Here is a 121,680-nt window from a genome sequence, read left to right on the forward strand (position 1 = left end):
TTTTTTAATAAATTTTATCTTTATTTCTCCATTATTCATAGAGTTACTATGAATCATTCCAAATCATATATTTCATAACAATATTATAAATTTAAAATACTTCTATAATTTATCGGAATTTTAAGAGTCAAGTTCGCGCACATACGCAGAATCTATTAATATTCTTAGCATTGTGCTTTTAAAACCAGATTTACACAATACTTAAAACTTATTGCCGAGTCGTAATAAGAATCTTTGACCCTTCAGTAGATCTCGAGGTACGACTCTTGGTGGCTAGATAGGCAGGGAGTGTGATTGTATTTTGCTGGTCTTCTGTTCGAATCTCGAGATCGACAAATAATTTTATAATTTTTCTTTTTTTTAAATAAATTTTATCTATATTTCTTCATTATTCATAGAGTTACTATGAATCATTCCAAATCATATATTTCAAAACAATATTATACATTTAAAATATTTCTATATTTTATCGGAATTTTAAGAGTGAAGTTCGCGCACATGCACAGAATCTATTAATATTCTTAGCATTGTGCTTTTAAAACCAGATTTACACAATACTTAAAACTTATTGCCGAGTCGTAATGAGAATCTTTGACCCCTCAGAAGATCTCGAGGTACGAGGCTTGGTGGCTAGATCGGCAGGGTGTGTCATTGTACTTTGCTGGTCTTCTGTTCGAATCTCGAGATCGACAAATAATTTATAATTTTTCTTTTTTTTAAATAAATTTTATCTATATTTATCCATTATTCATAGAGTTACTATGAATCCTTCCAAATCATATATTTTAAAACAATATTATAAATTTAAAATATTTCTATACTTTATCGGAATTTTAAGACTCAAGTTCCCGCACATGCGCAGAATCTATTAATATTCTTAGCATTGTTCTATTAAAACCAGATTTACACAATACTTAAAACTTATTGCCGAGTCTTAATAAGAATCTTTGACCATTCAGAAGCACTCGAGGTACGAGTCTTGGTGGCGAGGTCGGTAGGGTGTGTCATTGTATTTTGCTGGTCTTCTGTTCGAATCTCGAGATCGACAAATAATTTATAATTTTTCTTTTTTTTAAATAAATTTTATCTATATTTCTCCATTATTCATAGAGTTACTATGAATCATTCCAAATCATATATTTCAAAACAATATTATAAATTTAAAATATTTCTATATTTTATCGGAATTTTAAGAGTCAAGTTCGCGCAAATGCTCAGAATCTATTAATATTCTTAGCATTGTGCTTTTAAAACCTTGTATTTTGCTGGTCTTCTGTTCGAATCTCGATATCGACAAATAATTTATAATTTTTCTTTTTTTTTAATAAATTTTATCTATATTTCTCCATTATTCATAGAGTTACTATGAATCATTCCAAATCATATATTTTAAAACAATATTATAAATTTAAAATATTTTTATATTTTATCGGAATTTTAAGAGTCTAGTTCCCGCACATGCGCAGAAACTATTAATATTCTTAGCATTGTGCTTTTAAAACCAGATTTAAACAATACTTAAAGTTTATTGCCGTGTCTTAATGAGAATCTTTGACCCTTCAGAAGCTCTCGAGGTACGAGTCTTTGTGGCTAGATCGGCAAGGTGTGTCATTGTATTTTGCTGGTCTTCTGTTCGAATCTCGATATCGACAAATAATTTATAATTTTTCTTTAATTTAAATAAATTTTATCTATATTTCTCCATTATTCATAGAGTTACTATGAATCATTCCAAATCATATATTTCAAAACAATATTATAAATTTAAAATATTTCTATATTTTATCGGAATTTTAAGACTCAAGTTCGCGCAAATGCTCAGAATCTATTTATATTCTTAGCATTGTGCTTTTAAAACCAGATTTACACAATACTTAAAACTCATTGCCGAGTCGTAATAAGAGTCTTTGACCATTCAGAAGCTCTCGAGGTACGAGTCCTGGTGGCTAGATCAGATGGTGTGTGTCATTGTATTTTGCTGGTCTTCTGTTCGAATCTCGAGATCGACAAATAATTTTATAATTTTTCTTTTTTTTAAATAAATTTTATCTATATTTCTTCATTATTCATAGAGTTACTATGAATCATTCCAAATCATATATTTCAAAACAATATTATACATTTAAAATATTTCTATATTTTATCGGAATTTTAAGAGTCAAGTTCGCGCACATGCACAGAATCTATTAATATTCTTAGCATTGTGCTTTTAAAACCAGATTTACACAATACTTAAAACTTATTGCCGAGTCGTAATGAGAATCTTTGACCCCTCAGAAGATCTTGAGGTACGAGGCTTGGTGGCTAGATCGGCAGGGTGTGTCATTGTATTTTGCTGGTCTTCTGTTCGAATCTCGAGATCGACAAATAATTTATAATTTTTCTTTTTTTTTAAATAAATTTTATCTATATTTCTAAATTATTCATAGAAATACTATGAATCATTCCAAATCATATGATTCAAAACCATATTTTAAATTTCAAATATTTCTATATTTTATCGGAATTTTAAGAGTCAAGTTCCCGCACATGCGCAGAATCTATTAATATTCTTAGCATTGTGCTTTTAAAACCAGATTTTCACAATACTTAAAACTTATTGCCGAGTAGTAATGAGAGTCTTTGACCATTCAGAAGCTCTCAATGCACGAGTCTTTGTGGCTAGATCGGCAGGGTGTGTCATTGTATTTTGCTGGTTTTCTGTTCGAATCTCGAGATCGACAAATAATTTATAATTTTTCTTTTTTTTAAATAAATTTTATCTATATTTATCCATTATTCATAGAGTTACTATGAATCCTTCCAAATCATATATTTTAAAACAATATTATAAATTTAAAATATTTCTATACTTTATCGGAATTTTAAGACTCAAGTTCCCGCACATGCGCAGAATCTATTAATATTCTTAGCATTGTTCTATTAAAACCAGATTTACACAATACTTAAAACTTATTGCCGAGTCTTAATAAGAATCTTTGACCATTCAGAAGCACTCGAGGTACGAGTCTTGGTGGCGAGGTCGGTAGGGTGTGTCATTGTATTTTGCTGGTCTTCTGTTCGAATCTCGAGATCGACAAATAATTTATAATTTTTCTTTTTTTTAAATAAATTTTATCTATATTTCTCCATTATTCATAGAGTTACTATGAATCATTCCAAATCATATATTTCAAAACAATATTATAAATTTAAAATATTTCTATATTTTATCGGAATTTTAAGAGTCAAGTTCGCGCAAATGCTCAGAATCTATTAATATTCTTAGCATTGTGCTTTTAAAACCTTGTATTTTGCTGGTCTTCTGTTCGAATCTCGATATCGACAAATAATTTATAATTTTTCTTTTTTTTTAATAAATTTTATCTATATTTCTCCATTATTCATAGAGTTACTATGAATCATTCCAAATCATATATTTTAAAACAATATTATAAATTTAAAATATTTTTATATTTTATCGGAATTTTAAGAGTCTAGTTCCCGCACATGCGCAGAAACTATTAATATTCTTAGCATTGTGCTTTTAAAACCAGATTTAAACAATACTTAAAGTTTATTGCCGTGTCTTAATGAGAATCTTTGACCCTTCAGAAGCTCTCGAGGTACGAGTCTTTGTGGCTAGATCGGCAAGGTGTGTCATTGTATTTTGCTGGTCTTCTGTTCGAATCTCGATATCGACAAATAATTTATAATTTTTCTTTAATTTAAATAAATTTTATCTATATTTCTCCATTATTCATAGAGTTACTCTGAATCATTCCAAATCATATATTTCAAAACAATATTATAAATTTAAAATATTTCTATATTTTATCGGAATTTTAAGACTCAAGTTCGCGCAAATGCTCAGAATCTATTTATATTCTTAGCATTGTGCTTTTAAAACCAGATTTACACAATACTTAAAACTCATTGCCGAGTCGTAATAAGAGTCTTTGACCATTCAGAAGCTCTCGAGGTACGAGTCCTGGTGGCTAGATCAGATGGTGTGTGTCATTGTATTTTGCTGGTCTTCTGTTCGAATCTCGAGATCGACAAATAATTTTATAATTTTTCTTTTTTTTAAATAAATTTTATCTATATTTCTTCATTATTCATAGAGTTACTATGAATCATTCCAAATCATATATTTCAAAACAATATTATACATTTAAAATATTTCTATATTTTATCGGAATTTTAAGAGTCAAGTTCGCGCACATGCACAGAATCTATTAATATTCTTAGCATTGTGCTTTTAAAACCAGATTTACACAATACTTAAAACTTATTGCCGAGTCGTAATGAGAATCTTTGACCCCTCAGAAGATCTTGAGGTACGAGGCTTGGTGGCTAGATCGGCAGGGTGTGTCATTGTATTTTGCTGGTCTTCTGTTCGAATCTCGAGATCGACAAATAATTTATAATTTTTCTTTTTTTTTAAATAAATTTTATCTATATTTCTAAATTATTCATAGAAATACTATGAATCATTCCAAATCATATGATTCAAAACCATATTTTAAATTTCAAATATTTCTATATTTTATCGGAATTTTAAGAGTCAAGTTCCCGCACATGCGCAGAATCTATTAATATTCTTAGCATTGTGCTTTTAAAACCAGATTTTCACAATACTTAAAACTTATTGCCGAGTAGTAATGAGAGTCTTTGACCATTCAGAAGCTCTCAATGCACGAGTCTTTGTGGCTAGATCGGCAGGGTGTGTCATTGTATTTTGCTGGTTTTCTGTTCGAATCTCGAGATCGACAAATAATTTATAATTTTTCTTTTTTTTAAATAAATTTTATCTATATTTATCCATTATTCATATAGTTACTATGAATCCTTCCAAATCATATATTTTAAAACAATATTATAAATTTAAAATATTTCTATACTTTATCGGAATTTTAAGAGTCAAGTTCCCGCACATGCGCAGAATCCATTATTATTCTTAGCATTGTGCTTTTAAAACCAGATTTACACAATACTTAAAGTTTATTGCCGTGTCTTAATGAGAATCTTTCACCCTTCAGAAGCTCTCGAGGTACGAGTCTTTGTGGCTAGATCGGCAGGGTGGGTCATTGTATTTTGCTGGTCTTCTGTTCGAATCTCGATATCGACAAATAATTTATAATTTTTCTTTTTTTTAAATAAATTTTATCTATATTTCTCCATTATTCATAGAGTTACTATGAATCATTCCAAATCATATATTTCAAAACAATATTATAAATTTAAAATATTTCTATATTTTATAGGAATTTTAAGACTCAAGTTCCCGCACATGCGCAGAATCTATTAATATTCTTAGCATTGTGCTATTAAAACCAGATTTACACAATACTTAAAACTTATTGCCGAGTCTTAATAAGAATCTTTGACCATTCAGAAGCACTCGAGGTACGAGTCTTGGTGGCGAGGTCGGTAGGGTGTGTCATTATATTTTGCTGGTCTTCTGTTCGAATCTCGAGATCGACAAATAATTTATAATTTTTCTTTTTTTTAAATAAATTTTATCTATATTTCTCCATTATTCATAGAGTTACTATGAATCATTCCAAATCATATATTTCAAAACAATATTATAAATTTAAAATATTTCTATATTTTATCGGAATTTTAAGAGTCAAGTTCGCGCAAATGCTCAGAATCTATTAATATTCTTAGCATTGTGCTTTTAAAACCTTGTATTTTACTGGTCTTCTGTTCGAATCTCGATATCGACAAATAATTTATAATTTTTCTTTTTTTTTAATAAATTTTATCTATATTTCTCCATTATTCATAGAGTTACTATGAATCATTCCAAATCATATATTTTAAAACAATATTATAAATTTAAAATATTTTTATATTTTATCGGAATTTTAAGAGTCTAGTTCCCGCACATGCGCAGAAACTATTAATATTCTTAGCATTGTGCTTTTAAAACCAGATTTAAACAATACTTAAAGTTTATTGCCGTGTCTTAATGAGAATCTTTGACCCTTCAGAAGCTCTCGAGGTACGAGTCTTTGTGGCTAGATCGGCAAGGTGTATCATTGTATTTTGCTGGTCTTCTGTTCGAATCTCGATATCGACAAATAATTTATAATTTTTCTTTAATTTAAATAAATTTTATCTATATTTCTCCATTATTCATAGAGTTACTATGAATCATTCCAAATCATATATTTCAAAACAATATTATAAATTTAAAATATTTCTATATTTTATCGGAATTTTAAGAGTCAAGTTCGCGCAGATCCGCAGAATCTATTAATATTCTTAGATTTTGCTTTTAAAACCAGATTTACACAATACTTAAAACTTATTGCCGAGTCTTAATGAGAATCTTTGACCATTCAGAAGCACTTGAGGTACGAGTTTTGGTGGCGAGATCGGTAGGGTGTGTCATTGTATTTTGCTGGTCTTCTGTTCGAATCTCGAGATCGACAAATAATTTATAATTTTTCTTTATTTTAAATAAATTTTATCTATATTTCTCCATTATTCATAGAGTTAATATGAATCATTCCAAATCATATATTTCAAAACAATATTAGAAATTTAAAATATTTCTATATTTTATCGGAATTTTAAGAGTCAAGTTCGCGCACATCCGCAGAATCTATTAATATTCTTAGATTTGTGCTTTTAAAACCAGATTTACACAATACTTAAAACTAATTGCCGAGTCTTAATGAGAATCTTTGACCATTCAGAAGCACTCGAGGTACGAGTCTTGGTGGCGAGATCGGTAGGGTGTGTCATTGTATTTTGATGGTCTTCTGTTCGAATCTCGAGATCGAAAAATAATTTATAAATTTTCTTTTTTTTCAATAAATTTTATCTATATTTCTCCATTATTCATAGAGTTACTATGAATCATTCCAAATCATATATTTCAAAACAATATTATAAATTTAAAATATTTCTATATTTTATAGGAATTTTAAGACTCAAGTTCCCGCACATGCGCAGAATCTATTAATATTCTTAGCATTGTGCTATTAAAACCAGATTTACACAATACTTAAAACTTATTGCCGAGTCTTAATAAGAATCTTTGACCATTCAGAAGCACTCGAGGTACGAGTCTTGGTGGCGAGGTCGGTAGGGTGTGTCATTGTATTTTGCTGGTCTTCTGTTCGAATCTCGAGATCGACAAATAATTTATAATTTTTCTTTTTTTTAAATAAATTTTATCTATATTTCTCCATTATTCATAGAGTTACTATGAATCATTCCAAATCATATATTTCAAAACAATATTATAAATTTAAAATATTTCTATATTTTATCGGAATTTTAAGAGTCAAGTTCCCGCACCTGCGCAGAATCTATTAATATTCTTAGCATTGTGCTTTTAAAACCAGATTTACACAATACTTAAAACTTATTGCCGAGTCTTAATGAGAATCTTTGACCCTTCAGAAGCTCTCGCGGTACGAGTCTTGGTGGCTAGATCGGCAGGGTGTGCCATTGTATTTAGCTGGTCTTCTGTTCGAATCTCGAGTTCGACAAATAGTTTATAATTTTTCTTTTTTTTTAATAAATTTTATCTATATTTCTCCATTATTCATAGAGTTACTATGAATCATTCCAAATCATATATTTTAAAACAATATTATAAATTTAAAATATTTTTATATTTTATCGGAATTTTAAGAGTCTAGTTCCCGCACATGCGCAGAAACTATTAATATTCTTAGCATTGTGCTTTTAAAACCAGATTTAAACAATACTTAAAGTTTATTGCCGTGTCTTAATGAGAATCTTTGACCCTTCAGAAGCTCTCGAGGTACGAGTCTTTGTGGCTAGATCGGCAGGGTGTGTCATTGTATTTTGCTGGTCTTCTGTTCGAATCTCGATATCGACAAATAATTTATAATTTTTCTTTAATTTAAATAAATTTTATCTATATTTCTCCATTATTCATAGAGTTACTATGAATCATTCCAAATCATATATTTCAAAACAATATTATAAATTTAAAATATTTCTATATTTTATCGGAATTTTAAGAGTCAAGTTCGCGCAGATCCGCAGAATCTATTAATATTCTTAGATTTTGCTTTTAAAACCAGATTTACACAATACTTAAAACTTATTGCCGAGTCTTAATGAGAATCTTTGACCATTCAGAAGCACTTGAGGTACGAGTTTTGGTGGCGAGATCGGTAGGGTGTGTCATTGTATTTTGCTGGTCTTCTGTTCGAATCTCGAGATCGACAAATAATTTATAATTTTTCTTTATTTTAAATAAATTTTATCTATATTTCTCCATTATTCATAGAGTTAATATGAATCATTCCAAATCATATATTTCAAAACAATATTAGAAATTTAAAATATTTCTATATTTTATCGGAATTTTAAGAGTCAAGTTCGCGCACATCCGCAGAATCTATTAATATTCTTAGATTTGTGCTTTTAAAACCAGATTTACACAATACTTAAAACTAATTGCCGAGTCTTAATGAGAATCTTTGACCATTCAGAAGCACTCGAGGTACGAGTCTTGGTGGCGAGATCGGTAGGGTGTGTCATTGTATTTTGATGGTCTTCTGTTCGAATCTCGAGATCGAAAAATAATTTATAAATTTTCTTTTTTTTAAATAAATTTTATCTATATTTCTCCATTATTCATAGAGTTACTATGAATCATTTCAAATCATATATTTCAAAACAATATTATAAATTTAAAATATTTCTATATTTTATAGGAATTTTAAGACTCAAGTTCCCGCACATGCGCAGAATCTATTAATATTCTTAGCATTGTGCTATTAAAACCAGATTTACACAATACTTAAAACTTATTGCCGAGTCTTAATAAGAATCTTTGACCATTCAGAAGCACTCGAGGTACGAGTCTTGGTGGCGAGGTCGGTAGGGTGTGTCATTGTATTTTGCTGGTCTTCTGTTCGAATCTCGAGATCGACAAATAATTTATAATTTTTCTTTTTTTTAAATAAATTTTATCTATATTTCTCCATTATTCATAGAGTTACTATGAATCATTCCAAATCATATATTTCAAAACAATATTATAAATTTAAAATATTTCTATATTTTATCGGAATTTTAAGAGTCAAGTTCGCGCAAATGCTCAGAATCTATTAATATTCTTAGCATTGTGCTTTTAAAACCTTGTATTTTACTGGTCTTCTGTTCGAATCTCGATATCGACAAATAATTTATAATTTTTCTTTTTTTTTAATAAATTTTATCTATATTTCTCCATTATTCATAGAGTTACTATGAATCATTCCAAATCATATATTTTAAAACAATATTATAATTTTAAAATATTTTTATATTTTATCGGAATTTTAAGAGTCTAGTTCCCGCACATGCGCAGAAACTATTAATATTCTTAGCATTGTGCTTTTAAAACCAGATTTAAACAATACTTAAAGTTTATTGCCGTGTCTTAATGAGAATCTTTGACCCTTCAGAAGCTCTCGAGGTACGAGTCTTTGTGGCTAGATCGGCAAGGTGTGTCATTGTATTTTGCTGGTCTTCTGTTCGAATCTCGATATCGACAAATAATTTATAATTTTTCTTTAATTTAAATAAATTTTATCTATATTTCTCCATTATTCATAGAGTTACTATGAATCATTCCAAATCATATATTTCAAAACAATATTATAAATTTAAAATATTTCTATATTTTATCGGAATTTTAAGAGTCAAGTTCGCGCAGATCCGCAGAATCTATTAATATTCTTAGATTTTGCTTTTAAAACCAGATTTACACAATACTTAAAACTTATTGCCGAGTCTTAATGAGAATCTTTGACCATTCAGAAGCACTTGAGGTACGAGTTTTGGTGGCGAGATCGGTAGGGTGTGTCATTGTATTTTGCTGGTCTTCTGTTCGAATCTCGAGATCGACAAATAATTTATAATTTTTCTTTATTTTAAATAAATTTTATCTATATTTCTCCATTATTCATAGAGTTAATATGAATCATTCCAAATCATATATTTCAAAACAATATTAGAAATTTAAAATATTTCTATATTTTATCGGAATTTTAAGAGTCAAGTTCGCGCACATCCGCAGAATCTATTAATATTCTTAGATTTGTGCTTTTAAAACCAGATTTACACAATACTTAAAACTAATTGCCGAGTCTTAATGAGAATCTTTGACCATTCAGAAGCACTCGAGGTACGAGTCTTGGTGGCGAGATCGGTAGGGTGTGTCATTGTATTTTGATGGTCTTCTGTTCGAATCTCGAGATCGAAAAATAATTTATAAATTTTCTTTTTTTTTCAATAAATTTTATCTATATTTCTCCATTATTCATAGAGTTACTATGAATCATTCCAAATCATATATTTCAAAACAATATTAGAAATTTAAAATATTTCTATATTTTATCGGAATTTTAAGAGTCAAGTTTCCGCACATGCGCAGAATCTATTAATATTCTTAGCATTGTGCTTTTAAAACCAGATTTACACAAAACTTAAAACTTATTGCCGAGTCTTAATGAGAATCTTTGACCATTCAGAAGCACTCGAGGTACGAGTCTTGGTGGCGAGATCGGTAGGGTGTGTCATTGTTTTTTGCTGGTCTTCTGTTCGAATCTCGAGATCGAAAAATAATTTATAAATTTTCTTTTTTTTAAATAAATTTTATCTATATTACTCCATTATTCATAGAGTTACTATGAATCATTCCAAATCATATATTTCAAAACAATATTATAAATTTAAAATATTTCTATATTTTATCGGAATTTTAAGAGTCAAGTTCGCGCAAATGCTCAGAATCTATTAATATTCTTAGCATTGTGCTTTTAAAACCTTGTATTTTGCTGGTCTTCTGTTCGAATCTCGATATCGACAAATAATTTATAATTTTTCTCTTTTTTTTAATAAATTTTATCTATATTTCTCCATTATTCATAGAGTTACTATGAATCATTCCAAATCATATATTTTAAAACAATATTATAAATTTAAAATATTTTTATATTTTATCGGAATTTTAAGAGTCTAGTTCCCGCACATGCGCAGAATCTATTAATATTCTTAGCATTGTGCTTTTAAAACCAGATTTACACAATACTTAAAGTTTATTGCCGTGTCTTAATGAGAATCTTTGACCCTTCAGAAGCTCTCGAGGTACGAGTCTTTGTGGCTAGATCGGCAAGGTGTGTCATTGTATTTTGCTGGTCTTCTGTTCGAATCTCGATATCGACAAATAATTTATAATTTTTCTTTTTTTTAAATAAATTTTATCTATATTTCTCCATTATTCATAGAGTTACTATGAATCATTCCAAATCATATATTTCAAAACAATATTATAAATTTAAAATATTTCTATATTTTATCGGAATTTTAAGAGTCAAGTTCGCGCACATCCGCAGAATCTATTAATATTCTTAGATTTGTGCTTTTAAAACCAGATTTACACAATACTTAAAACTTATTGCCGACTCTTAATGAGAATCTTTGACCATTCAGAAGCACTCGAGGTACGAGTCTTGCTGGCGAGATCGGTAGGGTGTGTTATTGTATTTTGCTGGTCTTCTGTTCGAATCTCGAGATCGACAAATAATTTATAATTTTTCTTTTTTTTAAATAAATTTTATCTATATTTCTCCATTATTCATAGAGTTACTATGAATCATTCCAAATCATATATTTCAAAACAATATTATAAATTTAAAATATTTCTATATTTTATCGGAATTTTAAGAGTCAAGTTCGCGCAAATGCTCAGAATCTATTAATATTCTTAGCATTGTGCTTTTAAAACCTTGTATTTTGCTGGTCTTCTGTTCGAATCTCGATATCGACAAATAATTTATAATTTTTCTCTTTTTTTTAATAAATTTTATCTATATTTCTCCATTATTCATAGAGTTACTATGAATCATTCCAAATCATATATTTTAAAACAATATTATAATGTTAAAATATTTTTATATTTTATCGGAATTTTAAGAGTCTAGTTCCCGCACATGCGCAGAATCTATTAATATTCTTAGCATTGTGCTTTTAAAACCAGATTTACACAATACTTAAAGTTTATTGCTGTGTCTTAATGAGAATCTTTGACCCTTCAGAAGCTCTCGAGGTACGAGTCTTGAGGGCGAGATCGGTAGGGTGTGTCATTGTATTTTGCTGGTCTTCTGTTCGAATCTCGATATCGACAAATAATTTATAATTTTTCTTTTTTTTAAATAAATTTTATCTATATTTCTCCATTATTCATAGAGTTACTATGAATCATTCCAAATCATATATTTTAAAACAATATTATAAATTTAAAATATTTCTATACTTTATCGGAATTTTAAGAGTCAAGTTCGCGCACATCCGCAGAATCTATTAATATTCTTAGCATTGTGCTTTTAAAACCAGATTTACACAATACTTAAAACTTATTGCCGAGTCTTAATGAGAATCTTTCACCCTTCAGAAGCTCTCGCGGTACGAGTCTTGGTGGCTAGATCGGCAGGGTGTGTCATTGTATTTAGCCGGTCTTCTGTTCGAATCTCGAGATCGACAAATAATTTATAATTTTTCTTTTTTTTTAAATAAATTTTATCTATATTTCTCCATTATTCATAGAGTTACTATGAATCCTTTCAAATCATATATTTCAAAACAATATTATAAATTTAAAATATTTCTATATTTTATCGGAATTTTAAGAGTCAAGTTCGCGCAAATGCTCAGAATCTATTAATATTCTTAACATTGTGCTTTTAAAACCTTGTATTTTGCTGGTCTTCTGTTCGAATCTCGATATCGACAAATAATTTATAATTTTTCTTTTTTTTAAATAAATTTTATCTATATTTCTCCATTATTCATAGAGTTACTATGAATCATTCCAAATCATATATTTTAAAACAATATTATAAATTTAAAATATTTCTATACTTTATCGGAATTTTAAGAGTCAAGTTCCCGCACCTGCGCAGAATCTATTAATATTCTTAGCATTGTGCTTTTAAAACCAGATTTACACAATACTTAAAACTTATTGCCGAGTCTTAATGAGAATCTTTGACCCTTCAGAAGCTCTCGCGGTACGAGTCTTGGTGGCTAGATCGGCAGGGTGTGCCATTGTATTTAGCTGGTCTTCTGTTCGAATCTCGAGTTCGACAAATAATTTATAATTTTTCTTTTTTTTAAATAAATTTTATCTATATTTCTCCATTATTCATAGAGTTACTATGAATCATTCCAAATCATATATTTCAAAACAATATTATAAATTTAAAATATTTCTATATTTTATCGGAATTTTAAGAGTCAAGTTCGCGCAGATCCGCAGAATCTATTAATATTCTTAGATTTGTGCTTTTAAAACCAGATTTACACAATACTTAAAACTTATTGCCGAGTCTTAATGAGAATCTCTGACCCTTCAGAAGCTCTCGAGGTACGAGTCTTGGTGGCGAGATCGGCAGGGTGTGTCATTGTATTTTGCTGGTCTTCTGTTCGAATCTCGAGATCGACAAATAATTTATAATTTTTCTTTTTTTTTAAATAAATTTTATCTATATTTCTCCATTATTCATAGAGTTACTATGAATCATTCCAAATCATATATTTCAAAACAATATTATAAATTTAAAATATTTCTATATTTTATCGGAATTTTAAGAGTCAAGTTCGCGCACATCCGCAGAATCTATTAATATTCTTACATTTGTGCTTTTAAAACCAGATTTACACAATACTTAAAACTTATTGCCGAGTCTTAATGAGAATCTTTGACCATTCAGAAGCTCTCGCGGTACGAATCTTGGTGGCTAGATCGGCAGGGTGTGTCATTGTATTTAGCCGGTCTTCTGTTCGAATCTCGAGATCGACAAATAATTTATAATTTTTCTTTTTTTTTAAATAAATTTTATCTATATTTCTCCATTATTCATAGAGTTACTATGAATCCTTTCAAATCATATATTTCAAAACAATATTATAAATTTAAAATATTTCTATATTTTATCGGAATTTTAAGAGTCAAGTTCGCGCAAATGCTCAGAATCTATTAATATTCTTAACATTGTGCTTTTAAAACCTTGTATTTTGCTGGTCTTCTGTTCGAATCTCGATATCGACAAATAATTTATAATTTTTCTTTTTTTATATAAATTTTATCTATATTTCTCCATTATTCATAGAGTTACTATGAATCATTCCAAATCATATATTTTAAAACAATATTATAAATTTAAAATATTTCTATACTTTATCGGAATTTTAAGAGTCAAGTTCCCGCACCTGCGCAGAATCTATTAATATTCTTAGCATTGTGCTTTTAAAACCAGATTTACACAATACTTAAAACTTATTGCCGAGTCTTAATGAGAATCTTTGACCCTTCAGAAGCTCTCGCGGTACGAGTCTTGGTGGCTAGATCGGCAGGGTGTGCCATTGTATTTAGCTGGTCTTCTGTTCGAATCTCGAGTTCGACAAATAATTTATAATTTTTCTTTTTTTTAAATAAATTTTATCTATATTTCTCCATTATTCATAGAGTTACTATGAATCATTCCAAATCATATATTTCAAAACAATATTATAAATTTAAAATATTTCTATATTTTATCGGAATTTTAAGAGTCAAGTTCGCGCAGATCCGCAGAATCTATTAATATTCTTAGATTTGTGCTTTTAAAACCAGATTTACACAATACTTAAAACGTATTGCCGAGTCTTAATGAGAATCTTTGACCATTCAGAAGCTCTCGCGGTACGAGTCTTGGTGGCTAGATCGGCAGGGTGTGTCATTGTATTTTGCTGGTCTTCTGTTCGAATCTCGAGATCGACAAATAATTTATAATTTTTCTTTATTTTAAATAAATTTTATCTATATTTCTCCATTATTCATAGAGTTACTATGAATCATTCCAAATCATATATTTCAAAACAATATTATAAATTTAAAATATTTCTATACTTTATCGGAATTTTAAGAGTCAAGTTCGCGCACATCCGCAGAATCTATTAATATTCTTAGCATTGTGCTTTTAAAACCAGATTTACACAATACTTAAAACTTATTGCCGAGTCTTAATGAGAATCTTTCACCCTTCAGAAGCTCTCGCGGTACGAGTCTTGGTGGCTAGATCGGCAGGGTGTGTCATTGTATTTAGCCGGTCTTCTGTTCGAATCTCGAGATCGACAAATAATTTATATTTTTTCTTTTTTTTTAAATAAATTTTATCTATATTTCTCCATTATTCATAGAGTTACTATGAATCATTCCAAATCATATATTTCAAAACAATATTATAAATTTAAAATATTTCTATATTTTATCGGAATTTTAAGAGTCAAGTTCGCGCAGATCCGCAGAATCTATTAATATTCTTAGATTTGTGCTTTTAAAACCAGATTTACACAATACTTAAAACTTATTGCCGAGTCTTAATGAGAATCTCTGACCCTTCAGAAGCTCTCGAGGTACGAGTCTTGGTGGCGAGATCGGCAGGGTGTGTCATTGTATTTTGCTGGTCTTCTGTTCGAATCTCGAGATCGACAAATAATTTATAATTTTTCTTTTTTTTAAATAAATTTTATCTATATTTCTCCATTATTCATAGAGTTACTATGAATCATTCCAAATCATATATTTCAAAACAATATTATAAATTTAAAATATTTCTATATTTTATCGGAATTTTAAGAGTCAAGTTCGCGCACATCCGCAGAATCTATTAATATTCTTACATTTGTGCTTTTAAAACCAGATTTACACAATACTTAAAACTTATTGCCGAGTCTTAATGAGAATCTTTGACCATTCAGAAGCTCTCGCGGTACGAGTCTTGGTGGCTAGATCGGCAGGGTGTGTCATTGTATTTAGCCGGTCTTCTGTTCGAATCTCGAGATCGACAAATAATTTATAATTTTTCTTTTTTTTTAAATAAATTTTATCTATATTTCTCCATTATTCATAGAGTTACTATGAATCCTTTCAAATCATATATTTCAAAACAATATTATAAATTTAAAATATTTCTATATTTTATCGGAATTTTAAGAGTCAAGTTCGCGCAAATGCTCAGAATCTATTAATATTCTTAACATTGTGCTTTTAAAACCTTGTATTTTGCTGGTCTTCTGTTCGAATCTCGATATCGACAAATAATTTATAATTTTTCTTTTTTTTAAATAAATTTTATCTATATTTCTCCATTATTCATAGAGTTACTATGAATCATTCCAAATCATATATTTTAAAACAATATTATAAATTTAAAATATTTCTATACTTTATCGGAATTTTAAGAGTCAAGTTCCCGCACCTGCGCAGAATCTATTAATATTCTTAGCATTGTGCTTTTAAAACCAGATTTACACAATACTTAAAACTTATTGCCGAGTCTTAATGAGAATCTTTGACCCTTCAGAAGCTCTCGCGGTACGAGTCTTGGTGGCTAGATCGGCAGGGTGTGCCATTGTATTTAGCTGGTCTTCTGTTCGAATCTCGAGTTCGACAAATAATTTATAATTTTTCTTTTTTTTAAATAAATTTTATCTATATTTCTCCATTATTCATAGAGTTACTATGAATCATTCCAAATCATATATTTCAAAACAATATTATAAATTTAAAATATTTCTATATTTTATCGGAATTTTAAGAGTCAAGTTCGCGCAGATCCGCAGAATCTATTAATATTCTTAGATTTGTGCTTTTAAAACCAGATTTACACAATACTTAAAACTTATTGCCGAGTCTTAATGAGAATCTCTGACCCTTCAGAAGCTCTCGAGGTACGAGTCTTGGTGGCGAGATCGGCAGGGTGTGTCATTGTATTTTTCTGGTCTTCTGTTCGAATCTCGAGATCGACAAATAATTTATAATTTTTCTTTTTTTTAAATAAATTTTATCTATATTTCTCCATTATTCATAGAGTTACTATGAATCATTCCAAATCATATATTTCAAAACAATATTATAAATTTAAAATATTTCTATATTTTATCGGAATTTTAAGAGTCAAGTTCGCGCACATCCGTAGAATCTATTAATATTCTTACATTTGTGCTTTTAAAACCAGATTTACACAATACTTAAAACTTATTGCCGAGTCTTAATGAGAATCTTTGACCATTCAGAAGCTCTCGCGGTACGAGTCTTGGTGGCTAGATCGGCAGGGTGTGTCATTGTATTTAGCCGGTCTTCTGTTCGAATCTCGAGATCGACAAATAATTTATAATTTTTCTTTTTTTTTAAATAAATTTTATCTATATTTCTCCATTATTCATAGAGTTACTATGAATCCTTTCAAATCATATATTTCAAAACAATATTATAAATTTAAAATATTTCTATATTTTATCGGAATTTTAAGAGTCAAGTTCGCGCAAATGCTCAGAATCTATTAATATTCTTAACATTGTGCTTTTAAAACCTTGTATTTTGCTGGTCTTCTGTTCGAATCTCGATATCGACAAATAATTTATAATTTTTCTTTTTTTATATAAATTTTATCTATATTTCTCCATTATTCATAGAGTTACTATGAATCATTCCAAATCATATATTTTAAAACAATATTATAAATTTAAAATATTTCTATACTTTATCGGAATTTTAAGAGTCAAGTTCCCGCACCTGCGCAGAATCTATTAATATTCTTAGCATTGTGCTTTTAAAACCAGATTTACACAATACTTAAAACTTATTGCCGAGTCTTAATGAGAATCTTTGACCCTTCAGAAGCTCTCGCGGTACGAGTCTTGGTGGCTAGATCGGCAGGGTGTGCCATTGTATTTAGCTGGTCTTCTGTTCGAATCTCGAGTTCGACAAATAATTTATAATTTTTCTTTTTTTTAAATAAATTTTATCTATATTTCTCCATTATTCATAGAGTTACTATGAATCATTCCAAATCATATATTTCAAAACAATATTATAAATTTAAAATATTTCTATATTTTATCGGAATTTTAAGAGTCAAGTTCGCGCAGATCCGCAGAATCTATTAATATTCTTAGATTTGTGCTTTTAAAACCAGATTTACACAATACTTAAAACGTATTGCCGAGTCTTAATGAGAATCTTTGACCATTCAGAAGCTCTCGCGGTACGAGTCTTGGTGGCTAGATCGGCAGGGTGTGTCATTGTATTTTGCTGGTCTTCTGTTCGAATCTCGAGATCGACAAATAATTTATAATTTTTCTTTATTTTAAATAAATTTTATCTATATTTCTCCATTATTCATAGAGTTACTATGAATCATTCCAAATCATATATTTCAAAACAATATTATAAATTTAAAATATTTCTATACTTTATCGGAATTTTAAGAGTCAAGTTCGCGCACATCCGCAGAATCTATTAATATTCTTAGCATTGTGCTTTTAAAACCAGATTTACACAATACTTAAAACTTATTGCCGAGTCTTAATGAGAATCTTTCACCCTTCAGAAGCTCTCGCGGTACGAGTCTTGGTGGCTAGATCGGCAGGGTGTGTCATTGTATTTAGCCGGTCTTCTGTTCGAATCTCGAGATCGACAAATAATTTATAATTTTTCTTTTTTTTTAAATAAATTTTATCTATATTTCTCCATTATTCATAGAGTTACTATGAATCATTCCAAATCATATATTTCAAAACAATATTATAAATTTAAAATATTTCTATATTTTATCGGAATTTTAAGAGTCAAGTTCGCGCAGATCCGCAGAATCTATTAATATTCTTAGATTTGTGCTTTTAAAACCAGATTTACACAATACTTAAAACTTATTGCCGAGTCTTAATGAGAATCTCTGACGATTCAGAAGCTCTCGAGGTACGAGTCTTGGTGGCGAGATCGGCAGGGTGTGTCATTGTATTTTGCTGGTCTTCTGTTCGAATCTCGAGATCGACAAATAATTTATAATTTTTCTTTTTTTTAAATAAATTTTATCTATATTTCTCCATTATTCATAGAGTTACTATGAATCATTCCAAATCATATATTTCAAAACAATATTATAAATTTAAAATATTTCTATATTTTATCGGAATTTTAAGAGTCAAGTTCGCGCACATCCGCAGAATCTATTAATATTCTTACATTTGTGCTTTTAAAACCAGATTTACACAATACTTAAAACTTATTGCCGAGTCTTAATGAGAATCTTTGACCATTCAGAAGCTCTCGCGGTACGAGTCTTGGTGGCTAGATCGGCAGGGTGTGTCATTGTATTTAGCCGGTCTTCTGTTCGAATCTCGAGATCGACAAATAGTTTATAATTTTTCTTTTTTTTTAAATAAATTTTATCTATATTTCTCCATTATTCATAGAGTTACTATGAATCCTTTCAAATCATATATTTCAAAACAATATTATAAATTTAAAATATTTCTATATTTTATCGGAATTTTAAGAGTCAAGTTCGCGCAAATGCTCAGAATCTATTAATATTCTTAACATTGTGCTTTTAAAACCTTGTATTTTGCTGGTCTTCTGTTCGAATCTCGATATCGACAAATAATTTATAATTTTTCTTTTTTTTAAATAAATTTTATCTATATTTTTCCATTATTCATAGAGTTACTATGAATCATTCCAAATCATATATTTTAAAACAATATTATAAATTTAAAATATTTCTATACTTTATCGGAATTTTAAGAGTCAAGTTCCCGCACCTGCGCAGAATCTATTAATATTCTTAGCATTGTGCTTTTAAAACCAGATTTACACAATACTTAAAACTTATTGCCGAGTCTTAATGAGAATCTTTGACCCTTCAGAAGCTCTCGCGGTACGAGTCTTGGTGGCTAGATCGGCAGGGTGTGCCATTGTATTTAGCTGGTCTTCTGTTCGAATCTCGAGTTCGACAAATAATTTATAATTTTTCTTTTTTTTAAATAAATTTTATCTATATTTCTCCATTATTCATAGAGTTACTATGAATCATTCCAAATCATATATTTTAAAACAATATTATAAATTTAAAATATTTCTATACTTTATCGGAATTTTAAGAGTCAAGTTCCCGCACCTGCGCAGAATCTATTAATATTCTTAGCATTGTGCTTTTAAAACCAGATTTACACAATACTTAAAACTTATTGCCGAGTCTTAATGAGAATCTTTGACCCTTCAGAAGCTCTCGCGGTACGAGTCTTGGTGGCTAGATCGGCAGGGTGTGCCATTGTATTTAGCTGGTCTTCTGTTCGAATCTCGAGTTCAACAAATAATTTATAATTTTTCTTTTTTTTAAATAAATTTTATCTATATTTCTCCATTATTCATAGAGTTACTATGAATCATTCCAAATCATATATTTCAAAACAATATTATAAATTTAAAATATTTCTATATTTTATCGGAATTTTAAGAGTCAGGTTCCCGCACATGCGCAGAATCTATTATTATTCTTAGCATTGTGCTTTTAAAACCTTGTATTTTACTGGTCTTCTGTTCGAATCTCGATATCGACAAATAATTTATAATTTTTCTTTTTTTTTAATAAATTTTATCTATATTTCTCCATTATTCATAGAGTTACTATGAATCATTCCAAATCATATATTTTAAAACAATATTATAAATTTAAAATATTTTTATATTTTATCGGAATTTTAAGAGTCTAGTTCCCGCACATGCGCAGAAACTATTAATATTCTTAGCATTGTGCTTTTAAAACCAGATTTAAACAATACTTAAAGTTTATTGCCGTGTCTTAATGAGAATCTTTGACCCTTCAGAAGCTCTCGAGGTACGAGTCTTTGTGGCTAGATCGGCAAGGTGTGTCATTGTATTTTGCTGGTCTTCTGTTCGAATCTCGATATCGACAAATAATTTATAATTTTTCTTTAATTTAAATAAATTTTATCTATATTTCTCCATTATTCATAGAGTTACTATGAATCATTCCAAATCATATATTTCAAAACAATATTATAAATTTAAAATATTTCTATATTTTATCGGAATTTTAAGAGTCAAGTTCGCGCAGATCCGCAGAATCTATTAATATTCTTAGATTTTGCTTTTAAAACCAGATTTACACAATACTTAAAACTTATTGCCGAGTCTTAATGAGAATCTTTGACCATTCAGAAGCACTTGAGGTACGAGTTTTGGTGGCGAGATCGGTAGGGTGTGTCATTGTATTTTGCTGGTCTTCTGTTCGAATCTCGAGATCGACAAATAATTTATAATTTTTCTTTATTTTAAATAAATTTTATCTATATTTCTCCATTATTCATAGAGTTAATATGAATCATTCCAAATCATATATTTCAAAACAATATTAGAAATTTAAAATATTTCTATATTTTATCGGAATTTTAAGAGTCAAGTTCGCGCACATCCGCAGAATCTATTAATATTCTTAGATTTGTGCTTTTAAAACCAGATTTACACAATACTTAAAACTAATTGCCGAGTCTTAATGAGAATCTTTGACCATTCAGAAGCACTCGAGGTACGAGTCTTGGTGGCGAGATCGGTAGGGTGTGTCATTGTATTTTGATGGTCTTCTGTTCGAATCTCGAGATCGAAAAATAATTTATAAATTTTCTTTTTTTTCAATAAATTTTATCTATATTTCTCCATTATTCATAGAGTTACTATGAATCATTCCAAATCATATATTTCAAAACAATATTAGAAATTTAAAATATTTCTATATTTTATAGGAATTTTAAGACTCAAGTTCCCGCACATGCGCAGAATCTATTAATATTCTTAGCATTGTGCTATTAAAACCAGATTTACACAATACTTAAAACTTATTGCCGAGTCTTAATAAGAATCTTTGACCATTCAGAAGCACTCGAGGTACGAGTCTTGGTGGCGAGGTCGGTAGGGTGTGTCATTGTATTTTGCTGGTCTTCTGTTCGAATCTCGAGATCGACAAATAATTTATAATTTTTCTTTTTTTTAAATAAATTTTATCTATATTTCTCCATTATTCATAGAGTTACTATGAATCATTCCAAATCATATATTTCAAAACAATATTATAAATTTAAAATATTTCTATATTTTATCGGAATTTTAAGAGTCAGGTTCCCGCACATGCGCAGAATCTATTATTATTCTTAGCATTGTGCTTTTAAAACCTTGTATTTTACTGGTCTTCTGTTCGAATCTCGATATCGACAAATAATTTATAATTTTTCTTTTTTTTTAATAAATTTTATCTATATTTCTCCATTATTCATAGAGTTACTATGAATCATTCCAAATCATATATTTTAAAACAATATTATAAATTTAAAATATTTTTATATTTTATCGGAATTTTAAGAGTCTAGTTCCCGCACATGCGCAGAAACTATTAATATTCTTAGCATTGTGCTTTTAAAACCAGATTTAAACAATACTTAAAGTTTATTGCCGTGTCTTAATGAGAATCTTTGACCCTTCAGAAGCTCTCGAGGTACGAGTCTTTGTGGCTAGATCGGCAAGGTGTGTCATTGTATTTTGCTGGTCTTCTGTTCGAATCTCGATATCGACAAATAATTTATAATTTTTCTTTAATTTAAATAAATTTTATCTATATTTCTCCATTATTCATAGAGTTACTATGAATCATTCCAAATCATATATTTCAAAACAATATTATAAATTTAAAATATTTCTATATTTTATCGGAATTTTAAGAGTCAAGTTCGCGCAGATCCGCAGAATCTATTAATATTCTTAGATTTTGCTTTTAAAACCAGATTTACACAATACTTAAAACTTATTGCCGAGTCTTAATGAGAATCTTTGACCATTCAGAAGCACTTGAGGTACGAGTTTTGGTGGCGAGATCGGTAGGGTGTGTCATTGTATTTTGCTGGTCTTCTGTTCGAATCTCGAGATCGACAAATAATTTATAATTTTTCTTTATTTTAAATAAATTTTATCTATATTTCTCCATTATTCATAGAGTTAATATGAATCATTCCAAATCATATATTTCAAAACAATATTAGAAATTTAAAATATTTCTATATTTTATCGGAATTTTAAGAGTCAAGTTCGCGCACATCCGCAGAATCTATTAATATTCTTAGATTTGTGCTTTTAAAACCAGATTTACACAATACTTAAAACTAATTGCCGAGTCTTAATGAGAATCTTTGACCATTCAGAAGCACTCGAGGTACGAGTCTTGGTGGCGAGATCGGTAGGGTGTGTCATTGTATTTTGATGGTCTTCTGTTCGAATCTCGAGATCGAAAAATAATTTATAAATTTTCTTTTTTTTCAATAAATTTTATCTATATTTCTCCATTATTCATAGAGTTACTATGAATCATTCCAAATCATATATTTCAAAACAATATTATAAATTTAAAATATTTCTATATTTTATAGGAATTTTAAGACTCAAGTTCCCGCACATGCGCAGAATCTATTAATATTCTTAGCATTGTGCTATTAAAACCAGATTTACACAATACTTAAAACTTATTGCCGAGTCTTAATAAGAATCTTTGACCATTCAGAAGCACTCGAGGTACGAGTCTTGGTGGCGAGGTCGGTAGGGTGTGTCATTGTATTTTGCTGGTCTTCTGTTCGAATCTCGAGATCGACAAATAATTTATAATTTTTCTTTTTTTTAAATAAATTTTATCTATATTTCTCCATTATTCATAGAGTTACTATGAATCATTCCAAATCATATATTTCAAAACAATATTATAAATTTAAAATATTTCTATATTTTATCGGAATTTTAAGAGTCAAGTTTCCGCACATGCGCAGAATCTATTAATATTCTTAGCATTGTGCTTTTAAAACCAGATTTACACAAAACTTAAAACTTATTGCCGAGTCTTAATGAGAATCTTTGACCATTCAGAAGCACTCGAGGTACGAGTCTTGGTGGCGAGATCGGTAGGGTGTGTCATTGTATTTTGCTGGTCTTCTGTTCGAATCTCGAGATCGAAAAATAATTTATAAATTTTCTTTTTTTTAAATAAATTTTATCTATATTACTCCATTATTCATAGAGTTACTATGAATCATTCCAAATCATATATTTCAAAACAATATTATAAATTTAAAATATTTCTATATTTTATCGGAATTTTAAGAGTCAAGTTCGCGCAAATGCTCAGAATCTATTAATATTCTTAGCATTGTGCTTTTAAAACCTTGTATTTTGCTGGTCTTCTGTTCGAATCTCGATATCGACAAATAATTTATAATTTTTCTCTTTTTTTTAATAAATTTTATCTATATTTCTCCATTATTCATAGAGTTACTATGAATCATTCCAAATCATATATTTTAAAACAATATTATAAATTTAAAATATTTTTATATTTTATCGGAATTTTAAGAGTCTAGTTCCCGCACATGCGCAGAATCTATTAATATTCTTAGCATCGTGCTTTTAAAACCAGATTTACACAATACTTAAAGTTTATTGCCGTGTCTTAATGAGAATCTTTGACCCTTCAGAAGCTCTCGAGGTACGAGTCTTTGTGGCTAGATCGGCAAGGTGTGTCATTGTATTTTGCTGGTCTTCTGTTCGAATCTCGATATCGACAAATAATTTATAATTTTTCTTTTTTTTAAATAAATTTTATCTATATTTCTCCATTATTCATAGAGTTACTATGAATCATTCCAAATCATATATTTCAAAACAATATTATAAATTTAAAATATTTCTATATTTTATCGGAATTTTAAGAGTCAAGTTCGCGCACATCCGCAGAATCTATTAATATTCTTAGATCTGTGCTTTTAAAACCAGATTTACACAATACTTAAAACTTATTGCCGAGTCTTAATGAGAATCTTTGACCATTCAGAAGCACTCGAGGTACGAGTCTTGCTGGCGAGATCGGTAGGGTGTGTAATTGTATTTTGCTGGTCTTCTGTTCGAATCTCGAGATCGACAAATAATTTATAATTTTTCTTTTTTTTAAATAAATTTTATCTATATTTCTCCATTATTCATAGAGTTACTATGAATCATTCCAAATCATATATTTCAAAACAATATTATAAATTTAAAATATTTCTATATTTTATCGGAATTTTAAGAGTCAAGTTCGCGCAAATGCTCAGAATCTATTAATATTCTTAGCATTGTGCTTTTAAAACCTTGTATTTTGCTGGTCTTCTGTTCGAATCTCGATATCGACAAATAATTTATAATTTTTCTCTTTTTTTAATAAATTTTATCTATATTTCTCCATTATTCATAGAGTTACTATGAATCATTCCAAATCATATATTTCAAAACAATATTATAAATTTAAAATATTTTTATATTTTATCGGAATTTTAAGAGTCAAGTTCGCGCACATCCGCAGAATCTATTAATATTCTTAGCATTGTGCTTTTAAAACCAGATTTACACAATACTTAAAACTTATTGCCGAGTCTTAATGAGAATCTTTCACCCTTCAGAAGCTCTCGCGGTACGAGTCTTGGTGGCTAGATCGGCAGGGTGTGTCATTGTATTTAGCCGGTCTTCTGTTCGAATCTCGAGATCGACAAATAATTTATAATTTTTCTTTTTTTTTAAATAAATTTTATCTATATTTCTCCATTATTCATAGAGTTACTATGAATCCTTTCAAATCATATATTTCAAAACAATATTATAAATTTAAAATATTTCTATATTTTATCGGAATTTTAAGAGTCAAGTTCGCGCAAATGCTCAGAATCTATTAATATTCTTAACATTGTGCTTTTAAAACCTTGTATTTTGCTGGTCTTCTGTTCGAATCTTGATATCGACAAATAATTTATAATTTTTCTTTTTTTTAAATAAATTTTATCTATATTTCTCCATTATTCATAGAGTTACTATGAATCATTCCAAATCATATATTTTAAAACAATATTATAAATTTAAAATATTTCTATACTTTATCGGAATTTTAAGAGTCAAGTTCCCGCACCTGCGCAGAATCTATTAATATTCTTAGCATTGTGCTTTTAAAACCAGATTTACACAATACTTAAAACTTATTGCCGAGTCTTAATGAGAATCTTTGACCCTTCAGAAGCTCTCGCGGTACGCGTCTTGGTGGCTAGATCGGCAGGGTGTGCCATTGTATTTAGCTGGTCTTCTGTTCGAATCTCGAGTTCGACAAATAATTTATAATTTTTCTTTTTTTTAAATAAATTTTATCTATATTTCTCCATTATTCATAGAGTTACTATGAATCATTCCAAATCATATATTTCAAAACAATATTATAAATTTAAAATATTTCTATATTTTATAGGAATTTTAAGAGTCAAGTTCGCGCAGATCCGCAGAATCTATTAATATTCTTAGATTTGTGCTTTTAAAACCAGATTTACACAATACTTAAAACTTATTGCCGAGTCTTAATGAGAATCTCTGACCCTTCAGAAGCTCTCGAGGTACGAGACTTGGTGGCGAGATCGGCAGGGTGTGTCATTGTATTTTGCTGGTCTTCTGTTCGAATCTCGAGATCGACAAATAATTTATAATTTTTCTTTTTTTTAAATAAATTTTATCTATATTTCTCCATTATTCATAGAGTTACTATGAATCATTCCAAATCATATATTTCAAAACAATATTATAAATTTAAAATATTTCTATATTTTATCGGAATTTTAAGAGTCAAGTTCGCGCACATCCGCAGAATCTATTAATATTCTTACATTTGTGCTTTTAAAACCAGATTTACACAATACTTAAAACTTATTGCCGAGTCTTAATGAGAATCTTTGACCATTCAGAAGCTCTCGCGGTACGAATCTTGGTGGCTAGATCGGCAGGGTGTGTCATTGTATTTAGCCGGTCTTCTGTTCGAATCTCGAGATCGACAAATAATTTATAATTTTTCTTTTTTTTTAAATAAATTTTATCTATATTTCTCCATTATTCATAGAGTTACTATGAATCCTTTCAAATCATATATTTCAAAACAATATTATAAATTTAAAATATTTCTATATTTTATCGGAATTTTAAGAGTCAAGTTCGCGCAAATGCTCAGAATCTATTAATATTCTTAACATTGTGCTTTTAAAACCTTGTATTTTGCTGGTCTTCTGTTCGAATCTCGATATCGACAAATAATTTATAATTTTTCTTTTTTTATATAAATTTTATCTATATTTCTCCATTATTCATAGAGTTACTATGAATCATTCCAAATCATATATTTTAAAACAATATTATAAATTTAAAATATTTCTATACTTTATCGGAATTTTAAGAGTCAAGTTCCCGCACCTGCGCAGAATCTATTAATATTCTTAGCATTGTGCTTTTAAAACCAGATTTACACAATACTTAAAACTTATTGCCGAGTCTTAATGAGAATCTTTGACCCTTCAGAAGCTCTCGCGGTACGAGTCTTGGTGGCTAGATCGGCAGGGTGTGCCATTGTATTTAGCTGGTCTTCTGTTCGAATCTCGAGTTCGACAAATAATTTATAATTTTTCTTTTTTTTAAATAAATTTTATCTATATTTCTCCATTATTCATAGAGTTACTATGAATCATTCCAAATCATATATTTCAAAACAATATTATAAATTTAAAATATTTCTATATTTTATCGGAATTTTAAGAGTCAAGTTCGCGCAGATCCGCAGAATCTATTAATATTCTTAGATTTGTGCTTTTAAAACCAGATTTACACAATACTTAAAACGTATTGCCGAGTCTTAATGAGAATCTTTGACCATTCAGAAGCTCTCGCGGTACGAGTCTTGGTGGCTAGATCGGCAGGGTGTGTCATTGTATTTTGCTGGTCTTCTGTTCGAATCTCGAGATCGACAAATAATTTATAATTTTTCTTTATTTTAAATAAATTTTATCTATATTTCTCCATTATTCATAGAGTTACTATGAATCATTCCAAATCATATATTTCAAAACAATATTATAAATTTAAAATATTTCTATACTTTATCGGAATTTTAAGAGTCAAGTTCGCGCACATCCGCAGAATCTATTAATATTCTTAGCATTGTGCTTTTAAAACCAGATTTACACAATACTTAAAACTTATTGCCGAGTCTTAATGAGAATCTTTCACCCTTCAGAAGCTCTCGCGGTACGAGTCTTGGTGGCTAGATCGGCAGGGTGTGTCATTGTATTTAGCCGGTCTTCTGTTCGAATCTCGAGATCGACAAATAATTTATAATTTTTCTTTTTTTTTAAATAAATTTTATCTATATTTCTCCATTATTCATAGAGTTACTATGAATCATTCCAAATCATATATTTCAAAACAATATTATAAATTTAAAATATTTCTATATTTTATCGGAATTTTAAGAGTCAAGTTCGCGCAGATCCGCAGAATCTATTAATATTCTTAGATTTGTGCTTTTAAAACCAGATTTACACAATACTTAAAACTTATTGCCGAGTCTTAATGAGAATCTCTGACACTTCAGAAGCTCTCGAGGTACGAGTCTTGGTGGCGAGATCGGCAGGGTGTGTCATTGTATTTTGCTGGTCTTCTGTTCGAATCTCGAGATCGACAAATAATTTATAATTTTTCTTTTTTTTAAATAAATTTTATCTATATTTCTCCATTATTCATAGAGTTACTATGAATCATTCCAAATCATATATTTCAAAACAATATTATAAATTTAAAATATTTCTATATTTTATCGGAATTTTAAGAGTCAAGTTCGCGCACATCCGCAGAATCTATTAATATTCTTACATTTGTGCTTTTAAAACCAGATTTACACAATACTTAAAACTTATTGCCGAGTCTTAATGAAAATCTTTGACCATTCAGAAGCTCTCGCGGTACGAGTCTTGGTGGCTAGATCGGCAGGGTGTGTCATAGTATTTAGCCGGTCTTCTGTTCGAATCTCGAGATCGACAAATAATTTATAATTTTTCTTTTTTTTTAAATAAATTTTATCTATATTTCTCCATTATTCATAGAGTTACTATGAATCCTTTCAAATCATATATTTCAAAACAATATTATAAATTTAAAATATTTCTATATTTTATCGGAATTTTAAGAGTCAAGTTCGCGCAAATGCTCAGAATCTATTAATATTCTTAACATTGTGCTTTTAAAACCTTGTATTTTGCTGGTCTTCTGTTCGAATCTTGATATCGACAAATAATTTATAATTTTTCTTTTTTTTAAATAAATTTTATCTATATTTCTCCATTATTCATAGAGTTACTATGAATCATTCCAAATCATATATTTTAAAACAATATTATAAATTTAAAATATTTCTATACTTTATCGGAATTTTAAGAGTCAAGTTCCCGCACCTGCGCAGAATCTATTAATATTCTTAGCATTGTGCTTTTAAAACCAGATTTACACAATACTTAAAACTTATTGCCGAGTCTTAATGAGAATCTTTGACACTTAAGAAGCTCTCGCGGTACGCGTCTTGGTGGCTAGATCGGCAGGGTGTGCCATTGTATTTAGCTGGTCTTCTGTTGGAATCTCGAGTTCGACAAATAATTTATAATTTTTCTTTTTTTTAAATAAATTTTATCTATATTTCTCCATTATTCATAGAGTTACTATGAATCATTCCAAATCATATATTTCAAAACAATATTATAAATTTAAAATATTTCTATATTTTATAGGAATTTTAAGAGTCAAGTTCGCGCAGATCCGCAGAATCTATTAATATTCTTAGATTTGTGCTTTTAAAACCAGATTTACACAATACTTAAAACTTATTGCCGAGTCTTAATGAGAATCTCTGACCCTTCAGAAGCTCTCGAGGTACGAGTCTTGGTGGCGAGATCGGCAGGGTGTGTCATTGTATTTTGCTGGTCTTCTGTTCGAATCTCGAGATCGACAAATAATTTATAATTTTTCTTTTTTTTAAATAAATTTTATCTATATTTCTCCATTATTCATAGAGTTACTATGAATCATTCCAAATCATATATTTCAAAACAATATTATAAATTTAAAATATTTCTATATTTTATCGGAATTTTAAGAGTCAAGTTCGCGCACATCCGCAGAATCTATTAATATTCTTACATTTGTGCTTTTAAAACCAGATTTACACAATACTTAAAACTTATTGCCGAGTCTTAATGAGAATCTTTGACCATTCAGAAGCTCTCGCGGTACGAATCTTGGTGGCTAGATCGGCAGGGTGTGTCATTGTATTTAGCCGGTCTTCTGTTCGAATCTCGAGATCGACAAATAATTTATAATTTTTCTTTTTTTTTAAATAAATTTTATCTATATTTCTCCATTATTCATAGAGTTACTATGAATCCTTTCAAATCATATATTTCAAAACAATATTATAAATTTAAAATATTTCTATATTTTATCGGAATTTTAAGAGTCAAGTTCGCGCAAATGCTCAGAATCTATTAATATTCTTAACATTGTGCTTTTAAAACCTTGTATTTTGCTGGTCTTCTGTTCGAATCTCGATATCGACAAATAATTTATAATTTTTCTTTTTTTATATAAATTTTATCTATATTTCTCCATTATTCATAGAGTTACTATGAATCATTCCAAATCATATATTTTAAAACAATATTATAAATTTAAAATATTTCTATACTTTATCGGAATTTTAAGAGTCAAGTTCCCGCACCTGCGCAGAATCTATTAATATTCTTAGCATTGTGCTTTTAAAACCAGATTTACACAATACTTAAAACTTATTGCCGAGTCTTAATGAGAATCTTTGACCCTTCAGAAGCTCTCGCGGTACGAGTCTTGGTGGCTAGATCGGCAGGGTGTGCCATTGTATTTAGCTGGTCTTCTGTTCGAATCTCGAGTTCGACAAATAATTTATAATTTTTCTTTTTTTTAAATAAATTTTATCTATATTTCTCCATTATTCATATAGTTACTATGAATCATTCCAAATCATATATTTCAAAACAATATTATAAATTTAAAATATTTCTATATTTTATCGGAATTTTAAGAGTCAAGTTCGCGCAGATCCGCAGAATCTATTAATATTCTTAGATTTGTGCTTTTAAAACCAGATTTACACAATACTTAAAACGTATTGCCGAGTCTTAATGAGAATCTTTGACCATTCAGAAGCTCTCGCGGTACGAGTCTTGGTGGCTAGATCGGCAGGGTGTGTCATTGTATTTTGCTGGTCTTCTGTTCGAATCTCGAGATCGACAAATAATTTATAATTTTTCTTTATTTTAAATAAATTTTATCTATATTTCTCCATTATTCATAGAGTTACTATGAATCATTCCAAATCATATATTTCAAAACAATATTATAAATTTAAAATATTTCTATACTTTATCGGAATTTTAAGAGTCAAGTTCGCGCACATCCGCAGAATCTATTAATATTCTTAGCATTGTGCTTTTAAAACCAGATTTACACAATACTTAAAACTTATTGCCGAGTCTTAATGAGAATCTTTCACCCTTCAGAAGCTCTCGCGGTACGAGTCTTGGTGGCTAGATCGGCAGGGTGTGTCATTGTATTTAGCCGGTCTTCTGTTCGAATCTCGAGATCGACAAATAATTTATAATTTTTCTTTTTTTTTAAATAAATTTTATCTATATTTCTCCATTATTCATAGAGTTACTATGAATCATTCCAAATCATATATTTCAAAACAATATTATAAATTTAAAATATTTCTATATTTTATCGGAATTTTAAGAGTCAAGTTCGCGCAGATCCGCAGAATCTATTAATATTCTTAGATTTGTGCTTTTAAAACCAGATTTACACAATACTTAAAACTTATTGCCGAGTCTTAATGAGAATCTCTGACACTTCAGAAGCTCTCGAGGTACGAGTCTTGGTGGCGAGATCGGCAGGGTGTGTCATTGTATTTTGCTGGTCTTCTGTTCGAATCTCGAGATCGACAAATAATTTATAATTTTTCTTTTTTTTAAATAAATTTTATCTATATTTCTCCATTATTCATAGAGTTACTATGAATCATTCCAAATCATATATTTCAAAACAATATTATAAATTTAAAATATTTCTATATTTTATCGGAATTTTAAGAGTCAAGTTCGCGCACATCCGCAGAATCTATTAATATTCTTACATTTGTGCTTTTAAAACCAGATTTACACAATACTTAAAACTTATTGCCGAGTCTTAATGAGAATCTTTGACCATTCAGAAGCTCTCGCGGTACGAGTCTTGGTGGCTAGATCGGCAGGGTGTGTCATTGTATTTAGCCGGTCTTCTGTTCGAATCTCGAGATCGACAAATAATTTATAATTTTTCTTTTTTTTTAAATAAATTTTATCTATATTTCTCCATTATTCATAGAGTTACTATGAATCCTTTCAAATCATATATTTCAAAACAATATTATAAATTTAAAATATTTCTATATTTTATCGGAATTTTAAGAGTCAAGTTCGCGCAAATGCTCAGAATCTATTAATATTCTTAACATTGTGCTTTTAAAACCTTGTATTTTGCTGGTCTTCTGTTCGAATCTCGATATCGACAAATAATTTATAATTTTTCTTTTTTTTAAATAAATTTTATCTATATTTCTCCATTATTCATAGAGTTACTATGAATCATTCCAAATCATATATTTTAAAACAATATTATAAATTTAAAATATTTCTATACTTTATCGGAATTTTAAGAGTCAAGTTCCCGCACCTGCGCAGAATCTATTAATATTCTTAGCATTGTGCTTTTAAAACCAGATTTACACAATACTTAAAACTTATTGCCGAGTCTTAATGAGAATCTTTGACCCTTCAGAAGCTCTCGCGGTACGAGTCTTGGTGGCTAGATCGGCAGGGTGTGCCATTGTATTTAGCTGGTCTTCTGTTCGAATCTCGAGTTCGACAAATAATTTATAATTTTTCTTTTTTTTAAATAAATTTTATCTATATTTCTCCATTATTCATAGAGTTACTATGAATCATTCGAAATCATATATTTCAAAACAATATTATAAATTTAAAATATTTCTATATTTTATCGGAATTTTAAGAGTCAAGTTCGCGCAGATCCGCAGAATCTATTAATATTCTTAGATTTGTGCTTTTAAAACCAGATTTACACAATACTTAAAACTTATTGCCGAGTCTTAATGAGAATCTCTGACCCTTCAGAAGCTCTCGAGGTACGAGCTTGGTGGCGAGATCGGCAGGGTGTGTCATTGTATTTTGCTGGTCTTCTGTTCGAATCTCGAGATCGACAAATAATTTATAATTTTTCTTTTTTTTTAAATAAATTTTATCTATATTTCTCCATTATTCATAGAGTTACTATGAATCATTCCAAATCATATATTTCAAAACAATATTATAAATTTAAAATATTTCTATATTTTATCGGAATTTTAAGAGTCAAGTTCGCGCACATCCGCAGAATCTATTAATATTCTTACATTTGTGCTTTTAAAACCAGATTTACACAATACTTAAAACTTATTGCCGAGTCTTAATGAGAATCTTTGACCATTCAGAAGCTCTCGCGGTACGAGTCTTGGTGGCTAGATCGGCAGGGTGTGTCATTGTATTTAGCCGGTCTTCTGTTCGAATCTCGAGATCGACAAATAATTTATAATTTTTCTTTTTTTTTAAATAAATTTTATCTATATTTCTCCATTATTCATAGAGTTACTATGAATCCTTTCAAATCATATATTTCAAAACAATATTATAAATTTAAAATATTTCTATATTTTATCGGAATTTTAAGAGTCAAGTTCGCGCAAATGCTCAGAATCTATTAATATTCTTAACATTGTGCTTTTAAAACCTTGTATTTTGCTGGTCTTCTGTTCGAATCTCGATATCGACAAATAATTTATAATTTTTCTTTTTTTATATAAATTTTATCTATATTTCTCCATTATTCATAGAGTTACTATGAATCATTCCAAATCATATATTTTAAAACAATATTATAAATTTAAAATATTTCTATACTTTATCGGAATTTTAAGAGTCAAGTTCCCGCACCTGCGCAGAATCTATTAATATTCTTAGCATTGTGCTTTTAAAACCAGATTTACACAATACTTAAAACTTATTGCCGAGTCTTAATGAGAATCTTTGACCCTTCAGAAGCTCTCGCGGTACGAGTCTTGGTGGCTAGATCGGCAGGGTGTGCCATTGTATTTAGCTGGTCTTCTGTTCGAATCTCGAGTTCGACAAATAATTTATAATTTTTCTTTTTTTTAAATAAATTTTATCTATATTTCTCCATTATTCATAGAGTTACTATGAATCATTCCAAATCATATATTTCAAAACAATATTATAAATTTAAAATATTTCTATATTTTATCGGAATTTTAAGAGTCAAGTTCGCGCAGATCCGCAGAATCTATTAATATTCTTAGATTTGTGCTTTTAAAACCAGATTTACACAATACTTAAAACGTATTGCCGAGTCTTAATGAGAATCTTTGACCATTCAGAAGCTCTCGCGGTACGAGTCTTGGTGGCTAGATCGGCAGGGTGTGTCATTGTATTTTTCTGGTCTTCTGTTCGAATCTCGAGATCGACAAATAATTTATAATTTTTCTTTATTTTAAATAAATTTTATCTATATTTCTCCATTATTCATAGAGTTACTATGAATCATTCCAAATCATATATTTCAAAACAATATTATAAATTTAAAATATTTCTATACTTTATCGGAATTTTAAGAGTCAAGTTCGCGCACATCCGCAGAATCTATTAATATTCTTAGCATTGTGCTTTTAAAACCAGATTTACACAATACTTAAAACTTATTGCCGAGTCTTAATGAGAATCTTTCACCCTTCAGAAGCTCTCGCGGTACGAGTCTTGGTGGCTAGATCGGCAGGGTGTGTCATTGTATTTAGCCGGTCTTCTGTTCGAATCTCGAGATCGACAAATAATTTATAATTTTTCTTTTTTTTTAAATAAATTTTATCTATATTTCTCCATTATTCATAGAGTTACTATGAATCATTCCAAATCATATATTTCAAAACAATATTATAAATTTAAAATATTTCTATATTTTATCGGAATTTTAAGAGTCAAGTTCGCGCAGATCCGCAGAATCTATTAATATTCTTAGATTTGTGCTTTTAAAACCAGATTTACACAATACTTAAAACTTATTGCCGAGTCTTAATGAGAATCTCTGACCCTTCAGAAGCTCTCGAGGTACGAGTCTTGGTGGCGAGATCGGCAGGGTGTGTCATTGTATTTTGCTGGTCTTCTGTTCGAATCTCGAGATCGACAAATAATTTATAATTTTTCTTTTTTTTAAATAAATTTTATCTATATTTCTCCATTATTCATAGAGTTACTATGAATCATTCCAAATCATATATTTCAAAACAATATTATAAATTTAAAATATTTCTATATTTTATCGGAATTTTAAGAGTCAAGTTCGCGCACATCCGCAGAATCTATTAATATTCTTACATTTGTGCTTTTAAAACCAGATTTACACAATACTTAAAACTTATTGCCGAGTCTTAATGAGAATCTTTGACCATTCAGAAGCTCTCGCGGTACGAGTCTTGGTGGCTAGATCGGCAGGGTGTGTCATTGTATTTAGCCGGTCTTCTGTTCGAATCTCGAGATCGACAAATAATTTATAATTTTTCTTTTTTTTTAAATAAATTTTATCTATATTTCTCCATTATTCATAGAGTTACTATGAATCCTTTCAAATCATATATTTCAAAACAATATTATAAATTTAAAATATTTCTATATTTTATCGGAATTTTAAGAGTCAAGTTCGCGCAAATGCTCAGAATCTATTAATATTCTTAGCATTGTGCTTTTAAAACCTTGTATTTTGCTGGTCTTCTGTTCGAATCTCGATATCGACAAATAATTTATAATTTTTCTCTTTTTTTTAATAAATTTTATCTATATTTCTCCATTATTCATAGAGTTACTATGAATCATTCCAAATCATATATTTTAAAACAATATTATAAATTTAAAATATTTTTATATTTTATCGGAATTTTAAGAGTCTAGTTCCCGCACATGCGCAGAATCTATTAATATTCTTAGCATTGTGCTTTTAAAACCAGATTTACACAATACTTAAAGTTTATTGCTGTGTCTTAATGAGAATCTTTGACCCTTCAGAAGCTCTCGAGGTACGAGTCTTGAGGGCGAGATCGGTAGGGTGTGTCATTGTATTTTGCTGGTCTTCTGTTCGAATCTCGATATCGACAAATAATTTATAATTTTTCTTTTTTTTAAATAAATTTTATCTATATTTCTCCATTATTCATAGAGTTACTATGAATCATTCCAAATCATATATTTTAAAACAATATTATAAATTTAAAATATTTCTATACTTTATCGGAATTTTAAGAGTCAAGTTCCCGCACATGCGCAGAATCTATTATTATTCTTAGCATTGTGCTTTTAAAACCAGATTTACACGATACTTAAAGTTTATTGCCGTGTCTTAATGAGAATCTTTGACCCTTCAGAAGCTCTCGAGGTACGAGTCTTTGTGGCTAGATCGGCAGGGTGTGAAATGTATTTTGCTGGTCTTCTGTTCGAATCTCGAGTTCGACAAATAATTTATAATTTTTCTTTTTTTTAAATAAATTTTATCTATATTTCTCCATTATTCATAGAGTTACTATGAATCATTCCAAATCATATATTTCAAAACAATATTATAAATTTAAAATATTTCTATATTTTATCGGAATTTTAAGAGTCAAGTTCGCGCACATCCGCAGAATCTATTAATATTCTTAGCATTGTGCTTTTAAAACCAGATTTACACAATACTTAAAACTTATTGCCGAGTCTTAATGAGAATCTTTCACCCTTCAGAAGCTCTCGCGGTACGAGTCTTGGTGGCTAGATCGGCAGGGTGTGTCATTGTATTTAGCCGGTCTTCTGTTCGAATCTCGAGATCGACAAATAATTTATAATTTTTCTTTTTTTTTAAATAAATTTTATCTATATTTCTCCATTATTCATAGAGTTACTATGAATCCTTTCAAATCATATATTTCAAAACAATATTATAAATTTAAAATATTTCTATATTTTATCGGAATTTTAAGAGTCAAGTTCGCGCAAATGCTCAGAATCTATTAATATTCTTAACATTGTGCTTTTAAAACCTTGTATTTTGCTGGTCTTCTGTTCGAATCTTGATATCGACAAATAATTTATAATTTTTCTTTTTTTTAAATAAATTTTATCTATATTTCTCCATTATTCATAGAGTTACTATGAATCATTCCAAATCATATATTTTAAAACAATATTATAAATTTAAAATATTTCTATACTTTATCGGAATTTTAAGAGTCAAGTTCCCGCACCTGCGCAGAATCTATTAATATTCTTAGCATTGTGCTTTTAAAACCAGATTTACACAATACTTAAAACTTATTGCCGAGTCTTAATGAGAATCTTTGACCCTTCAGAAGCTCTCGCGGTACGAGTCTTGGTGGCTAGATCGGCAGGGTGTGCCATTGTATTTAGCTGGTCTTCTGTTCGAATCTCGAGTTCGACAAATAATTTATAATTTTTCTTTTTTTTAAATAAATTTTATCTATATTTCTCCATTATTCATAGAGTTACTATGAATCATTCCAAATCATATATTTCAAAACAATATTATAAATTTAAAATATTTCTATATTTTATCGGAATTTTAAGAGTCAAGTTCGCGCAGATCCGCAGAATCTATTAATATTCTTAGATTTGTGCTTTTAAAACCAGATTTACACAATACTTAAAACTTATTGCCGAGTCTTAATGAGAATCTCTGACCCTTCAGAAGCTCTCGAGGTACGAGTCTTGGTGGCGAGATCGGCAGGGTGTGTCATTGTATTTTGCTGGTCTTCTGTTCGAATCTCGAGATCGACAAATAATTAATAATTTTTCTTTTTTTTAAATAAATTTTATCTATATTTCTCCATTATTCATAGAGTTACTATGAATCATTCCAAATCATATATTTCAAAACAATATTATAAATTTAAAATATTTCTATATTTTATCGGAATTTTAAGAGTCAAGTTCGCGCACATCCGCAGAATCTATTAATATTCTTACATTTGTGCTTTTAAAACCAGATTTACACAATACTTAAAACTTATTGCCGAGTCTTAATGAGAATCTTTGACCATTCAGAAGCTCTCGCGGTACGAATCTTGGTGGCTAGATCGGCAGGGTGTGTCATTGTATTTAGCCGGTCTTCTGTTCGAATCTCGAGATCGACAAATAATTTATAATTTTTCTTTTTTTTTAAATAAATTTTATCTATATTTCTCCATTATTCATAGAGTTACTATGAATCCTTTCAAATCATATATTTCAAAACAATATTATAAATTTAAAATATTTCTATATTTTATCGGAATTTTAAGAGTCAAGTTCGCGCAAATGCTCAGAATCTATTAATATTCTTAACATTGTGCTTTTAAAACCTTGTATTTTGCTGGTCTTCTGTTCGAATCTCGATATCGACAAATAATTTATAATTTTTCTTTTTTTATATAAATTTTATCTATATTTCTCCATTATTCATAGAGTTACTATGAATCATTCCAAATCATATATTTTAAAACAATATTATAAATTTAAAATATTTCTATACTTTATCGGAATTTTAAGAGTCAAGTTCCCGCACCTGCGCAGAATCTATTAATATTCTTAGCATTGTGCTTTTAAAACCAGATTTACACAATACTTAAAACTTATTGCCGAGTCTTAATGAGAATCTTTGACCCTTCAGAAGCTCTCGCGGTACGAGTCTTGGTGGCTAGATCGGCAGGGTGTGCCATTGTATTTAGCTGGTCTTCTGTTCGAATCTCGAGTTCGACAAATAATTTATAATTTTTCTTTTTTTTAAATAAATTTTATCTATATTTCTCCATTATTCATAGAGTTACTATGAATCATTCCAAATCATATATTTCAAAACAATATTATAAATTTAAAATATTTCTATATTTTATCGGAATTTTAAGAGTCAAGTTCGCGCAGATCCGCAGAATCTATTAATATTCTTAGATTTGTGCTTTTAAAACCAGATTTACACAATACTTAAAACGTATTGCCGAGTCTTAATGAGAATCTTTGACCATTCAGAAGCTCTCGCGGTACGAGTCTTGGTGGCTAGATCGGCAGGGTGTGTCATTGTATTTTGCTGGTCTTCTGTTCGAATCTCGAGATCGACAAATAATTTATAATTTTTCTTTATTTTAAATAAATTTTATCTATATTTCTCCATTATTCATAGAGTTACTATGAATCATTCCAAATCATATATTTCAAAACAATATTATAAATTTAAAATATTTCTATACTTTATCGGAATTTTAAGAGTCAAGTTCGCGCACATCCGCAGAATCTATTAATATTCTTAGCATTGTGCTTTTAAAACCAGATTTACACAATACTTAAAACTTATTGCCGAGTCTTAATGAGAATCTTTCACCTTTCAGAAGCTCTCGCGGTACGAGTCTTGGTGGCTAGATCGGCAGGGTGTGTCATTGTATTTAGCCGGTCTTCTGTTCGAATCTCGAGATCGACAAATAATTTATAATTTTTCTTTTTTTTTAAATAAATTTTATCTATATTTCTCCATTATTCATAGAGTTACTATGAATCATTCCAAATCATATATTTCAAAACAATATTATAAATTTAAAATATTTCTATATTTTATCGGAATTTTAAGAGTCAAGTTCGCGCAGATCCGCAGAATCTATTAATATTCTTAGATTTGTGCTTTTAAAACCAGATTTACACAATACTTAAAACTTATTGCCGAGTCTTAATGAGAATCTCTGACCCTTCAGAAGCTCTCGAGGTACGAGTCTTGGTGGCGAGATCGGCAGGGTGTGTCATTGTATTTTGCTGGTCTTCTGTTCGAATCTCGAGATCGACAAATAATTTATAATTTTTCTTTTTTTTAAATAAATTTTATCTATATTTCTCCATTATTCATAGAGTTACTATGAATCATTCCAAATCATATATTTCAAAACAATATTATAAATTTAAAATATTTCTATATTTTATCGGAATTTTAAGAGTCAAGTTCGCGCACATCCGCAGAATCTATTAATATTCTTACATTTGTGCTTTTAAAACCAGATTTACACAATACTTAAAACTTATTGCCGAGTCTTAATGAGAATCTTTGACCATTCAGAAGCTCTCGCGGTACGAATCTTGGTGGCTAGATCGGCAGGGTGTGTCATTGTATTTAGCCGGTCTTCTGTTCGAATCTCGAGATCGACAAATAATTTATAATTTTTCTTTTTTTTTAAATAAATTTTATCTATATTTCTCCATTATTCATAGAGTTACTATGAATCCTTTCAAATCATATATTTCAAAACAATATTATAAATTTAAAATATTTCTATATTTTATCGGAATTTTAAGAGTCAAGTTCGCGCAAATGCTCAGAATCTATTAATATTCTTAACATTGTGCTTTTAAAACCTTGTATTTTGCTGGTCTTCTGTTCGAATCTCGATATCGACAAATAATTTATAATTTTTCTTTTTTTATATAAATTTTATCTATATTTCTCCATTATTCATAGAGTTACTATGAATCATTCCAAATCATATATTTTAAAACAATATTATAAATTTAAAATATTTCTATACTTTATCGGAATTTTAAGAGTCAAGTTCCCGCACCTGCGCAGAATCTATTAATATTCTTAGCATTGTGCTTTTAAAACCAGATTTACACAATACTTAAAACTTATTGCCGAGTCTTAATGAGAATCTTTGACCCTTCAGAAGCTCTCGCGGTACGAGTCTTGGTGGCTAGATCGGCAGGGTGTGCCATTGTATTTAGCTGGTCTTCTGTTCGAATCTCGAGTTCGACAAATAATTTATAATTTTTCTTTTTTTTAAATAAATTTTATCTATATTTCTCCATTATTCATAGAGTTACTATGAATCATTCCAAATCATATATTTCAAAACAATATTATAAATTTAAAATATTTCTATATTTTATCGGAATTTTAAGAGTCAAGTTCGCGCAGATCCGCAGAATCTATTAATATTCTTAGATTTGTGCTTTTAAAACCAGATTTACACAATACTTAAAACGTATTGCCGAGTCTTAATGAGAATCTTTGACCATTCAGAAGCTCTCGCGGTACGAGTCTTGGTGGCTAGATCGGCAGGGTGTGTCATTGTATTTTGCTGGTCTTCTGTTCGAATCTCGAGATCGACAAATAATTTATAATTTTTCTTTATTTTAAATAAATTTTTTCTATATTTCTCCATTATTCATAGAGTTACTATGAATCATTCCAAATCATATATTTCAAAACAATATTATAAATTTAAAATATTTCTATACTTTATCGGAATTTTAAGAGTCAAGTTCGCGCACATCCGCAGAATCTATTAATATTCTTAGCATTGTGCTTTTAAAACCAGATTCACACAATACTTAAAACTTATTGCCGAGTCTTAATGAGAATCTTTCACCCTTCAGAAGCTCTCGCGGTACGAGTCTTGGTGGCTAGATCGGCAGGGTGTGTCATTGTATTTAGCCGGTCTTTTGTTCGAATCTCGAGATCGACAAATAATTTATAATTTTTCTTTTTTTTTAAATAAATTTTATCTATATTTCTCCATTATTCATAGAGTTACTATGAATCATTCCAAATCATATATTTCAAAACAATATTATAAATTTAAAATATTTCTATATTTTATCGGAATTTTAAGAGTCAAGTTCGCGCAGATCCGCAGAATCTATTAATATTCTTAGATTTGTGCTTTTAAAACCAGATTTACACAATACTTAAAACTTATTGCCGAGTCTTAATGAGAATCTCTGACACTTCAGAAGCTCTCGAGGTACGAGTCTTGGTGGCGAGATCGGCAGGGTGTGTCATTGTATTTTGCTGGTCTTCTGTTCGAATCTCGAGATCGACAAATAATTTATAATTTTTCTTTTTTTTAAATAAATTTTATCTATATTTCTCCATTATTCATAGAGTTACTATGAATCATTCCAAATCATATATTTCAAAACAATATTATAAATTTAAAATATTTCTATATTTTATCGGAATTTTAAGAGTCAAGTTCGCGCACATCCGCAGAATCTATTAATATTCTTACATTTGTGCTTTTAAAACCAGATTTACACAATACTTAAAACTTATTGCCGAGTCTTAATGAGAATCTTTGACCATTCAGAAGCTCTCGCGGTACGAGTCTTGGTGGCTAGATCGGCAGGGTGTGTCATTGTATTTAGCCGGTCTTCTGTTCGAATCTCGAGATCGACAAATAATTTATAATTTTTCTTTTTTTTTAAATAAATTTTATCTATATTTCTCCATTTTTCATAGAGTTACTATGAATCCTTTCAAATCATATATTTCAAAACAATATTATAAATTTAAAATATTTCTATATTTTATCGGAATTTTAAGAGTCAAGTTCGCGCAAATGCTCAGAATCTATTAATATTCTTAACATTGTGCTTTTAAAACCTTGTATTTTGCTGGTCTTCTGTTCGAATCTCGATATCGACAAATAATTTATAATTTTTCTTTTTTTTAAATAAATTTTATCTATATTTCTCCATTATTCATAGAGTTACTATGAATCATTCCAAATCATATATTTTAAAACAATATTATAAATTTAAAATATTTCTATACTTTATCGGAATTTTAAGAGTCAAGTTCCCGCACCTGCGCAGAATCTATTAATATTCTTAGCATTGTGCTTTTAAAACCAGATTTACACAATACTTAAAACTTATTGCCGAGTCTTAATGAGTATCTTTGACCCTTCAGAAGCTCTCGCGGTACGAGTCTTGGTGGCTAGATCGGCAGGGTGTGCCATTGTATTTAGCTGGTCTTCTGTTCGAATCTCGAGTTCGACAAATAATTTATAATTTTTCTTTTTTTTAAATAAATTTTATCTATATTTCTCCATTATTCATAGAGTTACTATGAATCATTCCAAATCATATATTTCAAAACAATATTATAAATTTAAAATATTTCTATATTTTATCGGAATTTTAAGAGTCAAGTTCGCGCAGATCCGCAGAATCTATTAATATTCTTAGATTTGTGCTTTTAAAACCAGATTTACACAATACTTAAAACTTATTGCCGAGTCTTAATGAGAATCTCTGACCCTTCAGAAGCTCTCGAGGTACGAGTCTTGGTGGCGAGATCGGCAGGGTGTGTCATTGTATTTTGCTGGTCTTCTGTTCGAATCTCGAGATCGACAAATAATTTATAATTTTTCTTTTTTTTAAATAAATTTTATCTATATTTCTCCATTATTCATAGAGTTACTATGAATCATTCCAAATCATATATTTCAAAACAATATTATAAATTTAAAATATTTCTATATTTTATCGGAATTTTAAGAGTCAAGTTCGCGCACATCCGCAGAATCTATTAATATTCTTACATTTGTGCTTTTAAAACCAGATTTACACAATACTTAAAACTTATTGCCGAGTCTTAATGAGAATCTTTGACCATTCAGAAGCTCTCGCGGTACGAGTCTTGGTGGCTAGATCGGCAGGGTGTGTCATTGTATTTAGCCGGTCTTCTGTTCGAATCTCGAGATCGACAAATAATTTATAATTTTTCTTTTTTTTTAAATAAATTTTATCTATATTTCTCCATTATTCATAGAGTTACTATGAATCCTTTCAAATCATATATTTCAAAACAATATTATAAATTTAAAATATTTCTATATTTTATCGGAATTTTAAGAGTCAAGTTCGCGCAAATGCTCAGAATCTATTAATATTCTTAACATTGTGCTTTTAAAACCTTGTATTTTGCTGGTCTTCTGTTCGAATCTCGATATCGACAAATAATTTATAATTTTTCTTTTTTTATATAAATTTTATCTATATTTCTCCATTATTCATAGAGTTACTATGAATCATTCCAAATCATATATTTTAAAACAATATTATAAATTTAAAATATTTCTATACTTTATCGGAATTTTAAGAGTCAAGTTCCCGCACCTGCGCAGAATCTATTAATATTCTTAGCATTGTGCTTTTAAAACCAGATTTACACAATACTTAAAACTTATTGCCGAGTCTTAATGAGAATCTTTGACCCTTCAGAAGCTCTCGCGGTACGAGTCTTGGTGGCTAGATCGGCAGGGTGTGCCATTGTATTTAGCTGGTCTTCTGTTCGAATCTCGAGTTCGACAAATAATTTATAATTTTTCTTTTTTTTAAATAAATTTTATCTATATTTCTCCATTATTCATAGAGTTACTATGAATCATTCCAAATCATATATTTCAAAACAATATTATAAATTTAAAATATTTCTATATTTTATCGGAATTTTAAGAGTCAAGTTCGCGCAGATCCGCAGAATCTATTAATATTCTTAGCATTGTGCTTTTAAAACCAGATTTACACAATACTTAAAACTTATTGCCGAGTCTTAATGAGAATCTTTCACCCTTCAGAAGCTCTCGCGGTACGAGTCTTGGTGGCTAGATCGGCAGGGTGTGTCATTGTATTTAGCCGGTCTTCTGTTCGAATCTCGAGATCGACAAATAATTTATAATTTTTCTTTTTTTTTAAATAAATTTTATCTATATTTCTCCATTATTCATAGAGTTACTATGAATCATTCCAAATCATATATTTCAAAACAATATTATAAATTTAAAATATTTCTATATTTTATCGGAATTTTAAGAGTCAAGTTCGCGCACATCCGCAGAATCTATTAATATTCTTACATTTGTGCTTTTAAAACCAGATTTACACAATACTTAAAACTTATTGCCGAGTCTTAATGAGAATCTTTGACCATTCAGAAGCTCTCGCGGTACGAGTCTTGGTGGCTAGATCGGCAGGGTGTGTCATTGTATTTAGCCGGTCTTCTGTTCGAATCTCGAGATCGACAAATAATTTATAATTTTTCTTTTTTTTTAAATAAATTTTATCTATATTTCTCCATTATTCATAGAGTTACTATGAATCCTTTCAAATCATATATTTCAAAACAATATTATAAATTTAAAATATTTCTATATTTTATCGGAATTTTAAGAGTCAAGTTCGCGCAAATGCTCAGAATCTATTAATATTCTTAACATTGTGCTTTTAAAACCTTTTATTTTGCTGGTCTTCTGTTCGAATCTCGATATCGACAAATAATTTATAATTTTTCTTTTTTTTAAATAAATTTTATCTATATTTCTCCATTATTCATAGAGTTACTATGAATCATTCCAAATCATATATTTTAAAACAATATTATAAATTTAAAATATTTCTGTACTTTATCGGAATTTTAAGAGTCAAGTTCCCGCACCTGCGCAGAATCTATTAATATTCTTAGCATTGTGCTTTTAAAACCAGATTTACACAATACTTAAAACTTATTGCCGAGTCTTAATGAGAATCTTTGACCCTTCAGAAGCTCTCGCGGTACGAGTCTTGGTGGCTAGATCGGCAGGGTGTGCCATTGTATTTAGCTGGTCTTCTGTTCGAATCTCGAGTTCGACAAATAATTTATAATTTTTCTTTTTTTTAAATAAATTTTATCTATATTTCTCCATTATTCATAGAGTTACTATGAATCATTCCAAATCATATATTTTAAAACAATATTATAAATTTAAAATATTTCTATACTTTATCGGAATTTTAAGAGTCAAGTTCCCGCACCTGCGCAGAATCTATTAATATTCTTAGCATTGTGCTTTTAAAACCAGATTTACACAATACTTAAAACTTATTGCCGAGTCTTAATGAGAATCTTTGACCCTTCAGAAGCTCTCGCGGTACGAGTCTTGGTGGCTAGATCGGCAGGGTGTGCCATTGTATTTAGCTGGTCTTCTGTTCGAATCTCGAGTTCGACAAATAATTTATAATTTTTCTTTTTTTTAAATAAATTTTATCTATATTTCTCCATTATTCATAGAGTTACTATGAATCATTCCAAATCATATATTTCAAAACAATATTATAAATTTAAAATATTTCTATATTTTATCGGAATTTTAAGAGTCAAGTTCGCGCACATCCGCAGAATCTATTAATATTCTTAGCATTGTGCTTTTAAAACCAGATTTACACAATACTTAAAACTTATTGCCGAGTCTTAATGAGAATCTTTCACCCTTCAGAAGCTCTCGCGGTACGAGTCTTGGTGGCTAGATCGGCAGGGTGTGTCATTGTATTTAGCCGGTCTTCTGTTCGAATCTCGAGATCGACAAATAATTTATAATTTTTCTTTTTTTTTAAATAAATTTTATCTATATTTCTCCATTATTCATAGAGTTACTATGAATCATTCCAAATCATATATTTCAAAACAATATTATAAATTTAAAATATTTCTATATTTTATCGGAATTTTAAGAGTCAAGTTCGCGCAGATCCGCAGAATCTATTAATATTCTTAGATTTGTGCTTTTAAAACCAGATTTACACAATACTTAAAACTTATTGCCGAGTCTTAATGAGAATCTTTCACCCTTCAGAAGCTCTCGCGGTACGAGTCTTGGTGGCTAGATCGGCAGGGTGTGTCATTGTATTTAGCCGGTCTTCTGTTCGAATCTCGAGATCGACAAATAATTTATAATTTTTCTTTTTTTTTAAATAAATTTTATCTATATTTCTCCATTATTCATAGAGTTACTATGAATCATTCCAAATCATATATTTCAAAACAATATTATAAATTTAAAATATTTCTATATTTTATCGGAATTTTAAGAGTCAAGTTCGCGCAGATCCGCAGAATCTATTAATATTCTTAGATTTGTGCTTTTAAAACCAGATTTACACAATACTTAAAACTTATTGCCGAGTCTTAATGAGAATCTCTGACCCTTCAGAAGCTCTCGAGGTACGAGTCTTGGTGGCGAGATCGGCAGGGTGTGTCATTGTATTTTGCTGGTCTTCTGTTCGAATCTCGAGATCGACAAATAATTTATAATTTTTCTTTTTTTTAAATAAATTTTATCTATATTTCTCCATTATTCATAGAGTTACTATGAATCATTCCAAATCATATATTTCAAAACAATATTATAAATTTAAAATATTTCTATATTTTATCGGAATTTTAAGAGTCAAGTTCGCGCACATCCGCAGAATCTATTAATATTCTTACATTTGTGCTTTTAAAACCAGATTTACACAATACTTAAAACTTATTGCCGAGTCTTAATGAGAATCTTTGACCCTTCAGAAGCTCTCGCGGTACGAGTCTTGGTGGCTAGATCGGCAGGGTGTGCCATTGTATTTAGCTGGTCTTCTGTTCGAATCTCGAGTTCGACAAATAATTTATAATTTTTCTTTTTTTTAAATAAATTTTATCTATATTTCTCCATTATTCATAGAGTTACTATGAATCATTCCAAATCATATATTTCAAAACAATATTATAAATTTAAAATATTTCTATATTTTATCGGAATTTTAAGAGTCAGGTTCCCGCACATGCGCAGAATCTATTATTATTCTTAGCATTGTGCTTTTAAAACCAGATTTACACAATACTTAAACATGTATTTAAGAAAATGGCTTTGATTTATCTGAAGAAAATATGTTCCAAAGTTTTAAAAAAGAATTTTTAGTTTAGTTATATTAACGTCCCTTTTAAAGTAAAACTAGGGCTATTTTTGAACCGCGATCAGATGACGAGAACGACACCTGAGATGACACGTCCCTCTTTACACCACACCACACCAGTGGGAGGACGTTTGGTCCCGACGGATTTAACCTGCACCAGACCCGCTTACACGATGGTTCTTCAGTGGAAATAGGAAACAGGTCCTGCCGTTCAATAAATGATAATTCACTAAGTAAAATAAACTTCCCAAAGTACTATCCCACATTTGTTTGGCATTGAATGCATTGTTATTGGGTTCACAGCGGAAATGAATTAATTATTCTACAATTATAGTGTCTAAGTGTTTCGTTACACAGCATTTGCTTATCTGCTCATACAAAAAATTTCATTCGATTTTCGAACCCTGTGCAGAGCAAACATCTTGCAACGATGGCTCCTAGAAAAGGTTTAAGCCCTGATGAAATTGCTAACTTGTTGCGAAAGCTTTTTGAGAATGAATCGGATGGTGGTGGTGAACTGTCTTGTTCTAATTAGGGATGACGAATATTTTAAGAGTGGTTATTACGTAACCAATATCAAAAAGTCACAAATACAAGTGATCAATACTTTTCAAAGAGGGGGGTGATTCAAATCCTTGATACGATCTTACTGATGATATTTCGATTACAGGTTTTGGATCACGATAGAAAGTAACAATCGATACGATATCACTGAAATTTACCGCAGCGGTGACTTCACTGGAAAGTAACAATCGATATGATCTGTCCAATGGAAGCTCTCGAAAGAAATCTGTGATTGGATTGAAAAGTGAACGGACCGGTTATTGGAATTATCGTATCGTATCATTGAATTGCATATCACTGAAATTTATCGGAGCTGTGATTTCACCGGAAAGTGCGAGGCTTCACTGGAAAGTGCGAAGTCACCGCTCCACTTTACGGGAGTGACCAACATTCGTATTTGATGATGCACTATTCCATACAGATCATTTTTAATTGCTCGTGACATGATTGACTTTGATTACATGTATTCTGTTTACTGCTGGCGCCATCTATTGGTAGAATATAGGACTAAAGTAAACATTTTAAAGAAATGACATATATTTTTGACTCACCTTTTCCAGAAAATGGTTCACTCTAATAAATAAATAGTTTTGAGAAAAAAAATTTAAGAAGTAAGCTGAAATAGATAAATTAATTCAATCACACGTTACTTAAATTAGTAAATTAAGTATTAATTACAATTAATAAATTTTATATTTAATATTAAGTAATAATTTTTAATTAATAATATGATTGAAATAACAGATATTTGGAACGCATATTTAAAAATAACAATAGCAAAATTATTTGTTATTAAAAAAATCGTGGATTATGCATCTCTATTTGTAAGTGTGAAGTCACTGCTTAGTCAGTGGTATGAGTGATTTCTTGACTTCAGTGACTTCGCACTGAACAATACCAATATACCATGAAGATAATTTCTAATTGCGTGTGACGAGACTTCTATTGATATTTATTTCTTTGGAGCTATGTATTGGTAGAATATAGAACTAAAGTGAAAAGTTTTTAAAAAAAGATACTTTTTTATTTCAATTTTTTCAGAAAATTCTTTACTCCAATACATAAATTAAAAAAAGGTTTCGAAAAAAAAATCAAAAACTAAACATTATCTAAAATAGATAAATTAAGTCAATCACACGTTATTTAAATTTATAAAAAATATTAATTATAATTAATAAATTTTATTATTAATATTGATCAATAATTTTTAATTAAAAGTGTGATTAAAATAAAAGTTATTTGGAACAAATATTTAAAAATAACAATAGCAAAAATATTTGTTATTAAAAAGATTATGGATTATGCATCTCTACTTTTTTCAGGGGTAATATTCATATCCCAAAATGTTATTAAAAGGGCAAAATAATGATACATTTACATACTGTCACGTTCATTAAATAAAAAAAAATAATCAAATAATAATTTACCATCTAAAATATCAACTTTTCCGGTTTTCTTACATTACTTCATTAGAATTGTTATTTTATTTTTATAAGTTCATTATGCTCAGCCTCTATGTATATTTTGTTTAAAAATTGTTACTTTATTTGTCTAAAAACTGTTGGAAAATTTAGCAAAATTTGGGCATAAATCATTTGTCATGTCGTTAACAATTAATTTACAGCTTAAGCAGAAGTTGGGAGACGGCATACATGGTTCCATATCTTGCTCGCATTGGCCCTCGCACTATTTTTACCCAAGTTTGTTATTATTTCACAATTCTAATCTGCAACCGTATCTAGTTGATCACTTAGTTAGTCCTGGATGCACTAAGCACACTCTCTTCTAACTGCTTCATAGTAAGTTCTTGCACGTGCGATTCATTTGTTTGGAATTATTACCACAATGAATTTAATCCGCGATCAAATAGATTATTCGAAATGCAGATTTTAATCATTGAATCGAAGATTTTTGCTTTTTATGATTTTAATTTGTCTGTCATCATTTACAATCAAGGTTTGTATAAAAGTTGAGATTATTTTTAAATTTTCAAAAATGGCATATTCAATTGATTTCCCTATTTTGGATAATTTTTTTTCTTCTTCTACCTTTAGAAATATACTTATCGTAGATGATTTTTGATTAAAGTACATTATATTTAAATTTTAATAATGATTGTAACTATTTGATTGCTTGATAATTGAAACAAAAATGCATATTGATTGCGTTTGAATAACGTTTTTGGGAATGATAAACTTTATTTATTACGTATTTATTTTATTGTTAACAATTATTGTCATAATTAAAATTGAAACCATCATATTGTATATCTTTTTTGCAAACCAATTAATGTTGACGGTATGTGAATAAACTTTTCCATAATAGTTTTACTATTAAAATATGAATTTTAGTGTTAGTAATGATGGTTATGTGTTCATGTTAATACAGTTACTAGCCACCTTTAGCAATCAGTTGCTTGCCTAAAATCTTTATTTTTTAAATAATAGATAAAACTTAAGCCTTAGTCACTTTATTAATTTTGTTAATTTTTAACTCTTATGTAAATTGATGATGATGATTGATGTAAATTGAATCTCATAAACAGTTTATTACTTTCAACCATCCATTTTCGAGATGATTCTCAAACATATTATATCACTGTACTTTCTCTGTAAGAAAAAAAATATGCAATATCCCCACGAGCATTAAATAAAAATACTAATGTGCAAATTTACCATTTTTATTTCATACTAAAACCATGAGTACATCATTAAGCCTCCCCTCTTCTGCATTCATATTCAAGATATATTGCAAACTAAAATTTAGAGAAAATCCTAAACCTGAGCAATTGGATAAATTTTACTATTTGATTTTGCCATTTTGAAAGTATAGCTAATCAATCTGAGTGCTCAGTCATTATTATACTATCATAATTTAAAATAGTACTTTTTTTTTTTTGGTTTTGATATGATGCATTTTATGAAAACTTGACTATATGATTGTAAGATTTTGGGCCTTTAGTACCATTACCAATAATATTAATTTAGCCATTGCATCAGTTACACTATACCTTATCTCAATAAAAATATAATTACAATAATATAAGTAAAAGTAATTATATTTGCTATTATTTTATATAAATTGATCTAGTTTTTCAGATTAAAGGTTGTTTCAATGTTTTATTTTGTAACATCTTTCAAAATTAAGATGCTTATAGGTGAACATGAATGGCATATTTATGTCATCCATATTAAATTTAAATTGTTGAGATCTTTGCAGTGGTGGTGACTAAACTTTGTTATCCATTTTAGATTTCTCTAAAAAAATAGAGGGTAGGCAGCTCCTGATGAAAAATCTAGAGGTCATTAGATAAAATAAAATGAAAAGGATCTAAATTGATTGAGGGTTTTCAGCTAATGAATATTGTCACATGATTTCTCAATAGGGATACATTGTGAGACGGTAATTTTTTAATTTCCTTCAAAAATGGAAAATGTAAGTGGCTAGGTGACACTTGGTGACTTATGAAATTATGAATTTTCATATGATATTAAAATGATCAAAATCTGTTTTGTGATTGGCTAATAAATTTTGTTGCAAGATTGCTCTATAAAGAATGTATTGTGGGATTATATATTTTCAGTTGCTCTAAAAATAAAGGGTGTAAGACAACCCCTGATGATTCTAGAGATTGCAAGCTTTTCATTTGAAGTTAAAATTATCAATATTGGCTCAGTGGGTTTGATTGGTAAACTCTGTCTCAAGATTTTTCCTTAGAGAATGTATTTTCTTACACTGCTTTTTCAATTCTCTCAAAAATGGAAGGTGGAGAAAAATAGTCTTCTCTTAATGATATATTGAGAGGTGATTAGCTTTCAAAGGAAACAAAAATGAGACCTGTGGTTGGACAACTTGTTCATTTGTTTTCCTTATTTGAAATATATAGATGATGATGGTCTATTGCTCATCTATATGGATCCAGTATTTTCCAATTTCTATAAATCTTTACAGTATTTTCAGTTTTGAATTTAATGTTTGAAAATCTTTTAATTATTTTTATGTTTTGTAGTATGTTTGATTTATTTTCCTTTGCTTATTTAAATGTTCAAAGAAGGTGTTGAATCTATATTAGTTTTATAATCAGATTATTCTTAGAAAGCTACAATACTTTACAAAAATATTATAATACTTCAAATAAATTTTTTATGGGGATGCTTTGATTAGTGTGCTTAAGATGTATTTATTAAAACTAATTTAAGGAAGGAGAATAAGAATACTTTACCTAGCAATCAATTAAGAATAAAAACGTATAATTTATGTACTAAAGATACATGTATTTATTTTTATCATTGTTAAAAAGTAAGGGATTTTGTAAAATTACATTTGTTTATTGCATCGTATCTCTTTCATTTTATTTCAAGAGGTGTGTTACAATGTTCAATTCTCCAAATTTAATTTCCTCGAAATTGCTTACCTATCCTATTTAACATTAATAGCTTAATTTATTATACTGAGATAATAGTAATATTTTAGATCTCTAACTTATAAGGTTTATTATAACTCGAAAAATAAAGCAAACAAACATATCTCACCTTCTTAATTTACACCTTCTTTAAAAATTTATTTTCCATTAAGTAAGAATGATTGTTTAGTATTAGAGTATTGCAATATTTTCTTTTTTATTAATTAAATTATGCTCCACAAACCAAATAAAGTTAATTAAATTTTTTAAATAAAACTATTTACATTAAATTCAATGCTATTACTTGTTTGCATCATGATTATTGGTTCACTGATTCTAAAAATTTGTTTTTTGAGAAAACCTGTTTTTATTAATTGCATTTTTATAAACATTAAAAAATTTATTTATATTCTGAATTATTTTATAAACCAAATTATGAATCTTTTTATCAATTTAAAATTGTAATAGAATTATCATTATTCTTATAACTCGAAAAATAAAGCAAACAAACATATCTCACCTTCTTAATTTACACCTTCTTTAAAAATTTATTTTCGATTAAGTAAGAATGATTGTTTAGTATTAGAGTATTGCAATATTTTCTTTTTTATTAATTAAATTATGCTCCACAAACCAAATAAAGTTAATTAAATTGTTATTACATTTGATATTTTTTCTAGTATGATATTTTATTTCTTACTTCTCAATTTTACTGTGCCATTAATTTTTTTGTCATTATCTTTTAAATGTACATTGTTTTTTTTCTGCACCTTAAATAAAAAAAATCCAAGAATTTTAGTAATACCATAAATAACTCTTCTGATAAGATAAATAGAGTTTTTGACATTATCTGCAAATTCAGTATTCATTTTTGTTAAATAAATCCTGATTAATTCTTTGATTCTTAAAACTTTTGGATTATATTGTTAATATTGTTGTACGCATATCAAGTTAATGGTCACAATATTTATTTATTTATTTATCAAAAAACATTTATTTAAAGTTTCATTTATTTAGAAATATTTATATATTTTTTCTTTGGTACCTTTTCATTAATATAGCAGCAATGATTTTCACCAAATGTTTCTTTTAGGCCAGTTTAACAGCCATCAAACATGTTTGAAACATAACACTCTACTCTATGAAGTTTTTGTCTTTTTCATCAGCTAATCAACAGTTATCAACAAACATATACTGTGCTGTTACAGTTACTGTTGAGTTAATGCGACAACCAGAAAATGTTAGTCAAGCACTGCAATCTTAACTCTGTATAGCTAATGAGAAATATTGTGTCATGAAGTTATGGTACTTAGGATTACTAATAGCAACATTTTTTATGTTCTTTTAAACTAAGGGAGAAATATAATTTTGTTTTATATATGATTACTTGACTTTTGTTCCTTTTAAGTTTCTTTTAATTGAGGATTTAAAAAAAAGTTTCAAAGTAAAACAAACAAACAGTCATTTATATAACTAAAAGGTTTTTTTTTTTTTTTTTTTAACCTTTTAGGTAATTTATTTGAATGAAGGAAAAATATGGATGATACAGCTACAAAAGGCAGTCTTCCAGATGGATGGATAGTGAAAGTGTCTAAGAATTTTCCAGATCGAGTATATTATTTTAATATTTATACTGGATCTTCTACTTGGGAATGTCCAAAATTGGACCCTCCTGGAAGTAATAAAATCAAGGTAACTATATTTTCCCTTTATGCTAGTTGTTATGTATAAATAGATGCAGTTAATTTTTTCAAAAAAAGTACTTTAAGTGCACCATTCAATGGATTGCATGAAACAGTGAATAAAATCAATTGCCTATTAGTTTTTAAAATAAAATTTAATTAACTATTTATTTTAACCATTCAATATAGCATAATTTTTATTAGATATTTTATCTTATAATAAGATTTCCTAATCAATTTTTTTTCATTCTTATAATATCGAACAGTATGAATAACTTTATTTTACTTTATAATTATAAATTATTTTCACAATATATTAATTTATAATAACCAATAAACATTGAATAATATTTACAATAATCCTATATAAATAATCGTTTGTATGTAATTCTCCCCCCCCCCTTTTTTTTACACAGAATGAAAAATAGTAAAATACAATTATCTTTAGTAGTTGCTTTGAAGTGCTGTTGAATTAGGGATAGACATTGTTATGCAAATTGAGTACCACCATGTCACATATTTGGCAACTGCATACATTGTTTGTTCTGTGGTTCTTGTTAATCTTTTTAATCACCAGCATGGGTAAAATTTCTGCTTTAGATATCTTTCATTGCAGATAAATAGTAAGCGCTCAATGCATAGTCCATTCAATTTCCAAAATCATCAGAGAACTAGGATTTTAAAAATCAACAGGTCAAGAGTATGCTAAGAGTGCATGGTCGGTAAGGAAAGAAAAAACTATCAATTAAGCAAATTGCAAAGGACTATTAGCCTTAGAACAAGTATAGTGGGTGCAAAGCAAAGCGTTAGTTCAAATTACAACCCAACTAAGTTAGGGTGATGGTTGTATAACCAGTAAACAGACGATACAACACTTGCTTCACTATATGGTCTTCAGGAGCCTTGGACCTATGAGAGTATCATTGCTCATTGCATACCTTCTGGCTGCATGTCTAGCCTGGCAGGAGAACAAAGAGAATTGACTCTGAAGGACTGGAAATGAGTAGCATGGGATAATGAGTCTTGATTCTGATTACTTAATGCTAATGGTCATCAGCCTCAGGTTTAACATGATTTTAGGCTTGTGAAGCCATTGATCCTGCATGCCAGGTTGGAAGTGTAAAAAGTTGGGATTGCTCAATCATGATCTACAATGTTTTCTCTTTGCAATGTTTGGGATTTTTGATATTTTGTACCAACCTCCCTCATTGTGATTGAGTGCATAGAATTGTTGGACAATCACCTCCATCCATTTATATTGTAATGCCATTCACATGAAATGGAGTATTCCAGCAAGACAACTACACTTCTCACAAATCCTGGTTGGCTATTGCCTGGTTCGATGAGCAGTCCTGTAATTTCTCTTTGATGGTTTAGCCACCTAGAAGTCTAGACAAATTCTATTGAGTGCATCTTTGGGATGTTTTGGACAAAGGTATGAAAGTGCATCACACAACACCTTCAACCTTTAGTGAATTATGGGCAGTGTTAGCCAGTATTTGGCTAGCCATTCCTGTGGAGTGTTTCTGTGTCTTGTCATGTAGCAACCATTATTAAGGCCAGAGGAAGCCCAACTCATTATTAACTTGCTATTCCTAATTCAGTGGCATTTCAGTCTGTTTGCAATATTTTCCATCAGTTCATTATTGTTGATAGTTAATATGATATATCTTTATTGCAATAGTCTTTCTCGTTTTTTTCCTTTTCAGAAAAGTTTGATTCACATTAAAATAGTAATTTTTTAAAAAAAGAATCTGGTAGTTTTAATATTTATGCTGTTTGATTTTAGATTCTAATTAATAATCAAGAACTGAATTCATATTCTTATTCATATCCTAATTTTCATTGCTTTCAAAAAAAGATTGTGGAGTGATTTATTCATTTTTGTCATCATTATCACAACCTGTACAGCAAGTTTTCAGCATATGTTTATTCCATGCCAAAACTTCTTTCCAACCCATCCTTGGGTTTGCTGCTCTGTAAAGAATAGAGAAATTCTGTTTTTATTACAAGAGCGTGGCAATTGCATGGCTGTATTAATGTAGAATAGAAATGATTTCTAGATGAATTCAACAAAAAAGACTGTTGCCTGTTAAATATCGTTTTTTTTTTTTTTTTTCAAACATGAAAATGCAGGAATAATTCAAGACTAAAAGCAAAAAACTGTATACTGATGAGAATGGTATACTAAAGAAATTTTCCACTTTATTATATAAACACTTATTACACTTAACTATATAAAAATAGGTATATTAACATAGCAACATCCAAAATATATTCATAGATTCTGTATTGTTTTTATGCTGTACAATTGTTGTAAATTTTCTTCCATAATTTCTCGATTCCTATTCTGTCATTTCCATCCAAATTGTGTCGATGTCCAGGCATAGGGGTAGCATGTCTTCCCTGTAATCTGGGCGTCTCGGTTCGGCATGCTTGTTCTTCTTCTGTGTTCTGTCTGGGAGGTATACGAATGTACGCCCCTGTTAAAAGGGATTGTGCAAGCGATTATGATGCATGAAATAGCTAAGTCGTACTCTTGGCCCTAGTTGGTGCTACTGAAAAAACAAGAGGCACTCACTCGGCTTAAATCACTGACATATAACTTGTAAAGTGCCATACGACACAAAACACCATCCAAATTGCATTTCACACCAAGTAAAATGTATCATGTCTGACAAAAATGTCAGACATGATACATTTTTGTGGAAATAAGAATTTTAGCATTACTAGAGTTGAAAGTTATTGAATTCTTATATTCAATAGTTTTTTAATGTAATAATTCTGCAATATTTTTATTATCTCAAGTACTTTTTGTATGAATATATTCATGTTATTGTTTAATTATTTATACTTATTTTACTTGGCAAAATTTATTATTTTACGAAACTTGGCCCTTAATTTTTTTTTTTTTATTCCAAGCCTGTGTCGTGTCTGATTTATGTCCAAAATATTGTTTCTTACTTAACAGAAAATTACTTTAAAAAAAAAAGAATTGATGTTTCAGTGTCTTTTGTTTTATAAAGAAGTTACTATTTCTGTTGAATACAAATCCATAAATGAACAAATGTTTTATTATTTTTGAAAACACTTTTGTTATATTTTTTAAGTTTTTAAGAAGTAACATGAGTATTGTTTTTTTATAATAATAATAATTTTTTTGTATGTTTTCAGAAAATGAAGAGCTTAAATATTTTGAATAAACAAGCCTCAAGTGGACACACTGTTGCTCATACTGAAGCTAAATCTCCAGATCTTTCATCAAAAATTAAAGCATTTTTATTAGATGCTAAGAGAGAAAGCCAGAAAAGATCAGTAGAAAACGATACACCCTCTAGTCCTTCATTGCATTCTAAATTTCCCACTCCACCAACTGCAATTGTGGCACCTGTTATTTTAGATAAAAAAGTAACTTCAGTGACAAAGAAAAAAAAGAAAAGGTCTAAAAAAAAGCCGAATCTTGCTGCATCAGATGTGGCTGTAAGCCCAGCAACAGGTAGCCTGGCAGGAACTATTTTACAAAGAAAAGATTCTGATGATGCTACAAAAAAAGTGTCTTTTACTGTCAAGTCACAAAATAAGATTCCTATTAGTAAGTCAGAAAGTACAATTCTATCAAAATCAAAAAAGTTTACTCCTGTATTTAAGAAAAAAGAGTCTCTTGTTATTTCGGTACCTACTGCTGCAAAACCAGGTAACCCCATTAGTCGAGGAATGCGTTGTGTGACTCTTGATAAAAACAAGCCTTTATTATCTTCGACAGACAAAAAAGGCGATACAAAAGGAAAGGAGACTTTAAGCTTACATCATAAATTTCCTTCTGCAAGATCAGAAAAAGAAAAACTTAATGTACTGGATGGCTGTAAAGTTGACAAACAGTATAAATTGCCAAGTCAGAGTCAGCTTAATGAAAATATTAAAAGGAAATCTGCTGTGCTGAATACAAATTCAGGTATAAATTTTATTTATTTATCTTATATAAAATTACTTTATGTGTAAAAAAACAACAACTGAAGACTAATTTTTATTCCTTTACTTGCTTGAATATTATTCTTGTGCAGTTGTGGTTCAGTTTATTCTAAAATGTATTTCGATATTCTAATTGCTTTTAGGAGATCGCTTATTTATATCAAAAATTCAATTCTTCAAACTTTAAATATAAATTTTGTATTATTCTGAAAGCTGGACCAAGGCATTAAAAAAAAAAATAAAAAAAAAATAAAAACTGTCAAATTTTACTAAGAAGCATTAATGGAATAATGCTAACATTGAAATTTGGCTATGATTAGAATCCCTTGAATAGAATGGTATCGTAAATTTAATCATTTCTATTTTTTTAATGCATTAATTTATTTGAATATCTCTTTGATTTAACATGGTTTTCCTTCTATGCTTACAGTCTATAAGTATAGAAAGGAAACTGTAAAAGCATTCTCAGAACATTTATTTGAAATAAACAATATGAAGGCAGACAATCCTATTTCTTAAAATTTTTTTTATCTCTCTTGAAAGAGGCACATTCTTTGGAATAGAAAGAGTTTTTAAAGTGTTTCTTCGCCTCCTTACAATTTCCTTGTGCTGCATTTAGGCAATAACAATGTATAGTTTTTAAGACGAGTGGTATTCAGGGGTGTTTGTGCTCCGGGGAAACCCCGGAATTCCGGGAATTTTGAACTTCGATACCCGGAAATTCCGGGGATCGTCGTTCAAAAGGAAGTAGGAATAATAATGAATTATTTATTTTGATCTGGGTAATTTTGTTTGCTTTGAAAGCAGAAAATGCAAGGTCAGTGTGTGTAGTGAAAACTTTTCCTTTCTTTCTCCAAAGGCAGTGATAATGCGTGAAGAGGGGGAAAAAACTTCTTTTTTGTTCTTTCCTTATTGCGAGTTATGACTCATTCCCCCGGTTCTCGGACATTCTCTTCTGGATTCTTTTCGGCAAGTAGGTGCGGCAGAAAAAAAAAGGGAGAGACTTCGTTCGACCAGATGTGCGATCACGTGACCTGGGTTCAAAGGTCTTAATTTTGCAAAATTAATGGTTATTAATTTTGCAAAAAAAGTAATTCATTGAACTTTTATAATTAGGTCATTCAATACTTCATAATCGTAATTTTTCATTTCTCTCCCCCCCCTTCTCGAAACTCCAAAATGTCGGTAGTAAGTCCGTAAAAGTTTCCGGGGATTTTTTGGGGTCCCACAAACACCCCTGGGTATTGTTGATTTTCCAGCTGTTCCTCTTTAAATTTTGGAGTTTTTAATCCCCCTTCTCCCAGTCCGTCAACAATTTGACACAATTTTTCTTCTAATTTTCTCAGTTTTCTTACGTACGAAAAAAAAACAACAACTCATTGTTAAGATGAAAACAGGCAGGCAATCAAATTTATATTAATCACCTTTCTCCCCTTCTTCAAAGGAGGCATAGTTTTTGATCCTGGAAATTTTGTAATGAAATTGTTTTTTCCCATGGAAAAAGACACAGTCGTTTTGTATGTTCTGTTACAATTTTAAACTGATGAACAATGCTGTGTTTTCTTCAGCTTGTCTCAAAAAATTCCATAGTTATCGAAAGTAAAATCTCATACCCTTCCCTCCTTCCACACAATAATCTCTCATTTTCTACTCAGTGCATTAATAATTTAATGCTTTAAATCTTACATTTATAAAATCATTTTTAAAATACTCTTTAAAGAAGAAAAACTACAAAAAACATTTGAGTATTTTTAGTTTCCCCCTTCTCAAATGTTGGTTATCTATTGAAAAAAGTAAATGCTCCCAAATCCTCCCCCACACATACACTGTCATTCCTTTGAGCTGCATACAAGGTTTTTTGCTGAAAAATATGGTGTTCTTTCTCAGAAGTTCTAGATTTATTAAAAAACTGTTACTGTGCCTCTGTACTTTTTCTGATGGTTAAGCTAAAAATTTTTAAATAATTAAAAAGAAAAATTAATTTACCTTTTAACTGTGATCCACAATTGCCACTCATACATTGTATAATCATATTTTCCAAATAATATGTTTAAATAGTCCTTTGCAGATATTATAATTGGATCGAAAAAGGATAGCATCTGAAGTGTATAATGAACTTATATTTGAAACAATATGACAGTATCTTCTGAAATCAAACAATGTAGAAAATTTCCCATTTAATGGATAAAAATTGTTTTTAAAATTGCAATTAAATTTGAATGAACTTTTTGTAATCTAGATGACTGTTACAAAAATGTTTTGTTTATAGATGTTGAAGAAATTGTAAGAAGACAATATTTCAAGATATTATTCTATTCAGGATCATTTCATAATTCAAAAAGCCCAACTTAGAATAAAACATAATTTTTTTCAAGGATTGCAGATTCTTAAAGAATATAGATAATTGTCTTCAAGTTTAAAAATATCTCATTGTATTTGTAGCTAGATATAATAGAATAAATTAATAATTTTTAAAAATTTGACGATTTTGAAAAATCATTACAGAAAGAGCTTGAACTCTGCTTATTAATATATTTTGCTTCAAAGAATACCCAGTATATAAATTGAGGTAAATTAGATATACATTCTGCAGTTTTGATAGATGAAATATTTTTCTACAGTTCTCCAACAGCAAAGTATAATTCTTTAAAGAATTTATTTTATTTTAAAATAATTTTTAGTTCTAATTAGCTAGTAAATAACATTCAATTATATTTATTTTTATTTTAAACATGCAATAAACATTTTTTCAGTATTAGCCTGTAAGCTAGTTGGCATTTAAGCCATCCTAATGAACTTCTCTAATGACATCTGGTTGTAGAAAGTCATTCTACATTCAGGCACTGTTGTAAAAGATTCTGATGCTGGATAGTCATTGGTTAATAGGTTAAGAATGTAATTCAGTATATTTGTTTTATTTCTTAACCGCAGGACCTATTTATTGCTCTACCTAAGCTATGTAAATATATAGCTGTGATGAGGAATGCAAAAAAAGTAACAAAAAAAATTCAAATGTAATTTTAAAAAAAAAATTAAAATACCAAACTACTTCAAATCAAGAATGTTATAAATTAATCATTTTCAACCTGACGACTAACTGCTCTGACTAAATATTTAAGAAAAAGGCAAAAATATGTGTGGCGAATATTTGACCAACTAAAATTCCTGACTTAAAACTTAAATTTGGATATGCAAAATAATAATTTAATGTTTATATTTAAAAAAGTAACTTGGAAATTTAAATAGTTCTATTGTTCAAAATGATAATGTCAAGAATGCATAGCACTTTAGTTAAATAACATTATGCACAATGTTTATTAGACTACAAAAAAACATTAAATGTGAAATGAAAAATTCAAGATAAAATGTTCTTGTGTGTGTAGGGGTTATCAATTTTACAAAAAATTTTTTAAAACACAGAATAACTTTGTTTCCTGATTTAAAATTGAAATGAAATTATTCTCTGTATTAGCAATATGAATGATAAATATGTAAAATTTTTATATATATTTATTAATGAATTTATTTTTGCCCTTAGGTGAAGATCTTTCAACCAGTAAATCTAAGTCATTGTATGAATCTGATGGTGAAATAAGTGAAATGGATTGTGAGATGAATTCTGATTGTGAAGAATCGACTCTTAAAGTATCTCCTACTGAAGTAAATATTGGGGCATCAACATCCAGAATCAGTGATCAAGATTCATTTGATGATATTGAAATGCTTGATGTGAGTTGTACAAATATTTTTACTTTTAATTCTTCTTAGTAAAATTCATACTTTTTACTTAGATAAGTATCATAAACCACAAAACATACAAAATAAAACTTGGTATACATGTGAAAAATACAGTTGAAGATTTTCAGAATTTTATTTGATTATTAGTTACTTTATTCTTTAGTAATTGAAGGAAATCAGTATCAATGATTTTATATAAAATTAATAATGATAACTTCCTTTCTATTTTCATCACAATTTTTTTTTTTTTTTTTGGTTTCTCAATGATATTTTTTTTCCCTCTGTCTATGAGTGTATATCTATCTATATAATGATATTTTAAAATCTAATTTAAACTTAATTGATTTCTTAATTTTTATCTTAATTTAGCCCATATTAACCTCATTCTAAAATGTTCTCTTTTTCCTGATCTAATTCCACCTTTTTTTAAAATCAATGCTACAAGAGCTCTGTAAAAATGTTTAAATCAATGGTTCTCATGCTCCGAGTGAAGAGATAAAAATCTGTCAAGTATAGCAGATTCTTTTAAAAGATACCTATAATTCCTTTGTGAAAGAAATCCCTATCAGAATCTTGCTGTATATAATCACTGGATATAAATATTTCAGTCTCCTCTGCTCTTGTATCACTTGCGAATAGACGTAAGTTTGTCCTCTCTTCTTGTACATAAATTATGCCTCCCAGAATGGAATAAACCGAAGTTTTAAAATTACAAAAATGTCTTTCCTTTTTGGTCCAAGCTCTGCTTAAAAAATTATGTTTTACATTATATATTTTTATATCTAACATTATATTATGAATTTTTAAACTTCGCTTTTATTCCATCCCAAGTGGCATAATTTATATACAAGCACATTGGCAGCAAAAGGCATTTTAAGCACAGAAAATTATCCTTTTGACTATAAAATGCAAAACATATATTTTTGAGCAGTTTCATGGCCATAGAGAGAGAGAAGAATCTTTAAACTTCACTTTTATTCCTTCCTGGGAGGCATAATTTATATTTAAAAGCTTAGTCGTGGGGGAAAAATTTCTAGACTATCATAAGTTAAAATGAAAGCTAGACTAATTAAATTGGTTTATTTAAATGAGATTAAAATTTTCTCCTCTCCTATTGCAAAACATTTTACTATTCTCTTTTCAATTCATTTTTGTCTGAACTAGTGTATTATGCACTAGGGTAATTGTTTTTACTTTTCAGATGTCTTCCAGTGACTTAGTCAGAATAGATGATATGTTTGGATTTGCATTTCAAGGATCTTTGGTAAATTCTAAAAAAAAATTCATAGCTGTTCTTTAAATTTAACATTATCATGTGTATTAGTTATTTATTTCATGTTAATAAATGATGTAATTAATATTTTTAGATGGAGAGGCACTTTATTGTTGTAGATACTAATATCTTTATTAGTGAACTTTCATATATTAAAGAAATGAAGGACACTCCAGTAAATGGTAATTATTATTTTTTCTCTGAAATTTCTATCATATAATTAAATTTAAGAAAATATTTGTTCTGAAATTCTACAGTTTCTTATAAAATTCTCAATTATTTGTAAGAAATCCTCCTGAAATTTCTAATTTCAGGTTGTGGCCCTCCCCATTTTATCATACCATGGGTTGTATTTCAAGAACTTGATAGTTTAAAGAAAAATGGAGCAAGGCCGAAGGTAGAAAAATTTTAATTGTTTTATGCTTTTTATTTTATGTTAATATTTTATATTGTAAAATGTTCATTGATATTTTTTTATTGTTTTAAATATAGGCTGGAGTTTCTAAAGATATTAAGATACGAAAGGTAAAATTTTCTACTTTTTTCATTATTATTGTAAAATATGTAATTTGCAATTGTATATTATATTTTGTAAAATTAACCACTTTTAGCTGTTTTCTTATTAATTTTTTTAATAAATTATTTATGGTTTTCCTTTTAAAATTCTCAAATAATAGGAAAATTTTACAGTGTTTTAATGCAGCAATGTCATATTCTCATTGGTTCTGCAAGAAAGATTTTGATATTAATGCACTTATCTGGTATGAATAATATGGCCTATCCATTATATTATAAATTTAATAAAACCAATATACATAAAGCTCTTGCATATACTTCCCTTTTGATATTCATCCAACTCTATTCCATCATAAGGATTTTTCAAAAGTTTTCTTTTAAAAATATTTATGTCTAAAATATATTCATGATTTTGTATTTTTGTATCACTTTCCAGCTTTCTGAAGCATAAATCAGGAAGATATAACAATAATTTTATACTGTAAAATTTTAGTTTTTTACTTGATAAGCTTTATTTTTAATTGATTGTTTTACATATATATTTTTTTGTAAATCTTTGTATTAAGCAATATTTTACTTAAGCCTTTTTTTCTCCTAAATTTGTGTCGTGTATATTTCTTTTGTGTGCATGTAAAATTCTATTGTTGAAAAGCTACATGTTTTGGTTGATTGAAACCTTGAAAAAAATGTGTTACTTAATTGTGTAATGTTTGCACTGTGAATTTTTTAGAAATGTTTATTTATTTATTACTTAGACTTATGATGTTATGAAATCTTCAGGAGAGGCTATACGTTACTTGAATACATTACTAAAAGCCAAACATCCACGATTTCATTTCCAACATCCAGATGAGGTAATTTTTTCCTACATCTTTAAAATCAAAAATATCTTTATTTTTATTGCAAAACTTTTATACTTATTACTTATAATAGGCTGATATAAGAATTTTTTCCTTTAGCAATTTTGATCTTCATGTTATCATTTTATGTCCATCAATTTTGCATAGAAAAATTTCTGTACGTATTGAAAAAGATTAAAATGCTGAGAAATAATGTGTAGAAAGTTTGGAATCTAGTCCTTTCTTTCTAATTTGTATAAAATTTTAATTTGGATGAAATTATTAGTTTTCTCCTGTTAGTTCATATTATGTGTTTATCGATAAGAATATCATCTTACTTAGGACATAAGTTTTACCACATTATTCTGACATGAGTATTCAAATTATGATACTAATAATTATCTTAAATTTTTAATAAATGTGAATAAAATTTTAAAATTAATATGAATAAAATTTGGATTAAAACTTATTTATAGTTACTTTTTCTTAATTCATATAATTCATCTTCATAATTCATCTTTGTTAGCATTTGTTGAAGGAATTTTCTATTAAAATAATGAGTGATTATAAACTTTTAGTGAAAAAAAAAAAAAGAAACAATACTAATAAATATTTTGAAACTTTACTTTATTACTGAATTGATAATATATTTTTAGAGATGAAGAAAAAATAAATTTATTAAAATATTTATTTATTTAATTTTTATAATAGTTTATCTCATTTCTACATCCTTATTAAAGCTTTGATGTTTGATATCAAGAAGAATAAATCTGTTAAATATTGGTTTAATCATGCAATGTTGTAAGATTTGCTTTAATTTAGTATTATATTTAATGATTTATCTGTATTTAAGCCATGCTAAAATATGAAGTTTAAATCATATTTGTTTACATTTATTATTTTTCAGGCAAAGAACTGCCGGAAAGATTTTAGTAGAAATAATGATGATCAACTGTTGGAATGTTGCTTAAAGCTACAAGAAAGAAGTAATCAATCCTTTTATAAATAAAATTAAAAAAAATACCTAAACTTATTATATTTCTGAATAATTATACAGTTTTAAAATTATTTCTTATCTTATACAGGGTGTCTATGAATTCATGTGTCAAATTTTAAGGGTTAGTAAAGTACATATAAAGAAGCATTTTTTGTATAGCAACAGATACAGAAAGGAAAAGTGCAGGTAGAAAAACAAGAAATATTAAGGAAATGAAAAGAGCTCTTTTAAAATTCATAAAATTCTTCATAAAATTTTTAGAGCAGATGATAAAAACGTTTAGTGACATAGCTTTAAAAAAAGATGGATTTTTGAGAAGAAAAATACTGAATAGCAGAAGTTTATTTAGTATGTGCTATCAAATTGTCTGCAAAACAATTTTATTGAGTTTGAATGGCATTACACAAGTTGCAAACGATTCTTTACTGTAAGAGAATTAGATTTCAATTAGCATCTTTGCTGTTAGAAACAATTCTTACCTTTTATTTTTGTGCGATGGAGCAATTTACCTTCTCTAAGAAAACAGACTTGCATTTTATGCATGGGGTTGTGAATTGTAATGGAAGAAAGGCATTGAGGTTGTACCATGAACACTTCCCCAATCAAACAATGTCTGATCAAAAAATTGTTCCACGTTTATACTTCCAACTTTGTGAGAGAGGTTCATTTTGTGTCAATAGACTGGATGCGGGTTGCTGGAAACATGTCCCAGATCCAGAAATGGAAGAACATATTCTGAGAGAGGGTGAAGATAATCCAAGCACTTGCACAAGATGAATTGCACAAACTACAGGCATGGGTAAAAGTGCTGTTTGGAAAATGTTGTACGAGGAAAGACTGTTTCCATACAACTTGCAGAGAATGCAAGCACTGAAGGCAGCTGACTATCCTTGGTGTATAGATTTCTGTCATTAATTTTTACAGCAGAGTACATTAACACTGAATTTCTTTCCAAATGTTCTTTTCACAGATGGGGCCACCTTTATGCGAGACAGAATTTTTAACTTGCACTATTCCCATGTGTGGGCTACCTCTAATCCATATGCTACATGGCCACAGGCTTTCCAGGAGTAGTTCTCTGTTAATGTGTGGGCGGGCATTGTGAACGATTTCCTTATTGGCCCATACTTGCTCCCAAATCAGCTTACAGGCAGAATATTCTAATCTTTCTGAAAGAGGTTTTACCAGAATTGCCTGACAGTGCTCCAGTTGTTGTTCAAAATACCATGTGGTTTCAGCATTGTGAGGCTCCATCTCATTCCTGCAATAATGTGTGTAATTACCTCAATGCCACCTTTGGCCCTTAATGGATTGGACAAGGTGGACCAATCACTTGGCCAGCAAGTTCAACAGATTGATCAAGTATTGATTTTTTCTTATGGAAACACTTAAAGGCACTTGTCTACGAGATTCCTATTGATTCTGATGAGGACCTTATTGCAAAACTTTCAGTCGTTGCTGTAACAGTTTATGAAACACCTGGTATCTTAGGAAAAGTGTGTCAGTTGCTTACTAGGTGCTACCAGGCCTGTATCGATGTTGGTAGTAAAACATTTGAGCAATTACTGTAATATTATGTAAGTAAAGAGCATTTTTTTCATTGCCTTAGCTCTTGTTTGTCTGCATACATCTTTCATTTCCAACCCCTTGTTGCAATACAAAACATGTTTCTTTATGTATTTTATTTACTCTTAAAGTTTGGCCCATAAATTCAGGGATTCCTTGTATTGCTGTTTTTTAAAAGTGATACTAATAGATTATCATGAAAAGAGCATAGTTAATTATTTAATACTGAATGTTATTAATTTGTAAACTACTGTTTTTGAGTATCACTTAGGCTGTGACTACATGTAGAAAAATATTTTTTTATTGTGAAAAGCCATAAGATTTATAATATTTTTATATTAAACTTTTTTTAGTGCCTAAAGAGAAAGTGATTTTACTCACCAATGACAAAAATTTGGCAAACAAGGCAATGGTCTGCGATATAGTTGTGCATGACAAGATGTCTTTATTGAATACTCTGAAGTCTGATTTAGTAATTAATGGTGTGTATCTTAAGGTGTTATTGATTCATTCTTTTTTTTTCTATTTTGTATATATTTAAAGTTATTTTTTTTTTTTTTTTTGTATTTCTTACACATTTTAAATTATTTTTAATCAATGGTTAATCAATTCTCCAATCAATTTTAATCAATGGTTTAAATATTTAATATTTGCATAACTCATAAATATGTAGTTTGGGAAAAAAACATTTAAAAAAACTGCTATTTTTTATTATTAATGGGACTAGGGGCAACGTAACCTGTTTCAATAAATTCAGCATAGTCACTTTATTGTAGGCACATATTACTTTTTTTGCTATACCAGATGCTGTTTTGAAACTTAAGTCATTCTTAAAAGGATTTTGCTGATCACCTTTTGTGTGTTGTGTGTGTGATAGAGGTTGATCGGTAAAAAAGAAATTTTTATAAAGTAGAAAGAAATTTTTACATGCAATCACTTAGAAAGGAATTCATACTTAATTATCTGAAAGAATTTTCCATCTGCTTGTTTATGTTTGGATACTTGTTTGTTATATCTTTTAGTTCTTTTCCCCTCAAAATGTCAATAAAGAATGGGAATAAAAAATATTCTTGACAGTTCAAATATTTTAAAGTCAGCAATAATAATCTTATCTTGAATATAGCACAAATGTGCAAAGGAAAGACTTATTTGATTTTTCTGTATTGATCTGAGACAATGATTCAAAGCTCGAAGGAAGACTAATTTTAATGCTAGCCGTAGCTTTCTTTTTCTTCTACTTTAGCCTCAGTTATTCGCCCAAATGTGTTGTCATATCTCTGAGAAAATATATTCATTAAATTCTATTGTTATTCTTCACCATTTATCTGACTAGAGTCCCTTCCTTATTTGCAATAACAAGATTTTCATTATCCTAGAGTCAAGAGAATATGTGCTTTCCAAAGTAGGAATAATTCATACCTATGTCTATCTACCCAAACTGATACCTTTATCATCAATAAAAATTGGTACCTTTATGTATTCTGTTGGCATGGACTGTTTGTATACCTCTTACTTTTCAAATAAATATTCTAAGCCATCTCTGACCAATATTTCATTTCTGCAGGCAGTAATTTGAATGCTAAATCTCAGCATATTCATTTACATAATGCAATGAATGATAATGTTCCTCTGAAGTATATATAATGTTTTGAAGATCATGATTTAAGAGAAGATATTGTTGCATTTTCACCATTATTATAATCATGTTTTATAATATTCAATTATTTCTTTATTGTATTGACTTTTCCTGCCTCTTCTTTTTCCAGAAAATCTACCAAAGAATCTACCCAATCCTACATATGTTCCAGTAAGTCTGTTGCTTTATCCATTATTATTAGCCATTTTTAATCAAATTTAGCTATTTTTATCTTGTTGAATTAATTAATTAATGTATTTCTATTTTTATATATTAGTACTATGATTTTTCTTTATTTTTATATTTTCTTATGAAATGATTGTAGAATGAATTGTCATATTTTATAATGTTTCACATTATAAGCAACATCATTTGAAAACCTTTCCCCTGTACTTTTCTTATGATTTAATTTTTCATCTTCCCTCTGTTACTTTCATTCTTATTTTTAGTGCATTGAAAGTTTTGCATTATTGAGCAGAAGGAAATATTCTTTTGAGCATTCTCTTAAAATTGCTGTGGAAACAAAGAAAATTTGTAGCCTTTGTGGTTTGTGAATTCTCTTATATATAATCATGTTTTAGCTGATGCTTGGCCGAGAAGAAGAGACTTTTAGAATTTTAACTCCAATTTGTTTCATCATGGAAGGCATATTATATGCAAGGAAGAAATGCATCAATCTATATCATGAATATAAGAGTAAAGAGACAGAAATTTTTCACTTCAATGATTTTAATATGATAATTTGGTTAAGATTTCTTTGCCACATATCAACTTAGGAAAGGGAATCTTAGGTATCTTCAAAAGAATGTTGTAAGCATTAGGGATTTTTATAGCTTCACTTGGAGCATGAAAAAATGCTGAAATCAGCAGTGCATGTAAAAAATTAATTAAATATTTTTTCAAGATTTAATCAAGGTCAATAGTTTTTAATATCAAGAATTTTAAAAGTTATATTTCTCTAACATATGTTCCTGACCCAACAAATGAAAAATTCACCAATAATACCATTAATCCTTATGGGAATTAAAGATTTATATTGTGTATTCTTGATTTTATTTTGGGTTGCATATTTAAATGATAATACAATTACAGATATTCTTTTCAATCTATTATTTAAAATACTGTGAGTTTAAAAATAAAACTATCTTTTATGAAGTATAGTGTTCAAAACTTATGCACAATATTAAAAGAAATATAAAAATGTTTTAGCAGTTGCATGGTCAAAATTTTAACTTTGATTTATTTCATCCCAGAAGACATAATTTGTGCAAGAAACAATCACAAAAGCTGCATCAGTCTATATAATGACAAAAGAGAAAAGAAGCCGAAAATTTTCCCCTCAGTGATTTTACTATGAGATTTTGATAGGGATTTCTTTGACACATGTTGATTTAGGAATGGGAATCTTAGGTACCTGTAAATGAATGTTGGAATTTTTTTCCCTTCTCTCGTGTAGGAAATACAAGTCATCAGTTTTCTAGAACATGTGTAGAATTAATTAAATTTAAAAAAATGGGAACTGGATCAGGAAATAAAAGAACATTTTAGACCGATGTTAATGGGAGCTAAATTAAGATAAAAATTAGAAAATTGATTAAGATTTAAATTAAATTTAAAAATGTCATTACATATACATGTAATGATATTTTAAACTCTTAATTTCAATTTAATTAATTTCCAAGATTTTATCTTAATTTAGCTCATAGTAACTTCATTCTAAAAATATTCTCTTATTTCGTGATCCAATTCCACTTTCTCTACTTAATTAATTCAAGAGAAGCTTCATAAAATTGCTTAGTCAGCTAAACGCCGATATTTTCACACGCGCAGCGTGAAGTGGTAAAAATGTCCAGTAAGCACATTCTTTCTTAAAAGATCCCTGTGTTTCCCTTACATGTGATCGACATGCGTCAGATATCCCTATCAGAATCTTATTAATATATTGGCACTGTGAAGAAATATTTTCCCTATCAAAATCTAAGGGTATATAAGGCGAGGGATAATTTATTTCGGTCCTTTTTTCCCCACTCCGGCTTTTGTACTGCTCTGTGGCGGACGTTTTGTCCGCGTCTCTGCTTGTAAATAATTATGCTTTCCCGGTGGATTAAAAAGAATTTAAAAATCTAAAAAGTATCTTCACTCTCTTCAAACTGCATCATGCTTCACATAAAATAATGTTACATAAATAAAAAGCCGACAGGATTCGAAAAGTGTTACATACATACATACAACATACTTATACACCGCACAACTAACTGATATTTCAAAAAATCATATAAGAAATCTAATAATTAATAATAAAAAAATATGCACAAATATTAATTTGTGGTAACATTTACAAACTTCTATAATTTTAAAAGAGCAGTTTCAAAAACTTTATTGAATGGTGAAAGAAATATTGCTCATGATGAATTATAAAAATAAACCATCCATGATTTTAATTTAGCTTTTATTAACTGATATTTGAACTAAGCAAAAGGATTATAGTCTCAATCAGCTCAGATATTGAAGGTTTTACTACTACAGGTATAGTAAAATGTTTTTTTTTTTTTTTTTTTTTTTTTTTAGGACCATTCCAAGGTTTTGGTTGAACAGAAATCTCTGGAACAGAAGTACGGGGCAATTCATAAAAAGTGTGAATTGGTTAGTATTTTTAAATTTTATTTAGTATTATCATTTTTCATTTTTTCCATCTCACAGAAGCCCATCTTCTTTAGGTTGTCTTCTTTCCACTTTACCCTCCAATATCTTTATTTTGCTTTCTATTTTCCCTTTTCCTATGGCAAGTGAAGAAGCTATCTATGAGAAGTTGTTCTTCCTCTCTTAACTTGCTGCTTTATGACATTTCAAAAATCAACTATTGGTTATACATTTTTATCTTTGAAGTAGGTGGTGCACTATGGTTTTTACTGATCAGTTCTGCTTGTAACCATCTAAGTAGTTGGTTAGCCAAGCATCAGAGAAAATATATTTTCTTAAGCTTGGGTGTTTAAATTTGGTTAAAGACTTTCCATGTGCAAGTTTTTCTGCCATCATGGTAATTGCTGATGCTAAGAAGGCATGAAGCTGGTGATTGCCATTTTCTGTAACAATTGATGCTATGATTAAAATTTTTTATCAGTATTATATGGGTGTAGGGAAAAAAAAACTTTAGTGGACAGTTTGTGATTATATCATCCTATACCCTCCAACATCTATAAAATTCTCATAGTTATTCATGGTGACCAGCTGACGGGGAAAACTGAAAATTGGCAGGGAATTCTGGGAGGTCACGGGAAATCAAGGAAATTTATAAAACTGGAAATATTTTTATAAATTGGTGATTTCTATCAAACTTGCTAATTTGCTAGTATTTTTTTCATAAGTAGAATAAAACATCTTTGACAGCTAAGCTAAATTAAGCTTTTATTGATGTTCTGAAACAGACTATGGAAGAGAAACATTAACCATCACATCTAATTTATTGCATATATGTATGAATATATATTTTCGTCGAAAGTTTTTGTTTGTTTATTTTCAGAATTTCAAGTTATAGACATAATTAGCTAAAATAGTTTTGTGTACTATGGAAAAAGGTAGACTAACTAAAGCTAGCTCCTGTTACTGTTATGATTTTAAGCTTTAATGGGTTCTTTTATTTAAAAAGATATATATGGAGCTATTCCCCTCTGAACTTTTCTTCCTTAAAGCATCAAATGAATCATACCACATTTACGAAAGTGAAACTATTAATTTTGGTTATTTATATTCAAAACTGGATGTAAAATATATACCCATTGTTATAATTCCAAAATAATATTTTTATTTTAACTAAGTAATTTATAATAATTTTTCCCCCCTCTTCTTAGATATCTTTTTGTTGAATTATGAAGTATTGGTCATTATTGTTATTATTTCTGTAAAACATTTTTTTGTTGTTTGTTTTTAAACATTATGAACTCAGATTATTAAATCCTTCATATGAATGGATTTTACGGATGACATAAAATGAACATTATTGCTAATATTTTCTTTGAATATTTTATTTTATGTATTATAATAATTCTTATATTATTATAATTTGCTCAAAGTTTCTCATACATTCAACAAAATGCTGTATAATTTAAAAATAATATTAAACATGAGAAATTAATTTGTTTGATACATTATAGGTACACATGCCTCTTGTAATTTTTTTCAAAAAGAGAAGAGCAATATTTTTTATACAGTTTGATGTGTATGAAACTTTTCACCTTAAAAATTTTCATTCATACTATCTTTTTTGAAATTTATATCTCTAAAGCATTTTTCTTTCTATGCAATAAAGAAAAAAATTGATAAGGATTGATTTTCTACTTTTTTTTTCTCTCTATTTTATACATTAAGCATTGAATCAGCTTGCTAGCGATGTTTTTTATTATATTTGCTGAGCTAAAAGTCAATACAATTTTGATATCATTAAAGAATTTTTCTTATTTTGATGCAGAGATTTCATTTTGTAACTGTAAATGAATTTTTTTTTTTTTTTTTTTTACTTATTAAAATTATTGTTCAATTCTGATAGACATGTTGGTAAACAGGATTAATGGGGAGACCTAACTGGAAGGAAACACATTGTTTCATTCTTAAGCATTCCATCAATGTGCATATATTTTTGTACTGCATTTTTTGTGAGTAAATTTGACAAACAGTTCTGAGATATGATTGGTGGTTAAAAGTCGGTCTAGGTGGGCATGAATCTCTAGTGTTGCTTAATATATTTGGGTGGGGGGAAGCTTGTTTTACATAATTTAAGCTTATTTAGAATTCAATAACTAAAGATTTTTTTGTTATTATTAATTATAATAAAATTAAATTAATTAAAATTATATATGTTATATAATTATATATCAGAAATATCTATTTTTCAATAATTTATTGATACTACATTATATCTAACATATCCATAAGAAATGCTACTGATGACTGGGTAGCCAATGTTGGAGGATATGTCACCTTCAAAACCATAAGTCTATTTCTACCTTATCATTAAAGTAACAAATGAAAAAGGAACTTTTCATGCATTTCACCTTTTTATAACGAAAAAAGAAAGTTGGTATGGCAGTAATGAAGAAAAGCTGTTTATTAGTGGAAGTGACCTTCCCTTAAACATTCTCAACAAATTGTTAAATTAAATTCTCTATATACTAAACCTATTTTCTTTTTTATCACCCTTATAACTTCTCTGAAGAAATTATAATTGATTATGTTGTTCAGTGTTGAGAACTGACAACATTTGTTATAAAATAAATGGTTAAGACAGGTTTCATATGTGAACAATAGACATTAAAAAGAACAGCAGAATTTAAAAAATCAAATGTCTTATTTTGACCTTTAGCTGTCTTATACTTCATTTGTGTTATTATCGCTGATATTTAGAATCTTCTCTGTAAGATTTTACAATCCAAAACCTCAGATATTTTCTGAGCCAGTACATTGGTCACTCAAAAGTTGCTTGTCATGGCTTTCTTATTCATTTCTGTTGTTCTGAAGAAATACATGGCAGCATTCAAAGTATAACTGAAGAAAAATACTTATTTTTACATTCTTATTCTAGTGGGAATTTGAAAGGATATTCTCTTCATCAAAATCACACATAGAAGTTTTCTTGAGAACAAAATGTCTTTATCAATGTCTGGTACTATCTAAATATATATTGTCAAGAAAAATATAACATCTGTAGCGTCTGATATAGCTTCAAATACATATCCTATTATTGAATTAGATACTTAACTAACTAATTAACTTGATGTTTCCGAAACTGATTAGTTTGTAGAAACTAAACTTAGAGGATGAAATAGTCACCATCAAATTCACAGCAGTTTCTATTATTTAAGCTTTCAAAATAAGATCCTACTCAGAAAGATAATTTTTTATCATCATCCATTTGAAAATTGCTTAAAAAAGATTTCTCAAAAGTAAAAATAAATAAATTTAAAAAAATTTTGTTTAATAGATGGGAAGAACTATGTTCTAAGAAAATTTATATAGACACTGTTATCAGTATCTTTTAGTAATATATCTTGCATTTCAGGGAGCCTAATTGAAGATAGAATATTTAATTCAGGATATAAGGCTATAGCATTGTGTGTAAGGCAGTTGAAAGAATTAGTTCAAGTGGAATTTACATTTTATCATAGCATGCACTCTGCAACCAGCAATGTAATGATATTTTAAACTCTAATTTTAATTAATTCAACTGAAGCTTTCTAAAAATGATTGCATCAGCGTTTCTGCAACCAGCAATGTAATGATATTTTAAACTCTAATTTTAATTAATTCAACTGAATCTTTCTAAAAATGATTGCATCAGCGTTTCCCACATGCCAAGTAAAGGGATAGAGAATCGCTGATGTAAACAGATTCTTCTAAAGGATCCCTCTGTTTGCCTTGTCAAGGTCGAAACATGTCAGAAATTCCTATCAAAATCAACATGTATCAGAAATCCATATCGAGATCTCATGTTATATAAGACAGGGATAATTTGTTCCCCCCTCTTTTACCTCTCTTCTTGCTTAATTTGTTGCTGTGAACGAACATGCCTTGTCCGCGTCACCTCTTGTAAATAAATTATGCCTGCCCGGAATGGATTAAAGAAATCAAACAAATTTAAAAATGCAAAATGTCTTCTCTATCGTTGAACCTGCCTTCTGCTTTTAAAAATTATTATGTTTACATAATAATTAAAGTGATGTTCATCAGCTTTCCCTCATTTTTCTTTTTCGCTTTGTGTTGTGTGTGTGCTCGTCGCTCCTGCTTGTACATAATGCATGCCTCTCCAGAATGAAATAAAATGATGTCAAAAAATCGTAAGTCTCTTCAGTGTCTTCGAAACTGCCTTCTGATTAAAAAATCATATATATATATATATATATAGCAAGCTGTGATTGTACTGGTTTGCTGGTTGCAATCAATGATATTTTCAATAGCATACGATTTGGTAAGACGTAGCTGATTCAGGTTCTTACACTAAAAAAAAGCATAAATTCTTTATTGTCCAAATATTTATATGAAAATAATATAATAAGAATCTGGGAAAAAGTCAGATATTTTATTTTTATGTGATATTATATATACTCTAAATTGGTATAAAAATATCAAAATATAAAGTGAATGATGCCCTTCCCTCCCTTTTTTTTTTTCTTTCTTTTGGAAGAAACATTGCAGTATTTTCCTCAGTTAATGGGTGTTAAGATTTCCTAAGTGGTTATTGTTGTTAAAAAATTATTGATAATTGATAAACTATTTAATCAAATTCTTGCCATTAGTACATTATTGTTACTTTTTTAAATATATAAAAGGCGCAGTTCATAAAAATTTTAGTTGCTTTTAAAAATTGTTGAATTACTTATAGGAAATTGATGCTCATATGTCAGAAGCAAGACAGCTATTAATAGAAGTCTTGGATCCCTTATTTGAAAAAGAAATGGATATAGCATATGGAGATGCATGGTAAAATATTTTAAATTCTTTTAAGATTTATAATATGTAAATATTTTTAGATTTTTTATTTTCAGCCTTTTAAATATTGAGCTTTTATTTATTAATTATTTATAAAATTGCTTATATAAATTTTTTTTCATTACTTCTCAGGTTTATTTTAAATTAACTATATATAAATGAAAGGATTTTTAAATATATATTGGTTATAATGTATATTATATATGCAGTATAAGTATAATTTTTGTTATATTCAAAAATCAGATCAATTTTAAAACTTTGTAAAATTATATTATTTGTACTTTTCATATAAAGTTTATTGAGGATAGTAAGTTGCTATGTCAGGGTGTGTAACTTCATTAAAAGTCATTAAAAAACTAGGTTTTTCCTCCCCCTCCTTTTCTTATCTGAGGGCCTTAAAAGGGGCTATTATTATTATTTTTTCCCCTTCTTTCTGATGGGAAAAAACTATTTCACCACACTAGATCTCCACAATTATATGACTCTATTTATATTTATTTATATATATATATATATATATATATATATATATATATATACATATATATATATATATATATATATATATATATATATATATATATATATATATATATATATATATATATATATATATATATATATATATAGCCTGATCTTTCAATGCTTGAAACATATCTCAGTGAATCTGGGGGTCAGTGGAAAAGGTTTTATCTGAGTTTAGAAAAATACTGACAATATGGGGGAAAATATATACTTTTTTTTTTTTTTACTCTTCTTTCACCTCCTTTTGCTTGTTTAGATAGGTGGGTGGGTAGGTCTTTCTATTTAGGAATAATTTTTAATGTGAATGGGAAACCACTTTAGTTTTTAACCGTAACTTCAGTTAATCATTGCTTTTTTGCACATGATTATTACTTATTTGTAAAGCATTTGCTAGTTATATTTCAACATCAGTTCGTTAATTGCCATGAGTGAATTATTTATGTATTTTTATATCAAGTCATTTTTGTGCAGAAGTTTATAACTTTTTAACAATATGCTGAAAAATGTGTATTTTAATTCAAAAATAAAGAAAAAGCAAATTGTTCATGGTACTATAAAGGTAGATCATTCGTTACTCTTGCCAAAGCATACCAGAAATAAATTAATGCAAATTAATTTCATTTTTTTAATTTCTCCCATAAAATTTTTTTTAAAGAGATTGAATTGTAATTACTTTAAAATTTGAGTTCAAGTTCTTACCTAATTTTAATGATTTAAACCTCCGCCTTTGAACAGCCTTTTGATTTAAACCTTTGTCTGACAGTGAACATGATAACTCAAAAGTACTTTGAGCTAGAATTCCTTAGTAATAAATTTGCAAGTTTGAATCCAATTTTCATTGGAATCTATTTCAAAGATTTATTTTTGTCTGTTTGTGCCAGTAAAAGTGAACATGATAACTTCAAAACGCAAAGATTTCCATTGTTAAAATTTGATGTACTGTTTTAGTATCTAAAGTATAAATCCATATAAAATTTTCAACCAGATCAATCAACAAGTTGAGAAGCTGTCAGCTTGTTTATCTGCATGAGTGTAAGCAGTATAACAACAATAAAAAAGCAACAATTTAGATAAATAAAATTTGGTAATATATATATATATATATATATATATATATATATATATATATATATATATATAAATAGTAGCTAGGTCACAAATTTTGAATTCAATTGGCTAGCCAAAAAACTTATAAAATGCTTGCTTTATATTTACTGTATTTGAAGCACAAAATGCTTATGTTAAGGATTTTGAAAATAAAAATCTAAATAATCATAACCTTGCCACAGGTCCCTAATTTTTTTTAGATTAGAGGGAAAAATGATAACACTTTTATTAAGGAGTATGCATTGAAGTCCTCAAGAAACAAATTTTCCACAGGTTTTACTGAGGTTTTCTGCAAATTTTCCGCATGTTTCTCATGCATTACTGAGCTTATTAAGCTATTTCTTCAAATCAGAGTGATAATTCTCTTTTGACTTTTTATGCAACTGATATTGTAAACTAGTAAATCTGAAATTGTTTGAAAAGAAAATTTCTCATTTGAATTTATTTTTTCAGTAAATTGCATATGCCAATGTAATTTTCTCTGATTCCACAATAAAAATTTCCACTAAAGTTATGTGCTTTTCAAGCGTGATTGTTAGTAGTTTGTTGTTAAAAGATTAGAATCCAGAGTGATGATTTCTAGTAAATTATGCATTAGTAATTGGTTGTTTTAACAGACAACAAGTAAGTGTTGAAAAAAGAAAAAAGAATATGTAGCATTTTCTTCAGAAAGGATAAAAAAAATTTCTCACGTATTTAATAGATTTCTTGGTAAAATCATCTTAATTAATTTTGAGAGTTTTAATTTTAATGTCAGGAGAATGAGATTAGATGATTTTTTTAATACTTTATTTGTAGGCCATGAATTTTTAAAAACTGGAGAGTTTGGAAAATTATTTTCAGTTTTTTTTCGTGAACAAGTATCTGTTGAAAGATGATTTATCATTAATTAAAATATTGAGGTAGGAAATTTGAATGAAAAATTTCATATGGTTTACAATATATATTCATTCACCACATAAAGTAGTCTGGTGGAATCCATTCTGTAAGGATTGCTGAAGAATCTAAAATGTTAGCAACATCAACTTGTTCAAAATATTGGAAAAGAAATATCCAAAAGAAATAGTTGCCAATGACATGAAGAAAGTTGGGCTCTGATTTCTTGATCTCTTTGTGGATAAAGAAATTTCTCTTAGAAAAGGAAATTCCTAAAATTGAATATAAAGCTAAAGCACTTATTTGACAAGCCAGAAACATTTCTCTATTAATAAAATTTATTGGAAATCTATCTGGAAATGATATTAGTGAGATAAAATGATATTAGTGAGATAAAAATAAGCAAAGTTTGAAAAGAAACAACCTTTCATTTACATATTTAATAGAATTAATAGGCTTTCTGTATTCTGAATTTGTTTGCTCCCCCCCCCCTTTTTTTTAGGAATAGGAATGTTAATGAAGTAATGGTATAAATATTTTTTTCCTTTATACTGCCAATTATAGTTTAATTAAATCATTTCAGATATGAATGATATGAATGGCAGTCCTTTAATAAGATTTTCCAAATGAAACTTGTATGAAGAAACATTTTAAATAGATTTGTTCTAATGTTAATGGAAATTATTCAGCAGTTGCTGTAGGCATTTTATGTTTATATTTATAAAATTAGTCACTTACTTAATTAATGCACAACTTAAAATCACATTCAGTAATTAAAAATGCTATGTTAAGATTAGTTTATAATTTTTTTTTTCTGGTGCTTTAAAAAGCACTATAAAGTATTTTATTTTTTAAGTCAAAATTTGTCTATGCACCTTATATGTTAATGAATGATATGCACCTTATATGTTAATGAATGATAAATTAAATCTTAAGATTTTGTTTATTTTAGGCATTTCTTCCCAGTTGAAAGGCATACTTTGAAAGGAATTCTTTATGGAATTGTAAGGTAAGTTATTTTGCCTTTTGAAAAGTTTGCTTGTCTTTTGTTTAAAAGTTATTTTTCAATAGATGTAAATTACTGTTATGGAACATTCAAAACCTAATTCCATATAATGTGACCAGACTTTTGGAAGCAATACTGCAGTTTACAGCTTTTTTAGACCCATTACATTATTCGAAAACTTTAATGAATTTAATTTTTGTGTAATTTTAAAATTATAAGTAGGAATATACAACTCCAATGATAACCAAGAAAGTTCACAGATTTCTTCTTCCTTTAATTTAAAAAGATAGAAAGAGTCGAGCGGTGCCAAAACCCCTATTTTAAAAGGATTTTTCATCACCATACTCAATGCTTAAAAACTTTTCCTGTTTTGTTCAAGTATATTAATTGTGAAATTAAACATTTTTTTAAAAAAATATATCAAGTTGTTAAAAAATTCAAAAGTATTTGGTCTTTTTTTTTTTTTTTTTTTACTCTAAAAAACTTTTTGAATTGGCTGTTACTAAGGATTCATTGTTTTTAAATTCATCATTATTATTATTATGAAGTATTGTCTTTATGAAGACAAAGTCTTTGTAAATGTAAGAATCTGTATTTCAAATGAACCAAAATTTTTAAATTATTAAAACTCTATTACAGTTTTAATTTATTTTTAAAATGTTCTTTTCCTTATTACTGAAATTCCTTATTAGTGTTTGTACTGTGTTAATAATTTCATTTGCATTTTTTTAGATATTGGAGAACTGTTTTTACATTTTTATTCTCGAGAGAAGATCAAGGGAAATTTGAAATGCTTCAAGAAAAAGTAAAACGTCCAGAAGGTACTAGAATCTTATTTTACTTAAACATTGAATTTAGTATCAAAGGACAAATACTTTTCACATTTGAAAGTTGAGAGGGAAAAATCATAATTTATCTGAAACTAATTCATTAAAAACTTCATATTTCTGACAATGCATTGCTTAAGTAACTTTAAACATTGGAAATGGAAAATAGTGAAAAACTGCAACAAATCCCCATCTTTTATTTTAAGGGGAGGAAGATACTTCAATGAAAAAAGCATTTTTGTGATCTCATAGTTAAAGTATTGCCAATTTATTGATTTCCATTGAGTTGCCAGTTACATAAGAGGTTTTCAAAAAATTTTTAAGACATTTTAATCATTCATTAGTCAGGATTTAAAACATTTGTTCATTAGATTTTATTTAATTTAGTAAGTTTATTTTTTATATATTATTATGTACCAAATGGCGAGACTGAAATTATTGTATATCCCAAAGATTTAGAGTTGCAATTAATTAATTATTGTTATTTAGAGTTAAAGATCCTAAAAACTCTTAAAGGATTGAATATGGGAATAGAAAATTGTTAGACATAAAGGATTAGATTTTCTGCATTTTCTTGTAAATCAATAGAACAAAATGCAGGTGGAGCTATAGATTCTGCAAATACTGTGTATGTATGTATGTATGTGTGTGTGTGCACATGTGCTCATATATATGGTATTATTCCACATATGTTCATCATTCAATGTCAGTCTGTTCTTATTTTATATGCATTAACTCATCTGTTGTTGATTTTTTCAAAGGCTTCTTGGGAGAACGAGAGGAATGCTTAAACATTTTAAAGACAATTGAAGACCTGTTCATTATTATTAAAAGAAAATGGTCGGACATTCAAGTTCCTGTTGCAGAAGTTCGAAAGATTAAAGAATTGACCGAAGAATCATTTTCTAACCTGAGTGAAAGTGAAAAAAATTTAATAAACATTGAAAAGTAAGTTTTTTTTATATGAAAAATGCTATAAATTGGTACTTTGTTTTGATTGTACAATCAGGGTGGTCAGTCGACTGGAAACAGGAAAAATTAGGAGTGGTCAGGAAACTCCATGAGATCTGGAAAAGTTTGGGAAATTTATTCTGAAGTCGGTATTTTCTTACTTTGATAATTATTTTTGTTGTCGAGTCTGTCGTTTTGGTTCAAATATTTAATTTCTGTATTTTAAGCATTTATTTTTACCATAGTTTTCTTAACCTTATAGTGATCATAAATGATTACTATTCTTGTGTAAGTGCAATTTGATAACTTTTCTGTCAGTTCTTATTATTATGTATCTTTTTATTACATTCATCCATGTTTATAACTATATAACTGTTGGGCAAGTATCTTATTTAAGTTCTAAGACATACATAGATTTTTAAATTTTACAGTAAACTGAGCTGATTAATTTGTTGTCGAAACCAAAATAGGGCCTAAAAACTCTTACTTGTCAGATACATTCAAATAAAAAAATAATTTACTTATATACTTCAATTGTATTTACTGTCTAAACATTTTATTTATTTTTGAATGGAAATTTTAATTGAATTTCAATTTTTATTATCATTTACAGTGCAATAAAGCAGTCAGAAATGAGCTGTTGTATTGAGGTTTTCAACCATAACTGGACAGTTATAAATCATCTGTGGTAAATATGATTTTTTTTTTTGTATTAATATGTAGACAGCTTTATTTACTTGATTTAAAACATATTTGTTTGTATTTTTGAGAGAATGGCTTTGTAGTGCAGTTTTAACTTCATAATTATAAAATCCTGTGTTCAAGATCCAATTCCAGTATCTGTAGGGATTTGATGTGCATTAAATCCATTGGGGGTAAAATCCTCTTTCTGGTGTGTTGTGGATTTTGAAGAGGGCGATGCTGGTTCAAATTTTCTTACTATTTATCCAAGGTTGGAATTTATAAAGTCGAACCCCCAACAGCTTTCCTGCTTTAAACAGGGTAGGGGGAGATAATCCGATTGTCAAATTATTAGAAAAATAAATTTCTAACGATTATTTTTGCAGCATAGTTTATTTTTTTCCATTTCCAATAAATCCATGCTGTTTTTAGTGTAGCAGTATAAAACTATAAATTATCTTGTGTATAATTAGCATAATTTCATTTTCTGACTACATCTCCAGTTAAATATGTTTGTGCATAAAATGAGTAATTTTTAAGACAAATATAATTTGCTTTAGTAAAACAACTAAGACTAGATGTTCTATGTAAATGTAAATTTTACTGATCCTTTTTGCGTGAAAATATTTGCTAAATTTCTTAAAAAGTGAATTATAAATTGTTATAATTTCTTATGTTGCTATTTTAGTGGATGTACTTTGGATTTCTGTGGTATACCTCATGACCTTGTATATGATAAGAGTGTTCCATTTCCTCCTAAATCTGAATTTATTCGTATCATGCCAAAATTACAAACATCTTTGAGTCGATTGAAAGATGTCATGGAAAGGTGAGTTTTTTTTTTTTTCTTTCTTTTTTTTTTTTTTTTCTTTTTCTTTTTTGGTATTATTTCTGAGATGGTTAGGAACCATGTTATTACTAAATAAAACATAGCTTAAATTGCACAAAATGATAAAAATTTGAAGACCAAATTTTAATATCTGTTCATAAAATAATCTATATTTTATAGTTTTTCTTTTTAGAATGTTATTAAATGTGTTGGAAAGCAACAGTTGTTATTATGTCCTTGTGAAGGAAAAATTAGTGTAAAACTTTTTTAAGTCATGGTCCCAGATAGAGCACCAGGGCATTATAATGAAGTTTTCAGGCTACATTTTTCTTCCATGTTTTATATTAATATTTCACATTTAACAGATTCTTTTATTAATTATAAATTTTTTGCATTCATTTTTTTTTTTTTTTTTTTTTTTTGAAAAAAAAATGTTAATTAGTTTTGAAAAGAGAATTCATGAATAGTACCAATTTTTGCCGTTTCTTTTGCATTTTCCCTATAGTTATTTAAGAGTATCCTCAAAATAATATTTTCACCTGTTCATTAACATAAAACATTCAAACTGATTTATAGTGCTATTTTCCCCCCATGAAATTGCATGGCATTTACACACATCACTTAAGATAATAGCATTAACTACAAATTATTTTTCCCTGTGAATGATTTCTTGAGATAAAAGATTTCTTCAGGTGATTACTTTAAAAAAGTGTTTGCGTTGTGATTGACTTTATAATCATCTGAATTCGTTTGCCAATGCAGATTTTTCAAGTTTTTAAATGGAAGAAATTGGCTCTAATGCCTGCTTTTTGTGAAAAATTTAGTAATTTTACTAAACCATTGAGTATGGTTTCTTGGTTACATTCTCACATACTCCAATAAAAGACTTAAAATTGTTATAACTTATTTCCACATATAATCATAGACCTTGGGCAAGATCACGAATACCACAAGTACTACAGTTGGCTCCAATGCTTTTTTTACTGAAAAAGTAATGGTTTTATTAAATCATTATGTATGGTCTTATGGAAGCTTTCACATACTGTCTAATAAAGGGCATAAAATTGTGAACCTACTCCCATATAAAAGCATGGACATTAAGAAAGAACATAGGTATTAAATTTTTGAGAAACAATAATTGATAATTTTGTTAATAATAATATAAGAAAGAAAGCCAAGTACGCTTTTTGGGTGCTATTATTTTATTTTTTGAAAATGAAGTAAAAATGTGTCATAGAACTACAATTTTAATAACAAGATAACATGCCGAATTTCATTTGTCTCTGATGTTGAGTTCTTCAACATCTTCAACTGCATTTACATGCAGATACAGATTGATAGACAATCAATTCTTTGACAGATTTGATTCAGAATTTTATGATGAAAATGAAAAGGAAAGGTGTGTTTCATTTTTTAGTACAGGGAGTTCTATTTACCAAAGAACTTTGTTTATAGATGTCTGGACAAAGTTCTACTGTAGTATATGTTGCTATAAAATTTTATAATTTTCTATGTAGAAATTTATTTTTAGAAATAGTTATTATTTTACAGTTTACCATGTCGCATGATTTTTAAATTTCTGTTATACTAATTTGCAAAATTTCTAATAAGTATATTTTAAAATTAATGGAAGTTTTAAAATAATACTTATTAGAAAAAATATATTTATTTTTAAAATATATGTATTATTTTTCAAGAAAATTTGTTTAATGATATTTTTATTTTAAATTATTGAATTCCTGCAGATGCACATTAAAAGGCACTTGTGGAAACCAAAATTATGCATGTTCATATATATTATTGGAAAGCAATTTATAAATTTATTTACTTTTTCAGAATGCTTCTTGTTGTTAAATCATCGTCAACAAATGGTTCTGTTTTTAAAGATTTGCACAAGATCTTAAAGGAACTTGTTCCATCATTGAATATTCAGGTTAGTTACAGAATATGTACATTTATGCTCATAATACATAAAAACTATAATTTTCATGTGAAAACATGATATTATTTTTGTTTGTGGTTTTTGAAGTCTCAAAATGCGCATGCAGAAAATTGGTGATTTATTGCTTTTGAGGCATCGATTTATCACTTTTAGGGTTGTTAGAAAATGATAGTTGTTTAATTTGGTGTCTTATCCCCAACAATAAATTACAACTTGGTGCGAATGTTGATCATGTGCCTGATTCTCCTATCTGGTCAATAAATGGCAAAGGTCATAAGAAATTTTCACCCGACAAAGCACAAAGTAAATGGCAATGAAAGTGAATTTGTGAGGGGAGGTATTAAAAGTTATATATATAATTTCTTTTTAAATTTTCCATTTTTCTAGCTGGCAAAAAAATTAGGGAGCTTGAACAATTTTGAGATGGGGGGGCATCGTTTTCTAAATATCAAGATGCATGCATAATCTGATAGTCATGTGATTGTTTAAAATTAATTTTTCATGGGGGAAAATAGTTTTAGAACTCAATTGTTTTTGAGATGGTCGAAAACCATCACTTCTCTAAATGTTGGTGTTTGCAAAATATGAGTCACGTGAGAACTTTATGTTTTTCTGTCATATTGATAACACATAACTTTAAAAAAAATAATGTTCGTGGGTACTCAAATAAAAGGGACCTGATCTGTCTTTTTTCCATTTATTATACATAAAGCAGCTACTGACGAAGACATCTAAAGCACATTAACATAACATCACAAAAGCACGCGCACACACAGCAACAGGAGACGCATCCGTTACATCTCTAATTAGGCATTACAAATTCTGAATCACAAAGTAATAAAAAAGAAGCATATCAAAGTTCAACAGAAACTGTGCATGTGCCGGTTTCCTGATGACTACAGCTGGAATAGGGGAAAGGCATCTCTAAGACGGAACAAATAATAATGTTCTCACATGATAACTTGAAATTTGCAATAACAGATTTCAATTTTTTGAAATTATTTATACATGTTTTTTTCTCAATTTTTTAGCCATTCTTGAAGAGGAGAAGGTGTCAAAGACCAAATATTTTAGCTAGGTTTTGAAAATCTTTTAAAGTTAAATGCATGAAGTGATTACTTTTGAATTAATAAACTGCTGGCCATTAAAATTCCAGCACTATGAAGGAAAGCAAATGCAAAAAAGACATTTATTGTATGTAAACAATATGGCATGATGATAAAATGATTAAATTTGTAAGGAATTTGGGGGCTTACATGGGTTGTGAAATCAGTAGGAACAGCTACCACCCCTGGCAGTAAAAACAGCCTTTACCTGATTAGGCATGGAGTAGATCTGGGCTTGGATGACAGAAATGGCAACATATTCCATGCTACTTCAAGTCTGTACCACACTTTATCAACCGTATTAGCTGGAGAGGAGTGACAGGCCAGTCTCTTAGCAACCCAGATGTTTTCACTTGGTGACAGATCTGGGGACTATGCAGGCCAGGCAATAATCAAATACCCTATGTATCAAGGAAGGTCAGAACACAACGTGCAAAATGTTATCTTGTTGGAAGACAGCATTTGGCAGTCCTCATAACCACTGTACAATAAGATATCAGAAACGTACAGATCTACGCTCAGATTACTTCGATCCGAACTAGAAATGTGTGTGTTGTGTACTCAATGGCTGCCCAAACCATTATACCAGGTGGAGGACCCCATGCTGATATGGAAAGCAAGCAGGCGATATGTGGTCTCCTCTGAGCCTCCAGACATATATACAGCAATAAAATACCCCCCCCCCCCCAAAAAAAAAAAAATTGTACATTAGGTTGTACATTATTTTTTACAGATTAGTTCCATTTTTAAAACAATCTCTTAAGAAATCTTTAAACAATATAAAATTTGTAACATGCTTTGGTGAAATTTTGTACTGCATTTCACACACACACAAAAAAAACCAAATGAATCCTCTTGTATGATATCATTGTGAATCAACCAAAAGAGTCAAGCAAGATATTATAATTAGAGTTTTTTTAAGGCATACCACTGCTCTTGAACTGTTTAAGAAATCTAAAGAATTTATATTAAATTTGGACATAGAGTTCACTTTTACAAATAAGTATGGATGAACAAATGTTTTTTGTTATTTTTTTAATATGTTAGAGGAGAAATTCCATGAGAAAATAATTATAAAGTTTTAGATCCTAGTATTGTGGACTACACATAATCCATTCAGCATTTCACTATGAACGTAAATCTACTGAATGGAAAACAGATGTTATTCTAAGAGGAAAGTATAGAATATTTAAAGACCGTCCAGCTAGGCATACTGATTTCTTGGAATCTCAAGGTTTTGTTGTATCTGCTGGGTAGAAAATGTCTATTTGCGAAGGTACTCGAAAGGTTTTTGACATTATAAAGAAATGCATAAATTTGAGTTTAAAAAAAAACTCTTTCCCTAGATTTGCCAAAATTGATAATATTATAAATACTTCTTGGATAAATTGATTCTGCTAAGATTAGCTTTTTCACTTATATTGCTAATATTCTGTAAAACATGTAAAGATTGAATTTGCTTGTAAAGTCTAAAAAGTGTATACAGAACAAGCTTAGTTCATGTAATAAAAAAATTGTTTAGATAGTTTCTGTTTTAATATTTTAAAGTCCAAAAAAATTTCTTGATTTTTGGGAAGTTGTAATCATAATTCTTGTGTTGTCGCATGGTAATGCAGCTGTGGAGACAGATTTAGTATCAACAAAAATATTGTTGAAAATCTAAAAGATTCTTTAATTGGTCTAAGAATTTTTATCATATAAGCTTTTATGTAGGTGTTTTAAAAGCTCTGATTTCAAAAGATTTGCTTCAGTATGGCAAATGAATTAACTGTTATAAAGCTTTAGAAGAGCAGAGAGAGAAGGATTTCAATAACTGAAAAGCAGCATTGCAAATGAAATTGTTGTAAAAGGAAAAAAATTAAATTGATCTGCAGAAGTTGTAAAAAGTGATTTTTAAATATATGAACCAGCAAATTAAAAAATTATCTTATTTCTTAGTGTTTTTTTTGCTAAGCAATCATTAAATGGTTCATGTCATAATAGTAAAAATGTTATTTTGTGTTTTATTTCATTCGAGTCCTTAATTTTGTGTGACTTACAATTAAAGGGCATAAGAGATGATCACCCCCCCCCCCACCACCTTAATGTGTAATTTGTTTTGTTAAATTCTAGACAATAAATAAAGATAAATTGTTTTTCCTATATGTAGATATAAACATCCATTTAATATACTATTATTTTGTGTAATGTTAAATTGTTGCTACCTTTCTTTGCTTTTTCCGATCGATAAAACTGGAGTATTATTAATTCCTTTGCATATATGTACAGGAGAAAACAGAGAATTTTTATTCCAAATTTCAGTGGTGATTCTGTTTCAGTCAAATTTATTTATCACAATCAAAGGAAGATTTCATTTTATTTGGTTTCTTGAGATAAAATATAAAAGTTGAAAATTAAAAGTAAACATAAATTACTTTATATGTATGAAGCATTAATATTAAATTCTGCAGTAACTATTTATGTAGAAAATTTTACATACTAGATTTAGCCCTACTGCCATTTAAATGAAAAATCATTATATTCAATTTTAAATGAAAAAAGTAATTTAATTGAAAAATTTTGGTTCTAATTTTTTTTAGAATATTCATAACAAGTATGATTGAGAAAGTAAAATGTTCTTCTACATTAATTTACCTATAAATAATTTAAGAAAATCAATCATTTATATTTCATGAAAGGTCAGTATCTAAGGTCAGGTCTTTTTTAAATCTCATTGGTATTTACATGAACTCTTGAAAAATATTCCTAAAAATATCACTTTTTTAATATTATATTACATTCAACTCTTTTTTTTCCCCCTTCTCATTTTAGGTTGAAAGGATAAGTGTTCAACACTTTTCAGCAAAGGTTGTTGAAAGATTTTGTCGCTTACCTGAAAACAGGTATGTATTTCTGGATTTTGAAAATTGTATTTTGTTGTAATTAATTAAACTATAGGTACTAAATTAACTATTTTTGTTGTCTATTCCATTAAGGACAACTTTCATCTTATAAGTAATCTAAATAAAACATTTATTAGATAAATAAGCTAATATGTCTTATATTTGTTATTAAATTAATTTTTTACATAAGATAATGCAGAAAAAAGAGGTATTAAGTTTTGGAAATTTTAATTATTATCTATAAAGCATACTTGTATTATTCACTTTTACAGTTGATACTTTATAACACTGAAAATCTTTGTTTTTACATCTAGCATGATTCTAGATTTAAAAAAAAAAAAAAAAAAAAAAAAAAATTAAGTCAGCAATATTGTATACATTATTTAAAAAAAAAAAAAAAAAAAAAAAAAAAAACATTTTTTTTAATGGATGTATTTATAATTTAAAAATATTGTGCACAATGTATAATTTAAATTATTTAGCACTAGTATAAATTACTAGCATTTTTACAAAAACGTTATTTTGATTAGAAGTGAGGGGATATAAAAAGAATTACCACGAATGATAATATTTTCTATTGGATAGATATAGCTGAAAGAATTCTGAATTTGCCTTTAATTTGATAACCTGATAATTACTATAATTTCGTAATTTGTTTTGTATAATAATATAAACATTATAAGGCTAAAAAACAATAGAAAATGAAAGAAAAAAAAATCAAACCAATTTTTAGATTTTAGAGTGTATTTGTATATGATATATTTCAATATATAGATGCAGATTTCAGTTCACTTCATGTATCACTTTGTTGATATTATTAAGTGTTACATTTGATGCTACAATCACAATGAATAAGCATTTCTACTTAGCTATAAGAAAACCTATTGTTGTTTATGGCTATTTTCTTACATAATGTTTACATTTTTCATTTCAGACCAAGAATAGAAGAAGGATACAAACAGTTACTTAATTTCCATGAGAAACTTGGGAATGCACTTCATGTTTTGTTGACAGAAAAATAAACAATTTGAACAAAAAAAAAAAAAAAAAAAGACTTATAGTGTAGTACACTGTAGTGCTTAGCACTTGTTTGGACATGTTTAATTGGAACAAGTTAAAAACATATTTTAATGTTGCATTCATTGCTCATTTTAAATGTACTTTATTGAAATTCAAAAGCAGGTTTCTTAATTTTTTTTCTATGTGTACATATTTTAAAATCTGTATAAAATTTCATCGCTATGTCTCTTGAGCTTTGGGCAGAAAAATAGTCTTTAAGTATATTTGTCAAAATTATTTTGAACTTAATTCACAGTGAATTTAAAATAAAGAAGCTGGAATTGTCTTGCCATTTATTTTGTCACAATTACATGTCAAATTGTGTAGAAAAATTACATATTAATTAGGAAGAAGAAAAAAAAATCAGGAAGGAAAAACATTTAGTTCTTGGCAATCAGAAAATATGAAAGATTTTATAAGAAGTCCCATACTTTTGAAAGGAAAATGAACAGTTTCCTTATAAATGAAATTATACATTTCCATACTTTCTATTATGAATACTTTTGTATTATGAATTTCTCATTTCCATTCTAATGAAATGATATTTTTTAATAATATAATCAACCATGACTCATTTCTGTTATGTTGTCATACATTTAAGTTACTTTGTTCTATTATGAATACTTTTGTATTATGAATTTCTCATTTCCATTCTAATGAAATGATATTTTTTAATAATATAATCAACTAAGACTCATTTCTGTTATGTTGTCATAAATTTAAGTTACTTTGTAATTAAGTCATTTCTCATTTGTGTTGTTTGAATGTATTGTGTATTTACATTTTATTCAAGAATTTGATGAATTGTTTCTATAGTTTGGTAATTCTTATTTAAGGGTAGTTTCAGAACATAAATTTAATCATAAACCCATTCTTTAGATAAGGAAAGATTTCCTTATTTAATTCATATTACCTTTTTATATTTAATTATTTCTTTACTATTAAAGTTGATGTTTCTTTATCAGATAATATGAAGCATACTAGAGAAGCTTGTATATTTTTTATTTCTTGTAAATCGCCTATTTCGCCTCTGTATCATTTGTTAACATAACGTCCTCATGTGGTAATAAAATGCCCTCTATATTGTTTTCTATTGATTCAGAAGGTCACAGTACAATCTAGCACATATTTGTCCTGTGAAGTTTAAGTTGTTTTTATTTTTAAAAAATATGTAGCCTGTTTATTTTCATATTCTAAATGTGTTAATTTGTAAGACAGTTTTTGAAATACAGATCCTATAATCAGTATATTTTTTTTCTAAAAATATAAATATTTGAAATTCATTTTTTAAACCATTTATTTTATTTATCATATTATGTTCATGTGCATTTATGTCAGTACAGTGCAATAAGTTGTGCTTGTTTTATCTGTATCAAAATCCTTTCTCTGAAGTTTCATTTTTAAAAACATTGTATATTAGTTTTTCAAACTTTGCTATTAAGATTTTCAAAACTGCCATACACAATCTGTGATATCATTGTGTATATACATTTTAGTGTTTAATTTTTGTTCAAAGTTTATGTCTTATTGTAAATAAATTTTTAATTCATTGATATTTTTCCTATTAGTTTTATCTTAAATAGCATGTTTATTTTTGATGAAATATTTTTAAAAATGAATGTAGAATTCCTTTAATTTTAAACACTTTTTCAGTATGTAGATGGTACTGTTTATCCGTATTTGATTACAATGAAAGAGACTAATTAAACATGCATTTTTACAACTTCATAATATTTTATATTTATACATCATAATAATGGGATATATATATATATATATTAGAGAAAATAGAATTCAATTCCTTTAAGTGCTCAAAATATGAAGGATTAAAATATGTAATTCTTTCTCTCATGAATTGGTCAGAAGTTTTTGTGACATTTCAAACTACTAATGAGAGAAACATCTGTGGTAGTTTCAAATTTAGCTTCAGACGATAGTAAATTAATCTCTAAATTAGACCCCTCCCCAAATTTGTTAATTTTGTTGCACTGATATAGAATTTAATTAAGCAAGAATGACACATTTCCACTGAAAAACGGATTTTCGGAACTGAATTTTTTCATTCTTGAGATTAATTTTGTTTTATGCAAAAATTCTACAATATTTTTTATGTTTCAATCTTTTTTAATTGATCAATTTATTATGCATTTTATCACTTATTTAACTTCTGAGTATTTATGTTTGACTTAATTCATTAATTTATAAAATGCGGCAAAAGGGGTGTTCCAAATCTGTGTTGTCTCTGATAATATCTCATTTTAAGTTATATCAGGATATTTAAAATTATGGTTCATGTTTGAATGACAAAGTTACAGCAATTCTATTCATACACCATCACAAACATACTGTTGTGAAGACAGAAATCTGGTGAATTTCACCAGTATGCTAAAGATATTTCTGAGGGACTGAAATGTATGCTCCTTCTCTGAAAAAGTATATTTTGTTTTTCAATAAGTTTATTTGTTGATAGGTTTTCTCATAAGGAAGTGTGCTTACTGCAATGACTCTCTTGACATAACTTCTGGAAAATGAATCATAAGTTCATATATTCAGTCATAATTCTTAGTACTGAAAGTAGTTCTTGTTTAAAGTTTATATACGTATATGCTTAAATATGTATACGTTTCGCTTATGATAGTTTGTGAAGTCGATAAGTTGAATGGTTATGATGGAATATGAACAGGTAAAACATATACTGTAGAAAGCTTAAAATTCCCTGATGAAATCATAGATAGGTCATCATGCTCACTCGGCAATATGCTATAAGAGATTTCTGTGCAACATACATTTTTGTATATAGATTGTTCGCTAATAGCATGCGTTTAATAAATGAGTACCTCTTTTTTTTACTCTATTAAGAAGCATACACACGCATGTACAGGACTTTGAATTTTAAAGAAATCTGAGTCCTTGTGACGAACACACTCTTGCCTAAGGTACACAATCTTATGCTGAAGGAGGATCAGAGGGGAAATCATTTTGCTGATACATTAACAGCATGCTAGCGATAAATAGAAGCAAAAAATCCACCAAAGGTCTCAATCCGAATTCATGCCAAAGATGGATATTTTGTTGCTATTGTTCACCAACAGCATGCAATTATAGTGCAGGGACCAATTTTTTTCTCTTAGTATTCTAAAATATTCAGCTCTTGTGTATGTGACACGAAAAATAAAAATTATCTCTCATGTTTATTTATAACCTTACCCAAATTCCACAATTTTATCTGAGATTGGTATATAACCTTTATTATAGGGTATACAAGAAAGTTTTGGGGAAACCATTACCACTGTCTTAGTCTCATACAGGATGTCTACTGTAATCATGGATAATTTCTAAATTCTTAGGGACAGGAAAAGGGTTGCATTTGGAAGAATACTTTAAATAACAATAGAATTATATTCTTATGTTTTTTGTACTTATAAATGTATATTGGTTGAAAAAATATGAAATTTAAAATTTTATATAAGTATCCCAATATTATTAGTTAATTCGGTTTTTAAAAAAGTTTCACTTTACTTTGACAAGAATTGGATGAATTATAAAATCTTGAATTTCATTATTTTAGACCAATTTCTTTTTCACCTTAAATGATTTCTAATTGTCAAAGACAGACAATCAGATTCTTCAATGTATTTTTTTCAGAAAATTCAAAAATTATTAATTATTATGCTGTATTATTTGCATAATAATTTAGCAATCACATTTCATTTTTTTATTCATTGCATTTTTTAAAAGCTAGGGTAAACTAAGAATATGAACTAAAAATGTTTATTATAAAGCTTTATAGGAATAAATATTACAATTTCATTTCAAGAAATATCAAATGAATATGTGATGGAATTTCATTTCAGTTCCTTTTTTATTAACGCCATTTAGAAAATTTGAACTCTGAATACAAATGTCTATGTATTAGGTGTCTACTAATGAATGTTTGAATTAAATATTTTCTACTACAGTGAACTATTTTTACTTTTTTAAAAATTATTATATTTCTATATTTTTTCAGCAAAAAAATAAAAATAAATAATGAATAACTAATAGCATATAGTTTCAAAATCTAAATCACCAGATGACTACATTTCAAGGATATCTTATTATATAGAAGGAAACGTCGAGTGGCTTATAATTGTTCCATGAGTCGGACTTCCAAATAGGAGCGCATCTGTCAAACAAGTAAATACTGCTATCATCATAAAGAAATATTTTGTTTTTATTATAAAATACAAGCAATATTGAAACCCAAATTAATTTAAAGCGTAAGTTTTTCTTAAATTAAGCTTAAGACATCCGTGTAGTAAAATTAAAATCAAATAATAAAAAAAAATCTTTAAAACATAACAAAATATTAAAAATTGCCTTCATTGCATTAACTTGAAAAAAAAAGCGGAAAAAATTTTCACAAAAATTTAATCAATGGATTCCAGTTATAACCGGTTTAGAAATTTAAAAATACATATTGACTCCTTAGATAGAGAGAGAAAAGAACAGCGGAATATTGTCAAAACCATTAATGGGCTAAAAATGGTGTAAAAAATGCAGTTTCTCTTAAACCAGCATACTCAATTTAATATATATTACTTGTACATTTTTTGTGTCAAATTTTTATTTAAATCAATTTGGAAAAATGGGCCTAAAACGTAAATTCAACTTCATATACTATTTACCGCATGCCAGGAATGAATCGCTAAAAAACTCGCGAAGGATTGTGTCATTAAGTAAGTCTCAGAAAGTCTGAATAACATTATGTAAATCTCGTAAAGCCTGAATAACACTTTGATGTCATTAAGTAAATCTCAGAAAGCCTGAATAACGCTGATGTCATTAAGTAAGCTTTGGAAAGTCTGAATAACATTTTGATGTCATTAAGTAAATCTCGGAAATTCTGAGTAAGACTTTGGTTACACCAATCGTGCAGTGTAATCAATTAATAGTTTATCAGCGTTAACTTGCGATAGAATTGATTAATTATATATATATATTTGCGATTTACTTTTAAATTATTGCGATACTTCTTTGTTAGTAAATGTACTCAATACATTGAATTTTGAATTCGGCTTTCATATGCTCGACGAAAATGCATAATTTTAACTCTCGTTTCATTGAAAATAATGCAAAATGGATTCGATAACTCTTGTCCGCAAAATATGTAAGCATAAGAAAATTTTATGAGCTCAGAGTTTCACCAGTTTCCCTTCTTCTGACTAGAATTAATGTCGGAAAAGTAAATCAATAATAGCCTTCAAAGTTATTAATTCATTAATTTTGGAATTCATTTGTACAAGTTAGATCAAAGATGAATGGAAGTTAGTAACAAATATAAAAAAAGAAACTGATACTTTATTTCTTGAAAGTTTGGGTGAAGGAGAAATCACATCCCATTTATGTTCTTATTATCATAGATCTCTGAATATCTTCAATGTGTCGAACACCTAAAATTTGAAAATGATTAAAAAAAAATAGATTTTCAAATATTTAGATTCATGCTATTATGCAGTCATGAAAAAAGTTTCCAGAATATATCCCAATTTTCTTTATCCTGAATTGCTTTGTTTTTAAGCATTTTTATTCAGCGATTTGTTTCATATTTATAAAATTGGAATTTTGCAAACTATTCTTCACTCCCTGATGTTCTAGGAATTTTAAATTTTGTAAACTTATATACACTCGATGATGACAGAACGGTGTAATATTTCCAGAACTTAATTAATAATTAATTAATTAAATTTTGATTGCATTGTTGTGCCAATTTTTATGAATTTGAGAAAAATTTATTTCAACATTCCAAAATATTTATAATAATGAATTAGAAATTGAAAAGTAGAAAATCATTGAAATAAAACATTCTTCTTTTTTATTTCTGCTAATAAATATGTTTTTAAAAAATATGTATTTTTTAAATTTATCAAATTCTTTAACTCGACTTTTTCCATATTTATAAAAGTGGGTCTTTGTAATTGAATTTGCTAATGTGTTCGAGATTTTAGATTTTATGCATTGTGCATTCTCGATGACAAAACACTAGCATAATAATTTCAGAATTTAATTAAAAACTAAGCAATTAATTTATTCATATACGTGATTTATTCCGTATACGTGAGGCCACATTACAGTGAATTAACGGAAAAACGATTTTGAATAACTTATAAATTAAAATAAAAGATGAAATTAAAGTAATTTTACTTTTTGATAGATTAAGAAAAATGTTTTAAAATAACTTTTTTTAACTTACTTACTTTTTGTTAAATTGTCCAGATTAGAAATTTTAAATATTAATTTGACTTAATGTTTGAATTTTCGCTTGTAAAAAATTATCCATCCCTATTGCAATATATAGAATATGTAATCATGTCCTAATGAATAATCTCAGTTCCACATTCAAATTCTTTTGAATATTGACAAAATCCAGATATAAAGCCCTACTATTATTTAATGCCAATGATTTAACCGGGCAATACGGATTTGTCGAAAGAGATCCCAAGAAGCAAGAGTGTTTGCCAAATGATTGGCCAAGGATCGCAATGGTCAGGTAAAACTCTCTCGTATTTCTCCGATGTCGTCATTGCGACATCGAATTCTGACCATACCTTTTTTTTTTTTCTGTCGCTTCTGAAGGTCGCTTTTTCATCGGGACGAGCTCCAACGGCGACTTTGTGAAAACAGTCGGTTCAAAATAATCGGCCCATTGTCGTCGCGACGTCTTGAAAGTCGCTTTTCCTAGGTGGCGCTATGCGAATATATTTCAAGAATTTCCCATGAATCACCTGGCGTGTATTGGATTTTGAAATTCATCCAGCAATGGGTGCTATCATTTCAAGAAACCTGGCAAGTTCACATTTTTTTATTATATATTTTCAAATAGTATAGTATTTATTCTAAATAGTGAATTAAAAAGATTATTTTTGTTAAAGCCGTTCGAACTTGTTAATTACTTGTAACATGGCGTTGTACTTGATATTATAAGCGTTAGGTGTAAGCGACCATAAAGCGGAATAAATATTTAAGTTAACGATTCACTGTTAATCTCTCTATTTCATTAAGTGTCGAAACTTTACTTTGTTAATTGAGTTATAGTCGTTTCTTTTCTTGTTCACATTTTTTTTCAAGGGATTTTAATTTTAATTCTTGAATATTCAGGTTTCGCTTACCTTCAAAACTTGAATTCACCTTCCTCATCCAATATTCAGAATTTTCGCTGTGGAATTCTAAGATCTATTTATTAGAAGCGCACGTCTTACACTGCTTTGTAACGTCATAATCCTTTTCAGTTTCTCGTATAAGTAGTATAGAGAAAGTATACTAATCGTCAAAAAATTCGAACTCGAGATTTTGACGAATATCCTCGTTTTAGACCTCCCAGAATTCGAAAAACATATTTAAAAAAAATGTCTTGTCTGCCCGTTGATCTATCTGAGATAAAGATAACTTGAAAACATTTTGAGTAAGACGGATGATGTTTGGTATACTATCTTTACTTCAAATGTGTTGATTTCTATCAAATTTTGAGTAAACTCTGTTCAAAGGAACTCGGTCGGTCCTGACTGAATATAGTTTAATACGATAATAACAGAACGAAGAGAGCAGGATAGATAAAATTCAGTACATATATTTGACACCTATAATGTAAGACATCTATCAAATTTTGAGCCAAATCCAACGAGGGGTTGACCACCTGTTGATCTGTTCTTTCAGAAACATATAAACGCTGCGACTCAAAAACGCAGTGACTTACATATATCAAATTCGTTATGAAATTTTGTGATTACAAGTGTTGTTTTAGATCAAATTTTTATTCCAATCGATTTGGAAAAATGCGTCTAAAACGCAAATTCGATTTTAGTATACTGTTAATCGGTTGCCAGGGATTAATTGACAAAACACTCGCCAAGAATCACAAGATAGATTCAGTAAAAATGCTAATATTTACATCAAAGGCTAATATTTCATATTTGTTGTATGCCAATTCCATGCAAGGCATTTTTTGGGATAACACCTTTATTAGAGAGTATACAAGAAAGTTTTTAGGAGACCACTCCAATTGTTTTTTTCTTCTCTGCAGTATACGAGATGAATTCCAAAATTATACTGACACGACTCATTTAATATTTATCATGAGAACAGAAATTGACATCTTTAGAATCAAAATACATTTAATAAAAATATTTGAACATTAGAGGTTGTCAATCACAAGAAAACTGATTGATGGTATTTATAATCGTTCATTCGCCTAAATCTATTCTTCACAGTAGCGTAAAGAAGCGTTCACACGAAGCCAACTATTGTGAGCAATAGGAGGTTACGCCTATCTCAGGAAGATCCCCGTGACACCAATGGGACAATGGCAAATAATTGCTCCGATGAGGCAACTATTTGCCATTTCTCCAGAAAGATCACGTGTACCATTAGAGTCATGTGATGGTAGTCCTGAGGTAGGTGTGACCTATTGCTCGCAATATTTGTCCTCGTATGAACACTTCTTTAGTCAATTTTCTGTAGGTGACCAATCACTCAGTAGGACATGAAAATAACGGTTCCACTAAATCTTTTCTTATTGCCTGAAACGGTGATACATCTCAGAGTGGAGATTTGCTATTTCCATTAGTTTTAGTGACTGACAAAGAATAATTATAAAATTCAGTATAAGAATATGAAATTTTATGCTGGTACATACCTGCGACTTGCATCGTCATAAATAATTCATCTTTCAGTATTTGCAAAATTTTTCTTACACCATTTTCTCCCTGAAAGACAAGATGTACTTCTGTGATCAAAATGTATTTAGAATGCTTCATTTAAAATACATCTACAGATATTAGCTGATATCATCTGTAAATATTTATTAAACATTATTATGACATCTATAAATATCGGGTAATAGTCAGGAATTTATTTCATTTTATCGTTTGAAAATAATTGCTTTTAGCGTCAGAAGAATCTTTATTCTGTTGAATTTGTGAAATTGCGAATGTAGTTGAGCAAAAAACGTATATTAAATTTTGTTTCTGCAATGAAATTTACTGCTAAAGCATTTGCAATGTTGCAAAAAAAAACCCTTAAGGGTTATTATTTATCAAAATAAATATTATTTGATTGGTATAAAAAGCTTATAGATGGTAGAGAATCCGCTGTAGATTCTCCACAATCTAGTCGCTCATCCGCTTCGATTCATGATTAAGATGTTGATGAATTCCGCGAACTGGTGCTTGATAATCGTTGTTTTATAATAAAGGACATTATTGTATAAGCTCTTAAATCAAGTAATTTTAAAAGATAATTTGGGGTTGCGATGCGTCATTTCTTGAGTTGTTCCAAGAGCTTTTAATTTGTTTTAAAGTTCGTGGAGCAACAATTTACTCAATTAAGTGACCCGAGCGATGCTTTTTCATGGCGATTCATTTCCAAAATGCATTATTACTGGTGATGAAACTTGAATATATATTCTTTTGCTATAGAAACAGCTCAACAATTAAATGAATGGCGCTTGAAAGGTGAAGTAAGACCGAAAAGACCACGTCGATGTTCGCTCAAAAATCAAGGTAATGTTAGCTGCTTTCATTGGTTCCCATGGTATTGTGTAATATGAATTCTTACTAACTGGTCGTACAATCAATAAAGATTATTATTTGAGTTTTTCATGCAATCTGCATGAAGCAATTAGTTTAAAAATGATCTGAAATGTGGCGAGAAAACTAATGGATTTTAAATAAAGATAATGCGCTTTCTTACAGTGCAATTATTATATGTGAGTTTTTAACCAAAAGTTATAACAAATACGGTTTCACAAGCTTGGTATTTACACGATGTGACACAGTGGGATATTTTTCTTATTTTTAAGGTTCATAGTCACAGTTTTGAATCCATTAAATCCATAAAAGAAAATTCTCAACGAATTCTGAAGGGGTTTCACAAAAATAAATTTGAGGACCTATTTCGATAATTCGATGAAACATTGGTAGGAGGTCATTGCAATTGGTAGAGATTATTTTAAAGAAGATAAATAAATTTTGACAAATAAATTGATAATTTTTGTTTACGCTCCCGTTTCGGGTACTTTTTGTTCACAGTAATAATTTTTTTTTCTTTACCACATTAAAATTATATTTTTTAAACCAACTAGTTTTTTTCCTTCCTTTTTCGTATACTAAGTATATAATCAAAATCGCAAACTGACTACTCCGATCATCCGCCAGAAGGTACACGGAAAAACTTAAATGACCAGACCGCCGCGACAGCAACGCTAGCGGGAACTGTGGTTGAGTCCTAAGAGCCATTACTGGCCACGGTACAACCCTTTGAAAGTACGTTCCGTCATCAAATCACCCCCGTCCCCCTATGAAAGTACGTTCCGTCATCAATGGGTGGAGCCAGACCTCCATCTTTTCGTGTACCCTCAAGGGATACTAAGTATATAAATAAAAAATATTCTAATCTTTAAAAAATTCGATTCTCCAAATTTCGACGAAATTCAACAGTTTAAGCTCGAAAAACAAATTTTTGAAATTATGTCTATTTATGAACACGACTGAACCCATTGAGTTAGAGTAATGAAATTTGGTATGTATTTTTAACTCCAAATTTATCGATTTCTATTGAAATTTGAAAGAATTCATTTAAAAGGAAGTCTCTTGTTCTGAATGCTTCTATATGCTTGTAACTGAAATAAATAAATATCTGAATGTTATATTTATTTCTTTGATTTCAATGAATATATTCATTTGCTTTCATACACCAAATACATGAATGAAATTGGGTATAGAGATTTATCATAGACTTGATTTCTAGGTAAATAAGCTGAAAACAACTTCACATACGCCCAGAGAAAGTCCCCAGATTGCGGGCCTTCCGATAAATACAGCTTTCGCTCCCAAAGCCAGAGAAATGAAGACGTCACTTCCGCTCCTAACGCCACCGTCTAAATACACTTCAGTTCCGGTCTCTGAGACAGCATCCACAACTTCTTTTAAAACATCGATCTAAGAGAGATAATTCTGATTTATATTTTATATTAGATAATAGGTATTTTATAAATAGATTTCATTATCTTATAATTCTTTATTGTATCTTGCATAGATTCCATTATCTTATAATTCTTTATTATATCTTGCATATATAAAATATAAATGCTCACTGTTTAAAGAATATTTCATATATAAGTGAGTGACCATTTAGATAGATTAAACAGTAAAGAATTGTTAAAATTTATGAATATATCAGGACAAAAGCATATTTCAGTGTTCGAGCAATAATAAATTCTGGTTTATAAGGTAAAATCGCAAGGGAATGAATGTTTCCATGAGTTTTATGCAGATCGAGTGGATACTATATATTACACACTCTCGTGTTTTTCAAAAGCTATTGCGTAAATTGAGTTAAATTGCGTAAATTGAGCCTCTATTTTGCATTATAATTAATCAAATCGAAAATGTAATTAATTAACTTTGTAGTAAAAAAAAATCTTATTTAAGTTAAAAGTTTGTAAGCATATTGTATTATTAATTAATTGATAAACTATTTTAAAATTAATTTTAAAAGAAGCAAACATATTAATAATGTAGTAAATATTCATGAAAGGATCTCGAAACCATGTAAAAAAGGAATGAGATATGTTAGTTTAATGTAGCTTATAGTTAAGCTAGTGGATACTATATCATATAGTTTTGAAATTACACGAAAGCCATTTTGGACAAATCTCAATTCCATGGTGAACAGAAGAATACGACGGTCGACCACAGCAGCGGTAAATAGTTTGATCCTGACGGACGTAATATGCATTGATTTATTTACAAGTCAATTTTTTTGATGCAGTAGAGCTGTGGGACTCTGCCACGAGGCTCTGCAGTCTTTAGAATGTGCTGGGGAAGTAAAATTAGATATTTTATTATTTAAATATTTAGTTTTCTGTTAGCACCTCACAAACATATCATGGTTTTGGGTAATAAGAATTTCTTATATAAGTTATTTTTAACCCTTTTATAAAATACTGTTGCCTGTAATTTAACTCTTTTTTTTTTAGTTTCGCTCATTTCTCTTTTTTGAACCGAATATTTTAAAATGGAAATAAGATTTTTTTTCCCACAATTTCTTACTTTAAAGGTTAAGAAGAAGAAGTGCGCTTTTAAAAAGACTATATTCTACTCTAAAACTAATAGGATTGAATTAAGCTTTGTAGAAGACATTGCATCTTTTTCTTTTCCTTCACCAATTTCCAAAACCAAGAACTTTTATTTTTATTTTTAAGTGGCAAAATTTTGAAAATTGAAATAACAAATTAAATATATAAAATGACAATAAATAAATACCTGTAATATTCAAGAGATTGATTTCAATACCTCGCATATGAACAAAATTTAGAATTCAATTTTAAAAGTAATTTTAGCCAAGACGGTGAAAAAAATTACAAAAACTTTTTAAATAAAATCTAAATATTATTTAATTATACAAACAAATATTTTTAAAAAAATTAGAAAGCTGTATATTTTTTATAATCATAAAATAACACTTGCAAAAGGAAATTATTTAGAAATTTTGTTAGAATAATTATCTAAAATTTAAACGATATTTGATTATAATTTGAATGAGTTCTTCTAAATTGCAAGATTGCACAAAAGTTAAATTGCCCTGAATATCCTCAAGAAAAATCCTTAGATCTTAGGATTTCCTAGAATTACGGGATTCCCTAGGCACTTGTCTATTTGATAATCCAATCCTGAAAACAGATGAAATTAGAAGTTGAAGGGTGAATAAATACACCATTTGACCTCGGCTCAAAATCTTATTAGGAATCGAATATAAAAAAATAAATCATCAAAAGACTTTTTTTACTTACAGTTGGCACTACTCTCTCTAACAGACGACTTCCGTGATTTGATACGATTATAGCCGATATGCCACACTCCACCACTCGTCTGGCATCCTCACCTGAAATTTTTAGATATTAAGACATCGAGTGACTGATTCATTTCTATGATTCAGAAGCGTGATTAATATTATTATGGTTCAAAAGCATAACTATTTTTTTATGTATAGAAGATGTAGATATTATATCATTCTAGGAAAATAATCCCTGCACACCTACAGCAATCCCAGAAAACCTGTTTATTAAAGGGGGAAAAAAACATGTTTATAGCCTGCTAAATTAAAGAGTTTTGTAATAAAAGCAAGGAAATGAAATTAATAACAGCGCCTGTGGTGCTGTACATAAAGTCTGCTCAAGATCAATATTGTTACACATCTATTATGATGCTTTCCAGCACGGTTAGTTCAATCACTGGAAATGTCGTTTTACGATCAGTTCTGTTGGGTGCTGTTCGGGTGCCGCTTCAGTGATCTCAGAGTTTGGCGACTTTGGCGATGAAATAGATAGTACTGGAAACTTCCAGAATCTTAGCAATTCATACAATAGGAATCGAAATATGCCTGATTGGTCAAGAACCTCAAGTTACAGTCAATGAGTCGTGTATCGAGTCGTCGAGAGAATAACGAAGTAACGGCGGAATAGTCTAGTGAAGAACAAGCTTTGTGGGGAGCTCAAGCTATTGCTGAACTGAGCTGTGTGCCGAGTTCTGTAGAAGCAGCATTGTGTCGTGTGTGGAGTAGCCAGTCGTGTAGTAGTGAATCGGCAGCTGGATACAGCTAAAGCGAGGAGACAATGGTGAAGTGAGACGTTAGAGAGGCCGTAGAGTGAAGCTACGTGAATTCCCACCTTCTGCTGAATTCTGTCTGGCCGCTTTGTGTGCTGTGGTTGTTATTACTACCGATTATTACTTGTGGGATATTGTCTGTTGCAGTGTGCTGCTGTTTATTGCCTGTGTTCGTCTCGGCTGCATATTTGTCGCCTTTGTATTAGTGTCTTCGTGCTAAATAAAAGTCGCCGTCTGTCACTAAAGGACTGTTTATTTCATCGACCAACAAATTTTGAAAAAGAACCCCGACGGAGGAAGTATCCTTAACAATATTATAACTTTTCTTTTCATCAAAGGCCATCTCATTTGAATGTCGAAATGCATCAGTAATTTAGTCTGGAAGCGAAATGTTTAGAATAAATCGTTCGTCTAAAGCTCGATCGAGCATTATATGCCACTTTTGTTGCCCTTTGCAGAAGAAAAATAAAAACACTGCTTCAATTTACAGATTTTAATTTATAATTTTAAAATGAGGAATTGTGAAAAGAAATATTAAACACAAATGTATAAGGTACAAAATAGACTCAATATAATGTTTTCTACAACAATCCGATTGCTCAAAGAAATCTTGTTTCACGAGAACCTGATCTGCTGGATCTATCAGACGCTTAAGAAACTGAATAAATAAAGAAAGAAATATATGAAAATAATTATCGCGATTTAGTGTTGTTTATGATATTTTCTAAATTAACTTTAAACCAATAAGCGGTAATATCCGCAGATAGACAAAACGCCTTTTACATTCGTATATATATATATATATATATATATATATATATATATATATATATATATATATATATATATATATATATATATATATATATATATATATATATATATATATATATATTATGACCTTTTCTCAAACTTTCCAATTATTCACAATTCTCTACTAATACTATTTAATTACCTGAAAGAATGCCTTTTGCTATGACCGGCAGTTTGGAGTTTTCTATCACCCATTTCAAATCTTCAAAAGTGACTGACGGATCTTCGAGATTCCTTGGCAATGAATGTAGAATTGCTAACCTGCGAAGTATTGCACATATATCCGTTATAAAAATGTTATAAGTATGTTCCGGATAAATAATTTCTTCGTTTAAACAATAAAACATGATTTGTTGTTTTAATATTACACATCTGAATATCACAAAATATTTAATCCGGCAAAGGTTTTTTTTTGAAAAGCAAAAAGTTTTGAAAGTTTTATTTTCCTAAATCATTTCTAAACAATATATTCATCTACTGTAATATTTGTATTTAGTAATTCAGAAATGAAACTCATTAAAACAATCGTTCTGAGTGCCTTTTCATTTTTGTTGCACTTTCCACAAATGCGCCTGATATATCAATTCAATAAAATATCAATTTTTTTCGAATGATGGAATTTTCCTAATATTTTTAAAGCTCCTTATTTTCAGATATTCCCTTGAAAAATGCAGCAGGTCCCTCTCCACAATTTTCTCTTTTTGCAGTTTAGTACATTCTTTTCTGTTCTCCTATTATCGTCCTCTGCATCCCCTGAACGCATGGCAGAAATAAAGTAGTATTGAGAGAAAGAGGGCAGACACTCAAAGATAATAGTAATTCGCAAGTAGGAGTGTCTACTTTCTTGATTTTCAAGTGAAATGGTTCGTGCTTCGTAATATTCAGAAAATTGTATATGTATTCTAAACTCTTTTCTTCGCATCGAATTTAATATAGATCTACAATTTTAACTATAAGGCTCGCATACTAAATCTTATTTATCAAAATCAATGCATTTGTAGTATACGCGAACATACAAATCAATAAATAGTTTTCCGTTTGACGGATTTGATCCAACATTTAATACATATCTAAAATTCTGATGGCAAATCTGTTTATCAAATTTTATCTATAAAAATCTTTTCTTTTTCGTGTTATTGTGTGCACGTGCATAAGGACTGACAGAGTTCATTTAGATGGATTCCGTTCAAATTTTGATAGAAAGCTATAAATTTTATGTTAAGAGTGTGTATCAAATTTCATTCAATGTGTTTTTGGACTATCGTGTTTACAAACAGATGGACAAAAGTCTATTTTTAGGATTCAGTGAAGTCTGAGACTTGGGGATTTGTCAAAATTGCAATATTTTTCATTTTTTTTAATCGTATACAAAAAAGCAAAAAAAAAAAAAAATGTGTGTGTTTTTTAATGTTCTAAATCAGCGAGATAGGATGCAACGTGCATGACTTTAATTTCACCTTCCTTTCACAACTATTTTAAGTTTTAATTTCTTTACCTTCTATGAAGTATTTATATGTACATAATTACAAAGATGAAAAATACATTAAAAATACGCGTCTACTTTGAGAAAAGTACTAATAGAGCATTACACTACGCATTAATGATAATTGCAAGATGCGCAGAAAATTATCTATATATTTAGAATATCAATAAAAAAAAACATATGGATAGATGTGCAGATTACTTTCTAAAAAACCAAAATGTAACATTTGCTGAAAATAAAACTATTATAAGAAACATTATAAATAATAAGCCGAATCCTATGATCAGCGTTCTAACATTTTCGAAAAGCGAGTTTGGAGAAAATAATAGAAATAAATGATCAAAACTTCGGGGAAAAAACCCAGCTACTATTTCAATGATTTCCATTTACTAATGTTTTGTTTTATCTTTTAAAACATTTTGCAGTTTTTTCGATTAATAAATATATAAACAAAACTTTATTCTCCAATTACTTTAATTATTTAACAGTATTTGTTTTAAGAAAAAAAATCTTATTTATAAAAATATATTATATATAATGTGTTCGTAAAGCTATGGAGAGTTTTATAAACCCTCCCCCCCCAAAAAAAACCCCTCCGAAATACTGCTAAAATATTTTTTTGTATGAAAAATCATCTCAAGAACTTTCAGAAATGTGGATAAATCTTATGATACATTCGCATTTAGTCATGTGAAGGCTGGGCGACTTGACTTGAATTTCTTTGTCATGATGGGGACGGTGCAGACTAAGTTCTATGAATGCTTTGATTTGCAAAATTCGAACATGTGATGTGCATGCACAATGAAAAACTTCGAGTGTTTCATGAAGAACCTCTAATACTTAAATGGCGATAGTGTCGCCAGCTAAAGGAAGCTAGTTGAAACATTGCCGAGCTTAGATGTTCAAATCACACCACTCTCTAATGAGACGTTATTGTGCTCACATCACAAATTTTTCACATTTCTTTGAGATGTCCTTAAGTATAGTATAACTGATGAGAGCTTCCAACAAGGTGTCACAAATTTGAAATAACAGCAGTCCAAATTAGAAATTGATTAATCTTATATAACTTCTTAATTTCAGATATCGAAACACTTTCAGTACAAAAAATTTTCATGATAACGAGGCTAAAATTCGACTGCTTTGAATTTCCTTTCTATTCAATCATAAAGGAGTTACGAAAATATGAGAATTCAATCCTCCATTTCTACCTCTTTGAGCTAAATGGCGCATTTAAAAACTTGGTTGGATTTTCACCTTCTCTTCAACATATTACTTTATATATTATTTGGGGGGGGCGGGGAGGGACTGTAAGAAGAAACCCCTCAATGATTGATTTTTTGACGAACAGTAGATAAATATAACAATGCCGCAACTTTTTTCTTTTCTTTCGCGCTCAAACATAAAGTATTGTCAGAGGCGGCAGGGCACTATGGGATATTACACGAATTTAATTTAATAAAGCAAGAAGTGCCAACATAGTTGCGTTATTTATGCGCTATTTTCTCTCGATTTCACACTTTTCCCAAACTCCGCAAATGCATTCATCTCTCTAAGGTTAAAGATCATCCATTAGCATGTGAGAGTTGGTAAAATGTAGTAGGTAATATTTATAGCGAATGAAAGGCTTAACTTACATGTATTAAAAGGAACTATACTTTTTTTTTTTGAAATATAAAAATACTACGGATAATTTATTGACCGTTTTTGTACTTTTGACTTTAAGTTACTAAATATACAGCATAAATGTTAGGACATACAAAAGATTAAAAAAAGAATGAAAAGGGAAGTCTCTATGCTATAATTTTAATATTCGATTAAAGAAAGTTTGGGTTTTACAAGAAAATCACTAAATAACTTACTCTTTAAAAACTTATTTCTGACAAAAACTTACAAAAAAATAATTCATTAATAACAATCGATAATAAAGAAAAATTTTAAATCATTTTATTTTTAAAGAGTAAAGGATAATGCACTCTTGCTCACCGTACGGTAATTTAACAGAATAGAAAGAATTTTAAAATTACATTCTTTTAAAGACGAAGAAACGATCCAAAAATTAAATTTTCTAATGCCTTCAAATTCATTTGATAGCAACAGCAGAGATTTTAAATCTATGTTTTGTTTGAAACTAAGATAATACCATTTTTGTCTATCCTATCAAACTAGTATAAAAATCAGAAAAGATGATTTTTTTCGGCTTTGTTAGAAGTATATCGAATTAAATATTGAACAATTAGAAACATATTTAGGAAATATTAAATTCTGTAGTTTTCTATTAAGCAGTACTTTTGTCTTTTCAATTAGTTCTTTTATTTTCAGAAGAACATACATATTAGATTTTTACATAATTTTATTTTTAATTTTACTTAATAATTATTAAGTAAAATTTTCTTATGTTTTTGGTAATGAATTCTTATTTCAAAATATAATATACACTAATTCGTGTATTGAAAGCTGCAAACTGCAGTAAATCTTGCAATTATATTATATATATTTGTTTGGCATTTGTTGACTTCTTTTTGTTGGCATGGTAATATGTAATCAATAATAAAAATAATTTGTTAAAAGAAATTTGTTTATTAAAATATGTTGTTCAGAAAATTCGAAAAAACATATCAACCGATATCTCTCTGCAGCGCAGTATTACAAGAATCGTGTTCATAATCGCTGTGTTTATAAAAAAATGAATTATATGGAGGGAAAAGGCACGTTTCTTGTGTAACTGTATTGATTATAGTTTTTAATAGGCCATCATTAATCGTAAACAATTTTTTTAATTGATTTTTTGTTAAAATTTACAATTTGTTTTCCTTTTCACATTACAAACTGTTTTCCTTGCCTTTATTTTAAAATCATTTTGATTTAATATTTGTTTGAAGAAATTCTCCCTACCTACTACTTTTTATTTATGGTTATCTTTTATTTTTTGTTATAAATTAATTTATTTTTGTTATATATTAATTATTGTTATAAATTTTAAGCTAATTATATTATTGAGTTAAATTATAAACTATCAGCCTTTGTCGACCATGCGTTCACCGGGATTAATGATCGCTAAAATATTTAATTAAATATTTTATGTAATTTGGTTTTAATGTCTTCTTTAGCAAAATATTTTTAGGTTTCAAATTTTTATAGATATATAATTCATACTATTTTAGAAGCTTTACTCTATTCTGAACATTTTACATCAGAAGGGAATCCCTTATTTTCTGTCAGTTTCCCTAAAATACATTAAAAAAAATTGATAAATTTTTTCTATTTCTGATATTTTAACAATAAAAACCAAATTTCTAACCTAAAATGATGTAAAATTTGACATTTTTTTTTCTCATGTTAATAGTATTTTAAAAATCAATTTAAATCTTTTTGACTTTTCTTTCAATAAATAAATATATACTAATAACAAAATAGTGTTAAGTGTTAAGAACAAAATAGTAATTCAAATTATCAAACAAAAGCGGAAAAAAATATAATTGTGATTTTTTATCAATATCCTTGGTTTTTAATGTGCAAAATTCTTATGTTTTTGTATTTATTATCAATCTTGATACGTTTAATATTTGTTCCGAAATCTAACAATTCTTCTTGAAAAATATGCTTAAAATATTTTTGAAGGATTGATTAAATATGGTAAACTGTTTATACGGCAAAAAACTAATATCATTGAAAAATAAATTTTTTGAATTTTAAGATGATATAAAAGAAATATAAAGAATATTTTTTGTACTGTAATATTTTCGGAAGTTATCGTGGGAAAATGCCAAAATTTCGCTTATCTGTAAATTAAAATTTTACAAAGATTTCTGCGAGATGCATATTTCCACCATCCAAAATATATGTGCCAAATTTAATAGCTTTAGGTACAAATGGCAACGCGCACGCACGCACATACTCACAGTGAGAGAGAGAGAGAGAAAGAGATTTATCTTTATTAAAAGTTAAGATAAAGATATATTTTGAAATTTATTTTTAGATCAATCTTCTTGCATTAGCAATTATGAATCATACATAGACATTAAATCCTTCTAGATAATACTATTAAAATACAGAAAGTATAGCAATATGAAATGAATGTAAACATTCAGATTTCAAAAAAGTTAAAACAAAATATTTATTACCCATTTTTTCATTTTCAAATTGATGAAATGTCATTATTTAAATATGTTATAGCAAAATGCTTACAAAGATGGTACTCTTTTGAAAAAGTCGTCTGGCAGCATTTTCCTCCATAATCCACCGTTAGGCGAATCCACGGTGACGACTATTGCTGAAAATCCTGATGATTCTGCTTTCTTGATTATGTCCAGCGTAATGGAACGGTCTTTGTGAATATAGGTCTGCATCCAAAGCACAGGATGAATTCCCTCCAAAGATTGTGCTTCGTTTGCCACTTCTTCAATAGATTGGGAAGCTGAACTACTGAGGATGAAAACACATTTTTCTTTACAGCAACCTTCAAAGCGAAAAAAAAAAAAAAAGTGTTGCCATATTATGAAATAAGATCAATATATTTGATAAAGACTCATTTTATTCTACTGAAATGTTCCATAAAGAATTCTTTCTGCCCTGAAGAGAAGTCAAACTATTTTGTAACGACTGAAAAGAGAGTTTTCTGGGATATATCAAAATGAAATATCTATGAGACATATTATGAATTGACGAACTCAAATAATAAATCTTATTTAAGGATGTTAGCCTCTAAATATAAATTCCATTTTTTTTTTTTTATTTAGTTCCAATAATAATTCATCGGTTATCATACGTCTTTAAATTGTGCCATTTAAAAAGTGTTGTGATTGTTAGAAATTTATAACATGAAATTTTGCTGTATTTCAAAACATTTTTTAAAAAATGCATTTTTGAAATATATATCTATTAGTGAATATTTAGGATGAAATTTTTGATGTGTACATTGTACCCAAAGAAAGATTTATGTCAGCAATTGTACCAAATCTATCAGCCAAATAGTATGTATTCTCTCGCTAAATTCTCAGACTTATTCTTTCTTTAGAAGTACACAAAAATAAAAGTTGGCAAAAAAAATTTACAAATGCAATAACAGTTCACAACTTCTTTAACATATTCATTGCCATTCATATTAAGCTGCAGTATTTCCCTTTTTATTTTCTTATATATGAAGCATTCAAAGAGAAAAATATTTATCTTCAAAAATGCAAATTCAAGATTTCACCCAAGTGTTAGATCTCCCTGAAGCTGAAAACTACATTTTTGGAATTATATCTGTTCTTAAATATAATAATTAAAAAAAACGCAACAAGCTGGAAAGAAGAAGTCTAGTACACCAAAATTGCAGATATCTATCAAGTGCAGAAATGCCTATCTGCCTGATCCGTTTTAATCGAATTCTCCAGAATGTCGATTATATATCGATATATCTATAAATGTATATGTAAACATAATAATTAGAAAAATTATTACATAATTACTCAATAAGTGCATAAATTAAAATTCAATATATGGTCTTTACACTAAAACTGTAGATATACATAAAATTATGGACGCAATTTGTCAAGGACAAAAGGTACAAAAAGCGTGATATTTCGTAAAAACAGAAGAAAATCGTGGGAGGTATATTCTTACGAGCTAATTATTATGTTGATTAATCAGCGCATTTCACTGACATCGAAGAAAAAATATTGTATTTATTTTTAGTTCTAGTGCATATTCTCTTTTCAGTGGAAGTACTATTTGTATAAAGGTTTTCACTGTAAATATTAAAAAAAAACAATTGTAACTATAGAAACCATATATGAAAAATCACAACCATCCAAATGGCATCATTTAATGAATTTGAAAAAAATTATATAATTCATTTGTTTAGATAAGAATTTCCGATATTATTCTCTTGATAAAATTAAAATAATCAAAAAATGAAACTATTGCAATCCTTCAAATCAGTGAAAGAATCAATTTTGTATATTTTTTGGGAGATTTATATGGATGACTCTTGATATTAAGTATTACATTTTGTAACATAGGCAAGATGGCTTTCATCAGAAGTCTCAAGTGGCATAAGAAAATATATAAGAATTTGGGAAGAAAACATCACTGATTTTCCAATAAAGAAATTTCCTATCCTATTACACAGAATAAAATTAATTTCACATTCGTTCTTCATTTTTTTTTGTAAAAATTGCAGAAATTGAAGAGTATATAAAAAAGAGAGAATTGCTTCTGGAATCTTGGACATTGCAAATTTTGAAGCCATCTGTCCTCCACGATATTCAAGGCCAAAGAATATTTTTAATCTATTTTAATTTAATTTTCATATAAGTAATTTCATTTCAAGTAGAAAAATTTAACAAACTGAAATAGCAAAACGTATAATTGTTGATCACTTTAAAAAGAGATGATAGAAAAAAGGAATTAGGTTGTAATATGCTCTTGTATAAAAATATTTAAATAAAATTTAACTGTAAATTTAAATAAAATAGTAAAAAAAAATTTTTTTTAATGAAATCTAATATTGCAAATTTTAAGTTATCATGTGAGAACATTATTATTTTTTAATTTATTATTTGTCTTAATTAATTTAAGTCATTAACCAGTTTAAACCGGTTTGAAATAATCACGAGACTTCTCTATCGGTCTCTCTCTCTCTCTCTCTCTCTCTATATATATATATATATATATATATATATATATATATATATATAATTTTTTGAAACTTTTATTTTCAATTTTTCTAGCTGGCAAACAAAGTTTTGGAACTCGACCGATTTTAAGATTAAAAAAAACAAACAAAAAAAACATAGTTTTTCTAAATATAGGCGCATGCGTAATCTCGTGATTCTATCAAACCGGTTTAAACTGGTTTATGACTGAAATTAATTAAGACAATTCGTAATCATTCAGAGAATGTATAATTTGGAAATCAAGTTGTAACTTTAGTTGGCGATAAATCGCCAAAAGTGACACCCTTCTGCATTATTTTTTAATTACCTTATTTTAATTAGTTGAAATTATCCCTGAACTAACAATCTTTATCGATTAAACACAATATTTTAACTTGTTTGGTTTATTTTTAAAAAACATTGCGCGAATTAGACAATAACACTGTGATTTCCAAGGGAAATACTACAGCAGCAGACGATAGATAATTCAAAAGCTATACAGTGAAAACCGACTTTAAAATAAAACTACATTAACAGATGATAGATAATGGAAAAACTATATTGTGAAAACCGATTCCAAAATAAAAAAAAAGGGATAAATCGCCAATTTGTTGCCTGCGCATTTTGACGCTTCAACAATTTGTTGTCTTCAAATCGCTTCAAAAACCTCAAGCCAAAATAGCATCATGCTCTCACATGATAAAAATGAAAATTTGTAACACTAAATTATAATTATAGGATCAGAAATTTTTTAAATTATAGAATAGCATGTTTTTAGAAGTATTCAATAACATAGTATGAAACTTCCAAATGACAATTAATCGGGTATATTACTAAAAGAATAATGGTTCAACATGTAAGCAAGATTCAATTTTAATTTGAATAATTTATATTTTATGGCTTTCATAATTAAATGAAAGTACAAAATATATTAATTTTGAGACTGTAAAAATATCCTAAAAAGTTTCAGGCCCTTTAATGTTGTAGTGTCTCTTGATAATTCCCACTTTTATCTATATCTATACTTATAATAAAGCTCAATGTGTGTGTGTGTGTGTTGGCGCTCTACAGGCCAGACCATTCAACTTACAGCTACCAAATTTGGTACATGTATACCTTAGAGGTCGGGAATGTGCACCTGGGGTCTCTTTTTTTGAAATTTTAATTAGAATTTTAATTATTAATTAAAAACTAACTTTCCCACCAAAAAAATCTTCCATTTTCCCCACCGCCAACTTTTCCGCCAAAATAATCTTCCATTTTCCCCACCGCCAAACGAGTAAGGCTTCAGTTTTCTTTTCTCCCAACAGTAATGAGGCTAGGGTTAACATATTTCGGCGGATTATTTCAAACGATTCTGTTTATCTTCTTAATGTTTTAAGCATTTAAAATTAAACATTGTTAATTAATCCATGTTTCAGATTCATTCTGAAGTACTTTTGAATTAAAATAACACAGAATAAAGGAAATTAAAAAGGTATAATCTGCATAGCGTTACCCCAACTGGCGTAGAAAAATTCAAGCGTTTGCGTTAGCATAACCGGCGAAGAAAATTCACGCATGCGTATTGTATTCCGATTGTTATCATGACAACCATTCTCAACGGATGATTTAAATTATTTTTCGGTTAGTTGCAGGCTTTTGTAAGTAAATTTTATTTATGTTAGTTATATATTTTTTGTATATGCTTATAGTTTTAAGTACGTCGTTTTTTAAGTAGTTTTTGTTAACCTGTTTTCAATGATTTAAATTATTTTTCGGTTAGTTGCATGCTTTTGTAATTAAATTAGTTATATATTTTTTTGTATATGCTTATAGTTTTAAGTACATCGTTTTTTAAGTAGTTTTTTTAAACCTGTTTTAGACCGATTATTTTAAACGATTCATTTTATTTTCTTAGTGTTTGATGCATTTAAAATGAAACATTGTTAATGAATCGATGTGTTCATGATGAATCTGAGAAAATTTTGTTGACAAATTCTTGAGATAATACATAAATTAAGAAAGATATTCTTTAGTGCCCATAAAGTTTAAACGCTCAGTGACTCTATTATCAGTAATCATATTATTAAAAAAATGCTTTGTTTCAGTAAAAAATATTGTTATATTAATCGCAGATTAATCATTTACACTTTAATTTAAAGCATAAATTCTACGAGGGGTTACAGAAAATTAGAGATATACATATCACGTTATGACTGAAGGCCTTTATAATATTATGAGTGAATTATATGACTATCAAAATTTGAAGTTTTAAAATATTTTGCTGAAGAATCTATTAAAGTTGGAATTGCATAAAATATTTAATTATTAAAATTTTAACGAACATCAAGATTGGCGAACCGGCTGGTCGCCAAAGGCGGCTAGTCTATTTAATAAATGGAAAAGAGTGAGTTTGAAAATTCTCATATGAACTTTTAAAAAAATCAGAACAATGAAAACAAATTTGATTTTCGTAAGTACATATGACTATAGATGCAGCCATTGCAGACTTACTAGGGTAAAAAAATGTTCACTTCAGATTGACAAGACAGATTAGCAATTCGTAATTATAATTTCAACTATCATTTATAGATATTTCCATAGTACCAGAGTAGATAATCTAGGCTTCTTTTATCCACTGGGCTTAGAATTCAGATGTCTGTACTTAACAATATACTTTATGAACTGAAGCACTTCAGATAATTTCAAAGAAATTATTTTTACTGACCTTTAGCTGTAGCTGATTCCGCGTCTTGGTGGGCTAGAACTTGCAAACCAACTGGAGAAATTCCTATGGGGCATGAAACTGAAGAGTTTAACACCTTACAATCTATTTTGGGTTCTGAAACATCCCGTAGTACACGTGGTCGAATTCTATATCTGCAAATAATATAATTTTAGTACAATTAACTAAATATTTTATGAAGCGTTCATAAGATATCAGTTACATATACAGAAAATTAAAAATATATGTATAATTACTTTTATTAAGTGCAATGCTTGCTTGCTATTAAAATATTATAAAGCATACATTTTTCAAGAACAATTGAGGAAATAATAAGTGACATTTCGACAATTGATAAAGACAAATAATTTTTTACTTTTGTTAAAAGAATCAACTAATTTTATTTTAAAATTAATGCATAATTACTACTTTCGGCTTTTTAATTTTTTTAATCTGTTTTTTTATCTGTATTAGAATTTTAAAAAAAACTATTTTACAATCATTAGAACATTCGTAATGCTGCCAAATTAAAATAAAAAAAAACTACTTAACAGACAATTTTTTCAACTAACTTGGATGCTGAAGAATTTTACAAAAAATTATTTTTGTATAGCATAAATAAATTTTATATTTTAGCTTATGATTTTGAATCGATATCAAAATTGTAAATAATTATTTATAATCATAAGAACATTTTTGATATTGACAAATGAAAATACACAAGTATTTTGCAGACGATAATTTTTAAATTAATCCGCATGATGAAGAATTTCATAAAAATGATTTTTTATAAAGTAAACAGAATTGAGTCTTGTATTTTGAGCATTCAATATTTTTAATACTTTCTAATCTCAAATAAATCTTATTATTAAAAGATTTATATAAATAAAATTTGGGACGCTAATTTTTCTGCTCTTTATAAAAATATGAATTACAGAACGGATTTTCATACAAATATTGCGAAGTATAAGGAAGATTTTAGAAAATGATTTGTGAATATTAGTTAAATGATTTAATGTTTTAAATAATTTTAATTAATTAAAAATTATGTTGCTTTTGTTTATAGGCAATATCGCGCCAGCAATCAACATGATAGCGCCCAATATTTGTTTAGTTGTGGAATTTAAAGAAGCCAAAAGGTGGGGAAAAGATCTATTATGTAAAACTAAGGAATTGTGGATTTTATGTAAGAAAGAAATTCAAAATTTTTACTTGAAAACTTTGAAACTTTATTAAATGCATTATCTACTTTTATAATGATCTTTTGCCATCTTTCATGTAGTGCTATAATTTCATGTTCATAAAACTTTCGGTTTTTGTCAACAGAGAATTGAATTAAATGAGATTTTACGTTATTAGTGTCATTAAAAATTCTATAATTTAAGAAGTTGTGCTTTGAACGAAATAAATAAAAATCTGGAGATACGAGATCAAAGTTATATGATAAATGTAATATTACATCCCACCCAACTCTAATAATCTTTGAAAAATGACTAAAGACGTGTGGGCTTTGCATTATCATCTTGCCATTTGCGCTATCATGTTATGTATCAATCGTTTCGGAAATGGGTCCATTTTGTTGCGCTTCAGAAGCTAATCGCACATGCTAATGCTTTGCACCAAATGAATTTCTTTATGCTGATGAGAGACTCGTAAATCGAGTTACTTAACATAGTTAAGTTGTTTAAATGTTTTTATTACGTTCGTTGAGTTTCTCTGCAATTTCATGTGTTGAGACGACTTGAATCGATAATGGCCTTCATATGGCTGTCATCAACTGTATCTGGACATCGACAGATTTTGGCGTATTTTTGAATGAAAATATCATCAGAACGAAAGTTTGCAAACCAGTCCTGACTCTGCCTTTCTTTCAAAACTTCTTTTCCATATACGGCATGTATTTCTTGTGTTTTCGATAATAATAGAATAAAATATGACTGAAACGCACATTTTGTTCTTCCTCTTTTAAACTGTGATGAAAATTAGTACTAAATTAGTTATTTAGAAAATTTAGAAATTCAGAAATTTTAGTTTACTAATTAGTAAACTAAAATTGTTCAAACTAAAATAGCAAATCAGTACAATTTTCTTACAGATTAGAAGTATGAATCCAAGAAATCAGAAAACAATATAGGTTAGATACTTTGAACATGTTGATAAAGCAAAAGAATATGCTAAAACAACTTATCGGCAAAATCCGCAATTATTTAGTTTCCTAACTAATATTTAAATACATTTTTTTTATTCTTACTATTACCGAAAGTATTTCTAGAATCTGATAATTATTTTACGTTCTCTTTCACCTAAAATCTTATTCGAAACTTAAAAAAGTTGCTTTTAGCGGTGGAATAGTTTTTGACAGAAAACAGCATAAAATTGAAATTCAAATTCAGTATTGAAAATTGTTATTTTCATATTTCATGTTACATCTTTAAGTTATTTATTATCACAGTGTTTTATTTTATTTTGTAAATTTCTTTAAGAATAATTCATGGAAAATTTAATTCTCTGCGGTTTTTAAAAATCGTTTGGGGACAATCTGAATTTTTTCCAAGAAGTTAAGAGATTTAAAATCTCTTTAATGTAACAGATTTACTCTCTTTCATTAAGAATACATTTGCAGATGCAAGAAGTACTTTATGTGTCATAACATTTTATATAAAATAATCTTTTACATTAGCAATAAATTACTTAAAATGTGTTTATGTACGAAAGCATTAGGATTTCATTAAATGCTAATATTAAATATACTTTTATTTTCCAGCATATAATATACATATAATTAAAAAAAATTCAAAAATGTTGAAATATAACCAAGATTGCAATGAAATGTCTGTGATAATCCTCAATTTTTCTTTAAAAAATAGTCAAGAAAATTTCATCTCAAACAACATTTAGTATATCAATAAGTTATAATACAAATTGAATGAAGCGTAAATAGCTCAAAATATTTTCAAATCGCCTCTCTCTTACTTATGGAATGCATCCTCATTATATCTTGGAGTTGATTTGGAGCAAGCGCCTGCAGAAAAATAGAGCTTCCCATGCCCACTCAATGATTCATCTAAAGCATAAGTTTCAAACTCGTGAAGAGTTTTCATTTCCTTAAGTTTTTCGAAATTATCCATTTTTTGCCTTAAAAGGAAAAATAATTATTTATTCATTTTTTTTGAGTGAAAGAATATCATTTATTGTTAAAATACTATTTTCCAATTTATTAAATTCTCAAGTATCAGAAAAAAAACTTACTTAACCCTTTAAAGGGCCATTTTTTTCTAATCATATTATGTTAAAATATTTTTAGGCTTGAAATTAGAATAAGAAAAGGGATTCATTTAGCTTATGAAATAAATTTAATTTGATTAATTAATTAACTTGGTTAATTAATAATTAAGTAACAAATCAAGACACATCATTTTGATTGAGATAAAGAACTGAAGCATCTAAATTTCTGTCTTTCTAAAAAAAATTTGTCAGAACTTATGCCAACCTACAAAATTTCATACAAAGATTGATAAATTTGGTGGGAAACATACTTCCCACAGCCCTAAAAAGGGTTAAACGAACAGATTAAAAGAGAATTTTAATTCCATTTCTTGGAAGTTACAATTAAAAGTGTAATTAATTGTTAAAAAAAAAGACGAGGAAATTTTTGTTCTGAAGAACTTTAATATTGCTCATTTTCTTTCGTTTTTTTTTTTTTCGCAATAATTGCCATTAATTGTACATTGCTCAACACGTCCGAAATATGTGGTTGAACTTACATTTTCACATTGCGGATCGTCAGTAGTCAGATTAAACGTAGTATTTGGATATTTAAAACGTGAAGTTTAAATAATATATTTGTACATATTTACGGCCGACAGAAGCTAGAAAAGGGGGAAATGCTGTAACACTAGAACGTCCGTCGGTGTCGATTGGATACTGCAGCCTGTTTAGTTTGTTGTTTGTGATTTTTAATCATTTTCCATGGTGATTACACAGAAAAAGTTTTGTGGTTTTAGGTTAATTAGGAGTGATTTTACAACTAAATATGCTTAGAACGTCCGCTGGTGTCGTTTCGACACCAAAGGAATTACAATTATAAATAGTTGTCGTTTAACAAACGATAGTTCAATAAGTAAAACAAACTTCCCTTATTTCAAACGCACATTTGTTTCACCTTGAATACAGTATTATTGCGTTCACAGCGGAAATGAATCAATTATTCTAAAATTGTTGTGTCTAAGTGCTTCGTTACACAGCATTTGCTTATCTGCTTAAAAAAAAAAAATTATATTCGATTTTCGAACAGACATCGTTTCAGAGCAGACACTCTGAAACGATGACTCATAGAAAAGGCCTAGGCCAGGGATGGCAAACCAATGGCACGTGATATAATATATTTGGGCACGCCACCGATCAAAACGGTTTGCATGTGATTTCATTTGATAAACTGAAGTTGTCCCAATTTGAATGCTTGGAAATTGAAGAATTTGAAATGCAACTTATTGATTTCCAGTCTAGTTCAATATGGATTTAAAAATTTATTGAAAGAAGGAAAAAGTTGTAATGGATTGAAACAGGAAGTTTAACAAGCAGTATAAGTAAAAATGCCAGTAACGAAATTTTGGAAACATGGAATTCAGTTCCAGACATATTTAACTGTTTGAAAAAGCTGTCTCATGCTATTTTAACCATATTTTCATTTACCTATGCCTGCGAATCATTATTTTCCGAGATGAATAATGACTCGCTTAGAAACTATTTGGCAGATGATTCCAATTCAGCATGCATTTTGCTAAAAGTAACATTTTACAAACCTAATATAAGTCATCTAATCTGCAACAACAGAAGTCGCACTAATGTTATTTTCATTTGAATTACACGTATTACTAAAACATTTACTACTATACAGTGAAAAATATATTTTTTCGTAGTAAATAAAGAGTTTTGAGTTTTTAGTTTTATTATTTTCCCAATAATGACAAATCAAAATTATTTGACTTGTCAATTGTCAATGGCACTTATATATCTCCTTAAACATTTCTTTAGAAAAAATGGCACCTTGATCCTTAAAAGTAAACCACCCCTGGTCTAAGCCATGGTGAAATTGCTAATTAGTTGCGAGAGCTTTCTGAGAATGAATCGGATGGTGGTGAGTTGTCTTGTTCTAATTTAGATCCGATGAAGATATAAGATTGCATGAAAGTGACTGCGAAGAATCTGAAGAAAGTGCAGATGAAATAGATAATATTCCAGTAAATCATGATATATATGTCGTTAGGGATGGCTCAAAATAGATACCGTATAATGGTAATGTTCCTGATAAATTTGTGGTTCGAAATGTTTTGCGACAAAGCAGTGGTTTGCGGAAAATATATAGGAAAAATTGAATATCACTGTATCCATTCCAAATGAGGTATGTACAATACATTATGCATAAAAACAATAAATAATGATTAAAAAACTTGCATTCTCGTAAAAATTACGATTTTGCTTATTACACTAATATTTATGAATATGATTGTTTTATTTCATTTTACAAGATTAAGTAATTTGTTTTGTTACAGTTTTTTATGATATATAGGGTCATAGTCTGTGATAATTACATGAAATAATATAAAAAAGTAGTCTTAAAACTAAACCCTACTGAACAGTAGTCCTTCAATTATTTAATTATTACAATTATTTTATATCGCGGTGTCGAAACGACACCGGCAGACGTTTAAGGATAATTGAAATTCCGGACGTTCTAGTGGTAAACCGAACTAGGTTATGATTTTAAGATAAAAAAGCTTAATTGTTCACAATAATCCATTATAAGAATACGTTAAGTTGCTTTTATATGCATAACTTTAAAAATTTGCTAGAACCAAAATAAAAGCATAAATTTGAGAAATAAACTTACTTTCAACAGCCATATGTATAGAAGTCTCACAAAGCTTTGCTGCTATCGAACAACAAATTCTTTTATGTCCAAATAAAACTTTATCTATGAAATATTTCTCATTTAGAACATTTTCGAAGAAAATGGATAATTAGATAATGCTTATCTAAATGGTAAATTAGATAACATTCGCAAACAAAATGATTGCTACAAATAGAAAAAAGAAATACAGATTTCCATTTTTTTTTTTTTCCCAATTGTGTCAATGAACTTCTTTTTGTTGATTATGAAAGCATTTAGAAACGGTTGCAAAGCTATTCAATATACGTAAAAGTGAATAATTTTACCAGTATGATTTAGACGTTTTATTGGATTAGAAAAATGATTTTTAAGGAAAAATTTCTTTGAGAATTTTTAAATTCTTAAAGTTGACTATATTTTTCTTAATCCTTTAAAGGGCCATTTTTTTCTAGTCATATTATGTTAAAATATTTTTAGGCTTGAAATTAGAATAAGAAAAGGGATTCATTTAGCTTATTAGATAAATTTAATTTGATTCATTAATTAATTTGGTTAATTAATAATTAAGTAACAAATCAAGAC

General features: G+C 28.5%; 2 protein-coding genes across 3 annotated transcripts; one reads left to right on the top strand and one right to left on the bottom strand.

Annotated features, from left to right (window-relative positions):
* Positions 1–49,824: 49,824 nt before the first annotated feature.
* Positions 49,825–90,515, top strand: LOC129984312 (transcriptional protein SWT1-like). Its single transcript, XM_056094173.1, has 22 exons — positions 49,825–49,992; positions 53,949–54,130; positions 57,295–58,072; positions 61,628–61,818; positions 63,029–63,091; positions 63,195–63,282; positions 63,415–63,497; positions 63,593–63,625; positions 64,372–64,470; positions 65,363–65,441; positions 67,372–67,500; positions 68,785–68,825; positions 71,223–71,297; positions 76,027–76,124; positions 79,594–79,650; positions 80,380–80,468; positions 81,236–81,422; positions 82,039–82,113; positions 82,795–82,935; positions 84,772–84,868; positions 88,795–88,865; positions 89,800–90,515. Exons 2-22 carry the CDS (start codon positions 53,975–53,977, stop codon positions 89,885–89,887), a joined length of 2,718 nt encoding a protein of 905 aa, XP_055950148.1. The 5' UTR covers positions 49,825–49,992; positions 53,949–53,974; the 3' UTR covers positions 89,888–90,515.
* Positions 90,516–94,000: 3,485 nt separating this feature from the next.
* On the bottom strand, positions 94,001–121,162 carry LOC129984656 (2-Hydroxyacid oxidase 1-like). 2 transcript variants are annotated; one of them, XM_056094576.1, is made up of 10 exons: positions 121,099–121,162; positions 118,182–118,343; positions 115,212–115,363; positions 110,049–110,319; positions 104,520–104,638; positions 102,751–102,842; positions 100,736–100,897; positions 98,596–98,665; positions 95,264–95,356; positions 94,001–94,089 (listed from the first exon to the last, which is right to left on the bottom strand). In XM_056094576.1, the coding sequence occupies exons 2-9, from the start codon at positions 118,334–118,336 to the stop codon at positions 95,307–95,309; spliced, it is 1,071 nt and encodes a 356-aa protein (XP_055950551.1). In that variant the 5' UTR covers positions 118,337–118,343; positions 121,099–121,162; the 3' UTR covers positions 94,001–94,089; positions 95,264–95,306. The 2 variants fall into 2 exon arrangements, with proteins under 2 accessions (XP_055950551.1, XP_055950552.1); XM_056094577.1 differs by lacking the exons at positions 94,001–94,089; positions 95,264–95,356 and adding an exon at positions 96,235–96,746.
* Between the last annotated feature and the right edge of the window lie 518 nt (positions 121,163–121,680).

The sequence above is a fragment of the Argiope bruennichi genome, chromosome 9 (genome assembly GCF_947563725.1).
Source record: "Argiope bruennichi chromosome 9, qqArgBrue1.1, whole genome shotgun sequence".
In the NCBI taxonomy this organism is placed as follows: domain Eukaryota; kingdom Metazoa; phylum Arthropoda; class Arachnida; order Araneae; family Araneidae; genus Argiope; species Argiope bruennichi.

Excerpts from the sequence above, each read along its gene's own strand:
- LOC129984312 (XM_056094173.1), top strand. The coding sequence starts at position 53,975 with ATGGATGATACAGCTACAAAAGGCAGTCTTCCAGATGGATGGATAGTG. Across the intron at positions 61,819-63,028 it reads ATGATATTGAAATGCTTGAT|ATGTCTTCCAGTGACTTAGT; the intron begins GTGAGTTGTACA and ends TTTACTTTTCAG. Across the intron at positions 82,114-82,794 it reads ACAGTTATAAATCATCTGTG|TGGATGTACTTTGGATTTCT; the intron begins GTAAATATGATT and ends TTGCTATTTTAG.
- LOC129984656 (XM_056094576.1), bottom strand. The coding sequence starts at position 118,336 with ATGGATAATTTCGAAAAACTTAAGGAAATGAAAACTCTTCACGAGTTT. Across the intron at positions 100,898-102,750 it reads TAGAGAGAGTAGTGCCAACT|ATCGATGTTTTAAAAGAAGT; the intron begins GTAAGTAAAAAA and ends TATCTCTCTTAG. Across the intron at positions 95,357-98,595 it reads TATGACGATGCAAGTCGCAG|GTGTTCGACACATTGAAGAT; the intron begins GTATGTACCAGC and ends TTCAAATTTTAG.